This window comes from Lethenteron reissneri, chromosome 25 (genome assembly GCF_015708825.2).
Source record: "Lethenteron reissneri isolate LAM-NWPU_2019-01 chromosome 25, ASM1570882v1, whole genome shotgun sequence".
In the NCBI taxonomy this organism is placed as follows: domain Eukaryota; kingdom Metazoa; phylum Chordata; class Hyperoartia; order Petromyzontiformes; family Petromyzontidae; genus Lethenteron; species Lethenteron reissneri.
This window is the reverse complement of record NC_083803.1, coordinates 4,368,717-4,502,179: the sequence shown is the minus strand read 5'-3', so window position 1 is coordinate 4,502,179 and position 133,463 is coordinate 4,368,717. Positions and strand designations below refer to the sequence as shown.

Below are 133,463 nucleotides of genomic sequence, written 5' to 3'. Positions count from 1 at the left end.
GCGCATCTGTACGTAGGGCGCTACCTTGTGTCGCCACCCCCATTGTGAGGCTTCAGTCGCTGTGGGACGTGGAATGCGTGACCTGTGCGGTGAGCGTGGTGGCAGTGATTGTTGGGGGGGTGGCGGTGGTGGATTAATGGGTGATGGACGCGTCCTTGTGGGGCAGCTGCAAGTGCAGCTGCGGTAACAAGAGGGACACAGAGAGAAGGTGGTGGCGGAGGAGGAGGAGGGAGGAGGATGGGGTTGGGAGAAGGGGCAGATTTCTAGGACGGCAACAGCAGCAGCAGATTAAAGACGCGTGGGTTTATTTGTCTTGGGCAGCGCGAGGAATGCCCGTGGTAGGTCGCTTCGTTTGCCTGCGTCGCAATAACCCCCCCCCCCAATCCACCACCACCATCACCACCACCACCACGTGTGTGTGAGGCCGTGCTGTCACGCACGGAAGGAAGACGTCGCACTTACAACACGTGTCACCTCTCTCGAGCATACTTACTTTTTATTACGATCCGCCACCACCACCGCCGCCGCCGCTACCACAACTACCACCGCGATGTCCTGATTATAATACGCATTGCCACCACCACCACCACCGCTACACGTAAAGCCAGACTTGTCCTATACTCCAGGTAGGTGGTTTGTGTGTGTGCCATTAGTGGTTTTTTATTATTTTATTTTTATTTATTCACTTTATTTTTTTCTATCTACGTGACTTTACGGAAAGAACCAAATCACATGTGTGGTGTGTTTTTGAGACAATATAAAACGTTAATTAGAATTTGTATTTTTACTGGAGGAATCCGATGAGCTATTAAGCTCTTTTTCCACAGATACCCAGGCACACGTTTTGGTGGGGGGGGGTCTTATAATCCAGGAAAATATCTGCTGATGCTACGACTACTACCGATAACCAGCGAGTTTGTAAAGGTGTGGGAGTGAGTGTGTGTGTGTGAGTGTGTGAGAGTGTGTGTATGAGTTTGTGAGTGTGTGAGTGAGTGTGTGTGAGTGTGTGTATGAGTGTGTGTGTGTGAGTGTGTGTGCGTGTGTGAGTGAGTGTGTGTGTAAGGGTGTGTGTGAGTGAGTGTGTGAGTGAGTGTTAGAGTGAGTGTGAGTGTGTGTGTGAGTGAGTGTGTGTGAGTGTGTGAGTGAGTGTGAATGAGTGTGAGTGAGAGTGTGTTTGTGAGTGAATGTGTGTGTGAGTGAGTGTGTGAGTGAGTGTGTGTGTGAGTTTGTGAGTGAGTGAGTGTATGTACGAGCGTGTGAGTGAGAGTGTGTGTGAGTGAGTGTGAATGTGTGTGTGAGTGAGTGTGTGTGTGAGTGTGTGTGTGAGTGCGTGAGTGTGTGAGTGTGTGATTGAGTGAGTGTGTGAGGGTGTGTGTGAGTGAGTATGTGTTGAGTAAGTGTGTGAGTGAGTGTGAGTGTGTGTGAGTGCGTGAGTGAGTGTGTTAGTGAGTGTGTGAGTGAGTTGTGAGAGAGTGTATGTGCGAGTGTGTGAGTGAGCGAGAGTGTATGTGCGAGTGTGTGAGTGAGCGAAAGTGTGTGTGTGAGTGGGTGTGTGTGAGTGTGTGAGTGAGTGTGTGTGAGTGTGTGTGAGTGTGTGAGTGAGTGTGTGTGTGAGGGTGTGTGTGAGTGCGTGTGGTGTGTGAGTGTGTGAGAGTGTGTGTGTGAGTGTGTGTGAGTGTGTGAGTGTGTGTGAGGGTGTGTGAGTGAGTGTGTGTGTGAGTGTGTGAGTGTGTGTGAGTGTGTGTGTGAGTGTGTGTGAGGGTGAGTGAGTGGGTGAATGTGTGGGTGAGTGAGTGAGTGTGAGTGAGTGTGTGTGTGAGTGAGTGTGTGTGAGGGTGTTTCGCCGGTTGGAAACATTTAGGCTGGCCTGCCTACGATCCATCCTGGGTTTAACCAGGCTGGATTGTGTGAGGAGCTCACAAATCCTTGAAAGATCTGGTCAAAGTCCCATCGGTGAGCTCCTCCGGCAGGCAAGGCTGCGTTGGCTGGGTCATGTAGCCCGCATGCCCAGCCACCGCATGCCTAAACAGCTTTTGTTCGGCCGGATCGAGGGGGCTAGACGGGCGCGGCACGGGCTGGAGAAGAGATGGAGTGATGTGGTACAGGAGGACGTGCAGCTGAGTGGACTTGCCGATGACTGGTACCAGCGGTGTCAAGATCGGCCTCTGTGGAGGAGGCTCGTGAAGGACGCTATTGGGCAGTTGGAGGCAGTCGCCCTCCAACAACAACGGAGGGCGGAGGTGCGACGCTCACAACAACGAGCGGAGCGCCGGGTGGCTAAAGCACAGCAAGTTGGTACAGTAGGGGGCACAGGTGGTGCATCAGCCAGTCATCTCGGTCATCTCGGTCAGTCGACCCGTGGCACCTGCTGGGTCTGCCCCGTGACCTCCTGCCAGCGGGCGTTCGACACTTCACGTGGCCTCAATGTGCACTTGGCCTGGCACAAGCGTCGTGGTGACGTCACCGCCACTTAGTGGCGAATGGCGGTTGTTGTTGTTGTGAGGGTGTATGAGTGAGTGTGTGTGAGTGAGTGTGTGTGAGTGAGTGTGTGGGTGAGTGTTTGAGTGTGTGCGTGAGTGTGTGTGAGGGTGTGTGAGTGTAAGTGAGTGTGTGTGAGGGTGTGTGAGTGAGTGTGAGTGATTGTGTGTGAGTGTGTGTGAGGGTGTGTGAGTGAGTGTGAGTGAGTGTGTGTGTGTGAGTGTGTGTGAGGGTGTGTGAGTGAGTGTGAGTGAGTGTGTGTGTGCGAGTGAGTGTGTGTGTGAGGGTGAGTGAGTGGGTGAATGTGTGTGTGAGAGAGTGTGCAAGTGAGTGAGTATGTGTGCGAGTGAGTGTGTGTGCGAGTGTGTGTGTGAGAGATTGTGCGAGTGAGTGTGTGAGAGTGTGTGCGAGTGTGTGTGCGAGTGAGTGTGTGAGTGTGTGTGAGTGTGTGTGCGAGTGAGTGTGTGTGCGAGTGAGTGAGTGTGTGTGAGTGAGTGTGTGCGTGCGAGTGTGTGTGTGTGTGAGTGTGTGTGCGAGTGAGGGTGTGTGTGAGCGAGTGTGTGTGCGAGTGTGTGTGTGAGAGAGTGTGCAAGTGAGTGTGTGAGAGTGTGTGTGAGTGTGTGTGAGTGTGTGTGCGAGGGAGTGTGTGCGAGTGTGTGTGAGTGTGCAAGTGAGTGTGTGCGAGTGTGTGTGAGTGTGCGAGTGAGTGTGTGTGTGAGTGTGTGTGAGTGTGTGAATGTGTGTGAGTGAGTGTGTGTGTGAGTGTGTGTGTGAGAGAGAGTGTGCGAGTGTGTGTGTGAGTGTGTGCGAGTGTGTGTGAGTGTGTGAGTGTGCGAGTGAGTGAGTGTGTGAGTGAGTGTGTGTGAGTGAGTGTGTGTGCAAGTGAGTGTGTGAGTGTGCGAGTGAGTGATCTTTGCGTGCCACATCGACGTGGCCGCTGTACATTAATATAACGATCGCCAGGGAGGAGGGACAATGGGTCGTTGTTCCAACGCCACCGACGACTGCCGCTGTGTACACGGCGACGAGACTTTAACCGGATTGGGACTCGCGGGTTGATCATCCCGAGCGAACGGTGAGAGGGGAGAGGAGTCCAGGAGCGGGTTGATCATCTCGCGGGTTGATCATCTCGCGGGTTGATCATCTCGCGGGTTGATCATCTCGGGTGAATCGCGCTCTCGGCGGTGTGCGGCTGTGGGCTGAGCCGGCTCACTGGGGGGCGGGGGGAGGGGGGCGATGGGAGAGGGGGAGGGGGGGTGGGCGGGGGGGGGGGCGATGGGAGAGGAGGAGGAGGGGGGGCGGGGGGCGATGGGAGAGGAGGAGGGGGGGCAGGGGGGGGCTATGGGAGAGGAAGAGGAGGGGGGCGGGGGCGGGGCGATGGGAGAGGAGGAGGAGGGGGGGCGGGGGGGGGCGATGGGAGAGGAGAAGGAGGGGGGGCGGGGGGGGGGCGATGGGAGAGGAGGAGGAGGGGGCGGGGGGGCGATGGGAGAGGAGGGGGGGCAGGGGGGGGCGATGGGAGAGGGGGAGGGGGGAGGTGGGGGGCGATGGGAGAGGAGGAGGAGAGGGGGCGATGGGAGGGGGGGGCTGGGGGGGCAGGGGGGGCGATGGGAGAGGAGGAGGAGGGGGGGGGCGATGGGAGGGGGGGGGCTGGGAGGGCGATGGGAGAGGAGGAGGGCGGGGGGTGGGCGATGGGAGAGGGGGAGGGGGGGGCTGGGGGGGCAATGAAAGAGGAGGAGGAGGGGGGGTGGGCGGGGGGGGGGATGGGATAGGAGGGGGGGGTGGGCGGGGGGGGCGATGGGAGAGGAGGGGGGGCAGGGGGGGCGATGGGAGAGGGGGAGGGGGGGGGTGGGGGGCGATGGGAGAGGAGGAGGAGAGGGGGCGATGGGAGGGGGGGCTGGGGGGGCAGGGGGGGCGATGGGAGAGGAGGAGGAGGGGGGCGATGGGAGGGGGCTGGGAGGGCGATGGGAGAGGAGGAGGGCGGGGGGTGGGCGATGGGAGAGGGGGAGTGGGGGGCTGGGGGGGCAATGAAAGAGGAGGAGGAGGGGGGGTGGGCGGGGGGGGGATGGGATAGGAGGGGGGGGTGGGGGGCGATGGGATAGGAGGGGGGGCTGGGGGGGGGGCGTTGGGAGAGCAGGGGGGTGGGATTGTGTCTCTCCCTCTCGTTCGAGGTGCGCACGGAGTGGTTGTTGTGATGGTTGGAAGGGAGGATTGGCGTGGTGCGCGTGGGAGGGGTGGGGGGGGCATCGTGCTCGATACTCGCGGATTGCAGAGCAACTGGAATATCGAGAACGGATCCCTCCCTGGCTCCGTGCACGGCGGATAAGACGACGCGTCGAGGCCAAGAAGTGTGGGGACGACTCGGGGCCACGGGGAGGCGGAGCTCACGAGCCAAACAAAACAGAGCCCTACCTCTAACCCCAACCAATCAGCTACCAGTACTCGCCCTACCTCGAACATCAACCAACCAGCCACTAGTAATTCTAGATTTGAAGTTTTCGTGACTGCAAGGATTCATACTCTTTGGTTTTGTCGGTAAAGTCACGTCGGTAAAAAGAAAACTAATAAATTCAATCACGACGTTTCGGAGGCAACACAAGCTTCCGTCTTCGGGTGAAACTGTCACAGCAAAATTGCCATATCAAGTAAAGAGAAGTCCCAAGAGACACGGCATTATATACTGGTTAAGGGGGGAGGAGCCAGGATGGGCCGCGGGAGAGGTGGTACCATAACAATGACACCATAACAATTATAATTGAAGACTTGGTCCCACATGGACTGAACGCTGATGTACCTGCTCTGGTTAGGCACTGCCTCACCAGCACTTACTTTACCTGGAATGGTACCTTTTACAAACAAAATGAGGGTACCCCTATGGGTCCCCCCCTTGTCACCAGTGATAGCCAATGTTTTCATGGAGAAATATGAATCAGATGCCATCCATACATCCACCTTTCGTCCTTCCCTGTGGAAGAGATATGTGGATGACACTTTCGTCATTTGGCCACATGGCTTCCCGGCATTGAACCAATTCCTGGACCACATCAATTCCAGACACCCATCCATCAAATTTACCATGGAAGTGGAGAAAGATGGCAAGCTACCATTCTTGGATGTTCTGTTTGAGAGGAGGCCTGATGGCTCTTTGGGTCATTCTGTGCACAGGAAGGCCACCCACACAGATTCCTACTTGAAGCCTGATTCCCACCACCACCCGGCTCAAAATAATTCCCTCATCAAAACACTATAACATAGGGCTCATTGCATCTCTGACCAACACCACCTGGCCAGTAAATTAAAACATGTACATCGGGCCCTCAAGATGAACGGATACTCTGACCGTACTGTCCGCCAAGCTGTTTCTCCCACCTTGCAGAAACAACCACCTGAACCTCCGATCAAAACCATCACGTTGCCATACATAGCAGGCGTTACCAAAAAGATTTTCAAAATTCTAAACAAACACAAGATCCAGGTCCGATTCAATACAGTACACAAAATCCGTGATCTGATCCCATCCGTAAAGGACGCCATTCCTGAATTACAGTACCCCAGTGTTTACAGATTGAGTTGTACCTGTGGTGACTGCTATATCGGGGAAACGACACATTGCTGACCGCATTCGCGAGCACAAGTCGAATTTGAAACATGGCAAGACGAATTCGTCGGCCGTTGCTGACCACTTATAATACTGCTGGTTCTCATGACATTGTGTTCTCAGATACCAAAGTACTTTGCAAACCTCCTGGATACTACCAAAGATTTGCCCACGAGGCCATCCAGATATACAAACACTGACATAATTTCAACCGAGATGATGGATTCAGATTGGGCAATCATTGGAAAGATGTAATTAACCAAGTTAAACTTTAGTTACTGTGCAGTTTACTGATAGACAGCCAGTTTAGATTTATCTTCTGAAACATTTCCATATTACCAGTCTGTTACCCCTAGCTCCACGCACCACCATCAACATCACCACACGTTGCTTATCATGTTTAGCTTTTTTTACTTTAGTTATCGTGCAATTTACTGATAGACAGCCAGTTTTGTTTTATCATGTTTAGCTTCTTTTTTCACACGCTGGTGGCCTGCTTTGAATTTTACCCACCCAGCAGCATGACAAAATGTGGCTTAATCCTAGCTTGCTTATCTACTTCTGCCATCTACATTACAAAGGCTCAGTTCCAGCAGCCGTACCACCTCTCCCACGGCCCATCCTGGCTCCTCGCTCCTTAACTAGTATATAAGATCGAGTCTCTTGGGACTTCTCTTTACTTGATACAGCAATTTTGCTGTGACAGTTTCACCTGAAGACGGAAGCTTGTGTTGCCTCCGAAACGTCGTGATTTAATTTATTTGTTTTCAGCCACTAGTACTCGGCCTACCTCTAACATCAACCAACCAGCCACTAGTACTAGCCCTATCTCTAAGATTAACCAACCAGCCACTAGTAATAGCCCTATTTCTAACATCAACCAACCACTAATATTCACCCTACCTCTAACATCAACCAACCAGCCACTAGTACTCACCCTACCTCTAACCCCAACCAACCACTAGCCATCGCCCTACCGCTAACTTCATCCAACCAGCCACTAGTGTAGAGGTGATAGCTACTCATTATTCGGGGACCTACGGTACAGTGTTGCCTCCCTCGGTAAACGGTCGGGGTCAGGGAGATGTGAGAGCGGATCGTATTTACAGATTCCCGCCAGACAAACGGCCAAGGGTCAGATGAGGGAAAACAGGATCCAAACGACAGATTGGGAATAACCAATCAGAAGGGTCCACAAACCAGCGTTGTGATTGGACGAGCCCAGCCACGAACCAGTATAAAAGCCAGAGCGCTGAGAGCTCTGGCTCAGTTCTCCACACATGAAGACAAAGCCCGGGTTGAAGAAGATAGGACCCTGGACCAAGCCTTCCAGCCCTTCTATGGGCTGAGGCTCAGTAGTTCCAGCGGTCAGGGGAGAATAGGTCCTGGATAGGCAGGACCCTGGACCAAGCCTTCCAGCCCTTCTAAGGTCTGAGGCTCTGCGTGACCAGAGGTTGGGGACCCACCGAGCCAGCGGTGGGTCAGTTAGCCTCCCCTAGGTCCCAGCCGGAGGGTGCTAAGTTAAGCGGGTAGGCTTGTGTGTAGGTCCCACCAAGGCCGGAGGCTGTACCTCCTCAGGTTAACGGGTAAGGGGACCGTATACCCCTTGTGTGTTAGGGACCGCGTCAAAGAAAGATAATAGTCAGTGTGTGCCTCAAAGGAGTTTATTCGTCCGTGATTCAAGACACTACACTAGCCCTACCTCTAACATCAACCAACCAGTCATTATTACTAGCAGATATCTCTACAATCAACGAACCAGCCACTAGTACTTGTGTTTTGACAATGAATGAGTCACTGTAGCACGTGGCGCTGGGAGATTGGTAGCCAATGGAATTAAGGGTAGCAGCCTATTCTACCAGTTGGACCCGTGGGCCAAACACATATCCGTCTGGGGGATCCAGAAGGGTGCGTGGCCGAGGGTGGAGCCTGGCCACGATGCGGAGAATAAAAGGTGAGCTCCGACTGCCAGTCGGGGCCGGCTGCCATCGGGAATGGAACTCGTCATGCTGCTGTCGCCGTGGTTTTCGCCTCTTTAAGCTGTGGGTCTGGAAGCAAGTTGGCTGTTCCGACCCGGTATGGAATTAGCCCCTATGGCTGTGAGAGCCGGAATAAACAAGAGGGATAACGCCTCCCACTAGTGTCTCTGAATTAGTACACTACACTAGCGCTACCTCTAAGATCAACCAACCAGCCACTAGTACGAGCCCTACCTTTAACCTCAACCAACTAGCCACTAGTACTGATGTAGTGGTTTAACGTGCGCCAAGGGGGGGTAATTGTACACACGTGCGGGTTGGGAACAGTGGGGTCAAATTGGGACATGCTGCTGTTGCTGGGGGCCAACAAGTGAGTCGGAGACGGCACGTTGGGCAATTATGGGGTAGAGCAGTGATTGGCTGGTTGTTGTTGTTGAGTACAAGGTGGCGCCTCCAAGTCTGTGAATAGAGACAGGTGGCAGCGGGGGCCGGGGGCGCGGGGCGTTAGGGGGGATGCCAACTAATTAATTGGGAATTAATGAGGAGGGGGATAAATAAGGGAGCGTCATTGAAAGACGGGGAGTTGTGCTGGGAGCTGGACGGAGTCGGTCGTGGGCAGAAGAGAAGAAGCGTAGAGTAGCAGTGGAGAGGAAGAAGACGTATAGGGTAGCAGTAGAGACGGAGAAGCTGAACGGGAGAGATAGTCGGAGTGAGACGGAGAAGCCAAGAAAGAGCGACGGCTGGAGTGGGACGGGGAAGCAGAGAAGGGAGTCGGGAGAGACGGAGAGAGAGAGGGAGGAACGGAGCGAGCGAGGCCGGCGGGGCGCGGCGAGCGAGCGGAGAACGCGTTAAAAGATGGAGGCAAAATGTGCTGTGTTGGATAAATAAAGTGACGACAGAAAAGAAAGAAGTTGTCCGCGTAAAGTTCAGCACTACACACGCACTACCTCTAAGATCAACCAACCAGCCACTAGTACGAGCACTACCTCTAAGATCAACCAACCAGCCACTATTACTGGCGCTACCTCTCAGATCAACCAACCACTAGTACTAGCCCTACCTCTAACTTCAACCAAGCACTAGCGCTCACCCTGCGTCTAACCTCAACCAACCAGCCACTAGTACTAGCAGATATCTCTTAGATCAACAAACACCCACTAGTACTCACCCTACCTCTAAGATCAACCACTGATGACAACGGCACTGATGACAACAATGACGAGGACGAGTGTGATGATGACGATGCTGCTCGCATTGATGATGCGTTACTCACAGAGGAAGGTGTACTCTTTATTTAATCACATCTATAACCAGGCGGAGCGCTGACGCAGTCGTTAATGCACTGCCGCGTGCACCACGTGACCTGAATTCAATTGCAGGCCACGGCTATGAACACCGGTGGCGAGTGACATTTCCACCTGCCCCAATTTCACCAGCGCGTACTGACCAGTCTGGTGCAGTATTGGGAAGCTTTCACTCAGTTGTGAATTAACAAAGGGCTAACAGAGATATATGTTTGTTGTTACTCGTGGATAAACCGTTACTCTGCAATGGAATATGAGAGACAGATGTCATACTCATAATTTCCTCAAAATCCTGAACTCGGAATTATGAAAATTTATCTGCTTTTTCACGTAATAAAATGCCAAAATAATAAATTTTTTCACGTATATATTCTGGACGATTTAAAGATTATTCTGGCGTAAGGATTACATTGATAGGAGCACACATTGAAAGTTACAGCAAACTGAACCGTGGTGAGTCTTCTCTATTCCTTACTCCCACCCTCCGTTGATGGCGCCATCGTCTTCTGAACGTCTTCCGTCGTCTCAACTTAACGTTTACTTGAGACACAGAAACTCCCGTGTTGCCAGTTACCCAGTTAGTTTCGTTGGCAACGGCTCGCAGCAGCCATTAACAACAACAGAGTTATTGTTGGGGTGGAGAGGCGCCCAGCCAGCAGCCAGCCAGGAAACTCAAACGTAGATTATTTGTGATGTTTGTTTGTTTAACCAGGATAGATTCACTGAGCCTCAAAACTATTTTCAAGAGTCTTGACATTTAAAAATAAATCTCAACAAAGGGGCGCTGTTGCTCTGAGCAATCCCAAAATGAGTCATTTGCAGGAACTTTTTTTTTACCAATACCAATTTTTTTTTGTATATCCGGGTGACGGTCCACTGACCTGTAGTATTACTTTATAGGCGAGTAAAATGGGCAGTACAGTATAGGGCTTATTTATTGACAAACACAACATTCCGGCTCTCTGTTTGCAAGACCTGTTCGAGATCTCACGTCACTCTCACCTCGTCAAATAAAGGACACTTGACGATTTCGATTTAAAGCTTTCGTGACTGCAGGGATTCATCTTCTTGGTTCTTTCGGTAAAGTCACGTAGAAGGGAAGTAATAAAATAATAAAAATAAAACATAATAAAATAATTCTCACGACGTTTCGGCCACAACGCAAGCAGCCGTCCTCAGGTGAAGAACATGTCTGTCGATAAGACAGAGTCTAAAAAAAAACGGCTGCTTGCGTTGTGGCCGAAACGTCGTGAGAATTATTTTATTATGTTTTATTTTTATTATTTTATTACTTCCCTTCTACGTGACTTTACCGAAAGAACCAAGAAGATGAAATACTATTATATAATATAAAATAATATAATAATATTATTATTTTATTACTTCCCTTCTACGTCACTTTAGTGAAAGAACCAAGAAGACACTTGACGAGTTGAAATGATTCGATTCGTGACGATTCCGTGTACGCTGCGCTTCAACGCACACGCCGCGTGTACCTGCTGCATGTCGACCACAGAGGATGTGAACATCCGCTTTATTGTACAAGAACGCATCACAAACGACGGCGCGATCATTTATTTTTAATTGCCATGCAATATTCATACGCGATGCCAATGCTGTGTATGATTAGTGCTTATATGGGATTTCCTTATAGTCACCACCAGATCTCCTTTGCACAAGAGGCTCATATCATCCAATCCGCATCTGCTTATGAATGAACCAAAAAAAATGGGCTTACTGAAATAGACAGGGCTTCAAAATTACACGTGTATAATACCAGCATCGATTAGCTGCCGCGGTCTTGCACTCAGTTTATGTTGAAGTATAATCGCAGAAATGCTGAGAAAACTTGTAGTATTAAAAGAAATTTGTTTTACCAGGTATAGAGAGCCCACTGAACTACGTATCTCTTTATCAGAAGCGACCTGGACACAAATGATAGCTCCACGAAGTGGCCTATCATCACGTGGAAATGTATAGCAGCACAAACACTCGAAACGCATGTTTCGAAATGTGGAGGGAAAAACCCTGAGGACCCGAAGAACATGCAAACTCCACATATACAGGCGTCAGGGCCGGGATCGAACCTAGGACCTCCTGCATACCAGGCGAGGTAGGTAACATCTCGCCACATGCTCACTCATGTATCTCTGCAGAAAAGACACTCGCCAGGTATTAAGACTTTGTTCTCAGGAGGTGTCCCGCATCGGATTGTTTAACCAATTCCTTTTTTTATGAAGAGTGTTTTTTTTTGTGATTCATAAGAACATGTTGGCACATCTTCTACTCACATACCTAATTGCATCTCATACTCAATACATGCTGAAGGTTCCTTCTTAGCATACACTCACACATAGCTCAGTCTTTTTGAACTATCAGTATCTCAAGAACATCTTGTGTCCGTCATCTGCCGTGGTTGTTACAAATTCAGGAAGATGTTCTTGAAAATCAGAAAATGGACTCAATGTGGCGTGGATCACCGGACACGCGTGTACTAAACATCTACTCTGTTTAAGCACGTGCACACACACATGGACATGTACACTGCATATCCCGCGCACTCAGTTCATCGCGTGGTCTTCACGCCCGCACAGTCACAACTGCCCGTCTGCTCTCTCTCTCTGCGCCCGTTCGCGATTCATGTTTAATTCATTTGGCTGCGTGCAGCGCAGAAGAGAGGCTCGGCGCGTCCCCCCCTGTCCCTGCAGCACCCCGAGCTCGTGATAAACAAGGTACTTAGCAATCTGCCCCCATCTGTCCAGCCGTGGCCGGCTGAGCCGGGCTTTGTGCCTCCGCTTGGCAGCCGCTAGGGGTCCGATACGCCGCCTCTGAGCGCTGCGTATCAACAAGAGCGCATTTTCGTGTGGTGGACACGTGATTATGATACGCGCCAGCTACACGGCCGACCTGCCTTACATAACTGCTCACCCGCTTACCTTCCGAGCCAATTGCCCGAATAGCTGATCGTCTGCCCGTCTCACTACCTTATTTGTTGTCCTTCCCCCGCACCTCCGATGACCACGGTTGGCGCCGTACGGTGCGAATGAAGTTCAATATAAATACACAAACTCAATAACTACCTGCCTGAATAACTGCTCGCCTGCCCGCCTTCTTACTCACCTGCCTAACTACCTGCCTGAGTAACTGTTTGCCCGACTTACTTGCCTGTCTTCAAACTTAAACAAATGATGACACGGCGTTGGCAGTGGTGCAACAATTACAATCAAAAACTCAACACATTCGTAAAAAAAACCCACTGCCTTTCAAATAAAAAATATATTAACAGGCGACGTTTCGGACAAAGGCCCATTATGTGCGATTCAGAAGAGTCATTGCCCGAAAGAATCAAACCTCTAGACCGGTTATCATTATATTTTATTTTATACCTACGTGACTTTACCGAAAGACCCAAAGAGTATAGTCAGGTTTGTTTGATCCAATGCTGAGCTGCTACATATGATGGGCAAAGCCACTCTCTTTAATATGTGAATCCTACATATGGGTAAACATACTTTTTTTTGTATGTGGAGAGCGAGATATATGAAGATGTAATATCTGCTCATTGATGTGTTGGCTTACCTACTTAATTTCCAACCTGTTTAGTTACATACCTGACTGCCTACCTGCTTGAAGTGCCGGATTCTCCCAGTACTACAAGTAGCTACACGAGTAGCTCAGCGCCCCGCACTAAATGCTTTCAAGCTATCAATTCCGGTTCAGTGATTCTGCACTTGCTCTATTGCTACAGTACTATACCGCTTTCAACTTTATGAACGACTGGGTGTTGGTGTTTAAGGTTAGCGATTTGTCGTATTATCTGGCTGTATAGCAAATGAAAAAATACAATTATTTTACTGTGCAAGTAAAACATGTGTTTAAATATTTATGGGTTTTTTCCAAAATTTAGGGCCCCTTTATAAGATAATGCTACAGGCCCCGCACTCGCTTAATCCGGCCCTGCCTGCTTGCACGCCTATTAATAACACGAATAAAGTGTCGTTGTTTGTCAATCTCCTGTTGGACGAAAGCGTCCTCATGCAGTGCTGTCCGGTGCAAATCCGAACCGCGCTCGCAATCATCAGCGAACCAAGTTATTCGCCCACCGTGACGTGTGACCCGGAGGCTGACGTAAAGCAATCGCATTCGACGAGCGATAACGGGTGACGTACGACTTTGTTTTGCGCCGTTGATAAAGGATGCGTAAGCTATGGTGTCCGGATATAGGCAGCACGTGCACATAACATGAACCCCCCACGACTGGTCTTACATATCGGGGTGACCCGCAGTGAGTGACACGGTGGCGAGATTTTAACTTCTTCGCCTGGTATTCTGGAGGCCGTGGGTTCGATCCCGACCCACTGACTCCTGACGCCTGTTGTATATTTTGAATTTGCGTGTTCACCCCGTGGTCGCGTGGATTTTCCTCCGGTTTTCCCCTTCCATATTTAGAATCGACACGCGTTTAGAGTATTTGGCTGCTACAAATATCCACACGATGAGCCACTTCGTTGAGCTATCATTTGTGGCCAGGCCTCTTGTGAAAAAGAGCCCTAGAGGCCAGTGGGCCTTACCTGGTAAAATAAAAAAAGTTTAGTTTAGAACCTGGGTGATTGTACTGAGTGTAGAGCACAGTACAATGAGCACGATTATCTATCTACGAATGTTTCCTATGATACGTAACACAGTTATATGCCATGATAGAACTTACCTATAACCCATAAACAGCCTATTGAGGCCAACGTTTAACAAGGGATGCAAGGAAAGAAACACAGTATCAATATATGAATGCAAAAATTAAGTGTATAAGATGGAAAACCAACAAAAAATCTCAGCAAATTACTCATGCTGCTCCTTATTGATCCACGAAAGCATCGGTGTGACGTCTTGGGGCTCTCTTCTAGGAGATCCCTGCATTGGGATGTTCGGCCAAAAAAATCAATTTACGAGCGTTTGAGATGTGGGCGCAATCCGGAAAGCCTCGGATAAAGACAACACTTAAAACTCCCCAAACATAGATCACCAATCCATTGCTATAATGAAATCTCTTGGCCACCTCGCGGGGCCCAAGACGACAGCACCTGGTATTTCCAAGCAGTCTCTCATCCATCCAGCATCCAAACACTAGCCGAAGTCAGACCCACCTCGCTTCTGAGATATGGGTAAGAACTAAACATTTCAGCCATGCATTTTCACACGAGCATATTGCAAAACGTTCAGTTCTCGCTCTGATGCAGCACCAGACCCGCGATCCAATTGGGCACCTACACAAAAGGTGACAACAATGATTACACTCGGGGTAGTTGCTATCGTCCTATGGATTATGACCCCACAAAACACCTGCATTTGCGATTGCCAATAAGTGATTGAACCTGTCACGGTGCGGTAATTAAAGTGGCGGGGTGGTGGCGACACGATCCGGGCCACCGGAAATTAAATTCCTGCCCACTGCTGACTTTAAGGTTGAGCGATATCTGAAACAGTCCTGGGTTCTCTCTCTCTCTCTTCGCCAACGTGCCCTGACCGGCGTGGTGAAGCACTCTATAGTCAAGCAACCCCAATGATCGACAACGGTGTCGGGGCGGCCTTCATCCAGACTTGGATTGACAGACGGCTGTCAATGACTATCTTCTCAATCTGGTTGCTTTCGCCTTTTCGGCCGTTGGGGCGTGACCGATTCCGTCACCGATACTTTTCTGCAGGGGGTATTTCCACTTTCTGTCTGTCACTGCACCTTTCAATCACACCGAGAGGCAGATGCATTGGAGAGTACGCATGGGTTAAAGACGTCGTGAAGGCCTCCGAATAAAGTAAAGCGGGGCCTGGGCATGACTCGTGTCTCGAGACGATGGCCAATGGTCTAGAGCAGTGGCGAATTACTGCAGCCGTGCACTCTTTTCGTTCTAAATCGTAAAAAAAATGTTTATAAATACATAGGTTTGATGAAACATAGTAAGCTGTACTTACGTGTCACGTGCTTCATTTGTGTTTTGATGATTTACTTTAAAAAAAAAATCTGCCAGTGTCTCGAACCTCCAGAAAGGGCATCTCGCACCCCCAGTGGGTGCGTACACCCCAGTGGGTGCGTTAAAACTAACCACTGGTCAAGAATAACGAAGGCAGGGAATGCACCTGGGAGGACGTCCACCGGCGAGGAGATGGAGCCATGAAATCAACCCGTGTTTCGGAGACGAGGTGGATTACTAACATCACACGATTTCTGAGCGATGGCAGTGGCTCGAGAAGGCCTTCATCCAGAAGTGGATTGGCAAATAATTACCGGTACATCCTTAACGATTGTAATCCGTTGTATTGGGAGAGCATAAAAAGTTGGCGAGGGTGATAGTTGCTAAACGGCAAAGTTTCTCCCCCGCAAAAAAACAAAAATAACGCCACCTGCCACCACCTCGGCACCGCCTTCACGTGGCACACGCGTGCGGCAACACGGCATCAGCTCGTGCAGCCGGGAGCGCGCACTAATTAAATTACGCGGATATAGTGTCCAGGGGTAATGGGATATTTGTCGAGGTCTTGAGGCGGCCCTGTATCTGATAACCCAGGCTCGTCTCTGTCAATGGAAAGGCGGCCTCGTTGAAAAAAAACAACACACACACAACAGAATGGCTCGCGCGCTCCGCTGGCCGTGACGCCAGCGTTTCCACTGTCGTCACCGGGACCCAAATAGGCACGTCGGTCTAATTAGCGGGTGAGCACATTATGGAAGAAGCGTGCGCACGCGTCCCAACGTTCGTTTACAAAGTGTATGCCCCCCCCCCCCCCCCGAAAACAAAATGAGACGCTCGCAAGTATAAATAGCGAATAAGTATAACCCGTAAAAACAAAGTTTTTCACAATAAATCCTTTATATGCGTGGCGGCTAGAGTCCTCTCGTCCTCTGGCTTGAGATGGCTGCCACCTATGGGTCAGATGATTGTCTGCCAGTATTAAACAATTGGTAATTAAATATTTAATTTGTTTTCCCTAAACAGTGTAAAATTTTGGAATTTTTTTTCTCACGAACATTAATTGTCTCGCACAACGAGTCTGTGTGCAAAATGTCAGCTCGATTGGATCACGGGAAGTGGGTTAAAAAACGACCGAAAATTTTGCACGGTCGTAAGCAAGCAAGCACGCAAGCAAGCGAACTTATTATAAAGGATTTAAAAAAAAAGCCACGGTCGCCGAGCGTCACCGCCAAGTGCGAACGCACACAAGCGCGGTCCTATTTTTCGATGTAAAGCTTTCGTGACTGCAGGGATCCATCTTCTTGGTTCTTTCGGTAAAGTCACGTAGAATGGAAATAATAAAATAATAAAATAAAACATGATAAAATAATTCTCACGACAGACCTGGTCTTCACCTGAGGACGGCTGCTTGCGTTGTGGCCGAAACGTCGTGAGAATTATTTTATTATTTTATTATTTCCATTCTACGTGACTTTACCGAAAGAACCAAGAAGAAGCGCGGTCCTGTGAATCCACGAGAATGAATAATCTTCGTCACGTGGGACGTTTACAAAACATCAGGCGCGTGCAGTGGAATGAATGTAACTTTTAACCTCGCGTCTGCTGCAGCGCCGTTACTTCGGACTGTGGTCATCTGATCACTCACGACGGGAATAGCGCGATGGACATGTCTTCAAAGTGCTGATGACTTTGAGGAAGCAGAAACATACGTAGTGATTTGTGAACATGACCACTGGGTTTGCAATGTTGCCACTTGTTGATTGAAAATGGTTGAGAAGATAGGACGGCTCGAACAAAACATATTCGTCACTTTAAAAGTGTTTTTAATCAAATTAATGTATTTTTCTATTTAAAGCTTTCGTGACTGCAGGGATTCATCTTCTTGGTTATTTCGGTAAAGTCACGTAGAAGGGAAATAATAAAATAATACAAATATAAAACATAATTAAATACAATTCTCACGACGTTTCGACCACAACGCAAGCAGCCATCCTCAGGTGAAGAACAGGTCTGTCGGAAAGACGCTGTCTATTTTGTTATTTCCCTTCTACGTGACTTTACGGAAAGAACCAAGAAGACAAATGAATGTATTTAGGAAATAATGAATCAGAGTGGTTACATTGTTTTTATTTGTTTAAGTTGAATTTTTATTTCAACGTCTCGTTGTAAACCGTGTGAATGTCTTATCTCTCAGAATTTCAATCGGTCACGTATTCCCATTGGAGTGGTGATGTAATGGTTAGCACACTGCGCTGTGTGGAATCGTGAGGTCGATTCCTCGTCCCGGCTGACATCAGTGGCGAATTACATATAAACCGGTTCTAGCTATGACCCCCTTTCACAAACCCACACTGACCAGCGTGATGAAGTATGGTCAAACAATCGCCATGACCGACACGGTTTGCGGAGGCCTTCATCCGTCGGTGGATTGACAAAGTGGCTGTACATTTTAATTTATTGTGCAGCATTGCTTGACTAACTCTGTTGGAACTTTTCAATTGTAGTGTAAATCTAACTGACTGGTCTCTCTCTCTCTTGCAAGAAGAAATATTCCGTATGGAAGGCCAATCACCTGGTTAAAAAGAATGGCAATCGATGGGCTGTGTGCTTTTGAAAAATTCCATGCAAACGGTGTTTGAGATACAGTGCTGCTCTTTTGCAACCACGTGAGTGCATCCTTGAATTCCAAGAGACTCAAAAGGTCTTCGCTTATCCAGGAAAGCCGAGCTTTGGATTCTCAACATATTTTACAAGAGGGTGCAGAGTTGGGATGTTTTAAAACCCAACAGGATACACAGCTTGCACAGAACTTCCAGTAAAGAAAGTTACTGCCACAACACTCGCAGCGGCATCTTAATTGCCTCTAACAGCCCATTATGATTTTACCTTTTTTCTTCGTTGCAGAAATAAGTTTATTGTTAAAGCGCCGAGCTATGAGACATCATAACGACTTTGGGAGGGCCTTTATTCAGCAGTGGATTGATCATAGCTCATGAGGATGACCACAAATGTAGTTCTTGGGAAAATTAGTTATGAATTAGTGGGACTCTACTTAGAGAAGGTGATATGTTATCTGAGCAAACGAGCTCATGCACCCGTATGTCATACACTGACTGCGAGGTTGCTTTTTTACATTCAGAGTCCAGCCAGGTGGGAGCATTTGCCATCTTGCGATCACTGATTAGGTTAACCAACCCCCATAAAAGAGACAAATTAAGTTGTTTACACCGTTGCGCGTGCACGATACTTTATGAGCACGCCCCACGCGATGAAAGAGGGAACCCGTTCAAATTAAAATATGGTCCGTGTTTTGTTATGTTTACTTGCATATATTACACTTGTTTACTCTGGAAAGCCCTACAGGATGGTACTCATAAGCAGAGGTCGCAAACGGGTTTGATTCCTTACCCGTACCCGGCCGCACCAGGGTCGCAAATGGGTAGGGAACGGGTACCCGTACCCGGCCGGGTACGGGTACCCGTTCCCTACCCGTACCCTACCCGAAATGAGTGACAAACGGTTACTAACCATTGACTCACAGCCTACCCGTACTCGTACCCGGCCGTACCAGGGTCGCAAATGGGTAGGGAACGGGTACCCGTACCCGGCCCGGGTACGGGTACCTGTTCCCTACCCGTACCCTACCCGAAATGAGTGACAAACGGTTACTAACCATTGACTCACAGCCTACCTGTACCCGGCCGCACCCGGGTCGCAAACGGCTACCCGTACCCGTACCCGGCTGGGTACGGGTAGCCGGGTATCGGGTAGGGTACGGGTATCGGGTACCCGGTTGCGACCTCTGCTCATAAGTCTTTGCAGTCGGGGGCGACGATTCCTATGCGTTTCCAAATGAAGTCATTTGAGAGTACAGTACTCTAATTATTCAAACAAATGGCAAACTGGATGATGACGCCGACACGTTGTGGTTTACTCTTCTTCAAATAATGTCACTGGATCTTTAACGTCTCCTGTGAAGCAGGCGGGCGTGTATCTATGGTTAATACACACCACAGTGCTAACCAGGACGGCCAGCCGGGTTCGAACCGTGAACCTCCAACTGGGCAATGTCACATCGCCAGCCCGACGTAGGGACGGACGGCTCTTAAATGGAATCAACGTTTTCTTATAACACGTGGTAGGCTTTCGCGACTAATATCATCCATAATAGAGGTTGTTTTGGGTTAGATCGCGTAAATATATAAAAGTGTCGTTAAAACCCGCAACCACCCGACACAGCCAACTAGTAAGGGTTGTCACGTAAACAGAACGTGGCCAATTCGTCACTTGAACAGCACACCGATGTGTTGGAGAGCCAAGCCACAACATTTACAATCTGAGCACGACGTTTCGCCAGTAATTACAACGAGCTTCATCAGGCAACAGCCAGATTTGTGGAGAAGTCCTCCTGTTTAGTTCCTTATATAGAGGCGTAGATGTGGTGACCACGTAGCTGCGCTCTTGCACAATGTGGTTGGGGATTACTGAGGCAACGTACATTATGCATGTGCATTACGCGAACCCTTTGAACTTGTCCTTCCTGTCTATTGTGTTTATTAAAATTTGAATGAACCCAAAAACCTCTATTATGAACTGTTCTCTTTGTCACGTGGGACGGTTAAGCAAACATCGGGCGGGTGCAGCGTTTAACGGACAGGATGCACTTTTTTAACCTCGCTTTCTACCGCAGCCCCCGTGAGTCATGATTACTTCGGACTGTGCTCACCTGATGATCACTCGCTGGTAGCTCAGCAGACAGAGGGAGGATCGTTGCCGATAGACATAACTGTCAGGTCACCAGTATTGGGTTCAGGCTTGAGACACTGATTGTTGAAATCGGTCCAGTTTGCTTGTTTTTGAACCAGCGCTGGTTGAAACGATGCACTCCCAGAAGGCCGTGTTTACTGATGGGATGTGTAAAAATGCGTCGATGTATATTGGACGTGGAAGGAGAGATATGTAAAGGACGTCGGTATTATTCCTCAGCAGCTCGAATTTGGTGATAAAGGACGTGCGATTAATGTAAGGGGCACATGTGTTGTGAGTCACACTTGGGCCAACTGAACGCAGACTTACCTGCACTACAGCGTGCATCTTCAATTCACAGACGTGTGATGTTACAGTTTGCAAGCTGTAGTTGGGATTCGAGATGGAGACGAATTTTACAGAAATCAGCCCCTTGTCAATCCACCGCTGGACGAGGGCATCACCACTACTAAGCCCCCATTGATCACGGGGGGTTTGTTTGACCATAAAAAAATACAAAGATCCACCATATAGCCTTAACAGGCTTTAGGGGCAAGTGCTGTTAGTAAGCACCTATAACGGCCGGCACGGCACACGAGGGGGTGGGTTGCCAACACCACGCCCAGCTGCATTTGTCTCCCTCGTGGACGATATTTACACATGGCACCAGGTACTCATTTGAGGGCTGAGTCGATCTAGGGAAGGCCCAGGACCGGTTCACATAATCGTCACTGGCGGTGTTGGCCGTGAGCGGGAATCGAACCCGGGTCGCCGGGTTCGCTAGCGCTAACCGCTACACCACCGCTCCCCATACCTCACCACACACACACACAGACATTGGGAGGGCACAGGTAGAGTAACACGATGGGTTCGACTGCACCAGATTGGGCCAAGAGTGACGTACAACAAAGCGTCCACCGTGTGTCCTTGCCAATGCCATGCTCAAGTTTTAGACTTAAGTATGACTGACGCATCATTTGGTTTAATGGGGAAAAATTAACCCGTAAAAACAAAGTTTTTCACTATAAATCCTTTATATGCGTGGCATAGGGGTGGCTAGAGTCCTCTCGTCCTCTGGCTTGAGATGGCTGCCACCTATGGGTCAGATGATTGTCTGGCAGCATTAACCAATTGGTAATTAAATATTTAAACTTTTTCCCCTAAACAGTGTAAAATTTAGAATTTTTTTTTCACGAAAATGCATTGTCACGCACAACGAGTCTGTGCAAAATGTCAGCTCGATTGGATCACGGGAAGTGGGTTAAAAAACGACCGAAAGATTTGCACGGTCCTAAGCAAGCAAGCAAACTTAATATAAAGGATTTAAAAATAGCTGCAATTTTAATATTCTTTGGGTCTTTCGGTAAAGTCACGTAGATAGGTTCAAAGAAAATAATAAGACAACAAAAAACTACGACGTTTCGATCGCAACACAAGCGGTGCTGATGACGTCCGCTTGTGTTGCGATCGAAACGTCGTAGATTTTGTTGTTGTTATTATCTTTGAACCTATCTACGTGACTTTACCGAAAGACCAGAGAATATGAATTCCTGCAGTCACGAAAGCTTTAAGTTGAGATTTAGCTGCAATTTTGTTTTAGTTTTCTGCTGAAGCGACTCAGATGCAGTTGGAATTGCCTGTACAGGGTGGTCCAGGTGTATTGTGACCCCCCCCCCCAAAATTAATTAACCCCTCTAAAATGTTTGCTCCTTTCCTTACTCATTTCTGTTTTCACACCCATTGGTATACTAAAAAAAGATTACGTTTCAGATAATTAAATGGGGGTCATAAGACATATGGACCACCCTTGTAAAGTATTTTGGACACTATAATACATTTAAATTGTAACTTCTTCACGCGCTTTTACACACTACGCGTAAAAGCGCGTGAAGATTCACAATCTTCACTTCGACCGGAGGAATCAGAAGAGCTGTGAAGCTCTTTCTCAAGGGCGTGTCAGCAAGTGAAACATTCACTCCCCAAGCGGCGATTCGACCAATTTCCTCGATTCGATTTTAAGGTTCGATAATTTCGTGCTCGTTCATAAGTCTCGTTCGAATCCTTTTATTTCTAATGGATGTATAATTCCAGAAACGCGTCGACTTCTTAAGCCTAATCACAACTTTAGAACAGTGCTGCTTGTTGCTGGCGGCGTGCGATCGGTGGTGACGTCACCGCCGATCGATTAATCCGACAGGGGGATACAATCGACTGGTGGTGACGTCACCGACAGCCGATTAATCGATCGGCGTCAACGACACTAGATCGGCGGTGACGTTGCCGCCGATCGATTAATCGACTGCCAGTGACGTCACCGCCGATCGATTAATCGGCTATCGGTGACCGGAAGTCGATTAATCGATCGGCGGCGACGTCACTCTAGTGTCACTAGATTAATCTAGTATCGTTGTCGTCACCGCCGATACATTAATCTACAGTCGATGACATCACCGCCAGTCGATTAATCGATCCGCGGTGAAGTAACCGCAGGCCGATTAATCGATCGTCGGTGACGTCACCGCCGATCGATTAATCGCCGCCGCCGCCGCCGGAGTTGTTGTTTGCCGGCGCGAGCGCGCGGGACGTGACGTCACGTTTGGGGGCGGTGGGGGCCGGCGCGAGTGGGTGGGAGGGGTGGGGGCGGGTGGGAGGGGTGGGTGGGGGCGGGTGGGAGGGGCGGGGGCGGGTGGGAGGGGCGCGAGAGGGTGGGAGGGGCGGGGGCGGAGGGGAGAGGAGCGGGAAGAGGAGGGGGGAGGGGTAAGGGAAGAAGGGGGCGGGGGGAGGGGGAGAAGGGGGCGGGAGGAGGAGGAGGGAGGAGGGGGGAGGGGCCCCGGGGCGGCGAGCCCAGAGCCCGGGCAGCGCGTACAGTGCGTGGCGCGCGCGGGTCGGCACTGCGCGCGGTACTCACCCAGAGGGGACCAGCAGAGATCACCAGAGTTCATCAGTGATCACTAGTACTCACCAGTACTCACCAGTACTCACTAGTACTCACCAGTGATCACCAGTTCTCACCAGTACTCACCAGAGATCACCAGAGTTCACTAGTGATCACTAGTACTCACCAGTACTCACCAGTACTCACCAGAGATCACCAGTACTCAGCAGGGATCATTAGTGATCACCAGTACTCACTAGTACTCACCAGTACTCACCAGTACTCACCAGAGATCACCAGTACTCACCAGTACTCACCAGGGATCACTAGTGGTCACTAGTACTCACCAGTACTCACCAGGGATCATTAGTGATCACCAGTACTCACCAGGGATCATTAGTGATCACCAGTACTCACCAGGACTCACCTTTACTCACCAGTACTCACTCGTGCTCACCAGGGATCACCAGAGATCATTAGCTCACTACTACTCACTAGTACTCACTAGTACTCACCAGGGATCACCAGGGCTCACGAACACTCACCAGGGACCACCAGGGATCACTAGTACTCACTACTACTCACTAGTACTCACCAGGGATCACCAGAGATCACGAACACTCACCAGGGACCACCAGGGATCACTAGTACTCACTACTACTCACTAGTACTCACCAGGGATCACCAGAGATCACTAGTACTCACTAGTACTCACTAGTACTCACCAGGGATCACTCGAACTCACGAGTACTCACCAGGGACCACAGGACACAGTGCTAACTCGTCCCTGCTCATCATTGACCGCAGGACCAAGCACACTCACTCGTGCCCACATCCCTCTGGGATTCGTGAGTCGTCCTGAGTCGTCCTGAGTCGTGGTGCTCACGGGACTCGGGACTCACGGCACCCCGCCGCTGCTGCTGCTGCATTCGTAAGAGAGCGCCTGGCACACACAAACTTGACACACACACAGCTATACACACACACGACTTTACACACACACACACTGACACACACACGACTTGACACACGACTTGACACACACACACAGCTATATACACACTATACACACACACGACTTGACACACACACAGCTATACACACACACACGACTACACACACACACGACTTTACACACACACACGACTACACACACACACCTTGACACACACACACGACTTTACACACACACACGACTTTACACACACACACGACTTTACACACACACACACGACTTTACACACACACGGCTCTACACACACACACGACTACACACACACACCTTGACACACACACACGACTTTACACACACACACGACTTCACACACACACACGACTTTACACACACACACGACTTTACACACACACACACGACTCTACACACACACACGACCACACACACACACACGACTACACACACACACGACTCTACACACACACACGACTACACACACACGACTACACAACACACACGACTACACACACGACTACACACACACACACACACACGACTACACACACACACGACTTTACACACACACACACGACTTTACACACACACACGACTACACACACACACGACTTTACACACACACACTGACACACACACACGACTTTACACACACACACGACTTTACACACACACACGACTACACACACACACGACTACACACACACACTGACACACACACACGACTTTACACACACACACGACTACACACACACACGACTTTACACACACACACGACTACACACACACGACTTTACACACACACACGACTACACACACACACGACTTTACACACACACACACGACTACACACACACACACGACTACACACACACACACGACTACACACACACACGACTACACACACACACGACTACACACACACACGACTACACACACACACGACTTTACACACACACGACTTTACACACACACGACTTTACACACACACACTGACACACACACGACTTTACACACACACACTGACACACACACGACTTTACACACACACACTGACACAACACACGACTTTACACACACACACGACTTGACACACACACACGACTTTACACACACACACGACTTTACACACACACACGACTTGACACACACACACGACTTTACACACACACACGACTTGACACACACACACGACTTTACACACACACACGACTTTACACACACACACGACTTTACACACACACACGACTTGATACACACACACGACTTTACACACACACACGACTTTACACACACACACGACTTGACACACACACACGACTTTACACACACACACGACTTTACACACACACACACGACTTTACACACACACGACTTTACACACACACGACTTTACACACACACACTGACACACACACGACTTTACACACACACACTGACACACACACGACTTGACACACACACACGACTTGACACACACACACGACTTTACACACACACACGACTTGACACACACACACACACGACTTTACACACACACACGACTTGACACACACACACACACGACTACACACACACGACTTGACACACACACACGACTACACACACACACACGACTTTACACACACACGACTACACACACACACGACTTTACACACACACACGACTTTACACACACACACGACTACACACACAGAGACCTGTCACAAAGGTGGTACACACACACACACACAGGCAGACCAAGTGGGCCGCACTCGTTACACGGGCTGCTGTACACCACGCCTCTAAAGAAGATCCATTACACCGAGTTACACATCATCATACAGCACGCACAGTACGCGGTTACACAGTACAACTAGCATACGGCGCATCGATTAACACCGTAGGACGTCGGGTGGTGCATTGCATCCTTTTACGCAGCACACAGCACAGAAGACGTCTGCTGCTGCTACTGCTGCACATGATTAACTCTGTACAAAGCAGCCGACACTTGACAGTAACTCTTACTCAATACGCGGCACTGTCTGTGCACGACTAGCACCCGAGACGACACACAGTGCAGAGGGCACTCGAGTCGGGGCAATACCACCACCACCACCACCGTCCTCGTCCTCCTGAATCTCGCCGGGGTGACTTCCCTAAGCCGCAAGGAGCAGCAGCAGCAGCAACCCCAAGGGCCCTCTCGCACCGCCGGTGAGTGAGTGGTGCGTGGAAGGTGGTTACCCATTGTAGGGTCATGAATATGTGAAAAAGAGCTTTATTGCTCATCGGATTCATCGCGGGGGTCTTTGTGCGGCGATGGGGTCCAGGGGGTTTACTCATTGTGGGGTCATGCGTCTGTGAAAGAGCTTTATTGCTAATCGGATTCTTCCAGTATGAAAAAAACCATTCAGAGTGTAAGGTTATCGAGCCACTGGTCCAGCGATTGGGATATTTGTGGTGGGGTCTGGGGTGAGGGGTCAGGGATATGGGGTCAGGGATATGGGGTCAGGGATATGGGGTCCGGTCATCAGACTCCGGGTTCACAGTTTTTGTCCGGTTGTCATGTGCCCGGCCTGTTGGAGAAAGTGTTGGGGGTGTTTGTGACGGGACGTGTTGTTTACTTGATTAAGGTGGTGTCCACGTGTTGTGTCTGTGTGTGTATTCGTGTGTGCCCCCATCATGGTAAACATTGGCATTATACCTACACGATCTTACGCAAAAGAACACAATTATGAATGATTTGTGTTTATATAGTCGCGTATTGTTGTGTTGGTGTGGTGCACATTTCAGATTGTCTGCGTGAAATGTACAAAGCTGCTTAATGTATTTTTGTTATATGCTATTTGAACCCGGTTTTCCTATTTTGTGAACTCCCGTGTGTGTATTCTGACGATTCGTTTGTGTGCGCACAATACATTGCTTACACTTGTGTTTGTGTACAGTATATGTGAACATGTGATTACTTCTGTACATGTCCGTGTAGTAATATGCGCGTGCGACTGGGCACATGTACGATCATGTGTGTGAGCAAAGTGCATGTGTGTGGAAGTTTGCGTATGAGCAAGCTCTTGTACATGTAAATATGTGGATGTGTGTGTGTGTGTTTATGAGCACGCCCTCGTAGGGCTGAACGATTAATCGATTTTAAATCGAAATTTGAAACAATGCGATTAACAAATCGCAAAGGCTGCGATTTTTAGCGATTTGAAAAGTCCAATTACTTTATTATTGGAATTGTTTTCTTTTTGATTAGTATAACTTATTTATTTAACTTAACAATTGTTCTATGTTTGATTGTTCAATTTCAATGGAAACATTTTAATAAATACATGTTGGAAGCAATTCATATCTTTGAAGTTCTCATCCTTGCATTGTCACATATAGAGCAGTTCATATGTTGATGGTATCATGTGGTAATGCTCCATCACATGTTTTAAATCTATTACACAGTGAATATTGAACTGAAGCTTGACTTAAAATCGTTCAGCCCTACACCCGAGTGCCGTAATTGTAGATGTATTGCACCACATGTACATGTATGTGTACATGTGTGTACGAGTACAGTTGTGCGTTTGTGTAAATTATGTGGGTGTCTCCCATCATCACACCCATGTACGTAGTGTGTGTGGATGTGTGTTTGTGTTTGTGGAGCGGTTAGCACGCTACCCAAGTTCGAATCCTGCTCACGATCAACACCAGTGACGATTATTTAATCTGAACCGGTCCTGGGCCTCCCCTAGGTCGATTCAGCCTCAATGAGTACCTGGTATGTGTAAACATGACTACTTGGGGAGACAAAGGCGGCCGGGCGTGGTGCTGGCCACCCACCCCCTCTATGTGCCGTGTCGGCCTTCATAGGTGCTACTCGCTAACAGCACCTGCCCCAAGTCTATTCAGGTTATACGGTGGATATTTGTATGTGAGAGCACACACATTTGTAAGTGCTCGACCATCAGCGTTGGTTTTGTTTTTGTCTTTGCATACCTGTACATATCTGTAAGAGCTGGATCATCAGCCTTGGTTTTGTTTCCCCATTGAACGATGTGTGATTAAAGAAGGGGGAGGGGGCTGTCTCACTCCGCCAGGTGTGCGTGTCTATTGTGCTAGCCCTGAATCAAGGTGGCTGACGAATTGGGAGGGCACACCTGGACGACACACCTTTACCTGCTGCTGCTCGCATCTTCCTGTCCGCCCTCTCTCTCTGGATACCTGATCCTTTGCCTTACCTGCACGAAATCTACCTGGCTGACTTACCTGTAAACGCTCCTCCTATCTCAGGCGCGGCGTGGTCTGTGTGCCAGTCTGTGTGTACAAGCAGTGGTTAAAACGTTGTTTTGAACAGAGGTGGATTGTGAAACTTCCCACCAGCCCTTCGTGTTAAGCTCAGTTGCATACTCTACCTTGTTGTTTGTCAGCTGTTCACGGAAGATATTTGCATGAATATGTAAGTGATTCACTATAATGTAAACATATTTCGCAATGTGTCTCCATTGTGTGTGCTCATACGGTATCTCCAAAATTTAATATCTTGCTTGTGAAACGTTGTTGATAGCCCTCGGTGTGTACGGTTTGGTACGGGAGGCTCGTTCGAGAACCCCCCCCCCTCTCCACCGTGTTTGTGTGTGTGGTTGTGACCGCGTGTGCAGTGGTGGTGAAGAGTTCCGAGTACCTGCCGTGTGTTTTTAGCCTTGCCTGCGTGCGGACGCTCGTGGCTTGCGCCTGCTGCTGCTGCGTGTTTGTGTGTGGCGTGAGCTTGGTTCCTGTCTTGGCAACAAAAAAAAGAGCCATTTTCCCCGTTGGAAGATTGGAAATTTCTCGTCGAAAGTGGCCTTCCGTGCCAGAACTGGGCAAAAGTACAGTGGTGTGGCCACTCGCCAAGATGGGAAGCGGGTCCTCCTTGTAAGAAGGGTAAAATTGTGACCTATACCTCCTCCCTTGTTTGTGTGTGGCCTTGGGTGTGTAAGTATGTGCCGGGGGTTGTTTGTGTGCGAGCTGAGCGAGTTTGTGTGTGACGGTGGTGGTGGGTGGGGGTGGTGGTGGTGGCGGCGGTCGGGGGGAGGGCTGAGTGATCAAGTGATCACATTCCACGCCCAACAACAAAACAACACGCGGGCCGCCACCGCCGGTGGTGAGGCTTGGAGCACGGGGGGTGGGCGGACGGACGGACGGGAGGGCCGGCCAGGCAGTGGGGGGTGTAGGCGGGGTGCTTCCCAGGTCCCAGGACTCCCAGCGGGCAGGCGGCGGCGGTGGTGGTGGGGTGGGTGAACGGGGCGGGTGGCGAGGTGGGTGGCTCCCCGGTTGAGGGCCACGGTTCCTGGCCAAAGAGACACCCCCCCCCCCCCCCGACAAAGCGTGACGCCCGTGGCTGCGAAGGGGCGCACTGTGGGGCCGTGGCTGTGTCTTGTCAATTGAGCTGGAGCCGGGGACGTGTGTCCGGCCGATGACGGTGTGTGTGGTGGTGGTGGTGGTACGGTGTGTGTGGTGGTGGTACGGTGTGTGTGTGTGTGTGGTGGTGGTACGGTGGTGGTGGTGGTACTGTGTGTGGTGGTGGTACTGTGTGTGGTGGTGATACGGTGTGTGGTGGTGGTACGGTGTGGTGGTGGTACTGTGTGTGGTGGTGGTACTGTGTGTGGTGGTGGTACTGTGTGTGGTGGTGGTACTGTGTGTTGTGGTGATACGGTGTGTGTGGTGGGTGGTGGTGGTACGGTGTGTGTGGTAGTGGAACGATGTGTGTGTGTGTGGTGGTGGTACGGTGGTGGTGGTGTACTGTGTGTGGTGGTGGTACTGTGTGTGGTGGTGATACGGTGTGTGGTGGTGGTACGGTGTGGTGGTGGTGGTACTGTGTGTGGTGGTGGTACTGTGTGTGGTGGTGGTACTGTGTGTGGTGGTGATACGGTGTGTGTGGTGGTGATACGGTGTGTGTGGTGGTGATACGGTGTGTGTGGTGGTGATACGGTGTGGTGGTGGTGGTGCGGTGTGGTGGTGGTGCGGTGTGGTGGTGGTGGTATGGTGTGTGTGGTGGTGATACGGTGTGGTGGTGGTGGTGGTCGTGCTGCCCGGTGTGGTATGGACCTTGTGAGCTGAGCTCTTGCGTCTTGCTTGCGACGTGTTGTGTTGTTTTTAACGCTTCAAGGCTCATTTCTCTCTACGTTTAAAAATGTGTGCATTCGTTTTGTTTTCTTCCAGTTTGTCGCGTAAGTGTTTTGTTTAATATTTAAAGTCTGCCGGTGGCTTTGTGGGAATGGGTTGGTAATAAATAATGGTTGATTTTGACGTGTGCTCACTCACCCGCCGTGACACGCTGAGATTACAAGTGGATGTTAAGCCACTCACTGCCTTTGATGGACAGCGAGTGAGTGATCAAGAAGACAAATGCAACTCTGCTCTCAGTCGCCTACATCGTGAACGTGATGTATTCAGCTATCGCTGTATGTCAACTTAACACATGGTCATGTTATTTTATCGTCATGGTTTTTGTGTATTGTGATGTCTTAAATGTTTATGTTATGTTGGTTATGATCTGTACTGGTTAACACTGGACTCTACTGTACTGACAAGATGTATACTGTACTGTCAAGATCCACTTTCGAACTGTACTCTTTGTATTTACGTGAAACTGTCCGCGTTATGAATACGCAATAATAATTTACTTCAACAGAAAATAGGAATGAAAATGCTTTTTTTTAATTCACGGGACATGAAGACGTAATGAACCTTATCCAGCAGCAGAGGCATACAATGCCAGTTAAATTGCTGCGTCTGACAGAAAACCCGCAATAATGCAGCATCATCCATATTTCTTACCTCGTCTTTCTTCTTTGCAGTGGTCGTGGCGGTGAGGAGTGACGCGTCGCCCATGCTCGCGTGAGGAGGCGCACGGAGAGCCTGTGGCGGAGTGCTGAGAGCAGGAGGACTACGACGCCATGGCGGAGGTGGCGGTGGTGAAGGAGGGCTGGCTCTACAAGCGTGGTGAGCCTCGCACATGCTGCTATCAGCTCGCCCCCCCCCCGGTGTGCTCACAATGTGATGGGGGGAGCATCCGCAAAGTGGCTCGGGGCACTGATACTGTGTCCGAACATCGAGCCGGCACCGCGGATATCCTGGGTTCGATACTGGATTTCAGCCACCCGTTGGTCAAACCCACGTTGTTTAATGTCATCTAGTCCGATGGGCTTATCCCGGCAGCCAAGGATTGTACAAACTCCCCACCCCATCGTACTAAGTGTTGTTAACACTTTAGCTTACTCCTGGTCTGAGAATAAAAAAAAATAATTTATTTACGTATGACGAACATCCTTTGCGAGGCTTTTAAAAGGTGACATCTGTAAGTGAAGGTAAGAGGTTGTTGAAGTGAATTCAAAAATGGTTATGTGACGTCTCCCAAGACCTGTTCTCAAAAACAAGAAAATGTGCTCAGTGGGAAATTTGGCATGTAAATATATTTGTCGAAGTTATGTAATGGCAATAAAATATTTGACATATAGCTGGAAATAAAAGCAAAAAAGAATGATAATTGGAATGCACAAATCACTATTAAACACTTGGGATAGCTGCTGTTATTGCCTCTGTTGGAGCCATGGTCTGGTTCACAAAAAGTCAAACTGCTTAAGTTTTCTACATCGAAAATGCTTTCATGTAACACTCGTCTTCATTGACAGCCCTGAATATGTTGAGGTCGACATCTGACCGGCATTTGAACTTATGACCTTAACATAGTGAGTGGAACCCTCGCTGTATGACACTGCGCCGCATGGCCAGATCTTTAATACAGCAGTGGATGAACAATAGCACCTAGAAATGGGGCGTCAAGAAATCGTTGAGGTAAATCAATAGGGATGAGCAGCAGCCTTGGGCCTTGCAAGGCAGGATGTCATTTGTCTTTCCAATGCGCACTTTCACTTGTAAATTGGCACATCTAGCATATGGTAGATGTGTAAAGAAAGGCCATGTGTGGGCCAGAAGGTCTTGGGGTTTCCCATCCCTGGTCCAGGATGTGGCTATCGAAAATGTAACGTCCCAAATTTAGCCTCGCATTGATATTAATAGCAACAATTGAGCACTGTATTTAAGTATGATTGTATGCGACTCGTATTGTGTTAGGGGCCCTTGTGTTTGGCTGTTTCCTGCAGTAAATGCATATTAATGAAATATATTGTCGCATTGCCAGATAAAACATTTCTGTTCGAAACAAAGTATCAGGTGGAGATACATTGTAATTCTATACGGTGTGTAGTGTGCCTGTTTGCAGCGCCCATTGAACATACTGTACTGTGTAGAGGTGGATGCAGACAGGGGTCTGTGGTGAAATATTATTAAGAATGTATGAGTGTAAATACTATTGTGAATTTCCAAGGAAATATGCTGATCAGTGCTAAATAAACGAAAAAAAGTTTTGTTTACAGAAATACTCGTGTATGCTGTTCAGCGTACACGTATGTGCTTGCGGTTTATGGCAGGAGGTTCAGCAAATGCTAAGGGTGTTTTCTGTGCTGCTGAATTCGAGGAAAACGTTTGGAAATTTACTTGGTTGCTTCACGTGATTGTCAGATGATTTGATTAGGCAGTTTTTTTCAATGGGTAAAAAAAAAAACCCGTCCAGCCGAGCGAGTTGGTAAAAGTTAATACTTTTTTTTAAGTGGTCCATGAAATGTGCTGTTGAGTGCAAGCTTGTGCAAAAGGTCATTTTGTGCGGATGAAAATTTTTAAGCGCATTGTGAGATGGCGAATGGCATTTGGGTTTTTTTCCTCCCCCCCGGTGGCGTTGACTCGCATGCTGCAGAACAGCGACACTCAATGACGTCACCTGACCACCACCGCCTGTGGTCAGCAAGACTGTGCCTCTGCTCTGCTTGAGAACAGCTGTCCATTGATAAAACCTTGGGTGTGGAGTAGTTGTGCACTCGCAATAATATTGTGGCATCCGCTTGTACCTCGGTGAAATACTTGCACATTTTTTTTTTAGCACGCGTGCTTCGTTCGGTCTGTGTCTCTCTCTTGAATGTTGTCGTCGAAGTCGTCGTGTGGTGTTTTTGATTGTCATTCGCGAGGTCTAAGGTGTGTTTTGTTTTATTACTTTCACTCGTTGTTGTGGTGCCTCGTAACTACAGTATGGTGCGAGATGAGCAGCTCCGTGCTTATCGGGGTCGCACGTCCTGTTTTTGACCTTATCGTGCCTCGGCAAACATGAAAATATCAAATACCACGGTGCAGTTTGCACTGCAGAACAAAAAGTAAATGTTATATTACCGTGAAATGCTTTGAGCTTTATCTGTATTTGATTTGAGGAATTCAGTCATGTTGCATACTTTTTGGCAGAAGTTTAAAATTGTCAATTATGATTTTTTGTTCTGTTTTCGTAAAACGTTGCAGGTTTTTGGCTTACAATATCGTGAAGTGCTTCAGTGTTTACTGTGCGAAAGCGCCTTTACATTGTAGCAACAACACATTTGTACTGTCACTTGCAAATCTGTGTAAAATTAAAGGAAAGTCACATAGGTAGAAAAATAAAATAAAACAAAAAATTATAATATATCACGCTGGTTCAGCAGTTCCACTGCTGGATTATTTTTTCCACCTGAGGATGACCACTTGTGTTGCGATCGAAACGTCGTGATATTTTTTTTTATTTTTTTTTATTTTTCTACCTACGTGACTTTACCGAAAGAACCAAAGAGTATGGATTCCTGCAGTCACGAAAGCTTCAAGTCAAGATTGAAGGTTTCTGTCGTTTAGCTCATAAACGTAATTCAGAGATCATCATTATTATCACTGCCGTTTGAAGTCTTGGGTATCTCTGTTTAACTGCGCTCACAGAACAGAGCACGGTTCGAGATAGGGTTGAAGTAACGCAATACCGTACAATATGGCGATAAGAATTGCAGCATCTCACAGAATGAATTGTGTGTTTCTCTCCACGTCTCGATTTGTCTTTTTAATGGCAACCTTTGTGCTGATGGTACATTTGTGCCAAAAGACTCTTAGGTAATTGCCGCGAGATGTCGTTGCACACGGAGTTGTATCGTGTCCTGTTGCAGTGAATGTACGTGGAAACTTTTTATGAATGGCATGCATATTCTCGTTGAATGTCTTTTGTGAATAAGACGCTCTAATTAGCCCCTTACTTTAGTATTCCGCCATAATATAAAATGCTTTAATGAAACATTGCTTCCCATTTGGTTTACGTAAAGATCAAGGGTGCGTAGCGGATTTTGAATGACATCGTTGTCCTCTGAAGAACATTACAAACTAAGGCTGTTGGCGTATTAGGCCTAAACTGGCTTACGGGTTACAGTTGAAAGATCGAATTTACTGCGTGTACAGTTTCGGCGAGTTTGACCTCTGCTCCGCGATTCTCCATTCGCACCGACGTAAAGCCCAGTGGGGATCCTTCCTGGCTTCAAGCATGACCAGTCAAATGGCCGTAATATAAAAATCATGACAGCATGCTTGTGGGCCTACTGTTATATATTTTCCCGTCAATAAAATGTGTTAGAAGTTTGAAAATGTAGGATAAGGCTCCTTTGGATCATGACTTGTGTTTATTTTTTGTGTGAAAGCAGCCTTTGTCAGCCAAACTGCCGCTACACGAGTCGCCATTTACGTCCTGCAGCGTTGAACATAAATCCAAGCGAGTTGTGTGACTTCAGCTTTTCGGCTTTTGTATTTTGAAACCGCATTAACGCGAATTGTTCATTGCCACTTCCTCAAAAGTTGTTTAGACTGAAATCTTAATTGGACATGTATAACAGGCTTTGCAGTGCATTTTGGGACGAGCATTCATTTTGTGAATTGTCTCTAGCTATGTGTGACCGAATGTTTAACTCGGCGATGATTTGTAAAATCCTTACATCGTGACGATATTTTGGACAAGATGCACATTACAATGAGTTACGAACCTGTCATACAGGTTGAATTTTAGTATATTGAGTTTGTGCAATAAACGTACCCCACCAACTTGTGTGTATTTCAAATCGGTAGTGGGTTTGTGACATAAATTAAATTGTTATATACGGTATACACACAAACTATGACATCTGACAAAAACTAAATTACTTGTCCAAGTTGTCTAATTCTTTGACTGCTTTGTGTGCATAGTAGAGTTATGTAGGTTTGGATAGGCCAAAACGAGATAATATTGAACACGCCATTTAATGCGTATATTTTTCAGGTTGGGTTTAAGAAAAAAATGCTGGTGGAAGCTATTTTGGGCTCGGTGAAAACACATGACGTAAAGCGCGTGTTTGTTTCTTCATGTTTTACTTTCACAATGGAGTTGTGCAGGGGAAAAAAAATCGTATACATGGAAAGGAAAATGTGTTTGGACCGTGTGAATGGAGTGTAACGGTGGGTGGATCGAGTGCATTCACAGAGTGTGGTGTTTACAGACGAGCACAGCAACGAGCGAAGGTCACAAGGGTTTTTTGTTAATCATTTGCCGTAAGAACCCTGGAGGTATGGAGTGTTTTGATGGACTGGGAGAAAGTTGCATCTTTTTTTCATGCTAAAATTGATTACTCACCTCGGTGGTATCAGTTTTAGATTGATTCGTGCTCACGCCGTTAAAGAGGATGTTATTAATATAACAAAATTTCGCTCAACAACAGGATGTGTGAGTAAGAACAGCATGCGTATGGTGTGCAGTCAGATTTTTATCACCTCATGACTACTGTGAAAAAGAACCCCATTAATGGGTTTGGAGTGGTGTGAATGTCTGAATTGTGTACTTAGCAATTACAGCTAAGTTTTCGGTAGATAAATGTATTGCCTGTGGACAAAAAAAACGATGAGAAGATGGCTCTTCATGCTGTCGCCATTCCCCAAATAGAAATGGCTTTTGACAGGACTAAGCAGGAGCTGGCTGGATCCCAGGTGCGTGTGTCAAGTAGCTGGTACGTCCGCAGCCCGCACTGACCCAGGAAGTGCTATTTAAAGCAGGTTTGGCAGATTGGCTTGGGTTGTTGCTGCATTGGGGAGGGGGGGGGGGGCTCGACAGAGGGTGAGACGCCCGACTGAGGCCCCCAGGTTTAAGCGCAAGACTGCGCCGCCGGCGCCTGTGATGATAATGATGATGATTGTGGAGCCACTTTGGCTCGGCCGTAGGGGTTTGGGTTACGCTGCTGGGGCCAGCCGAGTCCGGGGAGGCCAGTGAGGCGCCGTGTGGCATGCCGCGTGGCATGCCGCGTGGGCCGGTGTCAACGAGCACCAGGGCGCGGTGCCATGCGGCCTGCAGGTGGCCTGCCAAGGAGAGGGCGAGGGCCAGCGCCGCAGGAGCCGGGGGCACGGTGTGCGGCCAGAGGAGCACGGTTTGGCATAGGTCGGCAGATGGGGGTGCCGGAGGGGGTGTGGGGTGGGTGTTTACAGCTTATGCCACTGTCGAGGAGGTGGATAAATAATGTTAAGTCTGCTATTCCAGTCCGCTTTGTTTACTGGGAATTTTTTGCAACTAATTGCGGCGACGTGGCACGCAAGTAGCGTGTATTTTCGTAGGTTATTTTTTTTATAGTCGTGCTTAGTTAAGCTTTTCACCAATTTGCACTGGTTAAAAGCTGCATCGTGTGAACGAGTTCTAGGTCATGAAATTACTGCATGGTGTCGGTTTGGGTTTTTCAGATGTTTTTTGTGTTCATGTATCATCAGCAGAGTGGCATGAAAACAAGCTTCATGACTCAACCCTGTGTGAGTTGGATGCCCTGTCACCCAATGCTAGCAATTGCACTACCAATATTACAAGTGCTCCGTCCGCCTCGTTTGGCCGTGCACAAAACCAGCCCTGCTTGTCAGCGAGCACGCAACATTAAAACTTTCTAAGCGAGGGTAACGCGTAGGCACCAAGCGCTCGTGAATGTTCCATCGGGCGAGTGTTATGCCTCGGTGTCATGCCGCTGTTGTGTTTGTTTTAGATTCTTCTGCGCCGTCTCCCATTGGTGAATAGTAGCAGTAATAATAATAAATGGCAGAAAATGTCGTAGCAGGCGTGGCTTGTCCCTGCATAGTCGCAGGCGCGGTGTTTTTCCAGCTCCGCTGTCGGCCTCTGCGTGCCCCATTCCACACGAAAAGCACCCCCCCTCCTCCTCCTCCAGTGTTGTCACGCATTCCAAATTTTTTGTCGAAAAATAAATGTGGCCCCTTTGGTGTCTCACGCTGGCAGATAATTTTTTGCTGTTTTTAATCGAGGGCAGTGTCTCTTCTCGAACTCTGAAGTTGGCACTCTCGCGCAAGTCAACTCTACAAAAGTTATGTGGGTTAACCCAATGTTCAAATGATTGTTGACCTTTGGGGGCGGGGAAAAAAAAGGTCAAAATGACGTGTATTTTGAAAGGGTTTTGAAAGAACTTGGTTGGCATATTTTTTTCGTGTGTAACTTTTTTCTAGTGTCTTTATTTAGCGTGTATATTATGTACAACAAGAAAGTGTAAAAATCTGGACAGGCTGGTTGAGCAGGAAAATGTATCTTGTCTTCCTGGTGGAAAGTTCCCCTGGAGAACGCTGTTTTGAAGCTCGTCGTTGTGGTCGCTGCAACAACACTTTATTTGCATATTCTTACAATTAAAGACACGCGTGATTTTATTATTATTTTCGCGTGTAATCACTTGTCCATTGTTTTGCGTTCTGAGTACACAGGGCCTTTTCTTTCACCATAGGCATCGGTCCAGTTGGGACTGAAGCTGTGCGCTGGTCCTTCTTTGGAACAAATTTGCAGAACAGTATTGAAACAATACTAGATATTTACGTCATGGTCGAAACTATAGTGCACCTTTTGCAGTACTAATGTCGTAAAACGGATTTAAATCGCGCATTAAGTGAGTACGGTGCAAAATAAGTTAATCGTACATACAACACGATATACAAATCATGGCAGTCACTATGATGTGGGACCTTCAGTTAGTTGGTTGACAAACAGCTGTACATGTGCATTTTATATATACTCTTTAGAAAAATCGCACATACGGTACATTGTAAACAACTAGCCTGTTAAGAAACAACTCGTGGCCAATTTGAGCCCTTCACATTGAGGTCCGAGCGTTAAGTGGATTTCTCCCCCCCCACCCAGTCCGTGCCTATCTTGGCAGGAGCGCTGCTGTTTGTGGAGCTCGCACGCAGGAATTTTATGGCACAGAAGGGCGAGTGTGTGGTCTCTTCAGGTGTGTTGCCCGCGGGGATCCACCATGCCGCCAACGTAAACACGATTATCATCTGGGAATGTCTATGAAGACCCTGATCATCCAGAGTGGCTCGCCGATTTCCATTACCTGGGATGCTCGTTTTTTTGTGGTCATTTAAAGGTGGCTGGCTATTGGGGGCATCATCGCACACGTCGGCGTTTCCTATGCGGACACAGTCTGTTGAAAATGGCCTCGCGAAGTAAATTAATTTTACCCGGCAGATACATTTACTTTTTTTTAGTTCTTACAGAGGGGAGCTGAGCACTGTATATCTTACGCGGCATGCCAGTGCCTTAAAGGCAAACCAGATTTAAGGCCACTGTTTGAAAATGCCGCTTGACAACAGATCGTTCGCATTCCACACCAGCTTGTGGAAAAGCTGTTTAGTCTGCCTGGACCTGCTAGCTCGGGCAATTCTACAAAACTATGCAAGAAATTGTGCTTAACTTGGAACAGCTTGGGTGTTTTAAACTGTATCTGGCCGGCTGCGGTGGTGAGCAGGGCTGCAGCAAGTGTCGTTTAAAGTGGTCGTAGATCTTGGAGGCGCAATGCACCAGGGGATTTTGTCAGATACCACAATATAATGGCTGCTGTCTTCAAAGCTTAAACAAATTCTTCTTCTTAGAAAATGCGGTTTGCATTGTTCCAAAATCTTAGCAACTTGGACGTCACACACACAGACGGTATATGAGTAAGAAGCAAAAAAAAAACGCTACAGTGCGGCGTTATTAAAAGATTGAAAAAGCGGCAAATGCGAACGCATAAGATCCAGATGTATGCCTGGAACTAGAAGAATTTAACAGGCACCGCTGGTATTTTGCTCGCGGGGGGGGGGTAGGGTAGGGCGCTGGGTACGGGAGGGGGGGGCTGCCCGTGCGTTTGGGAGCCCTCGGGTGTTGCGGCCGCCCCGCTCTAGGCCCGCTGGACACTGGCCGCTGTTTGACACACTGCACACAGCCACTCGCGCTTGGCACCGAGGGTAATTCTGGGAAAAGGGATTTTGTGTTTTTTTTAAATAACTGTGCCTGAAAGAAGAGCAAAGACGCCGGCCTGTTTTTTATTTAGAGCGGCGTCGCTCGGTCAGTCTGGCATGCGGCACTGGCGTTCGACTGAAAGCGACGTTGTGTTGATGACTGCGGAAAAACAGATTTGGTCTGTGGTGTCAGACCATGTTAATGAAAGGGGAGGGGGGTAGTTGGCGGGTTTGGGGGGGCAGCTTGAAATGAATCCCGCAGAGCTGGTGCTTAATGGCACGTTTTTTTTTCATCTGGTGCGTGTTTCACGAAACAAAACTGAGTTCTTGTGGCTGTAACATAAAACTCTACAACAGATTTGTTTCACAATTTGCATATGTTTTAAAAGCCATGTAAGCATTGTGCAAGTTTAACATGTGGCAAAGACTGAAATAATAAGTGGATTTGGATGCAATAATGCACCGTAACGCATCTATTCAAATTGGTTGGCATTTACGCTTAGCACTGCAGTGCATTATTGCTCACCGCTGGTTCGAGTGTTGTCTGTGTCAGACCTGGATTTTGCCGTGGTATCATTTATCCCTTTTAATCATCACTCGGTGACTATTTAATTATCTGGGCCCATCACTGGTGAACTCAAACCAGCTGGCGGATATTCTTTCTGGTACCTATCCCGTTGACTTCTTACTGTAAAACTCGTATAATTTTCCCTCCAAACGTATATTGTTTGCAGCGTTCTTTTTTTGACCTATGTCACCGCAAGAGATACGTACAAATACGTTTGACTCGTGCTCACATGAAACAAGCTGTTTCTAGTCTCCAATTTAAGAGGGAGAACCTTTCCCCATTTCGGTGCATTCTCAAATGTTATGTTGCAGCACTGAGAATACAAACTATGATTTTTGTGTATGAGGACACACTCTCCCTGGGTACACACTCAGCTTTCATGCATCGGTTGTGACATTCTGGCCGCGCAAGTGTGAAAGCGATTGGCTTGTGTAAATGCATCCATAAACCACCGTCTGACAGTCTTCACACTATCCCTTTCAAAATTTTTGTTCGGGCGCCGATGGTCCATGCCCGCCCGTCTTGTTTATTTCTGAAACGGAAATTTATGATAGCATTTGAATTCCAAAGGCCGGTAGTAATGTCATACCGGCGCTAGGGGCAGGGCAGGGATGAGTGTATATTGGTCTGCGGCCCGAAATCTCTTCTTGGCGAGACTCCACTGGAGCGGTTACGTGGGCGGAAGCAGCCCTGCGCCGTGGACAAACTCGGTGGCTCACGGCGCGTGATGTTGTGGCCAGGTCCTGTTGGCTCCTGGCTGCTGAGATGGAAAGGCTGGAAGTGGATTAGCGCTGTAATCCCTGCAAAACTCACTGCCGCTGAGTGGCACGAACCGTGCACGGCTGGGCCGCCGGAGAAATTAAATTTTGACGTGAACGTCTCATATCCGAGGCTTTTAATTATTGCAGGTGCAAAAGCCATGTGCCAGTCTTGCTGGGAGCCGTGGAGTTTCAATTGTGAGTCGCTTAATGGGGTGCATGATACAGCAGAGCTGTGATATTCTGGCCATCTCCTGTGCGTGATCGCAGTGTCCCTTACCTTGTTGGTCCAGTTCTGTCAGTCACTTATTGGCGGGGGGGGGGGGGGGTCCCTCTGAGACATTCTTTACATCCGTCAAAAACAGTAGGCTGCAAAGTTCCCGTAATAGTTTGTAAATGGTACGGTCATTAATTGGATTAGTAGGTGCAGAGGTAAGGTGCATATTATTCAGGTTTTATGGTTTGGTGTCAGGCGTGGCAGGACTTTGGTGTGAAGCAAGCAGAACAACGTAGCAACACGCCGTTGGACAAATAACATGTTACGCATTGGGCCTATTTGGAGTATTAAGCAACTTATCAATGAATGTGGGATTAACATTCTTGTTAAGAGAGTAAAGGGGAAATAAATTAATCCTTCCAAAAAGCAGAGGGGATTAGATGGGGTGGTTTTGTCTGATTGCTAATGCTCATCTTGCCCTGGGACATGTGACACATTACACATTCAGTGAGTTTTCTTCTCCACTGGCTTCTCGTTTTCCAGCTAATTTTACGTTTGGGATCACTTCAAAGTCTCTGCGCGTGAAGGGTGTGCGTTGGGAAGCGAGTGTTCGCACAGTCGGACCGATGGCTCCTTTGCTGTACCGATGCGTTGCAGCTCACCAGTCTGACTCACAAAATGGCAGGCCTGTATTTTTCCGCTCTTGTGATAAAAGGGATTGAGGCGCCAGGCCCATAGTAACTGGAAAACACAGATTTTGTCAGATTTTCTTCCCCCCCCCACCACCCCCCCAGCATTTGAAAAGCCTCATGCTGCTGCCATTGTTGGGAAACAATGGCACGGCTGACCGGGAATCTCCAAATCGAGCTTTATTCCCAGCGTGATGGGAAGAGATGTATTTTTAAAATATCTAAGGATTTGCTTTGCAACAAACACGGGGACATAATTATGTTACCGTGTTTATATTTATTATTGTCCCCACAAGAGGTTGTTTATTAGCAGCGTATCCTTAACTCATTGAAGTGTTTTTTTTTTACATACAGTACACACAAAAGGAACAGCTGTTGTGACTTTCTTTTCTTTTCACGTTCAGATTTGTCTAATGAAACCCTGGTGTTTCTGGCATTCACCGAGGGTTTTCTCTCCCCACGCCCCTCCCAAAGAAAGTGGTGTCCATCAAGCGCATGAATGCAGAGAGATAAGTAATGGCCACGGTTGTGACATGGTGGTGGCGGCGGCGGCGGTGGAAGGGGAGGATGCAGGCCCTCTCTGTGCGTGCAGTGGGTGGGGAACCATCGCTGGCAGACGCTCTCTCCATTGGCGGAGCTGGGCCAGACAGTCTGCTAACCTCGGCATGACCTCTCCTCGTGGGGGGGGGGGGGGGGTCGGCATAGCGGGTGCGCGCCGCGCTCGTTAGTGTTCTGCTCGTGTCATGTCTGCGTCGTCTCGGACGCCGCCGCCGTCGCGCCGCTCGTGCGCACGCGGGCGGAACGCTAATGGGATGGGAGGACGGCTCTCGGAGCCCGTCGCCCCACCACTTCCGTTGCCAAATATTGCTGATTCCACGCTCTGCGAGCCTCCTGCCGCCCCGAAGGCTATAACTCTGCTACGAGCTGGCAAGACTGGCTTCGGTGCACTCGCAATGCGCGTTGCTGCTGCTGTCAATGCGAGGCGCATTCGTCGTGTCCCTCGCTGTCCAACACCGACCGGTGCGCTGCATTTATGCTTAACCCTAACGGGTTGGTGAGACTTATTAAGCATTTGCGGTGGAACGATGCGTCGGTTTGTATCAAGGACACTTGCATGAAATCGGGCGTACAAGAGTAAATGCTTTTTCCATTCGACAGTGTTGTATGTATTCACGTCATCCCTGCAGCCACAAGAGGCACTACCATTCACCTCAATGTCAACAAAGAATTGATTCTTAACCCTGCCTCGCACATATTCTACAACACTTCACAGGCCGGCTGAATTGTCGTAGTCGTAAACACCACTTGTGACTTTTTCACACATTCACATTAATCACAGTCTTCATTCCTTGGGTTTGGAGGAACTCATTTGGCAGGTACAAAATTCGAGAACTCTTGAAAGCTAAAGAATGCAATGATACAATTTTGGGGTCTCTAATGTAATAAAGAATGCAGTGGAAAACCCCTGAGGTTGCTTATTGAACGAGTGTCACACGATGGCCTCATTGTGTGCGCCGGTGTGACCCCCAGCCGCGTGGGTGGAGGGCACTACGGCAGCTACGTTACCGTGTTAACATGGGGCATACTCATGCCACCGGTGCCGTTATCAGCCGTGATTTAAAGTATCGTTTGTAACTAAAATCCACGAGCTTTTTGGTTAACATCCGGCAAGTGATACATTCATGTATTAGTCACGCAAAACAACTAATTTAAAACTTATTTCACTCCACCTTTAGAACTAATTTGATGTTAAATTTTACAGCAGCTCAATTAGTTAACATTATTAATCGAGAGCCATGTGTGACAAATTTATCATTGATTGGTCAACTACAAGCATGTGCTTTTTATTTTGGGGGGGGGGGGGGGGGATTAGTGTTTTTCCGACCGTTAGGAGAGAGAAAAAGAATCCCCGCCGCACGGCTGTGCATGTGTACGCAACAATAGGAGCAGCACCAGGAAGTAGGAGAAAAGCAACAGCTGGCACTGGGGCCACGCAACCTGAAGCGGCAGGTGATGGGCGAGCGGATGGCGTGGCGACGCCTAGGATCGTCCCAGCTCTGCGAGCAGGCGTAGGCCCAGTTGGGGGGTTTGTGTGAGAGCAAGAATAAAGGGAGCGTGGGAGCGTGATGGCGTGTGCGTGTGCGCTCTAAGCCAGTCTGCTGGTCCAGATGAGGGGTCGTGTTGTTGCATCGCGGGCCCGAGTGTTGGATATATCAATGCGTGGCCGAACATAGGACTATACGATGAGTGCGTCGTTAACATTTATACATTTTCTCGCGCTATTTTAGGAACGTGTTTAGTGTTCCTAAACAAATAACCAATGGTGGCCATTTGCTATTAGCTGAGAAGGGCGACAGGTGTTGGTTTGATTTAGAGCACAACCTTTGCGTAACTGTGAAAGCGGAACAGTGCGTCAACATTATCCGTTAGTTGTGCAATAAGGTGTTCGGAGATATTGCTGCAGTTTCCTGACTCGCGTGATAAAGAACTTCAAAGGAGATTCTTCAGCAAGGGGACAGGCATCTTCGTTCTACCAGTGGGTGGTCCTGACTCTTGAGTGCCCATAGCACTGGGGTCTATTGGACTGTGAACCAAGCATCCACACACCTTTGTGGGACACATTCATTGTGGGAAATTGTGAATGGAAAAAATCAGCGCCCACTTAGAGCTATTTTTGTTTTGACCATTTATCAGAAACAGGAACCATTTTATAGAAACGTGTTCTTGTGAATTATGTCTTTGCCAGATAAAGTCTTTATTTCTTATGTAAGTTCAATGCGTAAAACCATGAGACGTTTAAACCGTGCCACCCAAAATGTCTAATAAATGTACACCTAAAATAACTAGTAATTTTTTTGCACTGTAGGAATAAAAAAAACTATTCTGGGAGTTTCCACCCCATGGCTGGCCGCGAGGAGGTATCTGTGGCGTGCGTGGGCGTGGGGCCGCCTGGGCGCTGCTCTCCACGTGCTTCTCGCTGCCGAGGATTTTATGGTGGGGTGTCGAGCAGCAGCAGCAGCAGCAGCAGGAGGAGGAGAGGAGGCAGCTGGAAGTGAACGATACCGCTCAGACGTCCAGTCATTCTCTTTATGGCCGTGTCCTCCGTGTGAATTTACTGTCGTTTGGTCAAATGTGGACGCCGAGTTGTGGTGGCGCAAGCAATGGAATCCATGAAGTGTTGGCGATTCGTGCAAGGGTTAAAAGGGCGCACAGATTTATGAGACTTGTATAAATACGCCTTGCTGCAAGGTGGCCAAGTGGGTTCGTGAACCCATATTGTGGACTTTTGGGTGTAATCCAGTCTAGTTTCTTTGCACAACCAAACCTTTCCTTAAATATAATTGGCCAAACGTCCCCCAATTCAGGACGCTTAAATAAATCACAGTATTATTATATATTAGGAAGATATATGGCCTGACCCAAAATGGGAGTGTGGCTGCCTTATGATTCGACCTATATAAATGTTGTGGCTGAACATGGAGAGTTGTAATGGGTTACCATTATAAGGACGGTTAACATGTGCTCGGACTGTTCTCGGAATCGCTGCGGGGCCATGCTGGATGGGTGATGTAATGGACGCAACTCGGTAACATGTTACCGCCAAGTTAAAATTAGCATATTTTCCATTTCCACCGATCATTGTCACACATGCCACAGTTTGCCCGTTTGCTCTTCGATTCATTAAGCGCTTGTTCGTGGACCGATCCTGCGGCGAGGCCGGTCACCCGTGCACTGGCTGGATCCAGACAAGCATGTGGTTTCCCACGTGTGCTCAAGTCAGCTGCCGTTTGGAACGCTCCCAGAAATGCAGCGAGATGGAGCGAGCGCACTTCACAGTGATCTAAAACTGTTGTTGTGGCGTAGAATTCCAGGAATGCATTGGACTGGTGTCACGTGACCGAAATGGGCGATTTTGCTGCATTCCTCGGTTAAGGACTGCAATGTAGGCCATTTGCATTTTTTGGGAGGACTGTGCCAAATATAAAAACATGCCCAGTGGACGTGGCCGCAGTCTTATATAATTTTACTTTTGCATTCAGCTTTGTTGTGAAAAGCAGCCCCATGCCCATTGTTAACCCGAATGAGTGCGTCTCCTCCGGCATCTTTGTTATACTGTTTTCATATAAATGTTTGAAGGCCGTGCAGGAAGAGGTAGCGTTTGTGGCTCCTCTCCAGCGAGGCTCACATCCAGCAGAGTGAGCCACAGTTTTCGCATGCACACCCTCGCCCTGCACACATCGTCGTGCACTTCGTCCGACCCGTGCACTTTGCAGCACCGGGACGATGCCGTGGACACGCTGAGAACTTGTCCAATGCTTTTACGGCTGCGTGGCTCTCCTGTATTTGTGCTAATTGGCCAATATCTGCTCACGCGCCCCCCTTGAGTGGAAGTCACAAGCAATTAGCCCCAAACGCATACCGCCTCGCAAGAACCGACTCAGTACTGTGGCCGATGCAAACAATGCGATTTGATTGAGCGAAGATGGCACTAATTTGTATATATATTGGGCAGCTCTTCCGGGGGGGGGGGGAGGGTGTGCAATGAATTTTTGCTGTGATGACTGCCCATGAAATGATTTTCCGAATTGCCAAGTAAGTGATGGATAATGAATACTAATGCATCAAGACTCCGTGGCTAATGAGAGCTGATTAGTCGGTTTGCTAACAGAATCCCGCGAGGGTTGCACGCCCGCACTCGCACGTGTCGGCAACACGGCAGGGCAGGCCCAAACCTGTGTCTCCTACGTTGCATCCGCGGCCCCACGTACACCTTGAAGCTTTCTTACTTAGGATGCATCGGTTGAAACACTCGTGCCATTTACGCTCCCCGTAAGTTTTGAATATGATTGTGTGTATTTGCATTCGGTATTTTATCATCAAATTCCGCTTTTGCCGCAGGCGCTTTCATCACTGATGGATAAAGGCTCGGGAAATAATGAAATATTTTCACTAAGCCCAAACCCAAGCAAAAACTGTTTGCACACAACCTTTTTAGGGCCTTTTCACTGAAATTTCCCCACTGAATCAAAGTGCCAAATCACCCTGGTCTGTGACTAAGTCGACGCGTGCGCCCACTCTTTTTTGGAAATTAAATTTTCTTAAAAAAATTATGACTAATTTATAGAGTTGTTCGCAGATGACCGTGATGAATATCAGTCTGGGGTTTTTTTGTGGGTCCTTTCCTTGTTGCTTTGAACAAACACATCTGTTGGCCGAGGCTGCATTTGCTTTCGGAGCGAAGTGTCATCGCTACACCGCTCGTAAGAATGTTGGCGTGGTGGCAGCGGCGACGGCAGCAGCGGCGGCTCTTCTATCGTGTGGCCGATGTAGATACAGAGCAACAACTTTACAATTTCGCATTTAGGTGGTTAAGCCAGATAACTGCGTCAGGAGCAGCGGAGTGTATCGCTGTGATGTCTCCTTCGCATTTGTGGATCGGGCAGTGCGTCGTTATACGTTGTCGCACACTCCAGGAGAGCTTTTAATGTTCCATTTGTGCATCGGGTATCTGCATCTGCCATGGTTTGTGCGGGTGGACCGTGGGCTTCCGTGGAAGATTATACCCAGGAATCTTCGGCGTTGGGTCTTTCACACGGCGTTTGTGAGTTCTTTTGAACTCCATTCAGCTCGTTGGCGACACTAGATCCCATTAACTTTTTTTTTGCGCGCAGCGGTAGGCGCGTGCATGCACGGCAGCGGCGAACAGCGGTGAGAACAGCTGTCTCGTGCGCGTGTGCGGGCTTGCTAGGCGCGCACTCGTGTGAGATGATGGTCCTTCGCACAATGGGAGCGTCTGTGGCGCAGGTGTTTCTGAGCGCAATCCAGAGCAGATGGTTCCTCCGGACAAAAACATGTTTGCCCGCGGCTGTCGATAATCACTGCCTGATTAAATTGCCGTGCCCACTTCGCCCATGTAAACAACCTTTGTTTCCCCTCCCTCTTTGAACGAGAAGATGTAGGTGTTAGAGGACTTTTCATTCCTAGCGAAGTACATATCAACTTACGTGTACTGTACATGGTTTTACTTAATACGTGCGTGCGAGATGGTTTTTTTTGTTGTTGATCTGAGAACTAAGTGGTATGCTTTTCAGCCGCACAAGGTCACTGCATGGGTTGTGTGGTGTTGGCGGTGGGTGGTGGTGGTGGTTGTTGTTGTGTTTTTCAGCACGAGCCCTGTGAACTCATTACGTGCCTCGTGATGATTGCGTTTGGGGCTTAGATCCTGGCACCGTTGGTGGCACACCGGTGGATTTTTATTATCCTGATTGAAAATTGTATCACTTTTATAAGAAATAATCAAGTGAATGTGCAACATTAATGAAGCATGATGATATCCCGTAGCAGCGTAAATGTACGTTTATAAAATTATTTTTAGTTTTTATTGCAGTTAGGATAACTTTTCCACGAGGATTACCCTGGCTTAATTGCAGCATCTTCCGTGTGCGGTCACTGGTGACCTGGTAATAATGTACCGATGAAAGTAAATTATTATACTTGTGATATGTTGATTAAAGCGTCTATGGGAAAATTATGTAAGAAGCATGCAAATTATATGCAAATAATAACGTTACGTTGAGACGAACAGAGACAAAAATGGTACAGATTGAGATGGGAAACAGATATATGGTACAAACGAGACAGCAACAAAAATCGTCGAATCACTGTGGCAGAAGGGAGTGAGGAGATGGACTCGTTAGTCTGGCCGAAACTATTCCATCCGCTGGACACGAGATCCGGCCGCGCTCGTTCCTCGTGAGGTCAACTGGACCCTATCCCTGGATCTCAGTGCTGCTATATCACGTGCGCCGCTAAGCCCCTTGTGAATGAGCGAGCTAGCGAAGGAGCGTATGAATGAATGAGCGAGGTGAGCGACGGAGCGGCTGACTGAGTGAACCGAGCGGGCAAGAGTCGTCATTACTTCCCCGGGTGTCGTCGGTACGCTCGTGATGGCAGCCTTCCACGGCCTCACAGGAAGGAGCAGCAGCTGCCGCACTTGGAATGTGACCACCCGGTTTAACCTCTTCGCACTTTCATTCGCGATTAAAATGAGCGGTTGGGAAGGTTTCGACTGTGGTTGACAAGTACCGTCTATCCCGCCTTACACGTGCACTTTTGGCATTCCCACGATTACAAAATTTAAGTTTGCAAGCTTTTAATAAAATGATTCATCTGGGAATTTACGGGGAAGAAACGGAGTTTCAAAGAAACAAACGTTTACATCGTTAGATTTCCTACTTTGAATGCAAATTGATTATAGTTAAACGTGTAATGTAGTTTTAGAACGAACCAAATGCCCTGTATTTTGGATTTTATTCTCCCCTTCAATAACTGTAGAGTCTCTTGTTTTGCAAAACTGCAGGGTAGACTAAAGTATATGTGAAGGGGGATTTTTCAAGTCTTGCATTACAAAGGAATGCTACTGTAGATAATCGCTCCTCCTGTAAAATATATTCTTCAGAAAGTTTACTCAACCACAACCACATTTCATCCGTCCTGTTTAATATCGCTGCATCAAGATGGGGTTTTGTTTTGACTTCACTGTCCGTTGAATTGCGAATTGCAAATTGCCCTCAAACCTGTCTCACACAAAAAAATATATATATAATAGGGCCGCTGTAATATATTAGGCCGTATCGTGCCATAATAATGAAACTGTTAGATAAATAACGTATTTAACACAAAGGCGGCTTGCACGCGATAAAAGGTCATTTCAATATTTATGCGTGAAAATGAATAGCTGCGGTAGCAGCAGCAGCAGCCCGAGCGACGAGACAATGCCGCTTAACGTTACGTCTCCATTCAGTCAACGCGACCTTGCACAGCAGCACGGCTCGGCACCGGACAGGGTGGTGGGGTGGGAAGCGAAAATGTGGCAGTTGTGGATTTATCAGTCTTCGGCAGGCAATCTCTCCGTCGTCGTCGGACGATGCTCGACAGAGCTACGCCGGGGCGGGCGTTGGAGGGGCGATCCTGCTCGTTGCTTATGGGCAGGGCTCCCACTGCCAACCACCCCCCCACTTCTTTGAGGGTAGTGGGGGGGTTGGTGGGGGTGGGGGTTGGCGGCGAGGCACCGTTTCGCTGACAGCCCAGCGTGGACTGCGGTTGAGAGCCCCGCCAGACGGCGGGGCCATTTTGATGTGCTCCCGTGCATTGTGAGTCGCCCCCCCCCCCCCCGCGCTCTGGCCTTTTTGCCTCGACACCTTATATCGCAGCTGACCTCTGGCAGGAGCATCTGCTTGACGAGCGCCTAATTCTCGCAACCCTAGCATCCATCAAGATCGACAAAGAAAGCTACTTTGTTGGCTTCAGACTGCCCACTTTATTATTGGAGGCCCTTTCTCTCGAGCCCACTGTGCGAACGGTTTTGGTCATAAAGTGGCGTATAAAGTGAAGTCTGTTCTAAGCATTAACTTTATGCACTTTCATGCTTTCTTTTAAGGGAACCCATGGGGCCGGTTACCAACTGTGTTTTGAAACACAACTTTCATTCTCTACTGGGAATATATTGCACTGTGTGTCGTTGTTTGTTTAACGTTGGCCACCGAGTGAGCGCCTGGTCCACACAAAACACTTGAACCTGCAATGATTTCGCACTTGAGGGTGTTGTTCAGTTCACTACCTTTTATGGTCAGCTTCTTAGTCCACCTGCTCATCACTTAATGCGTGTCTACCTCAATTCTCTACCAAGCGAGCATTGCTCAGAGGAGGCAGTACCAGTATGCAGGGATGTCGCTGACTGCTGACAACACTAAACCTATTGTCTGGCATTCAACTAGAGCTCGCTAACTAGTAGGCGTCAATACATTAATTTGATATTGTTTCTTAAGCTTTTGACCCTCGCAGTCAGCAGTTGTTGCCACGTTCATAATAATTTGAAAAAGTGAATTCTCGAGTCAATTTGTGAGCCTGAATTGCAACAATTCACGAGGACCGTAGCACAAGGCACGCCATCCTGAGCGAGTCCTACAAATGTGGGGTTTTAACGTAAACCCCCGTCGAGACAGACCCGTTAAAGAAAACGAATGACATTTTTGGGGGGGAGCTCATTTTTCAAATGAGCTGTCATCACCTAACGCCAGACCTGTCCAGGACAAACCGGTCGTCTGCTCAGTTCGGTTGAGTTAACGTTTTTTTTTTATCACCGTGCGGCGGTTTGGCTGTGCGCGTGTCCCCTCCTCACTTTGGCGCGTGTGTTCGCTCCTTCGCCGCGCAGGCGAGTACATAAAGACATGGCGGCCGCGGTACTTCCTGCTCAAGACGGATGGATCCTTCATCGGCTACAAGGAGAAGCCCCAGGACACCGACCAGCAGGACCCCCTCAACAACTTCTCTGTTGCAAGTAAGAGACCCGCAGACCGCTGGGGGACGGGGGCCCTCCACCGCTCACCGCCTTTTATTAGCCTCTCGGAGTGCTGTATGTGAATAGTAATGCTGTGTGAACAGCAACGCTGTTTCCCAGCTGCCAATGCTGTTGGGCCGGATTCCCATGCCGGGCCTTGGTTACAGAGAGCCTCGCACTCTTCGAGTGGCGATGCATTAACCATGTATGGCCGCATTGACAATGCGGATGTGGTGTTTATTGTGCACGGTAATAAAATCGGTTGCTCCTTCACGTTGCTCGCAGCAGTGTTCTGGCACATTTGTTTATTACAGCAGGATGTAGTTTTTAGGTTGTGCCATTCTGCATCGACGAGCGTGCGGCACGGGATATTTGTATTGCATTAACAACTGTTTTGACATTCGACACCGCGATGCGTTCGGTGCGCGAACTGCATTTAAAAATAATTTGTTTTTTTTAACATGAGCTGAATCCACCACGCGGCTTTCTGTCGCTTACCTCTGGAATTTCCCACGAGAGGGAGCGCAACGCTCTGCTGTGGCGGGCTGTTTGCGCACATTGCTGTGTTGGGCTACGGGGCATGCCACGTGGTGCTTCCAACTGTGAGGTGTTCCAGGCCGTATGCGTGGGTGCGGCGTGGAGTAATCATTGCCACCAGGGAGACAAAGGCGACCGGGAGTGGTGCTGGCCATACCCCCCACCCTCTCTCACGTGCTTTGCCGGCCTTCATATCGGTCCTTGCCAAAGCACTTGCCCGAACAGTCTGTTAAGGCTATATGGGGGATCTTTGTATTTTTTTTCTTTGCTTATGTTTGTGAGTGCGTCTAGAGTGTTGTGGGTACGTGTGTGAGCGTGATTGTGTGTGAGCGCGTGTGTGCATTCGCACGTGTGATTGTGTGAATGTGGGGAGTGGGGAGTTGTGGTTAGCGCACTGCGCTACGAACCCGGCGACCTGAGTTAAATTTCCGCTCACAGCCAACATAGGGGGGAAGCATATCTTAACCAGTCCTGGGCCTGCCCTACGTCGACTGAATCTTCAATTAGTGCCTTGTGTGGCTGTGTAAGCATCAGCATTGTGGGGAGCCAAAGGTGGCCGAGCATAGTTCTGGCCACCCAACCCCTCACCTGTTGTGCCAGCCTTGAATTCTCGCTAACAGCACTTGCCCCAACAGTCTGTTAATGGATTTTTGTTTTTAAATATGGGGGATTTTTGTCTTTTACCGTGTGTGTGTGTGTGTTTGAATGGGTAGCGGTTAGCATACTGCGTTACGAACCCGGCTACTAGAGTTCGATTCCCGCTCACGGCCAACGCCAGTGACGAATATCTGAAGTAGTCCTGGGCCTCCACTCGGTCGATTCGACCTCAAATGAGTAGCTGGTGTGGGTGTGTAAACATCGTCACGAAGGAGACAAAGGTAGCCAGGCGTGGTGCTGGCCACCCACTCCCTCGTGTGCCGTGCCGGCCTTCATAGGCGCCACTCGCTAACACCAAATGCCCCAACAGTCTGTTCAGGCTATATAGCGGGGGGGGGGGGGGGGGGGAGGAATTTTTGTCTTTGTGTTTGAGTGCTGCCTGGGGGTTGTGGGGGCCAGCTTGTGTGTAGGGGTGCATTGTTCATGCGTGAGCCATCGGCCACAATGAAAGCAGAAGTCACGTGGTTTCTGGAAAGTGTGTGTGTGTGTGTTTCTTTTTCTCGTGTCTGTTGAAATCAGGTGGCAGTGAGATAAAGCTAAAATTGCCACGACTTTACGTTGGTTAATCGTGCGAGCAAAAAAAGGGTGCATTTTTTTGCATGTCGTAAGTCCTCAGGATTTTTCTCACGTTAAATTTGCACTTTTAATTGGGTGGCTTTCGAGAAGCAGTTGAAGCTGGTTTAGCTCAACAGAATTGGGATGGATTCGAGGTTGTGTAGAGGCTATGGAATGTGATTGCTGTCATCAAAGTGCTTGGTGATAATGCCTTGGTAAATGCACGGAGGGTCGCAGAGAGGGATTAGAGTGGGCGGTGGGAGGGGTTTGGGTTAAGTTTAATCCTTTAACGGCTTTGTCAGAAATTCCAGGAATTCCTCTGGCTTCAAAACAACAGTAGCCTCAGGCCCACGAGCAGAGTCAACAAGTGTTGGAATGGACTTTCCCATTGTCGAGTTGGAGTGTAGAAATGTGGATGAGTGAGGGGGTTGTTTTTAACATTCTTATACTGACCAACGTTCCTCTTACACCAGTTATTTTTACACTCAACTGTAATGAACTGCGGCAACAACCTCTCTTATTACTTTTTTAGGCCACATATAGTCATATGTATATGACACGCCATGAACGCCCGAAATGAGTCGGGTTAAGCATGATCAGGGGTCGGGCAACATGCGGCTCTTTAAGGACTGCTGCTTCGAGACGTTATTCACGTGCATTCCGACTCTTGAAATATGAAGTTATTGTTTTACCGAATTCGAAAAAAATTGGTTGCTCCTGTTATTTTGGTTGCCGACTCCCGAGCATTATGGATTTTTTTTTATAAACGCATGTTAGTTATTTTGTTAAATGTATCATTTACTCATTTAGCGTGGTAAATGCATTCCTTCAAAGTGCCGCGTGAAGTGAAAACCGCGTGAAGCGAGGAATTACTGTACTGAATCAAATTTGCGTTGTAAAGTCGGCTTGTAGTCGTCCCATGGTGGGATAAATAACTGAGATGAGGATACGCCACGTACTTTATCATTCCACTCACTGTATCATTCCGCATACTCTATGATACCGTTTGGTTGCGCAGTTCAAGAAAGTAGTTGTCGACCGCTCAGGAACCGTGTTACGGGCGGATTCCACGTTGTGGGAGAAGTGTTCCTCAACGGACAAGAACGGCATTATAGCGAAAATGCGCCGTGCGAAAATGCGTTAAGCGAGGGCTTACCGTTTCATATAGTGAGGAGTGTTGCTCTGAACATTTTAAGTGTCGAAAGAAAATTTACACATGTGAGGCATACTTGGATTTTGATAATGTTTTGGAAGGAACCTGGAACTTAAAATGATACCAAGGGAAGTGCAGAGCATGGCTATTCCAAGGCCAGCTGTAGTCGATTGTATCAAGGAGAAGTTGCCTGTGTGAAGTATGCATGCCTTCATATTTCCAGCGGACCACTTGTAATTTTTCTAATTTGTAAAGAACGTAAACAAATCCATCAATAAATCAACCAAAGAGTATTTGTTTTTAAAGCAGCCAGCACGAAGTTGTAGACCACTCGTCATCGAACAACGTTCCGCCGCCCTGCGGATAATGTACACGCCACGTGACCATTTCCTCCCTCACGTGCAGCTTTGTGCCCCCCTCCCTGCCCCCCCCCGCTCCCGCGTGTGCGCAGAATGCCAGCTGATGCGGACAGAGCGGCCGAGAGCCAACACATTCATGATCCGCTGCCTGCAGTGGACCACCGTGATAGAGCGGACCTTCCACGTGGACACGCCGCACGAGAGGTTCGTGCCCGCTCGGCCGCCGTGAACGGTGCCGCCATGGTCGTTTGTCCCCCGGCCTGGTGTGTACGGCGTGGACGCGAGCAAGAGTTTCGCGGGCTCTCGTTTCTGAAGCGTCTTTAATGCAAGAGACCAGAGAATGCCTTTTCTCTGGTGAGACGAGGCCGCGTGGTAGCGGCTGGCATGTAGGGCATCCAAGACGTGTGTTTCTTGGAGCATCGGGACGTAGAAAAGGCCATAAAGAAGGCTGTCTCTGGTGCAGGCCAATCTGTTTCAAAGACAATGCAAACATTATCAGAGCATGTTTGTTTGCATGTTTTGCCACAAGTACGTGTGGTTAAAGCGGACTTGTGATGCCTCGCAAAATGTGTCGATTTGGAGTTTGAACATCTTAACACCCGTTTATTGCCAGGAATGGGAAAAGCATATTCTTATTTTTTTCCATACTTTTGATACTGGCAAAAAGGTCCCATAGATAGAGATACATTCACCCCAACGACCCGCACGCCCCGGGGAGGCCCCTCATCCAGCAGTGGGTTTGACAAAAGTAGCTCTGCCTATGCATATACATGCACCTTGTCGCTCTTCTCCTTGGAGAAAGCTAGAGTGGTATTTTTATGGGAACATGGCGGCCGCATGGGAGTGTAAAATATCAGATGGCACTTTGAGATATGTGTCCCTGCTATGTGCTGAAATGACTTCCTGTTTATGCCACATTAAAAAGTAGGGAGCTGTAGCCCATACCTGATTAATTGTGGGCCTTAAGCAGTAGATAAACATTCAGTTTGCTGCCTTGCCGACAGGTTAAGCAGGTGTTGTGTGGGTGCATTCGGGGGACTCTGATGTTCTGATTGGCAACAGCAGTAAGGGATTCGAGTTGGCAGATTGCACTCTGGTGCCCTCTGAGCCCTGCGCATCTTAGTAAATTACTTCCCGGTCGAGTGAGCGTGATGGGCTTCATGGCGTTTCTCATTTTTAATAATAGTACAATTTATAACGCGTGCAATGTTGCAGACCGAAGACTCAATTCTGAGGCGTGGAGCTGAGCTCGGTGTCTGATCTGTTGCCATTATGTATTTTTGTGTTATTTATTTTTTTATTCATGATTTGTTGGCTTTTTTAACGCAGTTTTTTTTTTATTCATTCACTGAATATACGTTTGCACTTTTATGCTTTTATTTTAGCCTGAGGGACGAAGTAAGATCACCGGGATGCTGTTCATGTTAAAGTGTGTAAGCCATCACTGGGTTCTGAATCGATATAAGAAAAGCTGTAATAAAACCGTCACAAAAGAAGGGCAGACGACATGCAGTACAGTACTACGTACGTGCAGCACCTTTGTGAATACGGATCTTTGCAGGGCGTGAACAGGGCAGGCTCAACAGAGGCAACAATTCAAAATGTTGTTTTCCATTCACGAGTAAACTATTCTGCGATTTGTGGCTGGTGTGTTGGAAAAATGTTGTGGTTGTGTGAACGGATGGCAAACTAGTGTGAGGCTTCCCAGAAAACACATCTGACCACAGGCCCTCGTGAAGCTTGAGTTGGGTACCTCCAGTTCCTGCCACGACCGTCGTAGAGTAGAGGTGACTTAAACGAGATTGTCTCTCTAGGCTGACGGACCTGCAGTGTATGTGTGGTGTTGGGCTGGTACGGTTTAATTTATGATGGGTTTTGTCGCTTGGCTCGAGTCGTGTTGAATTGGCTATTGTGGTGGCAATGTGTGGGTGTCGTTGCGGGTCACGCTTTGGTAGTTCTCAAGCAAGCAGCTCCTGCTGGTATGAGCAGGAGCCGCTTGCTCCATCTGTCGCTCAAGACTACCGCCGCTGATGTCGCTCACACTGCACACATCTCCTGCCAAGCCATGGAATTTCCCAAGAATCGCCAATAAACGCGTGCAATTGTTTAAGTTCATTTTTAGTTTTTGTCCATTTTGGATTTTGTGATCATTGCTGTCTTGGTAACAAAAGAAAAACACAATTTCTTTTCAAATGAATTCATGTGTTATAATTAATACATACTATGCGCTGTGGATATAAGCGCACAATAGTCGTGGGTGTGTGATGAAGCGAGTGGCATATTTACCCAAGGACACGTGCGTGACTGCAGTTGCAATATCTCAGATGACATGAATGACAATATGTCGCACGTTTGAAAAGCCCTTCTGTTTACGGGAAATTTATAATTATGGTTGCGTGCACCCTGCGTATCTCACTTCAAAGCGGATGGAGATGGCAGCCATAGGCTGTGCACTCTGACGAGGCGGCAGCTGATGGCACGTTGGTATGGTCGCGTGCTTTACCAGGGAGGAATGGCTTCGCGCGATCCAGACGGTGGCCGACCGCCTGCAACAGCAAGAAGATGAGACGATGGACTGCAAGCCCAGCTCCCCTGAGGACGGTTCCAGCACGGAGCAGATGGACACCATTTTGAGCAAACCAAAATCCAAAGTGGTAAGCGATGGCGCTTTGCGTACTGGGCGGCGCACTTGAGGCAGTGACCTCGGTGAGCTGCGCGTCAGGCAGCCCGCATGCTGCTGGCCTGAATTTATTTCAGGTGCATGACAACAGCTGCCATTGTCGCAGACGTTGCTTTTGTTTTCCTGAGCGGTGTCCCCAGATACAATTTCACGTGCGATGGCACCTGACATGTGGATTGTCAGTCCTTGCACCTTTTGTTGTCCGATTGTACCATGTGTTATCACCGTCGCAGTGCATATTCTATTTTCATCTCCACAGTATCGGAGGTTTGTTTTCTCTGACCACCCTCTGCTTCTGTATAATAATAATAGTCTCATACTTATACAAGGAAGTAGGAGTGGAACTATGCAACAATTCAATGATAAATATACATTCTTGAGCTTAAGATAGATGTTTGAAATCCTATGTGGAAGAATCGATGTTTATCAATTTGGATATATTGTATGAATGAGTATATGCGACCCTTGCAACCAGCAGAGGCGCTGACTTTTGCCGCAGCGTTAAAGGTCTACGCTTGATTCGAAGAGTCTCGTTGAATCATGAGAGTTAATCAAAATGCTGCAGGGGTGAATAATTCCTTCCCTCCGAAAATACTTGAACTGCATATCTTTCTCAAAAACTACTTATCGAGGGGGATCCTGCATTTAGATATAAAAAAAAGGTATTCACATACGGTTATATTCAGGCGCGTCATTGATTCAGATTTTGTATTGTATAAATAGACACGCCCGAAGTGGATCCATGTCTCGGCAGTAAAAGTATTTTGAGTGTTAGCGGCTGCGTACATGGGGGATCGCACACCATCCGTGGCGTCACCCTGACAGCTCTTCCTGTAGATTCTGTAAATTTAAACGCGCCACTCTGGAGCCGCCACTTCCCAGTGCGCGCACCCAACAACTGCTGCGGCTTGGATTACAGCGCGCGCGCGGGAAGTTCCGTCCGCATGTCTGCGGCAGGTCACGTTGCCCCCCCCCCCCCCCCCGTTCCCCAGCCATGGTTGTGTGGAGCACAATGACGGGAGATGACTGAAGCGCCACGTGCAGATTGTGTTCGTTCACAAATAACGGGGAGGAGTGCTCGGCCGCTCATTCATTTATTTACGCGCGCGAGCGAACGTGCGCGCCGGGAACGCTTGCTTTGTCCCTGTGAACGCGGTGCAAGGGCCAGTCGATGCCAGCCTTGGGAGTATGTGCACGCTTTTTAACAAAGTGCAATCCGTGCGTTTCTTACGAATAATGGCAATTGGGCAAGTATTTTAAAATATAATTGTCACGCAATTTCTCGTGCAGGAGCGAAACAGCCACAATTGGGATTATTTTACTTATTATTCGAAGTGTAATCAAAACGGACCTTTCATTTTTCCAAGAAAGCCTCATTGATTCTGAACGACTTGAATGTTTGGCCAATTTGTTTATTGAGTATTGTCTACAAAAGAGTTACAAATGTGATGCGTGTCCTCAACGCTGAACGCTCAGAGCAGCCTCTCACCGCATTGCACTTCTTATGGAGGGCGGAGCAGATTTTGGTGCTTGGGCTCAAAATCCTGGCTTCGTTTTGTGGCTCTCGCACCATCGCGCTTTTCATGGGCTTCACGGGAGGAGCTACGCGAAGGATGAGCAAAAAGCTCGTGCCTTCCCTGCACCTCGCCCCCCCCACTCCCCACCACCCACAATTTCATGACTGCTGTTGCCTGGACTGGAAGCAGATGTTCATTTAAGGTAGTTTGTGTGTGGCGGGCAAATTGTGGTGCTGTAAAGTGGAAAGAATGCCAGGGCTGTTTGGTTCAGCTGTCTTGGGGTCAGAGCTGGGTAGGGGAGGGGGGGCGGCGTTGAAGCTGCCGACCTGATGTCAGGAGAGGCATGAAGAATGTGCAGCTGCTGCGATGATGGACTTTTGGAGTGGCGGGTCGGGGCGGAGGGAAGGGGCGGCCTTAACAAATAACATGGAAAAGCCATTTTGAACAAGATGAAAGGGCACAATTATGCAAACATGTTTGGGGTAGAAGGATCTGCTAGGAATGTGTCATGTATGGTTTTATACTATTTAACAGCATTTTCTCCATGCCCAACTGCTCCCTCGCTGCCAATTTCGCATCCCTTCTCTACCTGGTGGCATGTAGGTAGCTTGATCAACGTTGTGCAGTGACCTGTGGAATCTTACAAGCTTGTGATTGCACCTTGAGATTGTCATAGGACACGCTACACACAGGAGGGTTTTGTCAAGCTTACATTTGCCATTGCATAGCACATGTTGATGCGTAATTTGTTAGGTTAAAAAAAAAAATTGCTATTTAAAACAGATGTCTACGAGTAATGCTATTCCAGTTAAAACCCAGTTTTCTTGGCACGTTTCCCTGCTTCGGATTGGCTTCTTTGGATTCCCCGGCATATCTGTGATTTGAAGTGGTGTACAGTCTAAAGGCCTTGCATCTTCATATTTTTTACAGTGGTAACAAAATTAAATAATTACAGCTGATAAAATCTCAAAAGTGCTTCACATCGACGACAATGGGGGTGGGGTTGGGTAAGAAGTGGCTGATAATGATTATACTCTTGTTTCTAATACCTTATATAAATGCGGTTGTTTACAGACCATGAACAACTTTGATTATTTAAAACTGCTGGGGAAGGGCACCTTCGGAAAGGTGATTCTTGTACGCGAGAAGGCGACCGGCCAGTACTACGCCATGAAAATCTTGAAGAAAGAAGTCATTGTCGCAAAGGTGAGAACAGCTCCTGTTGTCCCATTACGGTATCGTAGAGGATGTGAAGATAAATAGCGTTCAGTAAAAATAAAAGATCCCCTTCGCTGCACAAAAGGAAATTGTTGGCTTTAAAATATATAGAATAATCCAGCGGCAAATAACGTCGTGCTTTTTTTTTTTACACATCGTATTGATGTTTCTCAGCAGCGGACTGCGGAAGGTGATCACCGCGCAGAGATGTGCGCAGATGTGATCCGGTTGCTTTTGTTGGATTTGTGCAGGGGGGCATGATTCAGGCCTTTGCCCGTGATAAATAATAGAGAGAGGATTCCAAAGGAAACTATCTGCCTGCCATTGTTGTCTGAAAAGGTCTTTATTAAAAGGAAAAGAAAAGTCATGATTTATTAACTGCACTCTCTTTATGTACTCTCAACAGGATGAGGTTGCACACACACTGACAGAGAACAGAGTGTTACAAACTACAAAGCATCCGTTTTTAACGGTGAGTGCCCAGCAGCATGGCCAGACGTCTGAGTCAGGCCTGGAGCCAGTGTGTGTGATGGTGTGTGTGTGTGTGCGCGCGCCTGTCTTTCTACACGTATGCGTACACGCCAGTGTGCGCGTGCGTGTAGGTGAATGTGCGAGTGTGCGCGCGGCAATTGTGTTTAATGCGATTTGGCAGGAGCGCAGGGTTGTCGGACAAAAGCAGCGTTTGTTTGCCTCAATGAAGCCACAGGTTTGGTGGTCCAGTATGGTTTTGGTTTCTCTGGCCGCGCCGGGTTCGGGGCCTCTGTGCGTTAATGCGCGACTGGTATGACACGTGAAAGAACTGGAATTAAATTACAAATATCCCATCGCAAGATATGAGCGCAACAAAAAAAAGATTCGCCAAAAAACATCCTTGATCCATATGTCTGGCCAGCTGGATATTGTTCAGTGTGGTTTGATCTATCTGCAGTTGATTGCACAGCCTTAGGTCATTTGATAAACAATGGACAGCACGAACAGCATGAAAAGCTCTTTTAAAACAAATTACACGAGAAGCAACTTTTGCAAATTAAGATGACCAAGGTTATCCTGTTTTATTAACATCTTTGCAATAAACGAGTAGCAACAATGTAATATACCTTCTTTTGTGGGAAACCCCCTTAATAAAGCGGACTGCTGTTTTTATGCCTTGCAGCTGCTGAAGTACTCCTTTCAAACCCACGATCGGCTGTGCTTTGTCATGGAATATGTCAATGGCGGAGAGGTAAGATCGCAGGCTCTTCACACACTCTGCTTGTGCACAACAGTGACCGTTCTCCAGGGTAGAGACGTTGTGATTTATCGATCACAACACTGTGGCATGTGAGCAGAAGCACAAATTGTCATTTTGTAATCGAAGACATTTGTTTTAGCAATGAACTGTGTCCTGGCGAACCCAAAATAACAAAGAGCAGCGATGATGGATTTACATATAAACAACAAGCACAGCCAACACCTGATATTAGTTTTGAACGTAAATACACCCACGCACGACATGACACCGTACAGTCTGCCTCGCATGAAATGACATATGAAGTACCTTCCTGCATCTAATTAATACAACCCTTGTCAGAAATAAGTGTAACAATTTTTTTTGCATTTTTTTGTCCCTGGGTAGTGTTATTTCCTAATTGCTTATGCCTCAAACGTACAGAAACTAGCTATTATTTCCCACAAACTTTGCTTTTGTGACCAGGACAGTGATATTTTGAACTTTACCTATTTTCATTGAGAAAACGTGTGCATTTGTGTCATTCCTCTACATAAAGTCCTGGTCACAAAAGCAAAGTTTGTGGGAATAGCCATTTTCTATACTTTTTAGGCATAAGCAATAAAAAAATAACACTTACTACCCATGGACAAAAATCGTGTTACATAGTGTAGTCACTGGTTAATGAATGACTGAAGCATGTAATGATTAACCTAAGATTATTTCTTGAGGATAATTTCTGTGACATGTTTTGGCTATTTTACAAGTCTCCCGAGTACATGTTTATAAGTTGCATCACATACAAACGTTCAGAGAAATGCCTCTCTTCTCCTTTAACCATTTTGTGTAAATCTTCAACATGACTTGTAATCTGCAGGGAACAAAAGTCGTTTTAAAGGCTCTCTCGCGTTCCGTGTTACTTCTTTTCTTGTAGCTGTTTTTCCACTTATCCCGGGAACGCGTTTTCTCTGAAGACCGGACACGATTTTATGGAGCTGAGATTGTCTCTGCGTTGGATTACCTTCACACTGAGAAAAATGTCGTGTACAGGGACCTAAAGGTAGGATGTCACAGGGGTTCGCGTGATGGATTTTCATTTGCATTAAACATTTTTTTATTACATTTATCAGATGAGGTTACAAATGTCACATTCGGAGAAGTGTGAAGAGATGGATGATTAGAATTGCACTGACAGAAAGAGGGCCGTGGAAGCGAGATGTTAACTCCCTCACCTGGTATGCAGGAGGTCGTAGGTTTGATCCCAACCCTGACGCCTGCTGTATATTTGGAGTTTGCATGTTCTCCCCGTGTTTGCTTGAATTTTTTTTCTCCGTGTCCTCTGGTTTTTCCCTCCACATTTAGAATCATGCATTTTAGAGTATTTAGTTGCTATAAATTTCCACACGATAAGCCACTTCTTTGAGCTATCATTTGTGGCCAGGTTGCTTCTGAAAGAGAGCTATATCGCTCAGTGGACCTTACCTGGCCAAATAAAAAGTTCAGTTCAATTTTCTAGTTTTAGGTACACGTGGATCAGAGAACATACACAAGCTAGAGTTGTTGACTGCTAAGGAGTTGAGGGCGCTTGGGCAGGGCACGTCATGGGAAGGGGACGATGATCGTGGATGAGAGCGGTTACAGAACGGAAGCCAAAGGAGACAACAGAATGGGTGATGACCACCACGCAGAACGAGTGATGAGATCAGCTCATGTGCAGGTGTGGGCTGGATTGTGGGATCGCAGGACTGTGTGGGAAGGCGATAGCGCAGAGGGGTCTTCATCCAGCAGTGGATTACGAATTGCCGATTATGATGATTTGCTTTGAGCCATTTTATTTATGGTTTTGTTAATTATTTCTTGTTTGATTGAAGACCTTAAATCGATTTGCTAGTTGATGACTTGTGTTTATGTTTGTTGGCAACGTAGCTTGAAAATCTCATGTTGGACAAAGATGGGCATATCAAAATCGCAGACTTTGGGCTGTGCAAGGAGGGCATCACGGATGGTGCAACCATGAAGACCTTCTGTGGCACGCCCGAGTACTTGGCTCCCGAGGTACGTACCAGGTTCCCTGGCTACATCACTCCCACCATCAGCCTGGCAGCTGCAGGACAAAATATTAGCCTGAGAACGGTGGCTTACACAGCTGTTGTGCTGGATTCTGGCTGTGTGGGTTCCAGCGTGACAGATGTTTGATCCATCAGCCTCCAGGAATGTTTTGGAATCCAGCTGTTACCTTTTCATCATGGCCAAATGCTTGTCAAATTTTGGGAAACTTGCAACGTTCTTCTGCCGTATTCCATTGTCTTTCTTCTAATTGATGTTGTGAAACTGAGGTTGGCTCCTTGTTCATGAATTTTGCACGAGGGTTCTTTTGAGAGTGAGCCTGAAATTGGGTTACAGCTTCTGAATGTGAAGTTTTTATGAGCGGTCTCTCAATTTGAAAACGCTGGTCTGGGTTTTGTCATGGTGCTGGCAGAACAGAAGCATTTTGTACAACCTAACTTAATTTTCCGAGAACAAGACTTTGGCTTTTTTTGGTAAAAATACATTAATATGCAAACAGTATTGGCCACAGGCAATGGACATTGGTTACACAAATGACGCAACTGTATTTAATTATGTGATGCAGCTCTTGGTGTTTTATAAATGCAATTTGAGCTCATGCGTACAGTGAGAAATGCAGACCAGCTATGGTATATTACATTCATTTTGCATTAACATGTAACACGTGTGTCCTTTCACACACTCCGGGAGAGTGTTTCTGTTGCCTCAGTTTTAGCCAATTCGGTTGGGCGGGCAGGCCTCTCTTCAGATTCAAACAGCAGGGATGCGCCCTGTCCTGATGTCCAGGAGGATGCTGCCTGTAGTGGTGTAAGCTCGCAGGCACCCAGAGTGGTTGTGATATTTTTCTTTCTCTCTTCTTCCTCCCAACAACCTCAACCCCACAACTTCCTACAGGTGCTGGAGGACAACGATTATGGGCGGGCGGTGGACTGGTGGGGCCTAGGTGTGGTCATGTATGAGATGATGTGTGGGCGCCTGCCCTTTTACAACCAGGATCATGAGAAGCTGTTTGAGCTCATCCTCATGGAGGACATTCGCTTCCCACGCACTCTCTCCAATGACGCCAGGGCACTGTTGTCCGGTCTGCTCAAGAAAGACCCCAAGCAGAGGTAGATTATGAAAAAAAAAGTCCTTTCTCAGCTTCGTCAATTTTTATTTAAAGCTTTCGTGACTGCAGAGATTCATATTCTTGGTTCTTTCGGTAAAGTCACGTAGAAGGGAAATAATAAAAGAAAAAAATATAAAACAAAAATTCTCACGACGTTTCGACTGCAACACAAGCAATCATCATCAGGTGTGAAATCCACAGCAAGAAAATTAGAAAAAAAACACTTTTTTCTAATTTTCTTGCCGTATATTTCACACCTGATGATGATTGCTTGTGTTGCAGTCGAAACTACTTTTTAAAAATGTTCTTGCTGTAGATTTCACACCTGATGATGATTGCTTGTGTTGCAGTCGAAACTACTTTTTTTAAAATTTTCTTGCCGTGGATTTCACACCTGATGATGATTGCTTGTGTTGCAGTCGAAACGTCGTGAAAATTTTTATTGTTTTATATTTTTATTATTTCCCTTCTACGTGACTTTACCGAAAGAACCAAGGATATAATTTAATTCTATTCCAAATCCTCCACGAATGTGTGTGTATGTTGAACTTCATTCGCACACCATATGTAGCCAACTGCTGATCAGATGCGGGAGTAGGACCACAAACTAGACGCAAAAATCAGTTGTAAATGTGTCAGATCGTGAGAACTTTGAGAGCATAACTAGTTGAGATTAAACTAAAGGTTATCACTTGAAGGCAGGTTCATATCTCGTGATTACTGCACGTATTTGATATCACATGTTGTCTCGTGGCAGACTGGGTGGCGGCGTCGACGATGCCAAGGAGATCATGAGGCACAGTTTCTTTGCTGGAATAATCTGGCAAGATGTGTATGACAGAAAGGTAAGCCCAGCCTCCTTAAAGAGTTCATCTTGCTGTGTTGTTGCCAATGTAGTTGTTGTCTGGTGCTGTTTGTTTAATTGAGTGAAAGTTGCTGTTTGGTGGAGCTTCGACTGGATTTGTAGAAATGTTTTAATTTAACTTTATTTCTGTCAATAACCTCGCAACCCCCAGATGACGCCTCCCTTTAAGCCGCAAGTAGCCTCAGAAACCGATACGCGTTACTTTGACGAAGAGTTCACGGCACAGACAATCACGATCACGCCGCCGGACAGATGTGAGTACCTCTGTTAATGCCACAAGGGTTAGAAATCTCTTAGTCATCTCATAATTACCTTAAGGTTATAAACATTTATGCTCTTATTCTATGTATTGCAAAGCTAGTTTATTTATGTATAAAAGCAAACAAATATAATTGTTTAACACGTAGGCTTTCGCGATCAATATCATTCATCATGAAGGTGTTTGGGTTAGATCGCGTTATTTATAAATGTGTCGTAACCCTCCACCACCTAACACGTCGTACTCAAATTTTTAATTGTTGATTCGCTCTTCAACACACTGGTGGGCTAAAGAAGTGAATTATTTTGTCCTTTGTAAACGTGACACATTTTTTACTGTTTGGCCGTGTCGGGTGGTGGAGGGTTACGACACATTTATAAATAACGCGATCTAACCCAAAAAACTTTAGTATGAAATATACTTGTATTGAGTGTTGCACCTGATTTAACGTGCGTTTAATTCTGCACAGTTGACAGCATGGAGTCCCTCGACAACGAACGGAGACCACACTTCCCGCAGTTCTCCTACTGCGCCAGCGGCAAGGAGTAGCTCCACACTGGCAACGCCACAGACCTCACGCCTGACCCATCGCAAACGAACCCATCCGCACCACCGGCCAGACCAAGGACACCTTCCCTTCTGAAATGAGCTCGCGACAACCCCTGCCTCCGGTGCCAGTCGATAACAGGCTCGATACCTCCTCCCCTGCCTCGAGGAGAGCTCAAGGCAGGCAGTGCACGGCAATGCTCAGGTGTGCTAGAGTGGTGTACTGGATCACCTGAAGTTGCTGATGATCGCGAAGACGAACTCTGTGGGTGGCTTTCCACTTAACTGACGCAGCATCAAGGCCTGAAGTTATACAAATGGGCAATTGTAATAATTATTCGTAGAGGCGTTAGGTACTGAGGCAAACACAGCTTTGTTTTGTACAATTGTTTGCCGAATATAATTACAAATTGCCGTTGTCAAGTGTAGTAGTGTGAATATGGAAAATGAGGTCTGACGTGTGAACAGTGATAAACTGTTTCCCAGAAGATAAGGTAAGCGAAATTTTTAAAGCAATTGGTGGAGTAAGCTGGTCAACGCAAGTCCCACGAACCAGAATGATGAGGGTCAGCCATTGGGGAGTTTTTTAGACGTGAAATTTGTTTTGCATTTCCCCAACATCTTTCAGCCTAGCACACACGGCTGCAGGTACAACATGACTTCTATCTACGGAAGAACCATTACTTGGATGAGCCCTGTTCACTGAAGAATTATGTTGTCAAATTTGCAAGCACACCAAAGTAAAGACAAAAATACAGAATTGAATGGACAATAAAACTCAGTATGGATCAATTTTTAATTGTATTTTAAATCACATCGAGATTTTTTCCTCCTTTTTCCAAAGTGCCCAGGTCTAGTGAACCTGTTGTTTTTTAACCTCTCTTTTCTGTAAAGGTTTGCTGCTACAATTAAAAAAAAACCCACTGCTTGTAATCTTTCTTGTACAAAAAAAAAGACTTGCATGTACATATCATCCGTTTTAGTGAAAATGTAGAAAAAGGGACATTCATTTTATTTTATGAAACCTGCTTTTGTTTATGAATTTCAAGTTCTACAATGCAGTCGGCTGCATTTCTAAACACTTCCACGCTGTGGTAATATTTAGGTATTTGACAAATCATGTTGAAGATTCTGCCGTATGAACGGCACGCGAGCGCGACATGGAATATTTAACAATTCTGATATTAAAGGTGATTTTTTTTTTTACTAATTGGTACCCTGTGCACGAATTGATGTAAGAAAGCCAGCAAAAGTGAATGTTTAAAAAGTGAAAGTGACTTAGTCATTTTCATTGCCTTAGTTTTGCTGCGACTAGTAAACTATAATTCTGCTAAAATACTAATACCGTAGTTCCTACATTTGTGAATATACTGTAGAATAGTAAAGCAAGCCATTTTTCTCAATTCACTAGCATAGCCCTAGAAGCCAGATCAATGAATGACAAGGTCAGGTCATGAAAGCAATAAAAACTACTGTAACAAATGCACGTGGTTTATTTGAGGTTATTTTATATTTTCTACATTGTACTGTAGAAATCGGAGAGCTCATGTCAATTAGTGCCTCTAATGAAATAATGCTGCAGGACTTTCATCTGTCTTTTTATTCCTTAACAAAAACGAATTGTGCAAAGCAGGCCAGGATGGAGGAGGCCTTTCCACGCATTGGATATTTTCCACCCATTCCATGGACAGTCATCAGCTGCAGCTGGGATGTTTTCATTGACGGAGCTTTCTTTCACAGGACTTAAGCAGATTTATGTTCTGTATGGTATAGCTTCACCTGGTGTACTAATCACAGTTTGTCTGGGGTAAGTGTACTGGGACCCCCCCTCCTTCTCCCCCTTACCAGAGGCACTGGCCTATCAGTGAAGCTTTGTATGCTGTAAAACTGTAGTTGAAGTTTCATTGCACAAATGATTTGTTTTTTTTTCAGACGCTTAAATAAAAAAATATTACGTACCTCATGACGTGTGCTACACTCCAATTTTGCATTTTCACAGAGTCGGGTAATGTATGAACTATTAAGTGATGAATGCTGTAGTAAATAATAGACAATCATATACAAATGTATTGCATGTATGGTTTTTATCATGACAAGTTGCCATGCCTTAAAAAAAACATATATAAAGACATGGTAAAAAAAGCAATCTCAAGATTAGTTCATGGAAAAATATATTTTGTATGCTACCCCCCCCTTCCCCCTCACTATATATATATTTTTAATTTGGAAACAAAACCTTCCACCTTTTAAAAAATCATTTAACATTGGTACATCATGGACAAACTTACAGTGGACCACACATGGATATTAAGCCAAACTCCTTTGTGTGATGGCTTCATCTTCATTTATCTGCTTTGGAAAAGTTCAGCTGAAAGGAACAGGACAAGAGGTAATGTTTTAATGCTGCTTTAGTTGTGCACTGTTTTTCATATTAATTTTTCATATACTTTTCCTGTTGCCATGCCCACCAACAACCACGAGCCTGTGAGAAGAATACAGCCAATCTCGACTTGTTATAACTTAAAGACAATAATCCTTTAGAGGTGCAATATAAAAATGGCATACTTCTATAGTATTACTTGTAAAGCAGTGGTGCTACATACCTTAAGACTTGTTTGTTCATTCTACAGTAAGTCTCAATGTGCAAATATGCTAAATATACCTGAACATGTTTGCAATTCTTTATATAATTACAACTTAAAAATACAAGTCACAGGGTGAATCCTGAATATAAGCATTTGATAGATTGGACACACTAAGCCACGTTTTTGTTTAAATAAAGTATTGAAACAAATATTTTGGCTTGTTCACATTTCCACTGCCAAGCTGTTGCCTCCACTAGTGACGCTTGTGTCCCAAGGGCGGCTGGTCAACCGTCCGCTCGACACATTGATTCCAGCAAGTAGAGTTGCCTGCCTCCCTCCCCTCTTTACATGGACTGTGTAACCCGCACTGGTGCAGTGCGGGTTACCACAGTCCATGACTGGGTCTTTCTAAGAAGCCGTAACTGCCTTGGTTGTAAACAGGATGTGGGTCACTGATAAGGAAGTAAAGGCTTTGCTTTGGTTAGGGTTGAGGAAACGGTGGCCTGACAATCTAAGATGGGATACAAATTGTTTTTTGACAATGCACACACTGGAAATTGAACAAATGGAGCATGTGCGCTTAAAAAACGAATTTAACACTAATTCATAATGTCATAGCAACTTGAAAAGGTGGTGGGGGGTGGTGGGGCGGCGGGCACTTTTTCTACGTAAAAACCTTTCCAGGGTGCTTTTTACGATCGTGAAGCCGCCAAAGTGGGCCAAACCCTTACCTGGGTTTTCAGGAAGTGCGTCTCGTGGGAGAGCAGCTGGCGTTCGTGCAGCAGGGCTCCCTGCTTGCCGAGCAGCTCCACCACCTGGCGCACACTCGCCTGACTGTGCATGTCCAGCTGTTGCAACCTGGTCAGGCGGTTTGTCGATTGGGGGGGTGGGGGGGGGGCAAGGGTTAGTGGGGGAAGTGGGCAAGGAGTGACAGGAGTGTTTAAATAACCTGCTGCAAACAACTGTCCGCCCGCAGTAGCTGCTCGGTGTATAATTTTAGCTGCCGCACAAGTCGTAACCCTGTAAGGTCAGGTCACGGTAATGTCCGGTTCTCTGAACATGGAACTGTTGTATTGAAATTGCAGCTAACGTGATCAATTTTTATTTATTTTACACTTAAAAGTAATGTCCATTCAAACTTAATAAAACATTTGAATGTACCGATACGCATAACCGCAGCATTGGATGTAAGCCACGTTGAAGTTCCTCTTTGTGCATGCAAATTATGTTTCCTGCTTTTCCAGCCCGACAGTCGCCGTCACCTGTGGAGCGTGTAGGTGTGGCAGTACTGCTGGATACCAGCAAGAACCTTCCATCGCTGTTAATACCATTAACTTTTTGAAATGAAAGTAGACAATCAGAAAACGTATCCGCAACTCGTACTGTGCTTGTTTTACTCGGGAGTTGAGGCTAGATTACAATTTATTGTCTTGTTAGGTTTCGAACAGCATTACTTCCCAATTGTGTTTAGGCCACAAACTCCCTTTGCCCCAAAACATAAATTAGGAGCCATTGTGGCTCCACGTGCATACAAAAAATAAACAAATCCCATCGTTGATAAGAAAAAAAACAAGTTCTATGTAATGTATTATATGCACAGTTCTGTGAAAATTAGTTATTCAATTAAGTTATTTGAAATGCTTGTGTACAAAGAAGCTTCTTTGAGTTTCCCGATACGGAATGACATTTTTGTAAATCCATCTTTTTCAAAATAGCAACGTTCACCAACACCACAACCATCCATCACCACAGCCCTTCCAGATCACACGCGCATTTCCCACTGTGCCACGTTTCGTGACCTATTTTCATGTCTTCACATTTTTTTGTCTACGGAAATATTACTTGATTAGTAAAACGTCCCAGTGAGATATATAGTGTTATCTCAAAAACACTTTCATTAGGCATACAACATTTTAGTGGTGTGTCTATGTGCGGTATTGAATACGGGTCTGAATGGAAATGTTTACTTCGCCTGTCACATCGATGCCCACAGTATGTTGTACTTGATCTGGGTTTGGAACTTTCTGCATTTATTTGTTTTGATCACAAAACAGATGACAGGCCCACATTACATTTTACTTAATCCATGTGTTCACTCTTTGTAATTAAATATTAAAAGCATGTTACATGGGTTCTGATAAAAAAACACATGGTGTAATGGTTTGCGCAATTTATCTTTTAAGAACTTTCACTCCAAGTTGTGAGTCTACTCGGCCACTTGCAACATCGTAAGTCATTGTTCAACACTCCTTCCTACCCACTTTCAAATCGCTTAAACTCCTCTTGAACTGAACGCACAAACTGCAAAGTAATCACACGACCATATTCCGGCCAATTAAATTATCCAATTTAGGGCCGTGTGTGCACTTTTTGTGCTCTCCTCATAATGCGTGCTTATGTGCCCTATAAATTACAACCTCTGCCAGCGAGTGTGGTAATATGAAACACAGTAATTCAACCAAGCGTGACTAAATATTCTTGACATTTTTAGGATTCGCCACGATAACAATGCACTCTCTTTGACCCCAGCCAGCTACTCATTGAGTTGTAACCGCCAGGTAAGAGAACCAAGTTATATTTCTTTCACATTTTGCCTCGTCACTCACGCCGAATCACGTTGATCGGAAGGAATATTTGTGAGCTATGCACTGGAAAAAATGCGCTCGCCAAACCCAAACAAAATGGTCTTACCGAAGTTTTTTTTGCGTGCGCCAATACTCAACATTGTGTATACTTCCTAAAAGTTAGTCATAGTGGAAAGGGATGATTGTAAAGGGGGGGGGGGGGGGGGGGGGTAGAGTGTACGGTTTCTGTACAGGGGTTTATTTTGGAAGCGGTGTTGTGTGCAGCGTTATTTGGGAGCGCGCTGGAGGCTCCGGTTGCTGCACGGGAGACCCGATACCCGGCTCAGGCCGACGGCAGCCAGACTGGCTGGCGGCACCCGCAGCTGTGCCGCCCTTATTAGGAGCCGCGTCTGCCGGGGGGCACAGGTGTGGTCAGGACCGGAGCCGCACTCAAGGGCTGCTGTGGGCAAGGGCACGGGAAAGAGGGCGGGGGGGTGGCAGGGAGACGGGAGATAGTGGTGCCGTCTCCCCCCCCCCTCCCTTCCACTCCCAATTCCATCACTCTCTCGACTGACGGAAATACCTGATGCCAGCTGCCATGACTCATCCTCGTTTCGCTTCTCCACTTGCCAACAGCGGTTAAGCCAACCTTTAAATGAACCTGGCGAAACTGCCAATCTAATTCCTACTTTAATTTATAGTGAGAGTTGTAAATTAGAGTGTATCTGATGATCATCTTAAAACTTTTAGGTGGTTTAAAAAAAAAGTGCGGTGGCTGAAGAGAATAACCCTCTAGATATGCCAGAGCTGGAATGTGCACATAAGAAGGGGTGTTCTTACACATGTGAACTATTTGCAGATAACAGAACGTGATATTTTCTGCAAGCTGGATGCTAAATCCAGAGGAGAGCACTCCAGGCTGGAAGTGTGCCATTTCCCCATGCTTTGGCGACAATAGGCATCGTTGGTCACATGCAACCCTGCATTCGGTGATGATGATGTCAATGAATGCTTATGGTTAGATTAACAAGCAATGAGGCATTTGTATTTTTTTTTTATCCTGCCATGCCTCTACAATTTTTATGCCTGGCAAAAACATTTGCACACTTGACAAATCATGAAGCCAATAATGAACCAAATGCTACTCCTGCAGCTGATAATAATTCCACTTAATCGAAGGGGACACCCATGACTGCTCGGTTGGCCAATGTGCACGGTTACTGGTTGGGAAGTGTACGCGCGATGCTCACCGCTCCTTCATTCGCTCGTGGATTCGGCCATGCTGCACGCACTGCGACTCCAGATCGTCCGCTCGCTGGCGCGTGCGCGCGAGCCGCTCGTGCAACTCGCCATTCTCTTGGCTCAGCTGGGCCACCTCTGCCCTGCACGTCGACAGATTTAGAGGTAGTCCACACTGGCATTGTGGGAAAGGGGCACACGAGGAGGGTGCCTCGTCTTTATCCATTTTTTGGGAGGGGAGGTCTTTTAAATGAAAATTCAATATTTTTGACGTTCTGCTTCACCAAGTAGGGGGGTCGTACGTCAAATCTGAATGATTTATGAGTTGGGGAAGGAAGTATCTGGAGTGGTCCATGAAGGTTATGACATGACACGACGTATCGCTCGCCCCCCCCCCCCTCTTCAAAAGATGGAGATCAGCGCGCTCCTTACCCTCCAAGTTCCCACATCCATTGGAACAACATAGCAAACCAAGTGAGAGTAGTGCGATAGCATTGACAGCTAACTTACACAACTGTATCAGGTACGGTATCGGCATGCAAAAAATCAGACACGAGGCATCCGTGATACACAGAAATCACAAATCACAGCATCACGCAAGCACAACTGCGTATCACGATGCCGTACAAAACAAAAACAATTAAAAAAACACAAGCGGAAGTGGACACTGATGTTTATAATCTACGAGCCCCACTTACTTTTAAACATGGCGGCTTGTGGTCTGAATTATCGTAAGACGTGACAAGAAATATGCCTGGCGCTTTAGTGGTTAAATGGTGAAATAAAATGTCAACCGTGGGCGTACCGGCGCTTCTCGTTCATTCCACCGAGCTTCTCAGAAAGGAGCTTGCATTCATCTTTTAGCTGCTTCAGCAAAGCATTTTGAGAGCTTGCAAGTGCCTCCAATTCACCCACTGTGTAAATATATGAAGCAACAGCATTCCTTAATGAGGGAAATGTAATCCTCTGCAGTCCACACGTACAGAAGAGTAATGCAGTTCGAGCAGTTGTAAATTTACCTGAATTTTAAATCAAATGTCTAGGGTAACCCTATCAAGACCAAGGATTTATATTTGTACGTATATGACTTATCCTTGTAAACTAACGGAGTGCATCCAAGCTAAGATTTTTACAACCATCTGTTTCACTGGATTAGCAAATGCAACAGACGGTGTGGCAGAGTGTATAGTTGAAGACAGCTGTGCTGCAAACACCCTGGGCAACGTGACATTTCCTTGATGAAACGTAAATGCAAAAAAAGAAGCCAACAGCAGCTGTTTCATCATACCTTGGAGGATAAGCCACTGGACATGTTAGCTGTGCATTAGTCCTATTACTGAAATCTTGGGGAGAGTAAAAAAACGACTGCTTTTTTTGTTGCAAAAGTAATACAATTTCATGCACACGTCATTTCCATTGCTGATATTGATGGGAGAGGGCCTGACTTGCCTCTCTCCCGGTGCTGGCTCTCGGAGAGTTGGATGTGTGCAATCAGCTCTTGCTCTCGCTGCTCAGCCTGCGTGCGCAGGCTCCTCGAGTCGTCGGCGATGCGTCTCTGCAGAGATTCTTTCTCCATCCTAACTCGTGCGCACGCAAGCACACGGGCAAAGCGTGTGCGCAAACCAAACATGAGAATGGCACATCTGGTGGCAATGCCAAACTCCATTCCCTCTGCACTCCCCGACAGCGCAGGTTTCCATCTTTAGCAGTCATCTCTGTCCACATCTAAATTAAGTCGGTACACCTTGCAAGCACCTGATGATTGGCGAGTAAAAATGGAAAGCTATGCCATGGAGGGGGAGGCGTGAAGAATGCATTTTGGGAAATCTTGGGTTACACAATGTGCCGGCCCACTGCTGTTGCTGCTGCAGTTGTTATTGCCGACAGTAGCTACGCTTAGCCCGCTTGGCGATTGCTCACCTGGCGACCTGGAACTGCTGTTCGGCCGTGCCCAGCCGGTGCGTGAGCTGTATGCGCTCATCCCCGGCACGTGCAGCCTCGCCTTCCGCTCGCTCCAGCCGCCGCCGCAGCTCCGCCAACTCCATCTCCAGCCGCTCAACCTCCTGCTCAACAGCAAGGCCGGGGACAATACTTCTAATGTAACGCGGTGTTTCTGTGGGCAGTTGGTGCTGCTGAGCTTGATAAAATTAGCAAGTGATGAACAGTTCGAAAGCTGTTGGCAAACGGGTAGAAATGTTTGAATTAATTTACAGGGAGAAGGTACAAACCTGCTCTTTCACATCCATCTGCCGCATTGCTTTCATTCTGTATTCTTTGAGTTCTTTCTCTGCCTCGTCCTTGCGTAGTTTTGCCTGGTTTAGCTGGAAGCGCATCTCTCCACACATCTGCACATCAGACAGCAGTGGCACAGCTCGATAAACCAGAGTGAAAAAAGGTGTTATCATCGGATCTATTTAAAAAAAAAATTCCCAATCTAAATTTCTGTGTTTTTATACGATACATATTTACATAATATGTTCGCTGCGAGCAACATTGCAAGTGCACTTTATGGAAATTTTTAAGAGATGCAGCAACACTCGGGAGGCACCGACGGCTGCACCTTGCTGAGGTCGGTCTCGTGAGCCGTGAGCTGCTTCTGTGCCTCCTCCAGCTGCTCGCCAATGGCTCCCTTCTCTCGGGCCAACCGCTCCAGTTGCGCCTCCAGGGTGCCTACTTTTTCAGACAAAAACTTCACCTGGGTGGTACACAAAGACAAAGAGCCCCCGTGTAGTCTTTAACAGCGAGCACTTATGAAGGCTGGCACGGCACACGAAGGACGGTTCGGTGGCCAGCACCGTGCCTGGCCACCTTTGTCTCCCTAGTAGAGATATTTACACACTATACCAGGCACGCATTTATAGGCCGAGTCGACCTAGAGGAGGCCCAGGACCAGTTCAGATAATCGTCACCGGTGTTGGTCGTGAACGAGAATGGAACTCGGGTGGGCCGGGTTCGTAGCGCAGCGCGCCACCCGCTGTGCACGCTCGTCCACACATGCACAAACACAGCAGTAGATTTTCTTTTGTAAAGCTATCCTATCTTGTTAAAAACAAAAAATCCCATGTTTTCTCGTGGGTTATTAAGGTTATAAAGTTGTGATTTGACAACAAAGCACATGGTGTGTCAAAGCTTGCTGTACATCTGAAAGGGATGTTGACAGAAGGTGCTGGCCGAAAGGTCAGGACACTACCCCGCTTAGCTTGTTTCAAGTAATCTCATACAATGCCAACAGACAGCTCGGGAAGACTAAACTTTTCACAGTTTGCAAAAACATGTTCATGTTCGAAGCATTCAACACCCCAGGGCATGACAAAAAACATCCTCGAACTACACTGTAAAAGCTAACTCCCAGACTGCACTCAAAATCAGGAAAAACTGAACGAGGAAAGCTGCAGCTTCTCATAAATAATTAATTTCTCAAAAAAACTACCCACCATCTGCCGGTGCAAGTTCACCAAGGGCATACATTCAGGCATAGAATGCATGCATTTTGTTACTGCCTTCCCTTAAAGGCTGCTCAGAAATGGTAGTTGGCCTTCATTTACAACCAGGCGAGAGCCCATTACAAAAAAAGAAAGTTTATCTTTTGAGTGACCCCCTACGCGAGAGTGAACAATAAAATATACAGTACAAATTTGTGAAAAGGCAAGGCACGTATAAGAGGCAAATAATTTGTAGAATATCAGTAATGCAAAAGCATACCTCTAAATTTGTAGTTAAAAACTGTTGATAATAGGCATTGCACAAAAAAATATATATTGCAATAACAATGTGCAATAATAAACATTAAATGTGGATGTATCACTATAATTTCACAAGAGTAATTAATTACAAGTGTCAGTAGTGTGATTTTTGCACAAATGTACAATAACATAAAAAGACTTGCTGAAGTGTACCAAATAAGATTTTAGTTTTCACCAAGCACTTGCTGCCTAAACATTCAAGTGCATTACTTTGTACGTGTATAGCCCTTTGTCAATTCACTGCTAGATGACAGCCTTCCCCCATCATGTAGGTCATGGGGATTATTTGAACATACTTCATCATGCTGTAGTGTGGATTTGTGAAGGCAGAAAGCATCGCTGCAACAACCGCAGTTCGCCAATAAGTGGCGGTGACGTCACTACGGTGCTTGTGCCAGGCTAGGTGCACCTTGAGACCACGTGAAGTGTCCCAAGATTTTGCCGGCAGGAGGTCAAGGGGCAGACAAAGGTGCCATGGGCTGACTGACATGACCGTCAGAGGCACCACCTGTGCTCCCTACTTTGCCAACTTGCTGCGTTTTAGCCATCCGGCACTCCGCTTGTTATTATGAGCGTTGCTCCTCTGTCCACCGCTGTTGTTGGAGGGCGGCTTCCTCCAACTGCCCAGTAGTGTCCTTCATGAGCCTCCTCCACAGAACCCAATCTTGACACCGCTTGTTCGAATCATTGGCAAGTCCAATCAGTTCCACATTCTTCTGTACCGCATCAGTCCATCTCTTTTCTAGCCCATGCCGTGCCCGTCTAACCCCCTCAATCAGACCAAACAGAAGCTGCTTGGGCATGCGTTGGCTAGGCACGCGGGCTACATAGATGCTCTCTGCCACTCACCATGTAGCCCCGTATCCTATAACAACCCGTTGTGCATGGTGGTCACTCTATCAAGCACTGCAAGGGCTTGAAACTGCTTAAATTCTGAGACCTAATGAGATTGGGTACATTCTGGGTGATCATAGACAAGCATGCTATCAGTGACTGACACATTCTCAGCTCGTCGTCAGTGCGGATGACTTCATTTTAGCCCATGGTGACTTACAGTAGAATCCAACGCCTCCTTCTCCTTTCCAGCCTCATTGTGGGCCGTATTGCGGGCAAGCACGATCCGTTCCTGAAGGAGGGACAGCTCCTTTCCGAGCCGCTCTTTCTGCCGGCTCAGCTCCGACCGAATCTGTTCACACTCCACTGCCATCTGCAGGGCCAGAGAGTAGAGGCAAGCAGAAAACATTTAGTCAATGGTAGATCACCATGGCTAGCCATGAGATGAAATCGCCACCATATCAAATCCGATTATTAAATTTTCCCTGACCGCTAATACTTTGCAAAATTAACATTCAGCCGTTCGGCAAAGTTAGGCAACCTCGGTTTCTCTTCTTGTCACATTGAGTGATGTTGCATTGGAAGCTGAACGTCATGCCTTGGCTTTCTCCAGGTTGGCTTCCTCGGCTGTCTCCAAAGTGGCTTTGACCTGCTCGCAGGCGGCAGCTTCCCTCCGCTGCAGCTCACTTACAGTGCATCTCAGCCCTGCCAAGGTGTCCATCAGCTCATCTCGTTCCCTGCACACACACACACACAAGTGTTTTGATGTCAGATTTGTTTTATAGCATATACATCAGCATAAATAAGACAGTTTTTGGAATCGTGTGTGATTTTTGTTGTTATATTACTATAATTACTTATTTTACATTGTTCTAGTATTATAGTTATGCTTGTTTACTCAGGAAAGCCTCACCAAGTCTTCAAACTTTTTCAGAAGGGTCCTGCCAAGTTTCCCGCAGTAGAGGGTGATGGCGCTATATGTAATCCCATAATCGAGTCATCTGAAGATCATCTTTCATCATTGGGGTGTTTGGCCGATACAAAATACATTTATTTTTAGCTCTGGGAGGAAATCTAAGAACTCAGAGGAAACCCATGCAGAACAAATGAAGAACATATAAACTCCACACAGAATGGTGCCCGAGTTGGGAATCAAACCCAGACATTCTTGCTGTAAGGCACAATCATTACCACTGTGCCACCCTGCTTTCCATGCAAGCATAATGGTTTGAAAACCGTTAATCAAGTAACGCATGAAATGTGCTTAAATGCGCAGTAGATACAGCGTCGGCAGGGGCCACCCCTGCGGACTCACTTTGTGAGCCTGCCTATGGTCTGCACGTGCGCGTCACTGTGCGTGTGTGCCAAGACCGCCTTGTGCTGGGCACACTTCACACACAGCCCCCCGGGGACTCCGCCTCCAGGTCCCTCCTGCTGCCGCAGCTTGAGCCGAAACTCTTCACACTTGCGCTGGGACTCCGACAGATCCATCCTGTCCATCAATTGCACAGTTAACGCACGGTCACTCGTGCGTCACAAGGTTTTGCAAATGTATCTATTGGGCAGTGTCCAGAAAAACAATTGCAAAAAAAAGTTGACGCAGAAGCTTTCCAGATTTTTTCCACAAAAACAGTGAAATATGAGTAGAATGCAAACCAAACCCATATTTAAATCTTGCAGTGTCAACAAATTGCTAAACACTGTATTTTAAAAAGTGACATTAATGTGAATAATAATTCACATTATAAGCATCAAATTAGTAAATGTGAGAGTAGGCTTTTTGGCAGATTAATGCATTTTGTGACCTCATTTATTATTTGCCCATGAATTTCTGCTGAATTGTTAAGACGTATAATTTGTTTCGATAGGTTGTATTGACAGGACATAAATGATTGTTACAGTAGCTAAATTCATCTCCTGTTTCATCAGAATTTTTTAAAATACACAGTAGATCATTGATTATCTGGCACGCGATTATCCAGCTTCCAACATTATCCGGCAGTCCCGGGCCGATCCCCGAAACCGGCATGTAATCCTGCGATCGCCGGAAAACCGCTCCAAAGGCTGTACCAATCCGGCAATTGGCACCATGTGCGTGACAAAAAAAAGTAGCTATACTTGATTTCAGTGTCAAATATTATGTACCTGTACATTATGCACTACATACAACTTAAACAATGAAAAAAACTACACTATATACATATGTCATGATGAATAACTAATAAAAACAGAAAATATACAGGACAATCCGGTGGTGCATATGATTTTGCGTTCGCCGGAGCACCAGTTTAAAGGCTGCATCAGTCTGGTTGGTGATCGTCAAACACATGGTTGAAACAAGCCGTGTGTTTGATTACGTTAGCGAGCAATATACAGACCTCACATGCAGTAACTTTTTACAGAATAATTATTTTTGTTCATTTGAACACTTATTTATGCCAATTGCATATAGAAAAAAAAATTAAACACCAAAAATATACACACAACACCTAAAAACATTTTATTCAAGAATCTACAAAAATAAGCTATTTTAAATAATGTTGTGATTATCCAGCGTTTTTTATTTGGCGGCGCCTGCCCCCCTAAGCCGCCAAATAATCGATGATCAACTGTACTCGGAAAGTACAAGAATGGTCTTTTAAATTCATTTATACAAATGTTTAATAGCGGAAATCCAGAATTTGAACATAAGTAGTCAAATGTTATTTTAAGCAACTAACCGTAATGAATTCATCTGAGCCTCCATGGTCTGGGTTCTGGCTTCGTGTAAAGCTTTTAGCCGTTCCTTAGTAAGAGAGGGACATACACATTACTTCATTATTGTAAAAGCAAGAAAATGGTTTGTGGACAACTTAATACATTTAACACGACCGCACCATGTTCCATTTGATGTAGCTCTTTTTTTTTTATACAACCATGACTCTAACAATACGAGGCATTTAGCACAATCGTGATGTTACAGGATGTCTTTTTAAGAAGCTCATTGTAGAATTTTTTTTTACCAACGAATAACAGTAGAAAATGCTTAAAATACCTATTAATGAATACACACGTGAAAAAAGAAATTTGGCAAAATTACTCCTGAAAATTCATACCAGCTCTAACTTCCATTGTTCCTGCTGAATCGCGGTGGCCACGGAGGAAGCGGCAGTGTGGGAGGGGCTTCGCTTTGTGTTTGATGTTTTCTCATCTGCCACGCGCTTGGGAAGCTCGTTGGATTGGGAACGCGGTAACTGTACCTCATCCTATATAAATGGGGGAATGTAACAAGGCGTACATTTGTCACCCTATTTCAGTAATGTACCTACAATAGGAGTGAGACATTAATTCAAGATTATGGACAGTTTGCACACATCTGTGTAATATAAAATAGAACAGTAATTGAACGTGGAAAAAATGAATAAGCAGTTACCAGCACGTAATTTTCTGCATGATCCGATAGACTTTCTTGCACAGATTCCCCCTTCAGTTCATCGCGAAGATTTTCATTTTCCAGCACAACGACCTTCACTCGCTGCTTCATCCCCAACAGCTCCTCCTGTAACGTCATTAGTCACGTCACTTGTGTAAGCTTTCACAAATGCACTCTTCCTCCAGCCAAGCATCGTTGCACAGCTGAGTGAATCTCCATAATTATTGGTTGTGGTGTAGAATAATGGACAGGTGTACAGGGTTCACCTGTGGTGTAGCTTGAGGATTTTGAACTTACTTTGCAAAATTGCACCTGAGCCTCCAGGTGCTGTACATACTCTGCCTGCCGGTGGATGATTGGCACAAGCTCATCCACCGTTGGCACGTTTATGTCCGATTCTCGGAATCCAGATGCATGGTCCTTTGTGCAAAGTTACAAGGAACGGATTTCAATAGAATTATAATTGATAAGTCAAAACACAAAGCTCTCTATACTATCCTTACACATTTGTGTCAGATGAGCAAGCATCATTTAAATTGGGTACTGAGGTTTCCAGTCAAGGAAGCATACATTAAATATTACGCACACAAATGTACAGAAGCGCACATTTTCACATGCATTATTTACCTACATTTAACAACTTTATTGGTATCTTACCTTTTGGGGTGATGAACCAGGTGAGGAGGAAAATGGCAATTCTTGGTTTTCATGCTTGCGTAGCAGGGTTCGCAGCTGAGTGACTGCATATGAGGCATAAAATGGTTAATTGCTCTAAATTAATCAGTGCATTGGTGTTATATTTAAAGTCCACGTCAGACGCACCCAAATTACATGTGTTGTCATGCATGTTATGACACGGCTGTGTTGTGTACAAACACGCAGAAACTCCACGTCGTTTCAAACACAACCCTGCACATTCACAGCACACTGCTCTTCAACAGATGTGGGAGTTGGTGTGAGTTCCTACCAGCATCGCTATGCCTCAGCTCTTGCCACTGGACTTTTGGAGTTGCCGTGAGGGGGGCCCACTCATCCTCAGTGTGGGATGTGTCCAGTGGGTCCTTGGCTCGCTCCTCCAACGTGCTGCCTTGTAGATCCAGGCTGAAGGTGGCCCTCTCTGGTTAATTTACATGACATCATTGTTCATGGTTACCCAGTGACAACACAATCTGTTAAAATGCTAGGCTGAATGCCAGACTAACTTTTTTTTATTTACACACATTTTGTTGTTTCATGTATTTTTTTTTTTAAATCTCAGATCTCTCTTAAAAAGACAATTCTAGTCTCAACTGGCTCATTTTGTGTTGCAACTAAGGGGCATATTCTACAGGAAACGGTTCAAAAGCGCAGCTTAATTATATTTGGTGACTAAAAAACATATTTCGGGGTCATCAAACTCGAGGATGCTAAGCGCGTTTGTTGCCATCTGCACTACAGTCCACGATTCTAATCGTGGGCAAAGTTGATCTCGCCCAAGCGTGGACTATGCACGGAATGAAACGCGTTGTTTTGTTTCACTTTCCCAGTTCATTCAATGGGACAATGTAATATTCACCCCTGCTCGTTTGGGGTCATATCTGTGGCCGCTGCTTTGGCGGCCCCGTGTGGTTACAATGGGGGGCTGCAAGCACTCGGGCTGGACATCTGTGGAAAAAAGAGCTTCATAGCTTATCGGATTTCGATTCTAACTCGGCTGATTCTAACACAGCCGAGTGGTGATCCTAGTGACCAATTCCCGCCTGTTGCTGTGGTTTCAGCCCTCGGTCAGAGTTTCAAGACTCCAGGTACCAAGCACTGCACTAAAGTTTTGGGACACGGGCCAGCACTATGCTCGCCGGCCTTTAAAACGAGCCGTCATTAAGATGTATTTATAAGACCACGGGATCGAACGGCGATGGCGACCCCGTCCTCCCAGCGAGGGGATACACCAAGACGGGATCTTGGAGATGAGAGCACCACCGAAGCGAATGGAACGTCGTCCTCGGGGTTTCTCTGAACAAAAATGACCCCGTCCTCGTGGCTTGACGACACCCGGTGGAATCGCACCGCCTGCTCGCTCGGCAGCTACGTCCGTGGTAGAGAGAGAGGACACACAAACGATGGTACCCTCCTGCTGACAATTCTCCGGACTAAAGCAATCCCATATCCTGGGATACATAAGGGTGGAATAATAATAACACTGGTCAACAAAAAAACAATTTCTGGCCTGTACCTTTGCAGCTGGTTTAGACTAATTTCAAATCTGATCTCAGATTTGCTTTATCACATCTCATTTTTATACTATCTGCATACCCCATTTTCATTGATTTTACCAGAAATTAAGTCTGTCACTTATGATTGCAAGTTGTTGCGAGTCAGTGACTGCTTTAGTGTTAAAATATGGTGCTGTATTTTTAGGATAGTGTGTTTATAATATAATTTTATGTAGATATCCACATTTATTTAATATTTTTCTTCTGCAGCTTTAATTGAAAATGCAATATTTGATATCTCAAAAACCTGATGTGATAGACAAAAACTGATGACAGATTTGGAATCCTTAAACCCGTTAAAATACCTTATGCCAGAAAAAGGTGTGTTGAGCAGTGTAATAAAAGTCGTCCTCAAGAACCCAAAAGTGATCCGTTCTCAGCACTGAAGGGTTCCCTTTGCCGTGGCTTAAGGTGGCCCCGATCTCGTGGCTAAGGAGCCCATGGCTTCAAGGGGACCCCGGGGGGGGGGGGGGGAGTTGTGCTCGAGACTGAAGGGGCCGCGACCTCGTGGCTCCTGGTGGGTGCCGACGTTCCGGGACTCTACCTCTCAGGCTAGCGCGGTAGGCGGCCAGGCCCTCCTCCTCGTCACCTCGGCCGAGTCGCGTGGTCATCGGCGACGCTCGTGAGCGGGCCGATGGAACCTCACTCGTCGTCCTCGTCACTGTCAGCTTGTACCGATGATTAGGGCTGCGGCGACGAGCTAGAGGACGAGGAACGTCGCGACGATTCTGCTGCTGCTGCCGGAACCCACTGGCCGCACGCACGAATGACACGCGGGAGGGGGGTGGGGCTCGCGTGGGCCACGTGACCGCCGCCGCAGCCAATGGGTGCGCGAGAGGGCGCTTGTGCGTGACGTCACGCGTTGCCTATGGCAACCGCCTCGGCCTAACCTAGGCGCAGTGTTTATTTTAATGCATTATTACTACAGCACATAAGCGTAGTGTTTATTTTAATACATTGTTGTTTACAGCACAAATATCGGCCTAGTGTTTGTTTTATTACTACAGGACGTTTATAAGCGTAGTGGTTATTTTAATACTTACAGTACATTTATAAGCTTAGTGTTTATTTTAATACTATAATACATTTATAAGCGTCGTGTTTATTTTATTACAATATATTTACAAGCTTAGTGTTTATTGTAATACTCTAGTACATTTATAAGCGTAGTGTTTATTTTTATCTTACAGTACATTTTTAAGCGTAGTGTTTATTGTATTACTACAGTATATTTATAAGCTGTTTATTTTAATATCGTCCAGTACATTTATAAGCGTAGTGTTTATATTAATATATTATTACTACAGCACATAAGCGTAGTGTTTATTTTAATACATTACTACACCACATGTATAAGCGTAGTGCGTATACTGGTAGGAACCTCCTGGTTCCACCAGTCCACAGGGGATTATTGTGTCCGTCCGTCTGTCGTGCATCCAAAAATGGGAGGGGTGGGGCTGGGTGGGGAGGGGCTGGGTGGGGCTGAGTGGGGAGGGGCTGGGTGGGGAGGGGCTGGGTGGGGCTGGGTGGGGCTGGGTGGGAAGAGGAGGGTGGGGAGGGGCTGGGTGGGGAGGGGCTGGGTGGGAAGAGGAGGGTGGGGAGGGGCTGGGTGGGGAGTGGCTGGGTGGGGAGTGGCGGGGAGGGGCTGGGTGGGGAGGGGCTGGGTGGGGAGTGGCGGGGAGGGGTTGGGTGGGGAGGGGCTGAGTGGGGAGGGGCTGGGTGGGGAGGGGCTGAGTGGGGAGGGGCTGGGTGGGGAGGGTGGGGCTGGGTGGGAAGAGGAGGGTGGGGAGGGGCTGGGTGGGGCTGGGTGGGGAGGGGCTGGTCATCCCGTGGTGCCCTTATAAAACTCAACGTTTAACCTACTCACGCCGGCTTGTGCCCGCCCTCAGTCGGCCATATTTGCGGAATACACCACGCCGCCGTTGACCCTGCAGGCCATTGACCGAGCAACCCGACGTTCCTACCAGCTCCCCACGCAGGAATGTGTTAGCGTTAGACGTGCTGTACGTCAGTTACGTGTCATTCCTGTCAACCCCTGATCAGTGTCCCACCTGATTAGTGTCCCACCTGATTACAGACCAATTCAAACCTTATTGGTCACCCCGTGCCCCTTATACATCTCAACGTTCATCCTACAAATTCCCATCAAATGGGAGAAACACAAATAGACAAAACATGTTTTTGTTGCCCTTATTGAAACGGCTGTACGCCGCGTGGACCTGGAAACTCAATTTCAATGTACAAGAATACGGGGTAAACCGCATGGGTTGACAGCTACGTCGTGTGAAGTCCTCTTCGTTACTCCACTGCTGGACGAGGACCCTCTTCTCCACGCCGTGGGCAGTTCTGTGACCATACTTCACCACGCTGGTCGTTGCGGGGGCCGTAGAAGCAGACACGGTGCGATTTCGCTGCACTGCCCTCTGCTGACAGCATAACTCTGACAAGTAGATTTGAAGTTTTCGTGACTGGTTATATAGCCTCTTGTTACAAGCAGACCCTTTTGCCCACTTCAGCAATTGTTTCTTGCTGTGGTTGTCCCACCTGATGACGGGCACTTGTGTTGCGCCCGAAACGTCGTGATTTCATTTATTTTATTCCTACGCGACTTTACCGAAAGAACCAAAGAGTATGACAAGTATTTATTTATATTTCAGTGACCTGCATATCTTTTTCTCTATTTTGCACTCCTACCGGTGTTTTGTTGTTGTATTGTTTGCTGGAACATCTTTGGAAAAGATCTTCATAGCTATAACCGGATTCCTGCAGTCAAAATAAAGATTCTGATATTCCTTCAGGAACCTGTACTTATTCTCATCCACTTTGTTGTTGCTGTGCTCACACACTGCGGATCTTTGTCGTAAAATAGTCAAATTGCTAAACGGGATCATGCGTGTAACAATAAACACGTGTAATAATAGTTTAATACACGTGAAAAAAACAAGCATAGCCATACCTGTCAACCCCGTATCAGTGCCTACCTTATTAGACTAATTCAGACCTTATTGGCCATCCCATGCCCTTATAAATATAAACGTTCATCCGACAAAGTCCCATCACCAGGGAGAAACACGCAGACCATTTTTTGCCCGTAGTTAAACGGCTATACGCCATATGGACTTGAAAACTCTGGACCTGAAAACTCAATTTCCCTGTACAAGAATGCGGGTAATCCGTATGGGTTGACAGGTATGCATTGTTTCTGTACTCCCAAACATTCCAAAGCGTTTAACACACTTCGTTATAAAACATGGTAACCTGGACACCCTTAACACGAGCGGCGAGTGTGATATGAACCAGTGCTGAATCCTACACGCCATTCAATCCTCACCAAGAAGCAGTATAATTTATCCATGAGTTTTTTTTTTAGGTTAGATCACGTAAATATGTGTAGTTAAACCCACCACCACCAATTAGCAAGGTTTGTCACGAAAACAAAACATGCAAATTCCTTACGAGTACAACACACCGGTGTGTTGGAAAGTAAATCCACATTTACAATTCGCCGGTAATTACAACTAGCATCATCAGGCAAGAGCCAGAGTTGTAGATAAATCCTCCTGTTTCATTCTTAGAGGGAAAAATGTGATGTTACTTTTGAGTCAATGAGGTGCAAAGGCCAGAGGGAGTTAATGAACGCATATACATTACTATGGATATCCATTGGGTTATTCATATTGTAATCAACATATATTAAGCACGCACATTGTGCTTGTACATCCTACTGTTTTTTGTGTGAATCATTTAACCAGAAATTGGTGAAGTATGTTCCAACCCCCCATCACTGATATGGCATGGGGGCATATTTATTTCGGATATTTTTGTGAATTTAATGCGATTTTCTCCTGTTAAGACCTTGAATAATATTTCCCATGTATATGCACATTTTAACGCACCTATTAAGTTTACTGTCCTTTGGGACATCTGTGAAAAAAAGCTTCATAGTTCAGATTCCTCCAGTCTAAAGAAAGATTCGGATTCAGAATTACAAGAATTTGTACCTTATTTATAAACTGCAAATCTACATTATTTTTGGAATAAGAGGACCGAGTAAGTTCTGGGAAAAAACGTTATTTTGTTTAAATTAAGACATGATGTAATGAAATTGTATATACAGACAGGTCAACAATTAGTCTGATGTACATTTATTCAAAGATATAAAAAAGCAACAACTTACATTTGAACAATGTTCATTTATCATTTAACCTACAAAGATCCGTTTTCAAATAATATTTTCTGTTGATGCAAACTATCAAAGTATTATTTCTATTTTATGCCAGTGTGTTATGATTGAAAAAAATATTAACACGGTTGAATCTGTAGCCATCCCAGCAACTTCGAAGGGCAGCAATTTAGCTGACAAGACCTAAACAACAAACATACATAAGTTTAAACAGTGTGCTTTTGTATGACAATTCATCATAACACTTAAGTTATGTACATATTTGTCTTATACACCTTATTATGCAATAATCGTAAGTGTTATGTTTCAATGTAGAAGATGGTTATACACTTACCCAAATAATCGTCCATAAGGGAGCCGATGGCAAACTGAATAAACAAAGGATAAAGTCAGACCATACATTGCACACGATACAGTTGAACATTAAATTAACGCTATCATTGTTAAAGATATGGATTTATTCACATTTGAAAATACTGAGTGCATGAAGTTGTGTGTGCATTAAGTATTCAACACTTACAATGTCGTTTTTGTCAACTCTTGTTCCCACGATCTTTAGCCTGATTTCATCATCTTGCTGGATGACAACGTCCTGTTTAAAATAAAACGTTAATTAAGTATAAACTCTGATTTGTCGTAATTTTGCAAACTGTTAGATGTGCGATTTCAGCTGCACAATACCTCATCAGTAGTTTTGTAACACGGTGGGTTTGAGTTTGGATCAAACTCCATCTCCGATGGAATAGACTGTGAAAACGAAGAGTACAAACATTAACAAAGACTTGCAAAACAACTTCAAAATCCTCCAGAACAATCGAATCCATATGCGAGTAAATTATTACACAGGTAACATATCTGCCGTTGCTGTGCATCATGTTACAACCAATGCTTACATGTCTGGAGATGAAGCAAGACATTGGGCCGACCTCCGTAAACAGGCCAACCTGGGGGTGGAGGCAAGTGACGATAATTTAATAGTTTAATTCTATGCTGGTCATCTTGTACACCTCATTACAGTCATGCTAAATAATTGACATCAGATCCTTGGACATAATCCCAAAATTCATGAAAACATTCCGATATTATAGTTGAACAATGATAGGTGTATCTTCTTGGTTCTTTCGGTAAAGTCACGTAGAAGGGAAGTAATAAAATAATAAAAATAAAACATAACAAAACAATTCTCACGACGTTTCGGCCACAACGCAAGCAGCCGTCCTCAGGTGAAGACCAGGTCTCCCCTTCTACGTGACTTTACCGAAAGAACCAAGAAGATGAATCCCTGCAGTCACGAAAGCTTTAAATCGAAATTTAATGATGGGTGTAGCACAACCCAACCTGTGAAATACCTTGTTGACTTGAGTGACAACGGCATCGACCACCTCGCCTTTGAACGGGCGGAAGACGATGGCGCGGTATTTAACTGGGTAGAGGACAAAGCCCCTTCCGGGCTGGATCATGCCGGCGCCAATATTGTCAATAGTGGTCACCGCAATGACGAAGCCATACCTGCAGCGACACAGCATTACACATCAGATGGTGCCCACGGAGCTAATGAGTCACATATTCACTTTAAGATGTTTTTTGCTCATGTTTTTGTTTTTTGTTTGTTGCGGTTGCACCCGATTCAAGAGCCGAATGGCTCACAGGGCTATACCTAATAAATGAACTTGAACTTGACAACATCACGCCACCATTGGAACCTCATTTGCCAGTAAAAAAATATGATAATTGGTTTTTTACCCTTCTATTTGGCAACAAAACTGACACCTTTTTTTACAAGGAGTCATGTTTACATAGACCACAATACCTGCAGTCATAATGCAAACAAAAAACATAACTCTGATAATGTGCACTGTCCTTGAAGTTGATTGGTCCACACCCGAGACAGCTTTCCTTAGAGCCTAGTCTCACATGGGTTGGACCAGATGATGCCAAAAGCCCATTACGTTGTCAGTTTTGTTGCCAGATAGAAGGGTAAAAAAACAATTAACAACATCACACCAATTAATAACATTAATGTAACTGACGAATTTGTGTTGAGTGCGTTAGATTCTATGTTACAACTCAGAGAGTGCAAGGTTGTTGTTGTTAACTGAAGCAACGTAATGGGCTTTGGATGAGTATTTTAAATGTGGCCAAATTGTGTTCGGTCGAATAACCCCCACAAGCCGCCCATAGTGGGGGAGGCCCGTTATCTGACAGTGGATTTCTGAAATAGCTGTTGAAAGTCGAGAATTTTAGCACAGGATCGTGTAAACAACCGGACCTTGGCCCAGTCTTAAAAGGAGGACCACCCCCGCGTACTTTCCAGAGCAGGTTCCCTCCACCTCCGTGAAGAGCTTCTGCTTCACAGTGTTCAGTAGGTTGGGTCCGAAGTATCGAGGATGCAGGAGAATCTCATGCTCCAGGGAAATCTGCTCGGGAGACACAAAACACGCAGACAGTACACAGGGCACACGTGTGGCGGCTACGTGGAGACGTCTAAAAGATTCCACCGATGCACACGACGAAACGTCGCAGCATATTTCATCCGAGACGGGGGGAAATAATGAATTCATCTCTAACAAAGTGGAAGGAAACGATGAACATCTCGAAAAATAAAACGTTTTCACTCAAAGAGTCGTAGCTTTTAATCACTTTAAAGTTCCGCAGAATCACTCATTTCCAATTTTCAAAAGACCGCGCGTACGGGAGCCTCTGTCAGTCCCCACTCTAAACCCGACGGCCGAGGCCCCATGTACTCAGCCACAGTACCCAGTAATCCTCGAACAGCTGGAGCCCCATCACAGTCCAAGTAATATTTAATGTACCATTGGAACCTCATTTGCCAGAAGAAAACATCTAATTGGTTTTTTACCCTTTTATCTGGCAACAAAACTGACACCTTTTTTTACAAGGAGTCATGTTTGCATAGACCACAATACCTGCAGTCATAATGCAAACAAAAAACATAACTCTGATAATGTATGCACTGTCCTTGAAGTTGATTGGTCCACACCCGAGACAGCTTTCCTTAGAGCCTAGTCTCACATGGTGTTGGACCAGATGACGCCAAAAGGCGCAGTCCAACACCATGTGAGACTAGGCTCTAAGGAAAGCTGATAATTGTTTTTTTACCCTTCTATCTGGCAACAAAACTGACACCTAAGGAAAGCTGTCTCGGGTGTGGACCAATGAACTTACATTATCAGAGTTATGTTTTTGTTTGCATTATGACTGCAGGTATTGTGGTCTATGCAAACATGACTCCTTGTAAAAAAGGTGTCAGTTTTGTTGCCAGATAAAAGGGTAAAAAACCAATTATCATATTTAATGTAACCAGGTCAGAACTGTATTCTTAGGTTTTTTCGGTAAAGTCACGTAGGTAAAACATCAAAATTGTCACTTGATGCAGCTAATCTGGCTGTGACGGTCCCACCTGATGACGGAGACTTGTGTTGCCTCCGAAACGTCGTGATCTTTATTTTATTTTATTAATTTTGATGTTTTACCTACGTGACTTTACCGAAAAAACCTAAGAATATGAATCATTGCAGTCACGAAAGCTTCAAATCTAGAATCAGGTCACAACTGATTTACACCATTGGAAGTCACCGGGACTCCACAACGCCCCTGGTTGAACCAGGGCCCTGGGTCCTCCAGAGTCTCGCTAAGGCGATGTCCCTGGCCGCCTAACGCGAGGCACTCACATGGTAGAACATGTTCTCTCACACGGGGGGACGTGCGGTGGAGGGATGTCCTCTCGCCGTGTCCTGCTCGCAGCGTCTCCCAGACAATGCTCGCCTGGGCCCCACTCCGCCTGCCGTCCTCTCGCCGCACGTGTGACGATCCAGACGCGATCCGATTCGATTCCGAAATGGAATCGAAACTTCGAGAATCGATTTTCGTCATGCAGCCGCTCGGTTGCGTTGCTGCGTCTCGTTTGCGTTGAACGGCGTCTCGTGCCGTCTGCGATGGCAAAAGGTCGAGTTTGAACATGCGTCGTGTGCGTTCCAAACAATCGATGAGCTTAATAATAACCGTGCCATTACCGCGTGAATCGATTTTAATAAAGTTGTTTTAAATGATATCGATACGAACCCTCCCCCCCGTGAACGGGCAGTCCGCGAACCGGATACACTTTTGAGTAGCCGCCAACAATACACAAGTTACAACAGTTTATTTTTTTGCCTTGACTTGTATTAAATATAACGTCGGATTGAACTGTCTTTCAATAGAGGAATAATTTAATATTTTTGTGACTAAAATAAAATGTTGAGTTATGTCGCTGTCCGCGACCCCGGAAGTAGAAGACCGGCGCTTGACCTCGAGCCCTCGTGGTGCTGCAGCGGGGATCGCGACGTGATGCTCGGGCTGCTGGCGGCACAACTCCGGGGCGCCGCGCCCCGGGTGAGGGGAGAGAGTTGAGGCGATAGAGGGTGCAGGGTCAGACGAGAGAGGGTGCAGGGTGAGGGGTGCAGGGTGAGGGGAGAGAGTTGAGGCGATAGAGGGTGCAGGGTGAGGGGAGAGAGTTGAGGCGATAGAGGGTGCAGGGTCAGACGAGAGAGGGTGCAGGGTGAGGGGTGCAGGGTGAGGGGAGAGAGTTGAGGCGATAGAGGGTGCAGGGTGAGGGGAGAGAGTTGAGGCGATAGAGGGTGCAGGGTCAGACGAGAGAGGGTGCAGGATGAGGGGTGCAGGGTGAGGGGAGAGAGTTGAGGTGATAGAGGGTGCAGGGTGAGGGGAGAGAGTTGAGGCGATCGAGGGTGCAGGGTCAGACGAGAGAGGGTGCAGGGTGAGGGGTGCAGGGTGAGGGGAGAGGTGGTGAGGGGAGAGAGGGTACAGGGTGAGGGGAGAGAGTTGAGGTAATAGAGGGCGATGGGAGAGGTGGTGAGCGGAGATATGGTGCAGGGTGAGAGGTACAGGGTGAGGGGTGCAGGGTGAGGGGTGCAGGATGATGGGAGAGAGGGTGAGACGAGAGAGGGTGCAGGGTGAGGTGGTGAGAGGTGGTCAGAGGCGAGAGAGGTGCAGGGTGAGGTGTGTGAGAGGAGAGAGGGTGCAGAGTGAGGGGAGAGAGTTGAGGCGATAGAGGGCGATGGGAGAGGTGGTTGGGGGAGAGAGGGTGCATGGTGAGGGGAGAGGTGGTGACGGGAGAGAGGGTGAGGGTCAGACGAGAGATGGTGCATGGTGAGGGGAGAGGTGGTGAGGGGAGAGAGGGTGAGGGTCAGACGAGAGAGGGTGCATGGTGAGGCGAGAGGTGGTGAGGGGAGAGAGGGCGAGGGTCAGACGAGAGAGGGTGCATGGTGAGGGGAGAGGTGGTGAGGGGAGAGAGGGCGAGGGTCAGACGAGAGAGGGTGCATGGTGAGGGGAGAGGTGGTGAGGGGAGAGAGTTGGGAAGAGGGTGAAGGGTGAGTGGAGAAGAGAGAGAGCGTGCATGGTGAGGGGAGAGGTGGTGAGGGGAGAGAGGGTGAGGGGAGAGAGGGTGCATGGTGAGGGGAGAGAGGGTGAGGGTCAGACGAGAGAGGGTGCATGGTGAGGGGAGAGGTGGTGAGGGGAGAGAGTTGGGAAGAGGGTGGAGGGTGAGTGGAGAAGAGAGAGAGCGTGCATGGTGAGGGAGAGGGCGGAGAGTGAGATGAGAGGGTGAGGAATGTTATGGGAGAGAGCGCAGGGGGCTATGAATACAGGAGTGAGTGGAGAGGGGTCAGGGGTGAGTGGAGATAATGAGTTATGAGTCGAGGGGTAGAGGGATAGGTTGTGGACGCGACGAGGTGGCCTGGTGGTTTAGGGGTCATGTCGGAGAAACTTAGCTCATACCACTCAGGTTTCAAGCTCTGTGCCTAGGTGTGTCTGGCGTTTCATAGTGGCCAGTATCTGACGGTGCTAATCGCCATACCAAGCTAGTATTGTACATTTCACGTACCTGTCGTGGAGTTGGTTGTAATTTTTATCTTCTCAATTTATGAACCTTAGTGGTATGATGGGTTGGTACTCTTAGGTTTTTTTTCTTTACTTGATACAGCAATCGTGCTGTGACGGTTCCACCTGAAGACGGAGGCTTGTGTTGCCTCCGAAACGTCGTGATTTTTATTTTTATTCATTTTATTTTTTACCTACGAGTATGAATTACCTAAGAGTATGAATCCTTGCAGTCACGAAAGCTTCAAATCTAGAATGATGGGTTGGCTTGATTCAAGATTCAAGCCGTGCATATGAACTCATACGTTTTTGTTGGTGGTGTTGTTATTTTTGCCGATGTAGTTGCTGTTGGCTGGAGTGGGGCCAAAATTACCTGCCGTGGTCAGTCACGCCAGCCTATGCCATGCAGCCCACCCAGGTACCCACGTGTTCCCCCAATCCTTCTACCCATCCATGATGCTTGCACTTTAATTGGACCTGGTCTGAAACCGTTGTACTCGATTATTAATGCATCTATGCTCTAAAGTATTATAATCTGACCACCTGAATTCGTTTGCCTGACATGAAATGACAATGTTGTCTTGACTCTACTGTCTGGTTGAGCAAACAGTTGCAATTAACCTCGTTACCCCCAATAGCCGTGACACTTTATGTCACAGCCCATTTTTGAGTACAAGTAATTCACAATTCTCTGGCCTGGAAAATACTGTAAGCACGGCAGTAATTACGGACGATATTCTGGGTCGCTGGTAGATTGGTGTAGGCATGTGACTAGTAGCCATAGCCATAGGGAGAGCGATAATGGATTATGTGTGTCGGGTGTGGGAATATTTTCCGAGTCGCTGATCTACACACTTCCAAGTTTATATGAAGCCCAGGCTACATGCATCTGTTAAGGACGTAAAAAAAATACAAAATAAAACTTGTGTTCTTGAAAACGTAATTTTGTCCAAAAGGTGTTCCATTGACTCAGATATTTTTTTCCAATGTAACAACATTGTTGTTTATTGGTAATAGCATGTAAATTACAATGACAGGCGTTCCCAACAGTGTAGGAGAGGCTTGATTATTACATGTTAGTTGCCCACCTGGAGCTCGGATAAAAAAAATGCATCTTTGATTGGTATTCTAAAATCAAGCAAAAATTATGCTGTTTTTTTGCTAGGAATTATAGCATTGGAAAGAACAGTAATGCCCCTTGAAATGAACGAGGCCACTAATTGCCAGACATTGCTCCTGCAATTTGTGGGAGAGAATAATTTCGACTGAGTCACTTTCTGCCATAGGCTACCCTTTAGAAGAGAATGATGAGCTGTGACAACTTCCTTCCACGGAATGACAGCCTTGGCAGTTTCCCATGAAGCCCATTCCTGCTGTCATTTCAGTTCTGCCTTTATGGGAAAGGAAATTTTGTTTTTTGTCACTGATATGTTTATCTCATAATTACAACTTTTTCAAAGAGAATAGGCTGACCATTTTTTTTGGTGAGAATGTGTTTTTCCATTTTTAACTCTTCAAAGTTTAATTTAATTCTTTACATTTAAGGCGTCTGTGTGTGCCATATTTGATGTTCTTACTAAAAACCAAATGATGCATTGTGTTAAATAATCCGTCTTTTTTTACTAATTTATTTAGGTTATATTTTAGAAAGCATGTGCGTAGACTCAATCTTGTGCGCGTGTCGTTCCACCCTTTCTACCAAAGAGTCTGTGGTGTGGCCCTGCGAGGTGGCCGCCCCCGTGTATGCGCCCATGCGCCAGGCATGGCTGGAGTCTCTGCGCGGTTTTGATGTCGATCAGTTGGGCCTCGTCGAACTCCACCCGGACGTGTTCGGTGTCCCCCCACGGTGCGGCCCCATTCCTCGCTCTTCTTGTGGCGCACACAGTGACGCAAATACACTTTGTCCCATTGCGTGCGATTTTTGTGCATTGATTGGTGAAGCAGTATTTGCTGTTAGACGCTATTGCCATCCGGTAATTTATGTGGTGATACTGTGTTGGCAGTTGTGCTTAAGTACAAATAACAAAAAATTCTACACATCAATAAAATTGCCTTAAAATGAAAAATAGGCAACGTTTTTGCCGATGGCCCTTCATATTTAAATCACGAGCCATTGCCAAAAATGTCACTTAATATGCACTTTTTCTTTTAAGGCAATATGCATGACCAATGTGTTGAGTTCACATATTCTGTTGGTGGTTATTAAATTGTTATATTGTATTTATAGCTCTTTGTCAATCCGTTCTTGTCATGGGGGTTGTTTTTACTTCACGCAGTGTGAGTTGGTACAGATACACTTGGCACTGATTTCAGCCATGGCCTGGGATTAAATGTAGTCATCAGGTTCATAGTGCAGTGTGGGAACCACTTTGTCACAGATCCACTCCTTATTAAATTGTACATTGTGCTAAATGTCTCTGTTAAACTTTAAAGAGCATCTGAGTTGTCATCAAGTTTTGTGAATTTTGAGCCAATGCAATTCACGGAAATTAGTGTGGAAAGTCAGGAGGGATGCAACCAGTTATATTAAAAGAATGGCTCATTGAGGTCAGCTGGTGTAGTCTTTTGTACCCATACGGGGACTGTCATAATTCGTAATGGTGTTTTTGTTCATGTATTTCTGCTATTAACATTTTTAACATTCTGTTTTCTCATTAGGCTTGACATCCTACATCAAGTCTTAATATGGCAGAAGACTTTCAAGAGGATTGTGAGTGCTCTATTTCGCAGCAAATATAAACTTAATATGCGTGCAGTTTATAAAAAAAATTTTCCAGCACCCATGTTGTACGCATTTACAGTAGCGCCAGAGATACTGTTCAGCTTACTGGTTGTGGCTACATCGATGCCCTCAGCACACGTGTGACCTGTCAACATTCACAGAGCTACGCGAAAGCGAAGACACGCGCTGAGATGCGTGGCGGTGGTCGCAAGCCGTGGAATCAGAAGGGCAGCGGACGCGCACGGCACGGCAGCATCCGGTCCCCGATCTGGAAAGGAGGTGAGGATGGCACGCTTGTGCCTTTGTGTTAGCGCTCGCTGATGCAGCACGGTGATGCAGTTTGGTGGTGTGATCTTGAAAGCACGTGTGGCTGACGCATTTCTTCGTCCTGTGTTAGTTCTCGCCAGTGGTGCGCAGTGGTGTGAGGTGGCATTTGGTTAATGTGATGCGACACCGTGTGCGGCAGGTGGCGTGGCGCACGGCCCTCGGGGCCCGATCAGTTACTACTACATGCTTCCTATGAAGGTTCGCGTCAAGGGCCTCACAGTTGCCCTCAGTGTAAAGCACGCACAGGTACGGTCCGCTTCGTTCGACAGAGGCATTGCTTTCCTATTGATACTTGAAACAGTTATATAAGAGTAATTGGGGTTGAATAATGCAATGTGGGTCGGCAGTGCAACAAAATCCATTGTGCTGTGGCTCTGCTCCTACGACTATATTCCCTACCTTCAACATTCCACACTGGCCAGAATGGTGAAGTATGGTTAACATACCTGTCAACCCACATGGTTTACCCATATTCTTGTACAGGGAAATTGAGTTTTCAGGTCCATACGACATATAGCCATTTCAATACGGGCAAAAAACCCATTGTTTTTGTCTATTTGTTTGTGCCTCTCCCTTGTGATTGGAATTTGTAGGATGAACGTTGAGATGTATAAGGGCACAGGGTGACCAATAAGGTCTAAATTGGTCTGTAATAAGGTAGGCATTGATAAGGGGTTGACAGGCATGGGTTAAATAACCCCCATGACCCACATGGTGTGGAGAGGCCCTCATCCGGCATTGGATTGACAAAGGGTCATACAGAGCTCGAGGTGTGCTTTAAATAAAATGATGGTGTCGGTGCATGATGTACGTACGTATGTTGAACTGCTTTCGCACCGTACTTAGCCAACTGTGCTAATCGAAGGTGCGGGTGAAGGACAACTAAACACAAAAATCAGTTCTACAGAAATGATGTATGCGCAGGATGACTTGCACATCGTGGACTCCCTGGACATACCCACGGCCGACCCCCAGTACCTGCTCGACCTGGCGGAGTACAGACAATGGGGCGACTCCGTCCTCATCGTGGACGTGTGAGTGCCACGAGAGATGTGCCTTTGTGATCGTTCTTCGTTTTCGTTACGTCTCACTTCAGCGTCGTTTTAACAGTACCACGATACAACTGCTTAAAATGTGGGACATTCAAAACACAATGACAGATTGTTTACGTGAGTTTTTTTTTTTAAACAATTAACTAATGTCCAATGAAGGATTGTGTATATAAAGCCGTAAGTGAAGACCATGAACGCAATGATTGTTTACTTTGAATGTTTTTGTAGGAATGAACAGATGCCAGAGAATATCCTGGAGGCAACAGAAAAACTGAAGACCATCACTGTGATGCCTGCATTGGGTAAGCTATTTTATAGCACACTTGAAATAGCCTTAAAAAAAGACCCAGACGATAAAAGAAACGTCCGAGCCTAAACCCATTTAGCCTGGACAGCCAGGTAATCTAGTTTTTAATGTCTTTTTTAAATGCTGACATGGCAGTCTGCGCGATGGCGGTGGTGGCTGTGCACGCCCAAAGTTGTCGTTGGTCATGGACGATTGATGTCGTGCACCCCTGCTTACCACACCGTCATGTTGCAGGGCTGAACGTGTACAGCATGCTGAAGTACCACACGCTGGTGCTCACAGTTGACACAGTGCGCTTCCTTGAACGCAAGCTGCTCTGGCACAAGGATCGCTACGGGCCGATCTACCCAATGAAGCTGCCCTACACCGGGATGCCCTGATGATGATGCGGCAGGTGCCGAGATCACCTGCAGGATACCGATGGAAGGTGTTCACTGGACTCAATACGTTTAAGATTTCACGGATATGATGTGAAATGTAAAATGTTATCATCTGTTTTGTGCTTTTTTCTTCTATAATTGTATCTATTACACTTGACTTATTCGGCAAGCCTTAATTTCGGTATTGGCGAACGAGGGTGCAGATGTGCACTTAGATGTATTATGTACTTCATCAAGTTTTTGGCGAGTATTTGTTAAAATGTATACATTTTGTCTGATAATTACATTGAAACTTGGGTAATAAACATTGTACATCTTAAAATGGTTTTGATTTTTTTTGTGAATTGAAGCCAAACTACATATAAAAATTTTAGTTCGTAGATAAAGATGAGCAGAAGTCATACCCTATCTTATAAATATGCTGCAGTGCTCTTGACATAGAACTCTGACATCTGAAGGGCCTGTCAAGGAAAAATGCTAAGAGCTGTGATTGGACATAAATATTCTCTCTGGGCGGTGGTCGCATGCGCATGTAATCCATCGCTGTGGAGGCAAGCGTTGGTGGCTCATATAAATGTTGTAAAACTCCATTCCCGTGGGTGTCGAGGTGCCATACCATGGCTTGCCAGGAGAATACGGTACGGCAAATGTGAACTCCACCTGTTCCATCTCCGATTAGTTCCCGCACCACCGATTATCACGGTTCGCTACGTACGGTGCGAAAGAAGTTCAACACACTGACATTGGGTAGTGTTGCCCCCCCCCCCCCCACACATGTTGTGGGTTTTCTCACACGTGTAAAAAATATATTAATTGGCCAATAACACATTACAAAGAGGACCACAGAGCTTGGAGGTATTTGGTTCTGGCTCTCACCGTCTCATTCTCGTTGCGAGTGAGCAAATACTGTGGCACGTTACAGGTTGAATAATTATTAGTATTACTATGAAAAGACCATGGTAAATGCTGGTTATTGGGTTGAACTGCCAGTTGTCAACAAGCATTGCAATACAGTGGGTCAGTGTCATACATGATTTCCATATCAATAAACTATTACTCTTTATGTAAAACTATTTGAGAGCCCATGTGAATAATGTAATTTCCAAGAGAAACTAAAACAGGATAAAAACAAAGTAGTGAAACACAAAGCACAATGTAAGATACATTATTATTCTGAATCAGTGCATGCATATTAAACCTATTAATGAAATAGCCTCTGCATATAAAGCATTCAGGCATCTCAAAAAATCATTCACAGAGTCGAGAAGCAGATTGAATATTGAAGGTGTTTCGAAATCTAATGCAGACACGATATTCTTTCATTTTTGACAGGCATAAAATACAAAGCAATGCCTTAAGGAGTCCTTCAACCGGCAGGGGTTTGACGATGTTGATAAAATACAAAATATTTACCAAATTTGGTATTGATGCTTGCAAAATGGCATGATTTATTATTGCATGTTAATTTGCGAAGGATGTTTTCTTTATGCGTGGCAAGAGCACACGTTTTAATGCCTTACACATTTATAGCAATGCAAATGTCTTGCCTATCGAGAGTGGAACATATCGGAACATTACAGAGGTAAAAAGTGATGCATTTTCTTTTCCAGAATTAATCTTAAATAAATTCACTCCCATTTGCTATCATGAGGGCAACTACCACTCCCCCAACCCCACATACAATTTGATTGAAGAATTGAATCGTTACCGATGCAGTGCATCAAATCACCAGGGGAGTCGCATCATTGCGGCCCTGGAGATTGGTAAATACGCATGCGTACACACACGTGCAGACTCACTCCAGAGCTTGCATTTCGAATGGCTGCTTGTATATGCTCACGTTGGGAATTTGGTATTGAGAAGATATTTGACTCGGAATTCACTTATCATGCATGACTTACGATGCACTTGCCAGGACACGTTTTAAGTATACGACGTTTAGTTAAATGATGATAGGTTTTCCCCCTTTTTTTCTGGCAACAAAACAGGTGTTAAGATGTTATAACACCAAACTGAAACATTTTACGATGAATCATGTCTGCATTAACCACAATGCTTGTGGTCAGAATGCAAACAAAAAACATACTCTGATAATATATGCATTGTCATTGAAACTGATTGGCCCACACCAGAGATAGCTTTCTTTTGAGCCTCGTCTCAAACGGTTTTATCATATTATCATGATTATGATATTTTGGTCCTGGCAAAGGAGGTCCTGCCATGATATTAGTTACATGTTGAATGGTATCAAGCTGTGGGCTTAAAAAAATGTACGTAAACAGTTCCCAGTCGACAGATTGTAATCATCCTTCATCACTGCAGTGGTACTGGGCTGTGGGGGATGGCGTGAGGAAAGGCAATGGTGTGAGGGGGAGGCCTTCAACCAGCAGTGGATAGAGAATAATGATATATTTTCCCGAAAAAAACTATCATTTTTTGCAACTTCATATATTGTAACAAACTATAATTTTAAAAACCCCATCAAACATCATTAGCCTACATATTGTATGTATGTTGGAACTTATTTCACACCGTACGTGGCCAACTGTGAATCGGAGGGGCGGGAATACATTGCCGCAATGATGGACTGTAACCTAATTGCTTTAACTCGTCGGTTCTTCCGGTTTGGGTTCTGTGAAGCCAATATCAGGGAAGAACCAGAAACTGGATGTCTTCTTGTTTTGGCTCGTACCCACCGGTGTCCCGTTCTTTTCCTCGTCCATCGGGCTGCCCGCGGCGAGGAATTCTCCCTCTCCCAGTAGCTCCTCTTCGCTGCAGCTCACCGGTGGGTTCGTGTGTTCTTCTGTTTCAGAAACATCCGATTTACTGGTGGACTTGCTGAAGGAAAACAGTGTAAAGAAGCCTCTGCTAGCCTTGCCTTCCGGTCCAGTCGCAGATGTCTTGTCGGAAGATTTAACTGCAGCGTTTTCATTGATTGTTTCGGCAACCTGTGGCTCTTCTGGGCTGCTTGATTTGTCGGAACCCCTGTCAATGGGTTTTTCGATATTTGCCTCCGCTTCAGACTTTGCTGTGCGAGCGCTGCATTTGAAAGGAATGGGTTCACCTGGGGCTTCCGAGTCTGCTCGAGTTGCATCTCGGCATTCTACTTCTCCTTGCATTGCCCCCCGACACGGCTGTCATTACCTCCCGCCGCGTGTTTTTATCGGAGGTGCCCTCGCGAGACATCGCGGTTGCATTGTCAATCTCTGGCTGTTCTGTATCAGTCGATGAATTCTCGGAATGCTGCTGATTTTGTTCCTTCAGAGTGTCACTGTTATTTTCTGGTTCGTACTTGGCCATGCGGTGCTGGGGGTTGTACCATCATCAGGGCTGCCTTGTAAATCGGCGCTGCTTTGAACCGTGTTTCCGCACACCTCCTGGGCCATGTCTGAGCCCGGCTGTGGGCTCTGTGGGGGTGTGCTGTTCGAGGTGGACCTGGCGAAGGGAAAAAACGAGAAGAACCCCCATCGCTTCTCGGGAGGTTTTTCCATGGTCAGTCCTCCAGGGCTCTCTTTTTCAGCTGCAGCACCATCAGAAGAGGCCTCTTCTACTCGGGGCCAGAGTTGGGACTGCGCGTTTAGAGGCTCGCCCACTGACTCGTCACATGGGAAAAGTTCAGACCCACCATCTGTTCCGTGCACCACGTTATCAGAGGTGACTTTTGCATTTTCTTCACGCTCCTTGGCTGTATCGATGGAATCTTCGTGACTTTTCTGTGTAGGAATATCCGTAGAAAATGCAGGACCACCAGCTGATGATGCCAGTGTGTTGGCCGCTTCTAACGGGACTCCAGGGTGGCACGAGTTCTGCTGTGTGTCGGTGAAATCTACCGAGTTCAAACCTTTTCCCGCCGTCCCATGCACATCCTCGTCAGGTTTTATGGCCATTAATTCAGCATTCCTTTCTGCAGCTGTGGCTGCAGAACATTCATTTTTGCTCGTAGAGTTTGGCTTATTATTGGCTGCATTTGTTGCCGCTGTTTGACGTGACTTTTTTTCTTTTTCAAAAGAGAAAATTGAAAAGAATCCTTTTTTGGGTTTTGCTTCCGTGTCTCTGCAATGGACGTCAGCCGGGGTGATTCCATGGGCTGACACATCTGTGGTGGCTTCGGAAATAGCCTCCTCAGACCAGATGTTGCCTTTGGTCTCTGTGAGAGTGGTGTTTGACAGCAAAGGGACCCTTTTATCGGTTTTAACTTCATCACTGCCCTGAGCGACATCTTGTTTTGGGGCTAGTTCGGGCAATGCCACTTGGACACCGCTCTGCATTGTGGTTGATTGCTTTGGTGTCTTAAAAGGTGGTGACTCGGGTGAAATGGAAATGGAACCATTCTCCATCTGTTTGGATTCGTCGAAGCTGCGTCTTTCCATGGCATCGTCGTCAGTTCTCATTACGTTATTGCAATTCTGCTCGGCTGATTCTTTAATTTCGCCCGTTTTTGGCACCCCTATTTTATCTTTTGATTCCAGCACACCCAGCGCTTTCTCTCCATCACGCCTGTGCGTTCCTTCGCTTGACGTGTGCGATGCTTTATTTGGAACACCGCCACAAGCTGGCGATGCCTCCTCAACTGCAACAGTAGGTTTGCTCCTCTGCGTGACTTTACTGGCAGGGGTCCCAGATTCTGCCACTTCAATTGCCCCCCAATTACTCTCCTGGTCGGCGCCACGAGCACCGGCAGCAATGGACTGTTTGCTCCCTACGTTTGTGTCGTCCACCCGGTGAAGGATGCCAATGCAGACGTCTTTAATGTCGTCTTTTGAAGATTTGCCTTCGGGAGTTACATTCTCGGCTGCCGGAGCGGTTGCCTCTGCCCGGTGGGCACCCGCGTTGAGCTTCGGCCCCTCGTTTGTCACATCCTCGTATTTTGGCTGCGTGTTTCGCCTCGGTTTGGCGCGATCCCCGTTTTGAACAGGAGGCCCGCCGCGCCCCGCCGTACTTGGCGGAGGCGCGATGGCTGTTTTTACGACCTGTTCTCGCCGCACCGCTCTGCGCCGCTGCTCCGGAGACGTGGAGCTTAATAATGGTGCGCTCTCTGCGCCACCCAACTGTGGAGCCCTGCTCCCGGTGCCCTCTGCTGCGTCGCTGGCTGTGGCTTTCTCGGAGGCATTGGAGGGCACCGCTTGCAGCGCTTTTGGAATCTCGCGGGCGCTTTCGTGAACTTCACCGGCCGCTTCATTTGCGGCTTTTATCGCGGACCTTGAATTACGTTCGGCCAAAGTGCTTCCATTAACCGGCGCTTCGGTCAATTTGTTGTGATTCGTTTCAGTTTCCATCTTTGGGAAAGTGAGCGGGTTTTCAAGCTGTTCTGTTTTCTCTGTGCCGGTGCCACGTCCGAAACCCGGTGGGAAAACTCCTGTCACTACATCAACATCCTCAGCTCCTACGTCGGTTGTGTTTTGGTCAGCATTTGCAAGTCTGACTCCTCCTTTCAGTGGGTGCTTGATTGTTACTGCCCTGTCGACCTTGTTATCTTTAACAGTAACAATCACTTGCACATCTCTATTTGTCGTGCTAATGGTGTCGCCTTCCCCGTTGTATTTGGCTGCCGTTTCGACTTTGGTCAAAAGAACCACCCAATTGTGTATTTCATAGCTACAGTCTGATATATCACTCGTTACCTCTGTTTTAACGATTAGAAGTTTCACCTCCAAGTGATACCCGTTTGGTAGGATCGGTTGCGCCTGTTGCATCTCGATTTGCCACACTTGGCTCACTTCTGGCTTATTGTCCAACCCTGGAAGAAGGAATTCTTCAACCCGCGGATTCAGGCGTCGCTCCCCATGTGTCGCTGAAGAGTCTGCGTTGCTCTCCAACTTCTGGGCTTGTTCGGGGGCACGTTCCCCGCGTGTGACGGCTCCGATTTCTCCGACTTCTACTCTGTCTGGTGCTTCCCCGATAGCTCTGCTACCGGGCCTGCACGGAGGCCGAGCTGCAGTGAGCCCGTCAGAAGTTTCGGATGCCATCGGGAACCTCTCTGCTCCTCCAAAAGAAAGCACAGAACCACACGGCAAAGAGAAACAAAGTGTACATTGAACAAAACTATAAATCGGTTGAGACAGGTCGACAAATCAATACTTACGGGTAAATTTTTTTTTTACTCGCGAGTCAAAAACATAACTAAAATCAAGACGAATGGGTGGCTTGAAAATATATGTAAGGAACTGCAATAACTAGGTGAGGGACGATTTATCACCCCCCACCAGTGTCATGATTCAGAACCATGGTTCCATTTCAGAACCATTTTATCTTTGCCTCACTTTCACCATTCTCTGGATAAATGTATTTTTTTGTTTGTTGTACCTTCTTTGTACGTGCCATCTTCTCTGCCCCATTAGCTTACATGTAAGCGGAAGAGCTGATTTTCACCGCTTAATCGATGCATCCGTTTCACGCGTGGAAAGGGCACGTTGGAGGCTCTTACCACTCGGCACTTTTCCACTGCTCGCGGACGCCGGGATTGCTGATGAGCCGGGAGCTCCCACCTCCTGAGGCCGCTCTCTGTGGCACAGAAACCAAGCCACCGCCGCCGCAGCAGCAGCAGCAGCAGCGCCTGGATGTCACTCGTAACTCATTTTTGTGGAAAAACGTATTATACGGTCGTAAAATGCAAATGCAATTGTGTACTGTACCTACAGCTGCCAAGACCACCTATATCATGGCCAATTTGGAACAGTGTTTTTTTCCCCCCTGGGATTGTTTACGCTGAAAAGGAAACCAAAAAAATATTAAAATGTTTATTTTGTGTGATTAACGTTTTCAGAGAGAATATTTTTTAAAAAAAAGTAAGCAATGTACAAAATGAGACGTGAACATCCCGTTCATGAACCGAGAATTTAACTCAAAATAAATGTGCGAGACGTGTGCGGTGAATGTACTGCGAGTGCCGAGATTGTCGGTGAGTGGCAATGCCAGCCGCAGGCTCGCAGAATCCTTGACACCCAGTGCCGACTCTCGAAACACGATTCGTTTAAAAGTGGCCACCGTGTTCCTCGCACGTGCGCATCCTCATCGTCTTGAGATCAATGAGAACAACGGGCATTATCCCAAATCTTGAACACCGATCGCGGTGGGACATTTTACTCGAGTTGTTTGGAATTTGTTATAATGAGGCTTTAGTGATTTAATGGAGTTATAAGTTGGCATTTTGACTCGAGCATAGTTAATACAATTCATTTGTTTGGTATCTTGCTATGATACTCTTTATTGTAATGGGGTTGCCTGTGGCTGTGCAAATATTTTGTGGTTTCTATTTAATCTGTAATATTGTCTCAACAGTGGCCTTGCTTAGACTAACCAGGCAAACCGGTCCCTTGGCATCATGACATCATGACCGCCCTGCGATAAGCTGTGAAGCTACTTGGCATGCAAGCACTTGACGGTGTACGCTTGTTTCCAAGAATAGATCTCGACACCGAGGAGATCCAGCGTGGCTTTAGGAAGAGTTTTTTTGTTAAAATGTTGATGGCTGCAATTTAAATTAGCATTCCTGAAAGCATGCAAATACGACCACAGTTGTATATTCCTCGTGATGACCGGAAACATGGACACCAAGAGCGTTTGAAGGTGTTTTGTTATTATTACTAGCTGCCCGTACATCCTTTGGATGTGACCGTCTGTCCGTATGTCCCTCCGTACCGCCCTCCCTCCAGCCAGCGAAACGTTTTTCTTATATCTTACTATAGCAGGGATTGGTGGATAGAATGCTACAAGCCAGAGACGGAGTTGAGATTACGTTATTAAAGAAAAGCAAATATAATTAACTTTAAATGGAGTTGATCATAGTCAGAAGAGGAGGGCATTTATCCTACATTCGAACGGGGGATTTGTCTTAAGTGGTGCAGTGTGGGTGGCCAGAAGAAAGGCACTCCGAACTCAGAAAAAGTGACTTAAATAAGGTTATGAAGTATTTATGGGCATGGCATTGTAGAGAGCAGAGGGCAGCGGCAGCTGCTCTCCCCGCCACCCCAGTGTATGGAGGAGCCCTGTGTTGTGGGTCTCGTGTATGCAGCTCAACACAGCAAGTGTGACCTGTTTACAATGGCCACTGTATTTCAGGAGCTGTATTCGCGATGGTATGGGAATATAGCAGCAGTGGTGTGGCTGTTGAGTGTGCAAGATGTGCAACTGCACCCAGGGCCCACCGGCCAGAGGGACAATGTCCCTGCCTACAAAGACGGTGGCAATTCAATCGGGGGGGGGGAAGGGGGGGCATTTTATTATTTGCACCAGGGTCCATGCAAAACATGCTACTCCAGTGGAACACAGGCCAATACAAGTTTCCATCAATATCATCACCACTGACAAATACTGCCTGAAAGCTACGAGATTTAATAATAATAAGTCAACATTTTAGGCAGTGTCCTCAAAAAGGTTCCCCGATGCCCTGCAAGTTCTCTCATATACATTACAGCAGCGACAAAACAGTGGTCGTGATGACAACGGCAAAGTATTCCCATCCCGTGATCCGATTACGTACGGTTCATGTCTCGTAAAATAAACGGTCACGTGGGAAACCAAACCAGCGCTGTTGTTGGCACATCAGCCCGCTCCGGCGATGACCGTGCGGCTAACGCTCGGGGTCGCAGCGCGTCTCGCTCGCGGGCACCTTGGCCGCTGCCGTTTCTCCTCCTCCTGCTGCTGCTGCTGCTGGTGCTGGTGTCGGCCACCCTCGGTCAAGACCCCAACGCTCCCTCGGCTGGCAGCCAGAACCCGGGGCGCACGCGTGGGTCGCGTCCCGCCGCTCGTGACATCTGCTGTGCGCGCAACTTGCGCTTCGGGCTATGGTCGCGATTTTGCTTTTTGGCTGCCACCCGCTCTCCTCGTCATGCGACGTGTAAGTGCGCATCTGAGAACTCTTTGTCAACGGTGGGGTCAGATTGTTCATGGCCAGGTGCGGTGGATTTGTGAGCGCACCTTAAACCCATGCTTAAAACTAAATCGACGCGGGCCGCTATGTTGGTAGGTTGCCATGCGCGTTTAACTTTACGAACATTTCATTGCGAGGTCACATCATTTCCACGCTTTTCCACAAACAGATCAAATTGCCAATTGCAACTACGTTGTGCTTTCTTTGCCGAAGTCTGTTGTACAGTACTCACGTTTTTTCGCCTGTCGGATTCTCGAGGGATGTGGGAGCTGGCGCGTAGCGGGCAGCTGGCCCGTCCCGGACGGCCGCGGTGCCGGGGTGGTTTGCCCGCCCGCGGATGCGTTGTTTATAAAGGCAGCTGCGGTGGGGTTAGAGCTGACTCCACCCCCCCCCCCCCCCCCGCTAATTCATGCCCCTCCGGCTCAAGTCAGCTGCTTCCTTCAATAATCATGATAATCGAAGTGGTTGGGTGATTGGGTGGGCCCGATGCCCAAAGTTTGCAGCACTGAGCCAAAGTCTCCTGGTTCGAGAGGTGGCAATGATTCACCGTGATCAGAGGACGCGAGGTCAAATCCTGGTCGGTCCTAGGGGATCAAATCCTGGTCCCAGGGGGTCAACTCGGCCCATCGTCCGTCCAGGGTCGATAAAACGATTGCCGCTTTGTGGGAAGTCAACACTCCCTGTCCCGTGGAGAGGCTGTCTCCCACCACCACGATGATGTTGGGGCCTTCTGATGGATACAAACGCTTTGATAATTACTTGAATTGCGGTAACGTATTTTGCAATTATGTCATGTGTTTTTCGTCGAGGTACACGCGTAAGGTACGTGAATGAACACGCTCGTTGGGCTTGTCAAGGTACGGACGGTTGAGGCTTCCCTGAGTGTTGTCGGCGTTGTGAGAGTGCACGCAAACAGTTTTGACACAACAGAGGTCGTTTTCCTTGCGCGCCGATCGAAAACTTTCTTCTTTGGCCACATTTGCTCGTTTACTTTTCACCGTCAAGTTCAGCTTTCCAAAAGCACGCCAAACTCTTCTCGCACTACCTCTGTGTTTCATCAGTTTGACTCCCGTCCGAAATGAACAGCTCTCCTCGGTCCACAAACTATGTTGTGTTGTCCAGTTGTGTCCCTCCAAGTGACATTGTTGAGCCAAATTGTTGTACATGACCTATATTAATGTCTCACGTAAATAATGCATCATGGGGCCTCCTCTGCCAATACCAAAACATGAGAATAGGTTTTCCCCTTTGTTCTGGCAACACAAGCTCACCCCGAGCTCTCATTACTCTGATAGTGCGTTGTCTTTGGGCTGTACGCCTTTTGGCGTCCTCTGGTCGAACACCTTTTGAGACGAGGCTAAAAAGAAAGTTGTCTCTGGTGTGGACCAATCAGTTTCAAAGACAATGCATTATTATCAGAGGATGTTTTTTTGTTTGCATTCTGACCACAAGAATTGTGGTTAATGCAGACATGATTCCTTGTAAAAGGTTTCAGTTTGGTGTTTAACATCTTAACACCTGTTTTGTTGCCAGAAAAAAGGGGAAAACCTATTCTCACGTAAATAATGCATTTTAAATAATAATAATAACGCATAGCCCTTTATTAATCGAATGCTGGAAATGCTTCTTGTGTTTACAGTAGCTCTCCTTTCCCCGCACCTACGATTAGCAAAGTTGACTACGTATGGTGCGAAAGAAGTTCAACATACTTATGGATGAAGGCCCTTCCAATGGCACGTCAGCCATGGGGGTTGTTTGCCTGTGCCGTACTGCTCCGTGCTGCTCCGTGCTGGTCATTGTATGCTGGCGAAGGATCGGGAGCAAGCCCCCAGTTCAGATATCATTCGCCACTGATGTTGGCCGTGACCGAGAATGTAACTCAGGTGGCCAAGTTCTAAACATTAATAACGGGCTATCACTGTAGCTGGACCCAAGGCACCATTCTAACCCCCCCACCCCGACTCCCACCATCACTGTGACACCGGCACCGCCCTACCAACGATTTGCGCCACTGGAGCGCCGTGCAAACATTCCTGCTTTGGTAACAAAACGTGGTCATTTGAGAACAATCACGGGCTTAGTTTGCCTCGTTGTGCACAAGCTGTGTTCTTATATTTCCGGTCAGGAAGTCACTTTGAGGTCTTGAAGAGGCCTTCGATGATTACTTGGTTCACTGGATGACCTCGTCTGATTGTTTTCAGGCCCTCCGAAGGGCTTTTTGGTATTTAGCTCCACTGATCACACCTGGATTCAAATTAACCAAGTAAATTTCGCCTAGACGACGGCATTCGTTGTGTCTTAGGTAGACCTCGACATCACCAACATTTAGCTTCTGAACATATTGGCATACGCAAGAATAGATACGGCTGTTTCCTTCATGAAAATTATATTCTCATTATAGTGGTCTTCTTGCGTTACCGCCGCTGTACATCTGCAGCCTGTACACTCATCGGGTTAGCAGGCAGTGGCAACTGCACCGGGACCCACGGGTCAGAGATGGCGAGGTTACAAAGTGGGTCGGGGCAAAAAAAAACGTCTCGGTTTGGTCTGCGGAAAAGATGTCAACGCCAAGGTGAAGGTGTGTTGGACCTAGTGGTTGTAGGTGAGTGGAGGTGTGTTGGACCTAGTGGTTGCAGGTGAGTGCAGGTGTGTTGGACCTAGTGGTTGCAGGTGAGTGCAGGTGTGTTGGACCTAGTGGTTGCAGGTGAGTGGAGGTGTGTTGGACCTAGTGGTTGTAGGTGAGTGCAGGTGTGTTGGACCTAGTGGTTGCAGGTGAGTGGAGGTGTGTTGGACCTAGTGGTTGCAGGTGAGTGGAGGTGTGTTGGACCCAGTGGCTGTAGGTGAGTGCAGGTGTGTTGGACCTCGTGGTTGTACGTGAGTGGAGGTGTGTTGGACCTAGGGGTTGTAGGTGAGTGCAGGAGTGTTGGACCTAGTGGTTTCAGGTGAGTGGAGGTGTGTTGGACCTAGTGGTTGTAGGTGAGTGGAGGTGTGATGGGCCTAGTGGTTGTAGGTGAGTGGAGGTGTGTTGGACCTTGGGGTTGTAGGTGAGTGGAGGTGTGTTGGACCCAGTGGCTGTAGGTGAGTGGAGGTGTGTTGGACCTAGTGGTTGCAGGTGAGTGGAGGTGTGTTGGACCTAGTGGTTGTAGGTGAGTGGAGGTGTGTTGGACCTAGTGGTTGTAGGTGAGTGGAGGTGTGTTGGACCTAGTGGTTACAGGTGAGTGCAGGTGTGTTGGACCTAGTGGTTGTAGGTTAGTGCAGGTGTGTGGGACCTAGTAGTTGTAGGTGAGTGGAGGTGTGTTGGGCCTAGTGGTTGTAGGTGAGTGGAGGTGTGTTGGACCCAGTGGCTGTAGGTGAGTGGAGGTGTGTTGAACCTAGTGGTTGTAGGTGAGTGGAGGTGTGTTGGACCTAGTGGTTGTAGGTGAGTGGAGGTGTGTTGGACCTAGTGGTTGTAGGTGAGTGCAGGTGTGTTGGACCTAGTGGTTGTAGGTTAGTGCAGGTGTGTTGGACCTCGTGGTTGCAGGTGAGTGGAGGTGTGTTGGACCTCGTGGTTGTAGGTGAGTGGAGGTGTGTTGGACCTAGTGGTTGTAGGTGAGTGGAGGTGTGTTGGACATAGTGGTTGTAGGTGAGTGGAGGTGTGTTAGACCTCGTGGTTGCAGGTAAGTGGAGGTGTGTTGGACCTAGTGGTTGTAGGTGAGTGGAGGTGTGTTGGACCTAGTGGTTGTAGGTGAGTGGAGGTGTGTTGGACATAGTGGTTGTAGGTGAGTGGAGGTGTGTTGGACCTCGTGGTTGTAGGTGAGTGGAGGTGTGTTGGACCTAGTGGTTGTAGGTGAGTGCAGGTGTGTTGGACCTAGTGGTTGCAGGTGAGTGGAGGTGTGTTGGACCTAGTGGTTGCAGGTGAGTGGAGATGTGTGTTGGACCCAGTGGCTGTAGGTGAGTGCAGGTGTGTTGGACCTCGTGGTTGTACGTGAGTGGAGGTGTGTTGGACCTAGGGGTTGTAGGTGAGTGCAGGTGTGTTGGACCTAGTGGTTTCAGGTGAGTGGAGGTGTGTTGGACCTAGTGGTTGTAGGTGAGTGGAGGTGTGATGGGCCTAGTGGTTGTAGGTGAGTGGAGGTGTGTTGGACCTTGGGGTTGTAGGTGAGTGGAGGTGTGTTGGACCCAGTGGCTGTAGGTGAGTGGAGGTGTGTTGGACCTAGTGGTTGCAGGTGAGTGGAGGTGTGTTGGACCTAGTGGTTGTAGGTGAGTGGAGGTGTGTTGGACCTAGTGGTTGTAGGTGAGTGGAGGTGTGTTGGACCTAGTGGTTGTAGGTGAGTGCAGGTGTGTTGGACCTAGTGGTTGTAGGTTAGTGCAGGTGTGTTGGACCTAGTAGTTGTAGGTGAGTGGAGGTGTGTTGGGCCTAGTGGTTGTAGGTGAGTGGAGGTGTGTTGGACCCAGTGGCTGTAGGTGAGTGGAGGTGTGTTGAACCTAGTGGTTGTAGGTGAGTGGAGGTGTGTTGGACCTAGTGGTTGTAGGTGAGTGGAGGTGTGTTGGACCTAGTGGTTGTAGGTGAGTGCAGGTGTGTTGGACCTAGTGGTTGTAGGTTAGTGCAGGTGTGTTGGACCTCGTGGTTGCAGGTGAGTGGAGGTGTGTTGGACCTCGTGGTTGTAGGTGAGTGGAGGTGTGTTGGACCTAGTGGTTGTAGGTGAGTGGATGTGTGTTGGACATAGTGGTTGTAGGTGAGTGGAGGTGTGTTGGACCTCGTGGTTGCAGGTAAGTGGAGGTGTGTTGGACCTAGTGGTTGTAGGTGAGTGGAGGTGTGTTGGACCTAGTGGTTGTAGGTGAGTGGAGGTGTGTTGGACATAGTGGTTGTAGGTGAGTGGAGGTGTGTTGGACCTCGTGGTTGTAGGTGAGTGGAGGTGTGTTGGACCTAGTGGTTGTAGGTGAGTGAAGGTGTGTTGGACCTAGTGGTTGTAGGTGAGTGGAGGTGTGTTGGTCCTAGTGGTTGTATGTGAGTGCAGGTGTGTTGGACCTAGTGGTTGTATATGAGTGGAGGTGTGTTGGACCTAGTGGTAGTAGGTGAGTGCAGTTGTGTTGGACCTAGTGGTTGAAGGTGAGTGCAGGTGTGGTGGGCCTAGGGGTTGCAGGTGAGTGGAGGTGTGCTGGACCTTTTGGTTGAAGGTGAGTGGAGGTGTGTTGGACCTAGTGGTTGTAGGTGAGTGTAGATGTGTTGGAGCTAGTGGTTGTAGGTGAGTGCAGGTGTGTTGGACCTAGTGGTTGTATGTGAGTGGAGGTGTGTTGGACCTCGTGATTGCAGGTGAGTGGGGTGTGTTGGACCTAGTGGTTGTAGGTGAGTGCAGGTGTGTTGGGCCTAGTGGTTGTATGTGAGTGGAGGTGTGTTGGACCTCGTGATTGCAGGTGAGTGGAGGTGTGTTGGACCTAGTGGTTGCAGGTGAGTGGAGGTGTGTTGGACCTAGTGGTTGCAGGTGAGTGGAGGTGTGTTGGACCTAGTGGTTGTAGGTGAGTGGAGGTGTGTTGGACCTAGTGGTTGCAGGTGAGTGGAGGTGTGTTGGACCTAGTGGCTGTAGGTGAGTGGAGGTGTGTTGGTACCCTAGTGGTTGTAGGTGAGTGGAGGTGTGTTGGACCTAGTGGTTGTAGGTGAGTGGAGGTATGTTGGACCTTTTGCGGTAGCGTAGCGGTTAGCGCGCTGTGCTACGAATCCGGCAACCCGTGTTCAATTCCCGCTCACAACTAACATTAGTGACGATTATCTGAACCGGTCCTGGCTCTCCCCTAGGTGGACTCAGCCTCAAATGAATACCTGGTGTGGTGCATAAAAACATTGCTACTGGGGAGACAAAGGCGGCCGGGCGGGGTTCTGACAACCCACCCCGTGGTGTGCCGTGCCGGCCTTCATAGTGCTCGCTAACAGCACTTGCCCCAATAGTATGTTAAGGCTATACGGGGGATCTTTGTCTTTGGTCGACCTTGGGGTTGTGCAGGTGAGTGGAGGTGTATTGGGGATAACGGCTGTAGCGGCCGTAATTTAGTGGTAGTGAGATGGGTGGAAGGGCCCCATTCCAACCACGCGATGCCACTGGCAACCCAGGATGGCAGCGTGCGCGGCATCGAGTCTCTCTCTCTCTCTGACCGTGAACCCTTCTCGCGGAACCATTCCTCCTTTTGCACGAGCGAGAGACGCCCTGCAAAGCTCACAAAGGTCGTGCCTGGCGGCGAATCACAACCCGAGTGTGAAATTGCATTTGCAAGGGGGCCTCCTTATGCCCGGTGGAGCCTGCTCAATGTGGTGGTATTTTGTAAACGGCACTAAGGGGGAGACAGAGGCATGTGATACAATCACATCACAAGCCCCGAGTGCCGTGAGACAAACACCGCAGGGAGGCTGCAGTCGACGCCCTCATGCATAGACGGCTTGTGTGTCCTGGCTGTCATGAAAACAACAACAATAGTAATCATCTAATTTTCATGTAATGATAATAATTTGGAGTTTGTAATGCGCATAGTTTTCATGAACTCTCACAGAGAGAGAGTAAAAGAGCAAAAAATGGCAACGCTTATCACGGTCAAAATTCCAACCATCGATAAAGGTCCAGATGTCAATATTTATCTCGCCAACCACCCATAAATGTCACGTGTGAATGTCTAAATATAGGAGGAATATTACACTTGTCAATAATGTAAACATGTTTCGAAATCCGATGACCAGAATTGAGATGAGTCTTGACACCTCGGAGGTACAACAAAGACTATCCCAGAGAGAAGAATATCTCACAATTCCGGAAGAAGAGCTACAAGTGCCTTGCCTTGAGCGGTGCCCTGTTATTACCTCGCTGACAACAAAATTAACCCGTAAAAACAAAGTTTTTCACTATAAATCCTTTATATGCGTGGCGGCTAGAGTCCTCTCGTCCTCTGGCTTGAGATGGCTGCCACCTATGGGTCAGATGATTGCCTGCCACCATTAAGCAATTGGTAATTAAATATAATTAATTTTTTCCTAAAAAGTGTAACATTTTGGAAAAAAAATTTCACGAAAATAAATTGTCACACACAACGAGTCTGTGTGCAAAATGTCAGCTCGATTGGATCACGGGAAGTGGGTTAAAAAACGACCGAAAGATTTGCACAGTCGTAAGCGCGCAAGCAAGCAAGCAAGTGAACTTAATATAAAGGATTTAAAAATACGTGTGTGTACACGTGGAAAACGTGCACACACACGGAACACGTGTGCACGCGCACACCGATATTTAAATCTTCATTTGCATAGGCTCTATGAACGCAGACAGCGTTCATTGCTTGGCGTGTCACGTGGGCCCGTGTTTAACAATCATCGGGCGCGTGAAGCGGAGAGCGAGTTAATTTGCATTTTAATGGGGAGGAAATTGGTAAGCGCGTAGGTCGCGAGAACTGGAGGGGTTGGGAACTCCTGGAACGGGGAATGCGACAGTTGTCCTGTTCTCTCCACAGTGAACTGAACGCGCTCTCTTGCGTAACACGATCCGGCGTCTGTGTGCATGGGAAATTCATCCCTCCCCCCTCCACGCGGCGTGCCCGTAGCTTTTCAGCAGAGGGCAGTAAACTCAAAGCAATGGGAAATTAGTGTCAGCGTGCCTTGCCCGAGCCACCTGCCCGAGGCAAGGCAGTGCTGGCCTGGCCTGACAGAAGCCTCTGACAGTAGAATGGAGACAAAATGAAAGGAAAAAAAACTACCCGCGTTTCTAACTTTATTTCTTCACAATATCGTGAAGAAGTGTCCCCGTGTACAGCCTCTTCAGATCCGGTCGTCGGCAAGATGTACACAAAAAATGTGCTGCATCGTCCACCGTTGATTTATTGTCGTTTATCATTCCGCTCATGATTGAGATGCAAAGGCAGTAACGAGGAGGGAGCAATACACACACACGACAAAACATGTACACATATATATATAATCTCAATCTGAAATTGTGAAAATACCCTGGGAGTGCACACAGATATTCAATGGCTTGAAGAGCTCAGTGGCACACCGCCTCACTGCCATCTGCTAGTAGCTATTGGGTGAATTCCAGAGAGCTTACTTACCTAGGAAATGATTAATACGTATGATCCCAATTGAGTAATTTGCGGGTTTATTTTTCAAATGTAGGAAATGTTGGATCCATGGTGACGGCACACAATAGCCTAACTCGTGCTGAATGCTGTCACGGGATATTTAATGTCCACCGTGAATCAGACGGCGCATATATATATATTTTTCTATGGGTAATAAACCCGCAGTATTAATCAGGGCAGCCGCTAGATTCGAACCGTGAACCTCTACGACGAGCGGCAAAACGCGCTTGGGCATGTCTCCAACCAGAGTGCCCGGCAGTGCGTGTTTAGACGTCGTGAAGAGAGAGAGAGAGCGAGGGGCTTGCATGCCATTCATCATCCATGCGTAGCATTCTCAGAAACGTCTGACCGCTATTACAATTACTGTGCGGTAAATAAAGCAATGTGCTTTTAATTAACCCCGGGAAAGTCTCATCGCCACTCGCGATAATTTTTCACGAAGGTCCTGCTGCTCGGAGCCTTCGTCACGTGGGAAGAACCCGTTGCTGCTGGAGAAAAGCCAGACAATCAGTGGCGTAACATGCGAGGCTCCGCACGGATAGATTCGGTGACCCGTTACTCTTCGGAAACCTCCCCTCGGAGATGTTTTGGTCTCTGCTGTGGATTGGAAGCGTTGGCACTGCTTCACGTAACGGCAACAGGAAATCGTCTTCACGATAACACGCCAGGTCGCTTCCATGAAGCCATCCTATTGTTGCACATCCTGCGGAACGAGGGTTCACCCGCCCGACGAAACAACTCCAACCCCCTCCTCCTCCTCCTCGCGCGCTTCCATACGGAGGCAGCCGCGGGGAGGAGCATTCACGCAAGCGGATTCTGCAGAGGCACAGACGGGGAACATTGGCTTCATTCCCCTATCCCTCCAAGCCCTGGGGGGGCGCTGTAACTACCACGGCGCATTCTGTGCTACAAATTAGCATTCCACTGGCGTGGCTCGCAGAGATAAACCCGGTCCTCCTCCGTCGTCGGGGAGATAGGGCACCGAACAGCGCAATTGAGGTCGCGGGATCGAGTCCTCCCCCCCGGGGCACTCCAATGTTGTGGGGGTTATTCTGGCTGGGAGAGAGGGCGGTTGTGGGTCTATGTCTTTTTTTTTCTCTTGCGAGGTGAGATTGGTCAAAACAGCCCATGGGCACTAATATTGGCACTAACATGGGCCCTAACACGGCCACTAACACGGACACGAACATGGGCACGAACAGCGCATGGCTACTAAAGCAACAGATTCCACAATTTGTTCTCTTGGATAATTTAATTATTCAAATTAATGGAATTTGCAACGATTTTTTTTTAATTTCCTTTGTTCATCCAGACTGAACATGTTTACTTCACGGATGGAGAATGAAAATCAAGCGGAGGCAGACAGCGAGAGAGATGGCGAGACGAGATCAAACTTTTCGGAGGCTGGACCGGAGCCACTTGGACAGGGAAGGAACAGAGAAGCATTGGGGATACGCTTTTGCTTAGCAGTGGGGAGTGACGGGACAACAACAACAACAACTAATTATTTGTGCGATATATATTTTAAAGACTGGAACATAAAAACGATGGTTTGACTCTACCCATGAATTCTCATTAAGTCAGTCATTTAATGCAAATTGTGTTCTGTATTCACTCCCACCCCCACCCCCGATGCTCTCCCACTTGCTAAATTGATTCACGTGCGAACGTTTATTTAACGTTTACAGGTTGTACGTGATCTTTACGTCTTCCACGTTGTCCTCCTCCTCGTATGCCTCCTATTCCTTGGATGTCGCTTCCTCGTATGTCTCCTCCTCGTATTCTCCCCAGGTCCGCTGTGAGTAACAGGTGCATTGTCTCAATGAACTCTCACTCGATGATAAACAAGGGTTATGAAATAGGTGATGAAGTGTATTTTCCAAAACTGGCCACTGAGCGAGTCCGTGAGGATGGAGCCGGCGAATTTACGTGGCAGCACTGCTGGGGGGTGGGGGGAGCTAGAATGAAAGTGTTACACGCTGCACACGCCTGCTGATTGGTAAACACGGGAGCTCTGATTGAATATTAGGAACGCACTCCAGGGCACGTGGGACGCACGCGCGCACACATTATTGCATTTTTGTGCCGGTTGTGCCATGTTGATGCACGACTTTGCCATTTCAGAAATTGACCAGGTATACCGTTTTGTTCGTGTTGTTGTTGTTGATGTAGCCAGTTTTTTTTTAAATTATGTAACCGTCGAAAACGAGCATGTCCCAAAATGTGGTTTACCTCTGCCAAAATAGGCCAAACAAAACCTTTGCACGCGCAAGATCTACGTCTTTTTTTTTTAATCAGAGCTGTTTTAATGTCACAGTTTCAGAATCATCGGCCATGTACAGCGCGCAAATGCCTCATTTGAGCTGAGATAATTTGGTGAACGCAAAAAGATTCTCCATGGCGAGTTGAAAAATGTCAGCCGAACACGAGGCTGACACACACACACGTGTGGAGAGATCATAACGGGCAGGGTAGCAGCCTCATTGCTCCGTGCAATATTAACGTCTCCGTATAAATAATGTATTCTTGTGTCTGAGGAACTTTCACCTCGCATTGTTATATTTGCTTAATATGATTTGGTTTCGTTGTGACCTGCTCGAAGCTGCTTCACGCTCATTGTAAGTGACCGTTGACAGGTGCGAGAAATTCTGTAGCACGATGCCGGCTAATTCTCTGAAATCACATTTTCTCATTGCGTTCATTCATTGAGCATTATGTGTTTTTTTTATTACACGATTTCTATTAACTCTGTCTGTGTTGTTATGTCCTCAAATCTTGTAACTCAATTTTAACCCACTTCCCAATGTGGTATCGACTGCAAACTTGGTATACTTATGTCATTTTGATAACAATACTATATTCTATCATAAATAAATAAAAATATGTTTAAACAATCTTTTTTATATGTTATGTTTCGGCTTGGGTCTAATTGTCCACGATCAACTGACGTTGGTTGCAAATCACCAGGGTCCCTTACGTTATGGCAAGCTTCGGGGCCACTTTCTGGAGTCGTGGAGTTCTTCCATTACTAGTAGGGTACATTTTATCAAACCGTGTTTTTTTATTACTTTATTTTATTTGAAGACGTTTACTCTTGACAGAATGTTGCGGGTTTGAAATTTGCAATGCAGCGTTTAAAACGCCTCTCACCACCAAGTTGTTCGCTGGCATTTTATTTTCCGACGGATAGCGAGTCAGACGGGTAGTCTGAAATTAAAACCCCGTGGGCTGACCCAGGACACGCTGGCGGGGACGATGTCGCTCAGCTGGCTTGGAATCGCGTAGGGAATTACCCCAGGAAGAGCGAGAGTCTGTGCATAGTAGTCTTTAGTATACAATAGTGTATAGCAGATTCTAGATTAGTGTATAGTAGTGTAGCGTGTAGTGTATAGTAGTGTATAGTGTAGTGTATAGTAGTGTAGCGTGTAGTGTATAGTAGTGTATAGTGTAGTGTATAGTAGTGTATAGTGTAGTGTATAGTAGTGTATAGTGTAGTGTATAGTAGTGTAGCGTGTAGTGTATAGTAGTGTATAGTGTAGTGTATAGTAGTGTAGCGTGTAGTGTATAGTAGTGTATAGTGTAGTGTATAGTAGTGTAGCGTGTAGTATATAGTAGTGTATAGTGTAGTGAAAAGTAGTGTATACCATTGGTACCTCATTTGCCAGTAAAACATATGATAATTGGGTTTTTACCCTTTTATCTGGCAATAAAACTGACACCTTTAAAAAAAAGGTGTCAGTTTTGTTGCCAGATAAAGGGTAAAAAACCAATTATCAAGTAGTGTATAGTGTAGTAGTGCTAGAGTCTGTGGCTAGAGAAAAGGAGGTCTGGACCGCCACTACTCAACACGCTGCCGCCGCCGCGACCCTCACCAGGACAAGCGGACTGAGAAGCGAACGAAATTTCGCTCGTGGTGATGTGACGCGCTACTGGGCACCACGGTGGCGAGATATGTTAACTACCTCGCCTGGTATACATGGAGTCGTGGGTTCGATCCCGACGCCTGTATATTCGGAGTTTGCACGGTCCCCACATGGTCGTATTGGATTTTTCTCTGGGTCCTCCGGTTTTCCCCTCCACATTTAGAAACATCCGTTTAGAGTATATTTGTTTGCTATAAATTTCCACATGGTAAGCCACTTATACGAGCCATCATTTGTGGCCAGCTCGCTTCTGAAAAAGAGCAGCGTATCTCAATGGGCTCTACATGGTAAAAACATATATAAATATATGTTTTACTGCGAGAGGTAAGCGGTGTAATCGCTCACGTTTGATATCATCACGTGGCCTGGAACGCTGTAGCTGAAGGGGCTCCCATTACCAACGTCGCAAGCGTCGTTCTCTTTTCTTTCACGGTGGGCAGCGATGAAGTTTCACCTCCTCGTTGTTTTAGTGCTGTCCCCGCGAACGCGAGCAGCGTGTTTGTTTGTCGTGTACACTGTGGGTGGGGATGTGTGATGACCGTGTTGTAGTATTGAACACAATATTTGGTATGAAAAATAAGACGAGGTTTTATTTACCCTTCCTGGCAATGATGCAGGTGTTAAGATGTTCAAACACCAAATATATAACTTTTTTTCAAGGAATCTAAGTCTGCTTTAACGTCGTGATTTATTTTGTTTTATTTCTACCTCCGTGACTTTACCGAAAGAGCCAAAGCGTATAGAAGCATCCCAATGTCAAGTAAACCTGTGCCATTAAAACTCAAAAGTCGTGTCGGGATGGTCGTAGCAACGTGCATGGGCCGAGACGCGAGGCCGTCGGCTGCCGTGAACAGCGCCGCTGAGAGTGCCCCGCCGCATGGAGAATCTCATCTCAAATCACGACGGCCATTTATTTCCTCCACCCCCCTTCCCCCCTCCTTCCCCCCCCCCCCACCTTCCCCCCCCCTTCACCTTCCCCCCCCCTCTCCTTCCCCCCCCACCTTTTCCCTCCCCCTCCTTTCCCCCCCTCTCCTTCCCCCCCTCTTCCCCCACCCCCATTCCCCTTTTCCCCCACCCCTCCTCCTTTCCCCCCCTTCCCCCTCCTCTCCCCCCACCACCCTTCCCCGCTTTCCCCCTTTCCCCCACCTCCCTCCTTTCCCCCCCCCTTCCCCCCCTCTTCCCCCACCCCCCTTCCCCCCCAACCCACTTTCACCCCCCTCCCCCTACCTCCCCCCCATTCCCTCCTATTCCCCCCTTCCCCCCCCTTCCCCCACCCCCGTTAATCGCACGCGAGAGGCTGGGACGAGAACCCAAATCGAGGCTGCAACATTGCAGGGGCGCTTCGTGAAACGGTTTTCAGCGAGTACGAGACGCGCGCCGTGGCCTTGAGTTCAGGCGCGCTCTAGTAGCGGTTTGCGATGGTGTGAATTAGGGGGGCGGGATCGGGGGGGGGGGGGGGCTGTGCATGGGGGTGGGAGGAATTATTATTATTATTAAGTAAATACAGAGGCACAATGAGTCCTGAGTAGAGGTGCAAAGTGATTTTTTGTTGTTTTTTTCTTCCTCGCATGCAGCGCCGCGCCTGTCACCTTTCTGCCACGGTGATGGGAAAGCCTCGGACCGTGGCAAATCTGGGCAGGCGATAAGAGGCTGCGTCCGATCGTTGGAGGAAATTGCAATAAACGACACGAGGCTTCAGCCGCGGCCGTGTCTTTGGGAGAAACGATTTCGCTCGGAGTGCCCCGTGGGAAGGTCGAGGCCGAGGAGCCTTCATTTCGTTTTTGTCAGAATCCATGGCGCGCACCCGCTCAGACCCTTACTCATTTAGCGCCCGCACTGCGAGCGTGCATTATTTGAAATTGTGCTCTCAGGCACACGCACGCACGCATTGCGTGATCATTATTATTAATACTACTATATAATGTAAGTCTGAGATTGTATATAACCCAGTGTCAAATCCGTACAGACAGCCATGCTCAGCATCGTAGCATCTGGATTTTCGTCATCATCATCTTCATCGTCGCTGTCATCATCACCATTATCATTTTCATCAACACCAACATCATCGCCACATACCCTTAGGTATATATCGCCGCTATATTTCCTTCATACTCTTGGATTTGCTTCAAGCGACCGCCAAATGTGAGGTGGTGGGTAAAGGTTCATCTCTGCTCCCTGACGGGGTTTCTGGCTGCTGCCAATGTAACGAGCGCAGCAGGAGGAGGAAGAGGAGGTGGTGGCAGTCAGGCCACGTGACTCTGGTATTGGTGCTGCCCCCATTGTGGCGATCTTGGCTGCTGTTACTGCTGCGCGTCATGAACAACATCAGCAGTGCTGGCTGTGCAAAGTCTGCGCTTTCAGATAAGAAGAAAAAAAACCAGCCAAATATTAAGCAGTCCCCCTCCTTAACCTCCTTGCGTCCCTCTCTTCAAGCTCCACCTCTTCTCCATGGCCCGTTATTTTCCTCTCCACCCCCCACCCACCCCCTGTCGCCCTTTCACTCTTACCCGTCCCTCCCCGACCCTTTGGTGATCATACTCTTAGGTTTTTTCGGTAAAGTCACGTAGGTAAAAAATTAAATTAATTAAAGTAAAATAAAAAATCACGACGTTTCGGAGGAAAGACAAACTTCCGTCTTCAGGTGGAACCGTCACAGCACGATTGCTGTATCAAGTAAAGAGAAATTCCAAGAGACCCGACCTTGTATATATACTGGTTGAGGGGGGGGGGAGGAGCCAGGGTAGGCCCCTGGATCGGAGTTTTTTTTTTATTATGGTAAGGTTGGTGCGGCTGAGGCTGCTGCTAGGAATGAGCCTTTGTTATGTAGACTGGCTGAGCTGGGAGGTGCCAGAGTTGTTAAGGTGCGGCTGCTGCTACCACCAAAGGTGATCCCCAAGCGCCCCTCTATCGCGCTCACTCATTCCTCAACCCCTTGTAGCGCGCCGCTGCCATCGACATCGTCCCGTTCGGTGTCACCGTTCTGAAAGCCACGTCAAGCGCCTCGGGTGAAGGCGCCCTAAAACTATGATCGAGATGGGCTTTAGGGTTGTCGATAGAGACTTGCGCGGCTCTTGTGTCAATCCGCTGCCGCACGAAGTATCTCTCCACGACGCACTTGAATACGCGGGTGATTTTACAACGCGAGATCAGCACGCGACATGACCGCGTGACATGACCACGTGAGATGACCACGCGAGATGACCACACGAGGTGCATTTAAAAAATGTTGATACTCCTACTGATGCTCCTGCTGTTGTGGAGTGACTCATGCAGCCAGCTATGGCTGTAGGGTTTGGTGGTAACATGTTGTTTATGTCGTTTATTGTGAAATTTCGGTCACAGTTCCTATGATCACTGTTACATTGCTTTTATGGCTTTATTTTGGTGATTTCGAAAAGTTTTTTGGTTTGGCCATGTTTGTTTGTTGTAGTACGGAGTTAGACTGATGGCTTTAATCTAAGTTGCCTTGTGGTTGTTGTTGTTTGACTTGCATCCCACTTGGATTTTTGCACACAGTGTTGGTGTACGGTGCTTTTCTGGAAGATTTTGCTGTCTTTTCCTGGATTTTTATGTTTTTGTTTGTTGCGGTTACTCCCGATTCAAGAGCCGAATGGCTCACAGGGCTATACCAAATAAATAAACAAAAAAACTGAGATGACCGCACGAGATGACCGCGTGAGATGTAATTGTGGCGCAGTCACCAAAGAGGTTGCGAGTGTAATTAAGACAAAGTTGAGTAGCATTGCAACGCCATATGGTCAGCTTATAGAGGGATATCTCTGGCTTTGTTTTCTGTCCATTCTCTTCAGGGACAATAAACAACACCGCATCAACAGAGCAGATATAGACACACACGCGCACACACATTTAGTTCTTGTGCCAGCAGAGGCACGCTGCCCACTAAAAGTATCGGCCTTTGCCTTGCTAGAGGCGGGGGGGTGGGGTAAACCTCAACCACTATCGAGGCAGACAAACAAGAACTCGTGTCCTGTGAGATGACGAACGCCTCCATCTAATGTGGTTTCATTATCCTCATTGTCAGTTGCTCATGCGTAATTAACAAATCGGCAACTATTTTTTTCGCGTGGAAATCGCGAGCCATTAGTTAATGTGGTTTTTTTTTTAATGCACGTGCTTTCGTTTTTGCTGGACGTGAAATGTCAGAAGCCGTCGTTGCGTTCACACGGAGTTCGCCTTCGTGAAGCTCGTCCTGTAACGCTCCGCACGTTCAACGGCACCGCCTCCTGCCGCTTCTGATTTTCGCCCGACTCAGGTTGTCGCCGGAGATTAACTTCACTCTCGAGGTGGGTGGAGGGGGGGGGGTTGAAATCGCTCCCCATCACGAGCACCGTCGCTACGTCAAATTACCGCGCCGGCGCGCCGAGCCGCGCGCTCCGACACAATCGCAGCAGCGCCGAGCGTCTTCGCCACATCATCTCATTGGCGTCTGCAGCCATCCGGAGCAATGTCTTACGTTCGGACATAATAAAAATGTTGGGTTAGATCGCGTAAATATATACATGTGTCGTTAAACCCGCCACCACCCGACACAGCCAACTAGTAAGGGTTGTCACGTAAACAGAACGTGCCAATTCGTCACTCGCACAGCACACCGATGTGTTGGAGAGCCAAGCCACAACATTCACAATCTGAGTACGACGTTTCGCCAGCAATTACTGGCTTGGCTCTCCAACACACCGGTGTTGCTGTACGAGTGACGAATTGGCACGTTCTGTTTACGTGACAAACCTTACTAGTTGGCTGTGTCGGGTGGCGGCGGGTTAAATGACACATTGATATCTGTACGCGATCTAACCCAAAAACGTCTATTATGAATAAAGTTTGTTGTTGCAGATGATCAACGTGTCGCGACTGGCGCCACGTGTGCGTCTTGTCCTGTAAACTTGTACCCTTCGAAACATAAGGAGGGGTGGGGGGGGGACTGCTGTTGTTCCACGTGTTTTGTTGTAGTTGACGCACCATCGCAGAGGCTGCTATGCTATGCTTGGCGCAGCATCAAGAAGAGCCGAGTGTAACTCGAGGGGACTGTGTCTCACCGTTTCAACTCGTCCCCCGCGGCGTGGAGCTACGCATCGCTCCGGGACGTACAGAATTCGATGGCTGTCACGACGGGGGACATAGTTGGCGTCCTTGATGAGACACCGGCGCGTCGAAACCGGTCCAGGGTTTGCTTGTGCTGAAGCAATGCTGCTGAAAGTTACAGCGCTCACAGGAACAGAAGGCGGCGTGGGTGCCCATGGGTCGTGTAGTGAAAATATAACAATCGCATTTTTTGGGGGTTTTAAGTGAAGGGACATTGCATATATATGACGGTCTCGTTGCGCGTCTGCGTATCTCTTTCGTATCACGCAACAGGTGTCGCGGGCACGTAAACTTCGCGTTCCTGAGCTCCCCCCTCCCCCCGCCGCGTTGGCTTTGAGAGCCACGCCTCCAGGAATCTCCGGCGAAGACCCCCACACTCGGGAGGACGCCGCGCAGCTGCCGCGCTCGTTAAAGCGAGCGCGGCTAATTGCCTGTGCTCATGGGCGCGTCTCAGCAACCCGCGTGGCTGAATACACTCGCAGGGCAGGCAGAGCAGCTGCTGGGGGAAAGAGCCCCTCCCCTCCCCCAACTCCAACCTTGCTCCACCACCCACCCCCTCCCCCGTGGAGTGAAGCTGAGAGAACGATGGCAAATAGGACGCCAGCCCACCCAGCCGTTTCAAACAGGGCACCAGGAAAAGCCACAAGGCGCAGCAGCAGCAGCAGCCGTCTGGAAAACCACCAGCGGCGATTCATTGGAGACGTGCAGATCACGATCAAAATCAACTTGAGCGAATGTGATCAAGTGCTATGAAAAAGGGTCATTGCCCGAAACGTCGCCTGTTCTATTTCTCTTGTTTTTTTTCTTTTAAGGGAGCGTGTTTGTTCGCATGCGTTGAAGTCGCATTGCGACCCCGGGGTCCCATAAGCCTTCCCCCCCACGGCTCTCGCAATAAACTGCGTTGCGACGTCATTTTATGTCTGTTGAAGGCGAACGACACGGCAATCTATTCCTCTCGACGAGCTCTACACGATGCGCTCATCAAAGTTTCATTTTTTTGTTTCTCGCCGCTGCGCCTGGACACGACACGGCAACAGAATGATCCGCGCCAGGCGGGTCGCGGCGTTTATGTGCACGGTGGGATGGAGTCGCCAAAAATGCATTAATCAATTACGATTTTGACTTGCGTTTACTCTGGACCCCGGGGTCCCGCCATAAAGTGCATGTGTCCTGCATTGTTCTGTTATAATGATGGGGGGGAGGGGGGGATTCTCACGATTTACAGATTTGACTCCAGCCGCATGGCCCGATCCCCCTTCTCCTGTTTAAAGCACTCATGCGGTGCTGTCAAGCAATTGGCGGCACGCCGCTAGCCAAACGGCACATCAAAGCGCTTCCTTTTGCACGGCAGACGTTAGCGTGATTGATGCGATCGTTAATGAAGTGCCTAATGAATAATGGAGCGCAATTTGCAATAAATGTTAATATTATCAGCGCGAGCAGCAGCTGAGTTTGCACGAAAGGATGAAGGCGGTTGGCGCTCCGGCGTCCAGGGAACCCGCGGAAACGCGGCGCCTTTGTGAATAAAACGCATCCAGCACCGTGACGCTGCACGAGCAGCAGCAGCAGCAACAGCAGCAGGACAAATCGTCTCTCGCTTAGCGGTGTACAGAGACCCACCGAAGCATACGGCACTTTCGTGTCCCACTAATTACGCCAATTCCCACACCTGCGCCGTCTCGGCCAGACTCGACTTCTCGGGGGGGGGGGGGGGTCCCAGCGAGGTGCGCCGCCGAAATGCGCGGCGGCGGGGGGGGGGGTCGGCGAGGGGGGAGGGGAGGGGTTGGGTGGTGTTCCTGAATCATTCCGCTCGACGTGCAGATGTGCCGCGCGGGGCTTCACGGAGTGGCCCCCAGGGCGCAAGGATGCAGCCTCGTCCCCTCGAGGGTCACTGACCCTGGAGGGTGTGCGCGCGCCCGGAGTCCACCCGCGAGTGGCCGTGTCGCTGTGGGTCGAGTCGCGTTTGCGCCGAACAAGAGCGGGAGGAGGAGGAGGAGTTGCGACCCCGCATGTTGTGCTAATCGAGCAGAAGAAGCCACGTGGGACGACGGCACCGACTGCGATTCAGCCGGTCCTGTGTAATCCTCTGCCTCATCCGACCGATGACGTAGCACAGTTTAGCACTTTCTCGCGTGTGAAGTAATGACGCCCTCGTTAATCCCGCGCGGGGTCGGGTTTAGTGGAAAGTTCAGCGTCGGCCGACGTCCGTGTGACTACACCTCGGGCATGAACACGAAGTACGCGCACAGCGTGTGGCGTGGAACTTTCTAAAATGTCCCGTTAGGCCGTAAGCTCGGGGAAACCAGGCGGGCCCTGGGACTGCCATCGTCTGACTTAGTGAGCTGTGGATTGGCGGCATCGAGGCTAAACAACCTGTTTTCCCCTTTCTAAAACAGTCGATGCTCGAAATTTGGCAGTGCGTGTAACACGGTCACTTGGACGGAGTGTGGCTGAACGTGAGCAGCCGCTAGATAAATCTGCCATTCGCAGGCCAAGTCCTCCCGGAATGTGTTAACTCCAGCGAGCCGATGGGTAAATTGGGCAATCAGAGTCGATTGGATTCATATACAACCTGGTACAATCTGGGGACGCATTTATCCGGCAGTGGATTGACCGTGGCTGATTGTGATGACGATAACCCAATTGTGTCTCATGACCCAATGACCTTTCTCAAGAGCCAACAAACCGGGGTGAATGCAAGGAGCAAGACGTTTTGAGGGGTTCAATGTCAGAGCAAGATGTGTGCTCGAATAATTACTCTGCGAGGTAATAAGAGGAACACGTGTGCATGCGAGGACGGCGAAATGCAAAGTCAGAGAGACACGTGGGCCTGGGCAGGAGACATCCGTAGAAGGGCCGCAGTCCGGTTGTCGAGATTACACGATGGAGTGGCAGGACACGACGAGACGAGCCTCCACGTGTTGGAGTGAAGTTGGTTTGTGGCATCACGGGGATAAGCGAAATAAATAGTTTTGTGTTTTTCGATTGTGAATGTAGCGGCCTCTAGTGGCGGATAGGGATCATGCGAATCCATGACATGTTATTTCAACAGAAAATGATGGATTCTTACATTATACATTTTAATACACACGTTGATACATTATTACACATTATTGGTTCTTTCGGTAAAGTCACGTAGATAGAAAGTAAAAAGAATAAAATGAACACATGCGGTCTTCATCAGGCGGAAGAAAAAAACTTTACCGAAGAACCAAGAATATGAATTCCTGCAGTCACGAAAGTTCTAAGACACGATTACACCCCTCGTAAAATACAATATAAAAAAATGGTAATAGCATGAATAGTTTACAATTCAGACTCTGTCTTCTCGACAGACATGTTCTTCACCTGAGGACGGCTGCTTGCGTTGTGGCCGAAACGTCGTGATAATTATTTTATAATGTTTTATTTTTATTATTTTATTATTTCCATTCTACGTGACTTTACCGAAAGAACCAAAAAGATGAATCCCTGCAGTCACGAAAGCTTTAAATCGAAATTTAAGTTTACAATGCTTTATCCGTCAACTGTTGGATGACGACCTTTCCAGATCAGTTCGGTCACTGGGGGGTTGTTTGGTCATACTTCACCAGACTCGTCGGTGTGGGTTGGTTAAGTTGTGGGGAAGTCAGCACCGGTTCAGCTATCACTTGCCACTGACGTTAGCCGCGGTCCAAATTCAAACTCAGGTTGTCGGATTCATATCGCAGTGTGGAAAAACCCGCTGCGCCACCATCAACAACCGGCATCAGCCGTGAAATAGAATAATAAGAATTCACGACACACAATCACAAAACAGCGTTCTTCGCACATTTCCAGAGGGGGACGACTTTCGCCGATAAGCCGTCAGTGTGGGGGCCGCCACACATTTGAAACCATTGGGGTTTGACAGCAACGATAATGATGATGGGGGGAGGGGGGGGGGGTGTTTTCGTATTTGTCTGTAGTCGTGGGCCGCACTAAAGGCCACCAGGGGCCGCCAGTAGTCTGTGGGCCTTTCAATGAAGAACACCGTCAAAGAATAACACACCCGGAAACTAACGCCCTTCCGACTAAACTATTTGAAACACGGAGAATTCCCCGACGCACATCCTGCGTGTCTCCACCGTTTTGGCCGTGTACAAATGTGCCCCTTTGTTAAACCTGAGCCAAGTGAGATTCCCTTGTCACGTGCGGGCAAATCGATGAACGTATTAAACGGATGGCCTCTGTTGTGAACATTTTTGTGGATTTGCCTAAAGCCTCCGGTGACGTGTAAGGCCAATTCACTTTACCAACGTTTATTTCCATATAATTCCCAATCATTATGTGCAGCGTCGGACGGGGGTTTAGATAGACGATATTCTCATAATCACTGGGGCCTTTTTCGATTTAAAGCTTTCGTGACTGCAGGGATTCATCTTCTTGGTTCTTTCGGTAAAGTCACGTAGAAGGGAAATAATAAAATAATAAAAATAAAACATAATAAAATAATTCTCACGACATTTCGGCCACAACGCAAGCAGCCGTCCTCAGGTGAAGAACAGGTCTGTCGGAAAAATAGTGTCATTCAGACATTCAGAAGAACAGGTCTGTCGGAAAGACAGTGTCATTCAGACATTCAAACACTGTCTTTCCGACAGAACTGTTCTTCACCTGAGGACGGCTGCTTGCGTTGTGGCCGAAACGTCGTGAGAATTATTTTATTATGTTTTATTTTTATTATTTTACAGTGTCATTCAGACATTCAGAAGAACAGGTCTGTCGGAAAGACAGTGTCATTCAGACATTCAGACACTGTCTTTCCGACAGACCTGTTCTTCACCTGAGGACGGCTGCTTGCGTTGTGGCCGAAACGTCGTGAGAATTATTTTATAATGTTTTATTTTTATTATTTTATTATTTCCCTTCTACGTGACTTCACTGGGGCCTTGTCACAATTTCAACAGCGCTCTCTATATATTTTTTACATTTCACTTAACTGTCGCGAGACACAGGCCCGCATTTGACACACACCACTTATTCAAATCCAAGGAGATTGTGGGCGGTTTTTTTTTTCGACGTTTGCAATAATAATGTTTTAACAAGTTATTATGTTTCGTGCGCGCTGCTATATTAGCGTGGGGGCCAGTGTGATGTTGTAATATGTTAATCTCCGCCGAGATTAGCGCTTCACTCTCCCACTGCCCGTTTTGTTTCATTTGCTGACTGCCTCCGGTGAGCTTTGTAAGCGCACGTTATGACTCGCCTTCCCCGACATACGAATTTTAATGTCGACTACAACACGTGGACTGAATTGATAACCACGAGGATCGTGGTATATCCAATGAGACTTTATTTTTCTGCTGCTGCTAATAAGATCGACTCTCATGAATCAGAGAACATCTGTGTTCACGAGCCTGTTTTGTCTGTCTGTCCGTGTATTTATTTATTTGTTTTAAAGAGGTCACCTCCAAAACCAATTTGTGTTTGTTATGGGGGGGGGGCTGGTGGGGCAGGGCGAGGCTATGGCATCACACGAAAGATTTCTGCAAAATAAAATTTCCCCTTGACAATCATAATGCTCTAATTTAATGCCTTTCTTTGGCGCCGTGCCTGCAATCCTGAATTCCCAGGGCAGTGCCGGCTATAATATTGATTAATACGGATGTTTAATAAAAAAAAGATGTGCACATCACGCAGATTTTTTATGAAAGCGTCCTGATGAAACAAGCATCTATCATATTAAGTTGTTTGTCGTCAGTAAATGCTACTTTTGGCGCGCAGCACAGCGCTCCGTCTCCTCGCACACAGCCACCACGGTTTACTTTCGAGAGGGCTTTAAAGGCTCACAAACGCCCAGCGCCCCCCCTCCCACCCCACCACGGCGAAGGCGAGGCGATTGTGAACATGCAAATGAGCTGGCGGCTTGGTCAATAGCAGAAGGCAGGCGATCTCCTCGTTCCTCTGCATTCTAAGAGACGCGCGAGCCCAGCGCTGTCTGCCCTTTCGTCGTGCCGCGGCGATTTTTAAAACTGGACGACGCGTACTGGCGCCAACAAGAGGCACAGACGCCAAATTGTCACGAAATTTGGCAAGTCTTCTGTGCCACATTCGTCCGGCTTTCTTGAACTCCCGTTTGGAAGTTATCGAGGCGCCACATGTGGGGAGCGGTGGCGGCAAGTGGTGGATTTGTGACCCGGGGTCGATTGCCGCTCACAGCCAACATAGGTGATGAAAATGTGAACCTGTTCTGGGCCTCCACTAGGTCGACTCAGCCTTAAATGAGTACTTGGTACGGGAGGGGAGGGGGGTTCTTTGTCTTCTTTACTTTCATATGCAAATAAAATGCAAATCATGGGGCAATGCAACTATGTTTTTTGGGAAAGTGGCCACCGCGATTCTGGCTGCGAGACACTTGTTTATCGTGTGTTGATAACGACTTGGGACTTGTTGCTGGCTGCACACGCGGCAATAATCTCACGAGGAACGAATTAGCGCCAATCGCGTTGTGGACGCGCTGTCCCACGCTACTCGCCAGCTTCCACTTGCATGCAAACTAGGGGATTAAACGCTGCACATTGCCCGCTGACTGGTAAACGTGGGAAGATGAGCAAAGAGGACAGCATCGTGAAGCGTGCGGCGACCTTCCCGCATTTTGGCGCTGACCGCTTTGAACCGCCGCGTAGGCGTCCACGCTTGTGCTGCATCGCTCTCCCCCCGCGTGCTGCCTTGTTCGCTCTGATGTCCGACAGTTCGCTCCACGAACTGAATATTCACTCCCAGCAAATTCTCTTCTGCAAAGCTCGCGGCCAGCCAGCCAGCTCTCATAGCCAACGATAACGTTTAACAGAGTACGCACGGACATCATGCTGAACAACACGTGGGGTGAGGGCGGATGGGGAGTGGGGGTCAATGACATGGCCCACGTTCGCCGCTTGCAACGGAGGTTATTGGTTCGAATCCAGAAGGCCGCCCTGGTTGTTACTGTGTTGTACATGAATGCTAAAAATACGCGCCGTTTGCTTAACGGTGGACGTTAAAGATGCCGTGATGGCATTTACAAGCGTAGGCCACTGAGTGCGGGCGTCGTGGTCCAAATTTGTAATAGTTTGAATAATAACCCACAAACTACTCCATTTGGATAAGACATCTTTTTTCTTTTTAAACGAACATTTTTATTTTTATTTCACCAATTAAGGCCCACTGAGCTATATAGCTCTTTTTCAGAAGTGACCTGACTATCACAAATTATAGCTCCACGGAGTGGCTTATCATGTGGATATTTATATCAGCCAAATACACTAAACGCGTGTTTCTAAATGTGGAGGGAAAATCCAGAGGACCCGGAGAAAACTCCACGCGAACACAGGGAGAACATGCAAACTCCAAACATACAGGCGTCAGGGTCGGGATCGAAGCCACGACCTGCTGCAAACCAGGCGAGGTAGTTAACATCTCCCTACCGCGGCGCCCCATACTTAGCACGCATCACCCCCTCTTGGCAGGATCATCCTGAAAAGAAAGAGTCACAAGAGTCGGTGATGCTCTCTTGGGTAAGCAAGCGGAATAATAAATAAAATAATAAACTCCAACTTTGACTTTGTAATTTCAGTCGTTGGATCTCCACGTATATTTTAGTTGGCCGGAGAATCGTCACTGCAACCAGGGCTTATTCCCTCACTATCTGCAAACACTTTCAAGCAAGCTGTACAGAGTGTACAGCGAAAATAACATCCTCTTCTTTCAGGATTATTCTGTTGGTGTGTATTGACTCAGACATGTACATGAGCACCTGGTGTAAACATCAGCACTGCGGAGACAAAGGCGACTGGGCGTGGTGGTGGCCACTCATCCCCTCGTGTGCCGTGTCCGCCTTCATAGGTGCTCGCTCACAACCCTTGCCCCAAAAGTCTGTTAAGGCTATACGGGGGTATCTTGTTTACGTGTGTGTGTGCATCAATTGTCCTGGCGGCACTGGCAAGGTGCCTCACTTACAACTGGAGGGTCGTGAGTTGAATTCCAGGTAGTAGGTCATCTCAATCCATCGTTCATCGTTGGGAATCCGACAGTAGTTTTACGAAGCAGAGAGACTTATCTCTGCCATGTGCAAGTGTTACTCCACCGAATGGGCACGCCAATTGGCCAACACTTGTTTCATTATGAGAACACAATTTGACAATTTTCTTGTAACAAAATGACGATATTCGAAACGCATAGATTGGTGTAATGGTAAAGCACAGTGGCCTTCCAATTCAGAGTTTGCGGTTCAATCTCTTAACCACCCCCACCTCCGTTCACCCCAGAAGTATAAATGGTTATGCCACAGCCGATTACCAGGGCATGTGTGCTGGGGTAAAATGTGGGTACTCTCACCTCTTCGAGACCTCCCTCAAGTGGAGGTCCTTCCGTCAACAGTGGGGTGGAGCCAGCTATTGCAGGGATGCCCCTTGTTAAAATGCATAATAATGGAATTTAAAGTATTAATTGATTCATGCAAAAAAAAGTTAAACAAAAACGTTGATGAACTTCTCCCACAGCAGCAATACTCACAGAGACACAAGAATAATGTTTTGCTGCATATACGGCCCCAGCCATGGGCTGCCACGTAAGGAGAACCTTCATATCAAATATCGTGCACGAAGTTTTTATTTGACTTGCGATCAGTCCGGACACAGCGAGCGCAGTTCTCTCTTGGAAGTCTCAGCCAACCTGCGACTCAGCACAAGAAGTGCATTTTAGTGTCACTTGTTGAATAAAACCCTTCTACCGTCGAAAGGCGTTTATATAACACGGTGTTTTTTTTTAACCATAGCTTGGGAATTACCTTATCCCCCTGAGAAAAAGACGGTTTTAAAAACAACAACCACAAATATCTTGTCGTGTGTAATTTAAGAAATAAAAAAACCCACAAATGCCAAGAACAGTCCCCGAATTGAGTGCAGTTTTTCGTTTTTGTTTCCATCCACTGCATTGAGAGCGAGACCTCAAGGTTACTGTGGCAACAGAAAACAAACATGAATGGGTGGATCCACGGGTTTCCACGGCAACTGAGAGGCAAGGCTCCACGTCAACTCAAAACATGGCCCCAGGGCAGCAGACTAGGGCTGTGGTGGCAAGATTAACAAAAAAATTTTGCCAGCAAATGTCTGAATTAAAAATTAAAATGTTTCTTCATTTTATTTGATAACAACAACAACACAAAAAAAAACCCCAACACGCAAAACATTGCGGAGCCGCTTGGTTAGTGCGATGTTTATATGATCTCAGGTGATGTGACCTCACCGAAAAGCGCGTGTGCCACCCGCCTAATTAGTGGGATGAGTGACGGATTCGGGCCCTCACTCACCCACCACCGCGTCTCGCTGCCACTGTGTGGAGCGGCACAGCGCAGCGCGGCTATCGATGTGCAAAATTCCCAGAAACAAAGCCGGGCCCTTCTTGTAAATCTCGGAGTGCGTTGAGGTTTGCATCACCCGCTCTAGCAAACATCATCAGAGTGAATTGCGTATTGTACTGCGTCGTATAAACATACATTGTCTTCTCTTTGGAATGTTCACACTTAAATTCTAACTTAGCAATCTTTGAAATACGTAATCAACCAGGCTATGCGTTAATTGTGTGTTGACCGACTCTCTGTGTTGTATTACATTACATTTCGATATTTGGCTAGGTTATTGAATTTTAGTTTGTCCTTCTGATTTTCAGACTTGCTTGCCGTGCCATCGCACTTGCAGAACCTTGTTTTTTGGACCACTCATTGATATGCAAATGTTTTCCCTAACCCCCTCCCTCTCTCTGCCTCCTCCCCCCTCTGTCTATTTAAGGCCACCCCACAGAGATGATCACCCCTCTCTGGTTCCTGTGTTGCTCCCTCTATGTATCTTGGTGATATCTGTCTGCTAATATGTCTGTCTATAGTTTTCTGGTTAGATTTTATGTCGCTATTTCATTATACGTGATGATGATTGCTTGTGTTGCAATCGAAACGTCGTATGCTATTATTTAATTTAATTTATTATTTTATCTTTAGACGTGACTTAACCGAAAGAACCAAATAATCATTTACTGCAGTCACGAAAGTTCTAAAATTAAGATTGAACCACTTCTACGGGGAAGTTTTGAGCTTATCCTTTTTTCTCTCTCTCTTCTCTCTGCCTGTGTCTTCTCTTTGGAATGTTCACACTTAAATTCTAACTTAGCAATCTTTGAAATACGTAATCAACCAGGCTATGCGTTAATTGTGTGTTGACCGACTCTCTGTGTTGTATTACATTACATTTCGATATTTTGCTAGGTTATTGAATTTTAGTTTGTCCTTCTGATTTTCAGACTTGCTTGCCGTGTCATCGCACTTGCAGAACCTTGTTTTTTGGACCACTCATTGATATGCAAATGTTTTCCTTAACCCCCTCCCTCTCTCTGCCTCCTCCCCCCTCTGTCTATTTAAGGCCACCCCACAGAGATGATCACCCCTCTCTGGTTCCTGTGTTGCTCCCTCTATGTATCTTGGTGATATCTGTCTGCTAATATGTCTGTCTATAGTTTTCTGGTTAGATTTTATGTCGCTATTTCATTATACGTGATGATGATTGCTTGTGTTGCAATCGAAACGTCGTATGCTATTATTTAATTTAATTTATTATTTTATCTTTAGACGTGACTTAACCGAAAGAACCAAATAATCATTTACTGCAGTCACG

General features: G+C 47.4%; 5 protein-coding genes across 7 annotated transcripts; 2 read left to right on the top strand and 3 right to left on the bottom strand.

The window, feature by feature from the left end:
* Window positions 1-22,928: 22,928 nt before the first annotated feature.
* On the top strand, window positions 22,929-67,291 carry LOC133347062 (RAC-alpha serine/threonine-protein kinase). 3 transcript variants are annotated; one of them, XM_061558965.1, is made up of 16 exons: window positions 22,948-22,965; window positions 23,748-23,871; window positions 25,949-26,103; window positions 30,717-30,861; window positions 50,474-50,599; window positions 53,953-54,064; window positions 56,367-56,514; window positions 59,132-59,263; window positions 59,682-59,747; window positions 60,429-60,497; window positions 61,417-61,542; window positions 62,409-62,537; window positions 63,444-63,658; window positions 64,415-64,502; window positions 64,674-64,776; window positions 65,251-67,291. In XM_061558965.1, exons 4-16 carry the CDS (start codon window positions 30,816-30,818, stop codon window positions 65,328-65,330), a joined length of 1,440 nt encoding a protein of 479 aa, XP_061414949.1. In that variant the 5' UTR covers window positions 22,948-22,965; window positions 23,748-23,871; window positions 25,949-26,103; window positions 30,717-30,815; the 3' UTR covers window positions 65,331-67,291. The 3 variants fall into 3 exon arrangements, with proteins under 3 accessions (XP_061414948.1, XP_061414949.1, XP_061414950.1); XM_061558964.1 differs by having other exon boundaries at window positions 22,929-23,871; XM_061558966.1 differs by lacking the exons at window positions 22,948-22,965; window positions 23,748-23,871; window positions 25,949-26,103 and adding an exon at window positions 29,321-29,340.
* Window positions 66,105-82,736, bottom strand: SDCCAG8 (SHH signaling and ciliogenesis regulator SDCCAG8). Its single transcript, XM_061558963.1, has 18 exons — window positions 82,501-82,736; window positions 80,672-80,821; window positions 80,362-80,444; window positions 80,002-80,124; window positions 79,705-79,830; window positions 79,388-79,537; window positions 79,013-79,077; window positions 77,608-77,784; window positions 76,891-77,029; window positions 76,513-76,665; window positions 74,276-74,410; window positions 73,944-74,060; window positions 73,636-73,778; window positions 73,165-73,292; window positions 72,521-72,629; window positions 71,727-71,858; window positions 68,644-68,770; window positions 66,105-67,695 (listed from the first exon to the last, which is right to left on the bottom strand). Exons 1-18 carry the CDS (start codon window positions 82,565-82,567, stop codon window positions 67,669-67,671), a joined length of 2,151 nt encoding a protein of 716 aa, XP_061414947.1. The 5' UTR covers window positions 82,568-82,736; the 3' UTR covers window positions 66,105-67,668.
* A 3,349-nt stretch (window positions 82,737-86,085) lies between these two features.
* Window positions 86,086-89,992, bottom strand: POLR2G (RNA polymerase II subunit G). The gene is made up of 8 exons (XM_061558962.1): window positions 89,832-89,992; window positions 88,447-88,556; window positions 87,489-87,648; window positions 87,033-87,083; window positions 86,821-86,886; window positions 86,660-86,731; window positions 86,474-86,507; window positions 86,086-86,322 (listed from the first exon to the last, which is right to left on the bottom strand). The coding sequence occupies exons 1-8, from the start codon at window positions 89,841-89,843 to the stop codon at window positions 86,309-86,311; spliced, it is 519 nt and encodes a 172-aa protein (XP_061414946.1). The 5' UTR covers window positions 89,844-89,992; the 3' UTR covers window positions 86,086-86,308.
* Window positions 89,993-90,403: 411 nt separating this feature from the next.
* MRPL4 (mitochondrial ribosomal protein L4) lies at window positions 90,404-97,144 on the top strand. Its single transcript, XM_061558961.1, is given in 10 exon segments — window positions 90,404-90,434; window positions 90,437-90,531; window positions 92,377-92,452; window positions 93,739-93,880; window positions 94,693-94,744; window positions 94,918-95,035; window positions 95,223-95,329; window positions 96,008-96,117; window positions 96,364-96,437; window positions 96,677-97,144. Coding segments are annotated over 10 exon segments (951 nt in total). The 3' UTR covers window positions 96,823-97,144.
* Window positions 97,145-100,315: 3,171 nt separating this feature from the next.
* Window positions 100,316-106,014, bottom strand: LOC133346884 (uncharacterized). Its single transcript, XM_061558713.1, has 4 exons — window positions 105,924-106,014; window positions 103,247-103,323; window positions 100,464-102,799; window positions 100,316-100,369 (listed from the first exon to the last, which is right to left on the bottom strand). Exons 3-4 carry the CDS (start codon window positions 102,786-102,788, stop codon window positions 100,316-100,318), a joined length of 2,379 nt encoding a protein of 792 aa, XP_061414697.1. The 5' UTR covers window positions 102,789-102,799; window positions 103,247-103,323; window positions 105,924-106,014.
* Window positions 106,015-133,463: the final 27,449 nt, after the last annotated feature.

Coding starts and splice junctions, on each gene's coding strand:
- LOC133346884 (XM_061558713.1), bottom strand. CDS start 102,788: ATGGCATCCGAAACTTCTGACGGGCTCACTGCAGCTCGGCCTCCGTGC. Junction 100,370..100,463: donor AAGTCACCTCTGATAACGTG/GTGCACGGAACA, acceptor GGCCCCGAGTAG/AAGAGGCCTCTTCTGATGGT.
- LOC133347062 (XM_061558964.1), top strand. CDS start 30,816: ATGGCGGAGGTGGCGGTGGTGAAGGAGGGCTGGCTCTACAAGCGTG. Junction 54,065..56,366: donor GTGGACACGCCGCACGAGAG/GTTCGTGCCCGC, acceptor GTGCTTTACCAG/GGAGGAATGGCTTCGCGCGA. Junction 63,659..64,414: donor AAGAAAGACCCCAAGCAGAG/GTAGATTATGAA, acceptor GTCTCGTGGCAG/ACTGGGTGGCGGCGTCGACG.
- POLR2G (XM_061558962.1), bottom strand. Junction 87,084..87,488: donor TTGTCACTCAAGTCAACAAG/GTATTTCACAGG, acceptor CTCCACCCCCAG/GTTGGCCTGTTTACGGAGGT. Junction 86,732..86,820: donor GTTACAAAACTACTGATGAG/GTATTGTGCAGC, acceptor TATTTTAAACAG/GACGTTGTCATCCAGCAAGA.
- SDCCAG8 (XM_061558963.1), bottom strand. CDS start 82,567: ATGACCACGCGACTCGGCCGAGGTGACGAGGAGGAGGGCCTGGCCGCC. Junction 74,061..74,275: donor ACGAGACCGACCTCAGCAAG/GTGCAGCCGTCG, acceptor TCTGATGTGCAG/ATGTGTGGAGAGATGCGCTT. Junction 71,859..72,520: donor GGAATGAACGAGAAGCGCCG/GTACGCCCACGG, acceptor GTCGACGTGCAG/GGCAGAGGTGGCCCAGCTGA.